The sequence below is a fragment of the Bos indicus x Bos taurus genome, chromosome 8, assembly GCF_003369695.1.
Source record: "Bos indicus x Bos taurus breed Angus x Brahman F1 hybrid chromosome 8, Bos_hybrid_MaternalHap_v2.0, whole genome shotgun sequence".
In the NCBI taxonomy this organism is placed as follows: domain Eukaryota; kingdom Metazoa; phylum Chordata; class Mammalia; order Artiodactyla; family Bovidae; genus Bos; species Bos indicus x Bos taurus.
This window is the reverse complement of record NC_040083.1, coordinates 83,389,921-83,505,286: the sequence shown is the minus strand read 5'-3', so window position 1 is coordinate 83,505,286 and position 115,366 is coordinate 83,389,921. Positions and strand designations below refer to the sequence as shown.

The 115,366-nt window shown below is 38.2% G+C and overlaps 1 protein-coding gene and 1 pseudogene across 2 annotated transcripts; both read left to right on the top strand.

Annotated features, from left to right (window-relative positions):
* Positions 1 to 16,790: 16,790 nt before the first annotated feature.
* ZNF782 (zinc finger protein 782) lies at positions 16,791 to 105,905 on the top strand. The gene is made up of 5 exons (XM_027550285.1): positions 16,791 to 16,895; positions 19,104 to 19,154; positions 44,370 to 44,496; positions 97,968 to 98,063; positions 102,346 to 105,905. The coding sequence occupies exons 2-5, from the start codon at positions 19,140 to 19,142 to the stop codon at positions 104,214 to 104,216; spliced, it is 2,109 nt and encodes a 702-aa protein (XP_027406086.1). The 5' UTR covers positions 16,791 to 16,895; positions 19,104 to 19,139; the 3' UTR covers positions 104,217 to 105,905.
* A 4,902-nt stretch (positions 105,906 to 110,807) lies between these two features.
* On the top strand, positions 110,808 to 111,433 carry LOC113897534 (annotated as a pseudogene). Its single transcript, XR_003512352.1, has one exon. The product of XR_003512352.1 is annotated as a 40S ribosomal protein S15a pseudogene (transcript).
* Positions 111,434 to 115,366: the final 3,933 nt, after the last annotated feature.

Genomic DNA, 115,366 nt, shown 5'->3' with positions numbered 1-115,366 from the left:
GGCAGAAACCAACACAATATTACAAAGCAATTATCTTCCAGTTAAAAGTAAACTTTTTAAAATGTCAAAAAAACTTATAGTAATCATGATAGTGTGATATTGGCATAAGGATGGACCTACAGAACAATAGAGCAGAATGGCAAATCCAGAAATAGACACAAACATTTGTCTGTTCAGTTAATTTTCTATACAGGAGCCAAGTACTTCAATGAACAATGGTAGTCTTTTCCATAAATAGTGATGGAATAACTGAATATTTGTATAGGGATAAAGCTTAATTATTACCCCATACTCCATATTATGCATAAAAATTAACACAAAGTGGATCATAGTCCTGAATTTAAATGTTAAAAATGTAGTTTCTAAAGGGTGAAAATTTTTTAAACAAGGATTTTTTTTTATAAATAACGTTAAGCAAAAAGAAAAAATCAATAAATTAGACTTCATCATGATTAAACCTTCTGCAATTTGAGAGTCTCTTAAGAAAACAAAAACTAACCATGTGATGAAAGGTTTTATATAACATGATCATCGATGTTAAATCCTGGTTATGATACTTTGCAAGATATTACCATTGGAATAAAATGGGTACATCTCTTTACATTTCTAGAAACTGTATATTAATCTATCAGTTCAGTTCGGTCACTCAGTCATGTCCGACTCTTTATAATTATTTCAAATTAAAGGCTTAATCTAAAAAAAGCACATCACAGACTGAGAGAAAACATTTGCAAAATATATATCTAACAAACAGCCTATATACAAAATATATTTCAATATTTTAGATATAAAAAATAAGATGATGAAACTTAATAAAGGTAAAATATTTGAACAGACCACTCACTGAAAAAGTTGCATACAAACAATGACAGGAAAATATGTTCAACATAATTGTCTATCCCAGAGATGCAAGTGAAATCTCCATCCAACTGAGTGGCTAAAATTAAATGATGGACACTTTTCTGGCTCCAGGCTAGATGTAAGCACATGCCCCTATCTATGTTCCTCACACTGCTTTCAAAACAAACAAAGAACCAAAATAATTCTAGATGAAATTTATAAAGCAAGCAACAAAAGATGCCAGAAGTAGAGGGAAGAAGATAGATTGTATAGAGACCCTGAGACTAGAGAAAAGCCAGTGGTGATTTCCTGTAGGTTTTGTTTGTTTGTTTGTCTTTGTTTTTTGCCTCACATATCATAGCCTGGGCACTTAAGAGTCTTGTGACCTGGAAAGAACAATGGGCAAAAGGAGAAAAACTTCCAGAAAAAGCCCACTTTCTCCAGCATAAGAACCAGGAAAAAGGACAAAAACTTTTGACCACTCCTTCCCAATTTAGGGATACATAAAAGAGCACACACAAAGACACACACACTCACCCCTTAATTGTCACTGGCCATGGAAGCTGCAAGGATTGTAGACAGTCTTGTCTTTTACCCCACCCTGCAATAACAGGGAGGCACCTTCTTGTCAACCATGGAGCTGACATGAAGTCCTGACACTCATTCCTGACAAGTAATACTGGAGTAGCACTTTACATTTACAGCCATGGAGACTCTGGGCAAAGACTGATTTTCGGTCTCTTCCCTTCAGTAACTAGGTGGAACTCAGCCCTCGCCAAATGACCACAGACTGTGGGAACACACTTGTCTTTCATCACTGATCTGCAATAGCAAGGTGGTGTCCCTTTCCCTCCACATGGGATGCTGCAGCTGCAGAGAATACCAGCAAAGTTCTGTCTGTGCTTACCACCCTTCAGAAAAAGGGATACCCCTCCCGACTAAATAAGGGGGGATGGGGGTACAGAGGACTATAGAGAGAACTGAACTAGAAAGAGAAATTTTCTTAATCTTTGCATGAAGTCCTGTGCAGAACTCTGAACAGCCCATGCATAAACCAAAAAAATAAGAAAAGGTTTAAGAACTGAACACTGATGTGGACTTTTGCCCAGGTTTTGAATGCTGTCATAATTTAAAAAAATTGAAAGTTAAAAAAAAACAAACTGAATTTTGCAATAAGGAGCTCATGATATGAGCCACAGTCAGCTCCAGGTCTTGTCTTAGCTGACTGTATAGAGCTTCTCCGTCATCATCTCTTGGGTTGTTGAAAAAGTTTGCTATGAACAGTGTTCTCTTGACAAAATTTTGTTACTTTTTGCCCTGTTCATTTTATACTCCATGGTGAAACTTGCCTGTTATTCTAGGTATCTCTTGACTTCCTATTTTGGCATTTTAGTCTGCTATGATGAAAAGGACATTTTTAATTTTTTGAGTGTTAGTTCTAGAAGGTGTTGTAAGTCTTCATAGAACCAGTCAAGTTCAGCTTCTTCAGCATCGGTGCTTGGGGCATAGACTTGGGATTACTGTGATGTTGAATGGTTTGCCTTGGAAATGAACTGAGATCATTCTGTCATTTTTAAGATTGCACCCAACTACTGAATTTCAGACTCTTTGGTTGACTATGAGGGCTACTCAATTTCTTCTAAGGGATTCTTGTCCACAGTAGTAGATAAAATGGTCATCTGAGTTAAATTCATCCATTCTCGTCCACTTGAGTTCATTCTCGTCTATACGTCAATGTTCACTCTTGCCACTCCTGCTTGACCACATCCAATTTACCTTGTCGTGGACCCAACATTCCAGGTTCCTATGCAATATTGTAGTTTACAGCATCAGACTTTACTTTCACCACCAGACACATCCACAACTGAGCAATGTTTCCGCTTTTGCCCAGCCACTTCATTCTTTCTGGAGCTATTAGTAATTGCCACCCACAAGGGATCAGTTACATTGGGGCTTCCCAGGCGACGCTAGTGGTAAAGAACCTGTCTGCCAATGCAGGAGACTCAAGAGACATGGGTTCAATTCCTGGGTCAGAAAGATCCCCAGGAGGAAGGCATGGCAACCCACTCCAGTATTCTTGCCTGGAGAATCTCATGGACAGAGGAGCCTGGTGGGCAACAGTCCATAGGGTCGCTGAGAGTCGGACACAACTAAAATGACTTAGCATGCACACACACTTCCTCAGTAGCATATTGGACATCTTCCTAGGTGTCTTGTAAGGGGAGCTTATCTTCTAGTTTCATATATTTTTGCCTTTTCATACTGTCTATGGGGTTCTTATGGCAACAATACTGGGGTAGTTTACTATTCCCTCCTCCAGTGGACCATGTTTTGTCAGAATTCTTCACTATGACCTATCCGTCTTGAGTGGCCCTGCCCTGCATAGCTCATAGCTTCACTGAATTGTGCAAGCCTCTTCATTACACAAGTCCCTGTGATATATGAAGGGGGTTGTTCCACTGCCTTCTGATATTTTTCAAGTGACTTCATACTTCCATCTTTCCAAAATTTTTATCTTTTTGAGCAAAGAACCCTTCCAGGTACCTTTTATATTCTTCCAGGGAATTGAAATTTTTTGCAATAAGCAAATTTTGTAAAGACAAAAATAAATGGAAATCTGAAGGTATAACGTCTAATAAATACGGCAGATGAATCAGAACTTCCCAGACAAGCTGTAACAGTTTTTGCATGATCATCAAAGAAACATGAGGTCTTGTTTTATCCTGATGGAAGATTATGCATTTCCTGTTGCCACTTCTGGAAGCTTTTCTGTGAGTGCTGCTTTCAGTTGGTCTAACTGGGAGCAGTGCTTGTTGGAATTAATTGTTCAGTTTTCCAGAAAGAGCTCATAATAGAGGACTGCCTTACAATCCCACCATATACACAACATCACCTTCTTTGGATGAAGACTGGCCTTTGGTGTGGTTGGTAGTGGTTTATTTCACTTGCCTCGTGATCTCTTCCATTTCATATAATTGTATAGCATCCACTTTCCATCACCCATCACAATTTGTTTTATAAAGGGAACATTTTCCTTATGTTTCAGTAGAGAATTGCATGCATAAATATAGTCAAGAAGGTTTTTTTCACATAACTTTTGTGGAACCCAAACATTAAAGTGATTAACATAACCAAACTGGTGCAAATGATTTTCGATGCCTGATTTGTATATTTTGAGTATGTCAGCTACCTCCTTCATGGTATAACATTCAGTTCAGTTCAGTTCAGTCACTCAGTCGTGTCCGACTCTTTGGGACCCCATGAACCGCAGGATGCCAGGCCTCCCTGTCCATCACCAACTGCCAGAGTCTACCCAAACCCATGTTCATTGAGTCAGTGATGCCATTCAACCATCTCATTCTCTGTCGTCCCCTTCTCCTCCTGCCCTCAATCTTTCCTAGCATCAGGATCTTTTCAAATGAGTCAGCTCTTCGCATCAGGTTGCCAAAGTATTGGAGTTTCAGCTTCAGCATCAGTCCTTCCAATGAATATTCAGGACTGATCTCCTTTAGGATGGACTGGTTGCATCTCCTTGCAGTCCAAGGGACTCTCAAGAGTCTTCTCCAACACCACAGTTCAAAAGCATCAATTCTTTGGCACTCAGCTTTCGTTATAGTCCAACTCTCACATCCATACCTGACTATTGGAAAAACCATAGCCTTGACTAGACAGACCTTTGTTAACAAAGTAATGTCTCTGATTTTTAATATGCTGTCTAGGTTGGTCATAACTTTCCTTCCAGGTATAATATTGATTGTTCTTAATTAATGTCTCAATTTGATTGCTATCAACTTCAACTGGTTTACCCAACCATGGAGCACTGTCCAGCAAGAAATCTCTAGCACAAAACTTCGCAAACCACTTTTGACATGTTTGATCAGTCACAACACTTTCTGCATACACTGCAGAAATCAAGTTTTGTGTTTCAGTTGTGTTTTCACCTTTCTTGAAACAATAAAGCATAATATGCAAAACGTTACTTTTTTCTTTCATCTTCAATATTAAAATGGCTACACAAAAATTCACCAATTTTGATAAGGTTTTTCTAATGCATGTATTGTGACAGCTGTCACAATACAATCTAATTGTTTCAAATGAAGTTAAAGACAAGTAAGTGCTACTAGAGCCATCATAAGAAGAACAAAAATTAAAGAACCTTTTGGCCAACCCAATAAATCACAGAGAGAAAACAACCTGAGGGACTTATGGGACAGAAACCAAAGGTCTGACATTTAAATCATCAAAGCACCAGAAAGAGAAGAAACAGTGTCAATTAATATTTACTGAATAAATATTTGAAGAAATAGTAACTGCAAAGTCCTAATACTTAGAAAAAGACACACACAAAAATCTAATGTCTGAGGAAGCAGAGCCAACACTAAAAGAAAAATCCAAATAATCTGTACCAAGACATATCAGAAGAAAATTTTTGAAAAATAAACACAAAGAAACATCCTGAAAGCAGCCAGAGATAAATGAGGGTTAAACCTACAGGAGAATAATGATTTGAGTAACAGCTGATTTATCATTAGAAATGATGGAAGCCAAAAAAGGCACAACCTTTCTAAAGTGCTGAAAGAATGAATCAAAGTTCATTGTCAATGAACCAAAGTTCATTGAACCAAAGTTCAATGTCAACCAAAGTTATACATCCAGAAAAAAATATTCTCTAAGAACAAAGATGAAATCTATATTTTCAAATGAAACAAAATTCAGAGAATCTGTCACCAGCAGATCTTCTCTAAAAGAATGATTAAAGTAAGTTCTTCAGACAGAAAGGAAATGAGAGCAAAAGAAAACTTAGAACACCCAAAATGGAGAAAAATCAACAGGAAGAGTAAATATATAGTTAATACAATATACTATTTTTTCTATCTTTTGAGGTTTTCCTTTTCAGTGGGTGAAAGTAAAAATGATAACACTGTCTAATGTGATTCTCAGTGTAAGTAGAAGTAATATTTAAGGCAATCATATTATAAAGAGGGAGGTTAAGGGCTGATAAAGTTTCTATATAATCTTTGAAGCAGTAAAATATTGATACTAGTAGCCAATGATATGTTACAGAGATTGGGAGAATGGATTACAAAAGATGAAGACAAAATTTTAAAAAACCAAACTACATGTTATGCACAAAATCTCACATGAAATGTAATGATTTAGGTATGCTAAACCTAAAAGTACCAAAAAGATACACCATGCAAACACTAAGCCAAGAAACCTGGAATGACTATATTAATATCAGACAAAGTAAATTTCAGAGCAAAAAAAAAATGACCAGAGACAAAAACAATATTATATAACTATAAAATAGTCTATTCATGAAGAAAAGATAACAGTTCTAAATATATATTCATCAAACAACAGAGATTCAAAGCACAGTAGATGAAGTAAAATCTGACAGAATTGAGAAGAGAAACAGACAATAGATTATAATTATAGTTTGGATGTTGGGCTTTCCAGGTGGTGCTAGTGGTAAAGAACCCTCTTGCCAAAGCGGGAGATGCAAACAGATTCAGGTTCTATCTGTGGGTCGGTAAGATCCCCTGATGGAGGACATGGCAACCCCCTGCAAAATGCTTATCTGGAGAATCCCTTGAACAGAGGAGTCTGGAGGGCAATAATGCATAGGGTCACAAAGAGTCAGATGTGACTGAAGTGAGTTCGCACACACACACAGTTTGGGATTTTAACACCCTTCCCTCAATAATTGACAGAAGTAATGAACAGGATTCAGAAGAGAAAGAAAAGAATTGAAGGACCCCATCAATCAACATAATCTAGGGAACTCCTTGGTGGCCCAATGGTTAGGACTTGGTGCTTTCACTGCTGTGGGCTGGGTTTGATCCTTTGTAGGAGAAATAAAATCCCACAAGCCATGTAGCATGGCCATACACACATACACAAGCAAAAAACCAGGATCTAAGTGAAATGTACTGAACAACAGCAGAATACATCATTTCAAGTATACCTAGAAGATAAAGACAGTCTATGTCCTGGGTGTTCATTGGAAGGACTGATGTTGAAGCTGAAACTACAATACTTTGGCCACCTGATGCAAAGAGCTGACTCACTTGAAAAGATCTTGATACTGAGAAGGATTGAGGGCAGGAGAAGAAGGGGACAACACAGGATGAGATGGTTGGATGGCATCACTGACTCAATGGACATGGGTTTAGGTGGACTCCGGCAGTTGGTGATGGACAGGGAGGCCTGGCGTGCTGCGGTTCATGGGGTCGCAAAGAGTCAGACACGACTGAGCGACTGAACTGAACTGATGTCCTAGGATATAAAACAAATATGAAAAACATTAAAAGAATTAAAGTCATACAAAATATATTCTCTGACCACAGGGGAATCAAACTTGAAAGCAATAACAGTGATCAGAAAGTCTCCTGACCTTGGAAATTAAACAACACTTTTCTCAATTATGACAAACTCAACATTCCAATGGTCAAAATGAAGCTTCATGAAAATAATGTATGTATGAGAATAAAAATACAGCATAACATCTGTTGGATGTGGTTAAAGCAGTGCTTATCAGGAAATTTAGAGAACTAAAGTTATATAGTAGGAAATAAAACCAGTAATCTAAGCTTCCACCTCAAGAGAACAGTAAAAGAAGAGAAACTAAACAGAAAGCTAGAAGAAAGGGAATGATAAAGATAAAAACAAGAATCAGTAAAACGGAAAACATGAAAGTAAAAGAGAAAATCAAAGTCAAAGCTTTGGGCTTTTTAAAAATACAAATGAAATAGATAAACATCTTAGCAAGACTGACAATGATAAAAGGAAGATACAAATTACCAACATCAAGGATGAAAGCGAATTCCTACAGAACCCACGGATATTAGAAAGGATAATAAGACAATAACATGATCAAGTCTATACATAGAAATTCAACAAATTAGACAAAATGGCCCAATTCCTTGAAAACCACAAACACAGGATGAAGCTGATTGTTTAAGTAGTCTTATGTTAAATAAATTGAATGTGCAGTAAAAAGAAAGCCAAAAAAAAGAACTTGCAAAAAAGGAAATCTCCAGATCAGTTGTCTTCACTGGTGAATCTACCAAACATTTAAAGATGAATTAATGTGTGGAATCTAGTCAACCTCATGGAAGCTGAGAGTAGAATTATAATTGCCCAGGGTTGGGAGGGGGAGGAAATGAGGAGATGCTGGTCACAAGGTATAACACTTCAGTATGCAAGATAAATAAATTCTGGAAATTGAAAGAACAGTGGGATATGTGATGACTATAATAACAGTACGTGAAATTTGCTATGAGATTAAATCTTAACTGTTCTCACCCCAGAAAAAAAGAAAAAGAAAATGCTAACTGTGTGAGGTGATGAATATGTAAATTAGATTCTTTGTGATGATCACAATATATATGTAAATCAAAGTACCAAGTTATACACCTTTAATGTAAATGATTTTTGTCAATCATACCTTAGTGAAAGTGGGGGTGATATAACATCGGAAATTGAAATTTTTAAAACGTATTATGATTATTTACAATTCTCCAAAAAAATAAAACAAATTTTATAAAACATGAGCAGGATCTGTATGGCAAAAAATACAAAATGTTGACTAAAAAAAATAAAACAAATGGAGATACATGCCATGTTCATAGATTAAAATACTCAGTATAGCTCAGATTCCTGAGGTTTCGGAGAAAAGTTTGCCTTTACCTCATGATAACCATCTTCCATCTGAAAAGCAGCTTCTGATTTGCCATTGGATCCTGACAGACACTAAACTCCTGAATATAGGAAAGCCAGTGATTGCTGCTGCTGTGTTGCTTCAGTCGTGTCCGACTCTGCGCGACCCCACAGACGGTAGCCCACCAGGCTTCCCCGTCCCTGGGATTCTCCAGGCAAGAACACTGGAGTGGGTTGCCATTTCCTTCTCCAATGCATGAAAGTGAAAAGTGAAAGTGAAGTCGCTCAGTCGTGTCCAACTCTAGCGACCCCATGGACTGCAGCCTACCAGGCTCCTCCATCCATGGGATTTTCTAGGCAAAAGTACTGGAGTGGGGTGCCATTGCCTTCTCCGAAGCAAGTGATTATGTGACCCAAAATATCCATCATTTACTTATGTAATCTGCTTCACTGAATTATAATAATGGATACGTAAAGCTATTTCTTTGTTAAACGGGATAGCAAAATGTAAGACCGGACCAGAGCCTCCCTGTGGTCCAGCGGTTAAGAATCCACCTGCCAATGCAAGGGACACAGTTTTGGTCACTGGTGCTAGAAGATCCCACATGCCGAGGGGCACCTGAGCCTGTGTGCCGCAACTTCTGAACCCATGCTCTGGAACCTGCCAGCAGTAACTACTGAAGCCCATGCCCTGTATAGTTCATGCTCTACAACAAGAGAAGCCACCGCAATGAGGAGCCTGCTCACTGCAACTGGAGAAAGCCCACACACAGCGACGGAGATCCAGTGCAGACAAAAATAAATAAATTATATTTAAAAAAGAGACCAGAGCAAAACAGAATCAGAAAGTATAAGCAAACTGTATAATAAAGTAGTTCACAGTGTCATGGTATCAATACTTATTTTAGAAAACTGTTGACCAAAGCCACCTGCATACTTGGGCAGCCATAATGATAATCACTTGCAAGAGCTGTTTTGCAACAGAGGTCCAGATAAGGAATAAGGTGCTGTAGTCAAAAACTAACTGGGAGAATTCAGGAGGGGCCTAAAAGAGGAAGGAGATGTCAATCTATATTCTACCAAACTCCCATAATCCTTCTCGCTGAAATTCATCTTGGCTGAGAGACACACACACCACCAGGAAGGACCCTGAGTCATACCGAACACAGGTCAAGCAAGGTGATTGGCCAGAGAAAACCCGGAAACTAATCCCATTACCATAAAACCCGAGATTGTAAGCCACATGATAGAGCAGTTCTCCTGGTTTCCCTTACTTTGCTGCTCTCTGCCTGAATACCACTTCCCAATAAAATCTTTTGCTTTGTCAGTATGGATGTCTCCTTGGACAATTCATTTCCAAGTGTTAGACAAAAGCCCACTCTCAGGCCTTGGAAGGGGTCCCCTTCCTGCAACACTTACTCTTATTGACTCAACACATGACTCCCCAATGCACCTTAGAGCCCCATGGGGAGTCCCCTATAAACATTTAACAGAGGAGGAAAGAGTACTTTTCTTAGGTTATGGATGTGTCTGCAAGGGATGGTGGCAGAATGGTGACCCTAAAAAACTGTAGTGAAGAGAAATCCTCCTTAGTGGGCAGAGTTTGGGGAGGTATATTTAATTGTCCACTTTGTTCGGAGGAAGATATGTTTAAAATCATACTAATTCTCTTGGACTGCAAGGAGATGCAACCAATCCATCCTAAAGGAAATCAGTCCTGAATATTCATTGGAAGGACTGATGTTGAGGCTGAAACTCCAGTACTTTGGCCACCTGATGGGAAGAGCTGACTCATTTGAAAAGATCCTGATGTTGGGAAAGATTGAAGGTGGGAGGAGAAGGGGACGAGAGAGGATGAGATGTTTGGATGGCATCACCAACTCAGTGGACATGAGTTTGCGTAAACTCCGGGAGTTGGTGATGTTCTGGGAGGCCTGGCGTGCTGCAGTCCATGGGATCTCAAAGAGTCAGACACGACTGAGTGACTGAACTGAACTGAGCTGATGTTGAAAATCATACTAACTCAAGATTAATGATTCAATGAGTTCACTGGTAGTCTGGGACTGGAAAATTATCAAGGAGACTTGGAAGAGACTATATGGATGCACTTCTAGGAACCAAACAGAGAGGGAGGATACAAATAATCACTACTGGACAGGACAAGAGGGTGAAAAACAAGTAGAATTTGGGTATTTATTCCTTTGGTCCTCTGCATGAAGCCTTGAGTTGGCCATTTTAATGTTCCTCTTCTGAAGACCATAGCTCCTCTTGGGGCAATTTCTTGCCAAGCTGTAGTTATATACCCAGCCCCCCACCATAGGTCTTGTGGTGAGAATGGCTCCATACAGCTACTAGTCACAGGGTGTGTCTCAACAACCCTGCTCGTATTTTATTAGATCTCCTTAAGTATCCCATTGTTTCCTAACAACTGACCACAGCAACCCTGATCATAAACTCCACAAGAGTAAGGATTTTTATCTCTTAATATTGTTTGTTAAAATCCCAGCATCTAGGATCATGTCTACCGCACAGCAGGTTTTCAATAAATGTTTGTTGAACAAATATATGTATGGCCCATTTTCTCTCCATTAGAACACTGTAGACTTAAAACTAGTCACAACCTAGAAACTGAGAGTTATGTTTTTGGTTTCTTTTGTTATTGTTGGAATGTTTAGGACTTCAAGCCTGGGAGACAGCATCTCAAGTGACCCTCAGAGAATTGTTCCGAAGAGGAAAGGGGAAGGAGTCAGGCCATATTCAAATTTGCAACAAAGGGGGCAGGTAGTCTGAACATCAAAGATTATTGTTTCAAGTTAAGAATTTAGCACTATTCTGTGCAAGAGAAGATGCAAGGGTCTGGGCTCACTAAAATCATTCCTTTCAGATGCATTTCAGCTGTCTGTGGCCAGCATCTTGGGTTTCCACACTCCCTACAGGGAGTGCCTCAGCCTGATGGCTATTAGATAGCAGATATTCTTCCTGAATTCCCTTAGGACTCACTGGCTCACACAGAAGAGCTGCAACACTCATGACTGTGACATCATTGTTTACTGATATGGCAGGAAATAAATACTCCATTTCACAACATGAATAGCAATTCATATGGCATCACTAATAATTAGTTTTCAAAAATGCATGTTATCTGCTATCTGGTGTTGGAATGGATGTGAGAAAACAACATAAACTGATACAGTTTTTCTGAGGACAATTTGTTCAGTTCAGTTCAGTTCAGTTTAGTCGCTCAGTCATGTCTAACTCTTTGAGACCCCATGAATTGCAGCACGCCAGGCCTCCCTGTCCATCAGTGAACAGTGAACTCCTGGAGTTCACTGTTAGCGTCTGTTAAATATTTAACATTGACAGGGCCTACATGGAGGCTCATGGTTAAAATGGCTCATTATGTTGACCTCACAAAGAATGAAGTCACATTGACCCTTGAGACTGATCGCATTGCTCAAGCAGACATTCTGTTTTCCCACTAGTGCTGACTTTCTTAAGGCTATGCAACCACCAGATTCCAGACCTCAGGTTACGTGACCACAAGACCCTAGCTGCAGGCTAAAAATTAACCACCTGCTCAGAGAATTTTTCATTGGCAAGGTATAAGAAGGACCCCATCAGGAAGAGAGAACACTGGTTCTTCTCAAGGGCCAGTCACTCTCTTGGTTTCCCTTTAATAAATTTCCTTTTCTTGCCTGACTGTCTGGCTCACTCTGTTTTCTCCACACTTGCCTTACAAACATGACCTTTTTTTTTTTTTAATGCCATCTGGCTTTCAGGATCTTGATTCCCCTGCCCAGGAACTGAATCAGGCCCTTGATAGTGAAAGCACAGAATCCTAACCACTGGACCACCAGGGAATTCCCATGTGTATACACTTTAACTGGGCAAGTCTATCATTTTGGCATTTCTGTTAAAGAAATAATCACAAACATACAAAAAATGTATGGGCAATGATGTATGCTATATATTATTTATAAAAGTGAAAACTGGAAACAAACTGAACATCAGTCACAAAGAGACTGATTAAATAAACATGATATACCCCTACAATGCAGCCAAGGAAAAGAATGCTTTAGTTCTACATAGCCTGACTAGATGGGCTTCGCTGGTGGCTTAAACTGTAAAGAATCTGCCTGCAATGCAGGAGACCAAGGTTCAACTCCTGCTTCAGGAAGATACCCTGGAGAAGGGAATGGCTCCCAGTATTCTTGCCTGGAGAATTCCATGGACAAAGAAATCTAGTGGGCTACAGTCCACTGGGGTCACAAAGAGTTGGACACAACTGGAGACTTCCACTTCGCTTTCAACCTGACCAGATAACTGGATCAGGAGACACTTTGTGCAAAAACAAGTAGTAAATAAGTAATGATCATGCTTTTTGGAAAACGCAGTTAGCTCTAACATAAAGTCTAGAAGTCAACATCAGATAATACTGGTTTTATATGGACGATGGGATGGAGAGTAGAGGGAAATTCCATTATCTGGCAAGGACTTATAATTTAAAGAGAAACATTAAAATATACTTACATTAAAAAATAAACAGGGACAACTGAAGTGTTTAAAAGAAAACAGGCTTATTTAATAGCTCTGCTCAGCACAGAATGTAAGGATGATAAAATGTCAAGTTGCGAAGCTTATTACAACACTAATAAATGTAGTCGGGATGACCATCTACTGAACTGTCACATTTTGCTTTCCCAGTACAAGTTCAATGGTATTTACCTTAAAAGCTGCATTTAAAGAAAAAGAAGGGTATTTGATTATTAACAAACCAACTGCATTGTTTATGGAAAACACATTTTTTTGTCCTTCCTAAAGAGTCCACATGACACTGAGTGGGTCCATTTTTGCAAAGATGGAAAATTCAATATGATTAACGAGGTATATCCATGACCATTGGGAGTTGACCAACACAGAAGACTCCTTACCCAGTTGAGGTAAACCTGAATTCCTTTCACTCTGGCCTGGGGCCTAGCCAGGGAAGAGGGTCGAGGGTGGGGTGTGGGATGTGGCAGGAGCTCATCTCCACGGGAGACGTGCCTAGATCCCGGCTGCGGGGAAATCCACCCTGTCTCCCAGTGAAGAGGAAAAGTTAAAATTTTACGTAACCTCCTGCTCCTTCTGCCTCTCTAACTCAGCTTACTCCTTGCAAAGTCTGGATCACGTAGGTCATATAGTCTCAGAAAGGGGGGACTTACAATACTAGGAACTGGAGCTTATCTCACTCACCCTTGTCCTGCTCTTTGCAACTGCCCAGCCCCTGCAAACCTGCTTAATCATGCCTGTCCATGTAAAGGTCAGGCATCCCTCTCCCCATCTTGACTGCTGTTTCCAAGCGTGCAAAACCCCTTAGTTTAAACCAGCCTATTAGCAGCTAGTGTTGCCCACTATAGTCATTCTATAAAAACTCTGTAACCCCTTTGTTCTGGGCTCAGAGCTTAGAATGTTAACTCCTTTGGGCCCGCTGGCGTAATAAACTTGAGTTCTCCAACTCTCCCGAGTGTGGTGCTTGGTTTCTGCAACACCAAAACCCAGGCGTGGGAGCACGCCCACAGACTCCTGCAGGGCAGGTGAGGACGCGCCCAGTCGAGCACTAGCACATCCACTCCGGCGGGAAGACGCCTCCGGATCCAGCCAAGCAAGGCGGGAGAACACGCCCAGACGCAGGACTGCGGTGGATTCCCTGAACGAGGCATAGCGAGGCCAGAGGATGCCAAGATGGAGCGGCAGCGGTGGTGGCTGGGAGCAAGGGAAGAGCCGGTTAGCACCCGCTGAAATGCTCCCACTGCCCTCTCTGCTGGCCCAGAGCCCTGTCCACCCTGGCAGCAGGGAATTGAGGAGGCTGAGCACCAGGGGCAGGGTGTTCCAAGCACGGGTCAGGCTGAGAATTTCCTAGGAAAGCTGCTGAAGCTTTATGTCTCTGCTCACGTAAATTGCACTAACTTCTTGATGATTGTATTCCTTTTTTCATCTTATGAATAGGACCAAACTTTAAAAATCATTGTTATAGAAAAAATGTTTGATGTGAATTAATATTGACCTTATTAATATTAATTAAATTACATATAGTTAATATATTAACTTTAAATATGTAAATATTTATTGCTACTGCTACTGCTAAGTCACTTCAGTCATGTTCGACTCTGCGACCACACAGACAGCAGCCCACCAGGCTCCCCCCTCCCTGGGATTCTCCAGGCAAGAATACCAGAGTGGATTGCCATTTCCTTTTCCAATGCATGAAAGTGAAAAGTCAAAGTGAAGTTGCTTAGTCATGTCCCACTCTTAGAGACCTCATGGACTGCAGCCTACCAGACTCCTCCATCCATGGGATTTTCCAGGCAAGAGTACTGGAGTGGGGTGCCATTGCTGTCTCCAAATATTTACTAGTGATTTATATTAATATTAACTAGAATCTAGTTAATATTAATATATATTAATACATTAGTTCTTATTTAGTTAATATAGTAACATATTGCAGATGTTAACAAGCACAATATATGTAATTTAGTTAAAAGATGTCCTTATAATATTATTCTCATATGTACCTAATTTGGTTAAAAACAAACCAGGATGTTTACTTAAGGTGGCAGCAGAGTCATCTCTGAGAAATACGTGTTTTTTGTTTTTGCCGCACTGTTGTGGGAGCTTAGTTACCTGACCAGAGAACCAAACCAAGGAAGCTCAGAGTCTTAACCATGGAACTGCCAGTGCTTTTCTTGATAATCATTTTCTTATTTTGGATTGTGTGCATTTTCATACATTAATCATTTTTTAAATTCCTCTTTTCCCTTTCCTGAGATAAATTCTGTTTGTCTCAAATACTTTCTTTTATAGTATCGCTGTGCTCAATGTTCAAATGTCTTATTTGCCTTATTCCCAAAATGTGTCTTGACTTCTTTTGGCAACCTTGAGTTTTAATGGGAGCATTGATGAAAAAAGAATGCCTATTCTTTTCTTTGTATTAAAAAAATGTGAAAAACATAGTGATGGAATAAATGTTAGGTATTAAAGCAGGACTCCAAGCAACAGTTAGAACCAGACATGAGACAACAGACTGGTTCCAAATTGGGAAAGGAGTACGTATGTCAAGGTTGTACATTGTCACCCTGCTTATTAAACTTATAGGCAGAGCACATCATGTGAAATGCTGGGCTGGATGAATTACAAGCTGGAATCAAGATTGCTGGAAGAAAATATCAATAAACTCAAATACATAGATGACACCACCCTTATTGGCAGAAAGTGAAGAGGAACTAAAGAGCCTCTTGATGTAGGTGAAAAAGGAGAGTGAAAAAGCTGGGTTAAAAGTCAACACTCAAAAAATGAAGATCTTGGCATCAGATCCCATCACTTCATGACACATGGATGGGCAAACAATGGAAACAGCAAGAGACTTTATTTTCTTGGGCCCTAAAATCACTGCAGATGGTGACTGTAGCCATGATATTAAAAGATACTTGCTCCTTGGAAGAAAAGCTGTGAACAACCTAGACAGCATATTAAAAAGCAGAGACATTACTTTACTGACAAAAGTCGGTATACTTAAAGCTATGGTTTTGCCAGTAGTCATGTATGGATGTGAGTTGGATTATAAAAAAGCTGAGCACCAAAGAACTGATGATTTTGAACTGAGGTGTTGAAGAAGACTCTTGAGAGTCCCTTGGACTGCAAGGAGATAAAACCAGTCAATCATAAAGGAAATCAGTCCTGAATATTCATTGGAAGGACTTATGCTGAAGCTGAAGCTCCAATACTTGGGCCACCTGATGCAGAGAACTGACTCATTTGAAGAGACCCTGGTGCTGGGAAAGGTTGAAGGCAGGAGGAGAAAGGGAGGACAGAGGATGAGATGGTTGGATGGTATCACTGATTCAAGGGACTTGAGTTTGAGCAAGCTCCTGGAGTTGGTGATGGACAGGGAAGCTTGGCGTGCTGCAGTCCATGGGGTCGCAAAGAGTCAGGACACAACTGAGAGACTGAACTGAACACATATTCAAGTTTCCCAAACTGTCTCTTTTATGAAAAAACTGCTATTTCAATCGGGAGCCAATAGAAGACCACCCGTCGCATTTGGCAGTTAAGTTAAAATTTAACCTGTTCTCTTCAGGATCTTTGAGATTCTGGGCAGGTTACTTTTAAGACACTGCTCTACTGCTTTCTAAAATGCATAAAAGCCTCCAGAGAGACCACAACTGTGGACGCGGAGGTCTATGGGAAATGTAGTCTTGAATCCGTCTGTTTCACCGCGCGGCACTCTGGGAAGAGCATTCTGGGCTTCTTCAGCGCGTGTGCAGCCGTAGCCCCGCCTCCTCACTCGTCTCTGAACTCTAGGGGAGCGGTGTCGTTACGTGGGGTTCTGCTCGGAAAGTGAAGGGTGCGCACCTGGGGTGAGAGTGCGAGGGGGCGGGGGGTCAGCTGGGAGGGGGTGCCTTTGTGCCTAGGGATGAGAGCGGAAAATCTTTGACACGCACTCCCACCAACGCTGGTGTACATGCCTGAGCGGGCCCTCAGCCTGGGGAAGGCCAGTAAGGAGTGACCCGGGCCCTCGGGCTCCGAGGGTGCAGGTCGGGTTGGTCCGGTTAAGAGCAGGTGTTCAGTCTAGGCCTGGTTGTGTGGGACCTTGGATTTGGCCTCGCCTGCAGCTTAACAGGGGGAAAAGCCCATGTCGGCGACAGGAGAGTGAATTTATATCGCTGATGATGGCCATGGGTCTGCAATGAGAACCCTAGCTACGGAGCCAGAAGAGCCTGGGTAAATGCCAGGTCTGTCACCTGTAAGCAGGGTTACAGAAGGAACCTGGATAAGAGTCCAGTTTCTCATGAAAATGATACTAATGATGACTGTTTCATGGCGTTGTTTTGAAACTTAGACCTAAGTCATCCCTTGCAAAGTATTTACACAAGTGCCAGATAATGAGCACTGAATAAGTTCCAGTGCTATTATAGTTGGAAGACACTTTATTCTTTTTCACTGGACGGCTTTATGTAACCTCACAACCACTTTAACAAAAGGGGAGGCTCGGGGTGGTGGAACGATGTGCTCAGGTCATAAGTTAGTGGTGAGGGAATTCAGATTGGAGAGTAGGTGTGCTTTACTTACAACCTCAGGCTTATCTAAATATCACACCAGCCTAAAACCGTCATTGTAGCCTTCACAGCCCTTAATATAGTGGCCTGCCCCCAGTTTCCAGAAATACAAGGAACGTGAATGTAGATGGAATCCTACCATGTGTCAGATGTGTTCTGGGAATTCTACTGTCTCTTCCTGTCACTTGGGGCAGACAGCGGTCCCTGGCCTCTTCTGCATTGTCAGGAAGTCTCTCTTTTACGTGTAGTATTATAATAAATTCCAAGAATTAGGCGTTTGCTCCTAAAATGAATTTGTTTCTTAGATCCACATCCCACTTACCTTGAAATAAAGCCATCCTTGTGAGGTTGGAAGCAGGGAGTCTCTATAAAAGGGAGTCTTACCTGGAAGAGAGCATGCATAAGACTTTAGACCTCGCTCCAGAATCTCCTAGCAGAGACAGACTGGGCCTAGAAAGGAGTAGATGCTAAATTTGCAAGATCAGAAGCTGTTCTTAATCCCCCTGCTCAGAATGAGCCAGTCTTGGTGAAGATGCCACCTCCAGAAGCCATCAAACTCTTGACCTTGGGGAGTTTGGGCCATTGCTGAGAAGAGCAAAGTGAGCTGAGGTGGTCCAGGGGCAGGCTACTCAGGAAGAGACATTTTGTTGGAGAGCTTATAAGGACAAGGGCTGGGGGTAAGAAATAACCAGCAGAGGGAGGAAATGCTGTCTCTCCTCCCCTTGAATGGCCCCACTTATTACAGATGCTGTGCTGCTGTCACATGTGTCCATCACATGTGACACTTGTGACATCCTGACCTCACAGGATCCCAGGATGATACTATGTGAAGGGCTTTCCAAGGTCGTCTATTTTAACTCTCTTGAAAACTTTAAAGACATTGAACCTGAAAGGTTCAGTAATTTGTCCAGGGAAACTCAGTTTGTGACAGAATTAGGAGAACAGTGCACTCGATGCTGTCATAGGTTAGTCACCAAAAGCATCTTATCAAAAAGGCCTTTTAACAAATACATCACAGCTAAAACAATTTAAAATTATTGCCTTATAGCATCCTATCTAGGCTTTCTGTGGATTTTTTATACCAGGGGGTAAATAATATTATTAATAGTAAGAAAAATAGATAAATGATTCATACTGAGTATTTTTCTGCTAAGTTAGTTTTAATGAAAGAATAGTGTCTTATTCTTTGGTGTATTTGATTAAACTAATCTCTTGTTTTTATTTATTTGTGTTAGAAGGACACATGTATTATTTTTAAACAGTTGAGAAAAGTTTACATTCACTTGGTAAAAAACCACAGATGTAATCCTCATGGTCATCTCAGAGTCATACAAAGAGAGGTGGTGCCACCTGTACATGATCCCTCTCATGCCCTTTCAAGGCCCAGAGGAAGATGAGGAAAATAAGGAAGATGATCCCCAATTGGGGTGCTGAGATTTGGGGAGGTGAATCTGAGAGCTATACAACAGGTTAAATCTCATGACATCCATCTTCTTTCTGTCCTCTCAGCTGAACCACAATTCTCTACTCTCCCAAAAGCAGAAAATGAACATAATTCAGGTGAGCTCTTTATTCTTTCTCCATTCTGCATTGTATTGGATTTATAAGTCTAAGAAGCATACATATATTAATGGAAAAGGAAAACTAGAAATAGATCAAGTCGATCTTGAGGGATAATATATACACTGTCTTACTATTCACTGTGATGTTTGCTGTCAGCCTTTGATAGGTAACCTTTGTCAGGGTAAATAGGTTACTTCCAGGAACCAGTTTGCTAAGATTTTACATTAGTCATGAATGCATATTATGTTGATTAAAGAACCTGCCTGAAATGCAGGAGGTTTCATCCCTGGTTTGATCCCTGGGTTGAGAAGATCCCCTGGAGAAGGGAATGGCTACCCACTCCAGTATTATTCCCTGGAGAATTCCATGGACATAGTATCCTGGCAGGCTACAGTCCATGGGATTGCAAAGAGTTAGATACAACTGAATAACTAACACACACACACACACACACACACACACATTTTGTTATCTTTTGGAGAAAAACTATAGCTTATTTCCTTTATAAATACTGTAAACAATATAATAGATTTTCAAGTGTACTAGATGGAGAAGGCAATGGCAACCCACTCCAGTACTCTTGCCTGGACCATCCCATGGATGGAGGAGCCTGGTAGGCTGCAGCCCATGGGGTCGCTAAGAGTCGGACACGACTGAGTGACTTCACTTTCATGCATTGGAGAAGGAAATGGCAATCCACTCGTGTTTTTGCCTGGAGAATCCCAGGGACGGGGGAGCCTGATGGGCTGCTGTCTGTGGGGTCGCACAGAGTCGGACACGACTGAAGCGACTTAGCAGCAGTAACAACAGTGTACTAAAATCCCTATGTAGACCTTAATTGCTAATAAGTTTGGTAAGTTGCTTCTTACATGTTTTCCTAGGACTTTTTGCTAGTACTGTATTTAGGATGTTTATTTTTGTATTCACAAATTGAATTACACATACTTTCTTGTTTCTGTGTCCAATTATGGTATCATGGCATGGTCATAATCTCATGAAAGGAAATGGGACATTTTCCTGCTCCTTTAATAATATTTTAGATGAGAAAATTGTGTTTATGTGTAGGTTTTGTAAAGCTCACCTATGAATTAGGGCCTTATGAAGACTTTTTGCATGAAGATTTTCAGTATTTATTGGTCATAAGTCTGTGGTGGATTTGTAATTTTTTCTTTCATCATTACATTTTCATAGAAAATTGTTCATTTTTATTTAAATGTATTTATATGAGCTTGTTTATAGTATTCTCTTAGGATTTCTAAGTATTTGTTTCTTTTATCAGCAATATCCTTTTTGATCAGCTTTAAAATTTTATTTAGTATAATTGTTGCCAGTCAGGAAAGGACAAAGTATGTTCTATTAGGCCCAATCTAAAGCTAAGAATTTCTGTGTCTGAGGGTCTTAGTATTCTGTGCTAGCAGTGGAATCTAAATATTGTGAGTAGAAGAACATACACTTGCCTTGTTTGTGATTTTTACCTTTGGGTACGTTCCTGTCAGCACCCTTTGTTGACAAGAATATGCTTTCTCCATTGAATTGCATTAGCATTTCTGAGGGAAATCAACTAGAATCCTACGTATAGATCTGTTTCTGGATTCTGTTTACTTCTTTTTTTATTTTCTAAATATTTTTATTGAAGTATAGTTGATTTACAGATTTCTGCTGCATGACAAATTGACTAAGTTGAATATATATATATGTGTGTGTGTATATATATATATATATTTAGTACATTCTTTTTTATATTCTGTTCCATTATAGTTTATCACAGGATATAGAATATAGTTCCCTGTGCTACACAGTAAGACCTTGTTGTTTATCCATCATATATATAATAGTTTGCATCTGTTAATCCCAAACTCCCAGTCCTTCCCTCCCCTGCCTCTGCTCCCACTTGGGAACCACAAGTCTACTTTTTATATCTTTGTGGACTCTGTTCATTTCTGATGATCTTAAATCCTTTTGCTAATACCACATTTTCTTTATGAGTGTCTCTTTACAGTAACTGTTGAAATAAATAACATGTGTCTTCCTACTTTTTTAAAGAGTGTTTTAGAGATTCAAAGTTCTTTGCTTCTCTATAGAAAGTTTTGAAAATCAGCTTGTTGATCTCAGGAAAACCTGCTGAGATTTTGATTTTGACTGCACTAACTCTATAGAATCTGTAATATAGCTCAATTTGAGGAGAATTGGCATCTTCTTCAAAATGAGTCTTCCAATTCATGAGCACATTATCTCTCTCACTGGGGGATTCAGAGGGTTTTCTTTTTTTTTTTAAGGTTTTTTTTTTTTTTTTTAATGTGGACCACTTTTTTCAAGTCTTTATTAAATTTCTTACAGTATTGCTTCTGTTTTGTGTTTTGGGTTTTTAGCCATGAGGCATGTGGGGTCTTTGCTCCCTGACCAGAGATGGAACCCACACCCCCTGTGTTGAAAGGTGAAATCTTAACCACTGAGTCTCCAGGAAAGTCCCAAGGTTTTCATTTTTATTCTTTTGAGTCAAAATCATAGTTCTGACTTACAGTTTTTACAGTTTAAAAGAAAAGTCTGTGTTTTGAAGATAAGCTCTAGTGGTGTAGTAGTGAAAGCAGGAACAATATAGGAAGCTATTTCTGTAATCCTAGCAGGGATGATGATCGTGAGAGAGTTACTTACAAGAAGTAGTGGGATTCTGGAGGTACCCTAGGTAAGAGCCAGCAGTCTAAGAGTGTGTGTTTCTTCTCTATGACCTTACAAATAGAGTATGTCATCAAACTTTTTGCATTTCTACAAATGTGATTAAAAAATGATAACTAAAATTTAGTTTTACAAGCTTTCTTCTTCTCATAAGTGAAGTAGAACATCTTTTTTGTTTGTAATTCATCTATATTTCTTTTTTATTGAACTGTTTATTTCTTAAACATTTTCCTGTTGATGTGCTAATTTTTAATTACTATATCCAGCATAGCTTTATAGCCATTTTATGACAATATAAATTGTACAATTTTCCTAGTTTTTTGTATTTTTTCTCTGCTCATGCTTTTTATTTTTATTTTTTAACTGGTGAATTGTTTGGGCATTTTAAAAATATTTATTTAAATATAGTTGATTTACAATGTTGTGTTAGTTTCAGGTGTATAGCAAAATGATTCAGTTATACAAATATACAGACACATATTTGTACACAAACACACACACATGTATATATATATATACAGTGTATATATTCTTTTTGAGATTCTTTCCCATTAAAGGTTAATACAAGATAATGAGTATAGTTTCCTGTGCTATACAGTCAGTCCTTGTTGGTTATCTATTTTATATATAGTGATGTCCATATGTTAATCCCAAACTCCTATTTTATCCCTCCATCCTTTTTCTGTTTGGTAACCATAAATTGTTTTCTATGTCTTTGAGTTTATTTCTCTTTTGCAAATAAGTTCATTGGTATCTTTTTAGATTCTACATATAAATGATATCCTGTATTTGTCCCATTCTCTTTATGCCTTACTTCACTTAATATGATAATCTCTGGATTCATCCATGTTTTGCAAATGGCATAATTTCTTTTTTGTGGCTGAACATTATTCCATTGTATGTATTCATGTATGTCTGCTTTTGTGTATATGTATATCTTCTTTATCCATTTTACTGTGGAAGAACATTTAAGTTGTTTCTGTGTCTTGGCTATTATAAATCCATTCAGTTCGGTTTAGTCACTCAGTCGTATCCGACTCTTTATGACCCCATGAACCACAGCATGCCAGGCCTCCCTGTCCATTACCAACTCCTGGAGTTTACTCAAACTCATGTCCATTGAGTTGGTGATGCTATCCAACCATCTCATCCTCTGTCGTCCCCTTGTCCTCCTGCCCTCAATCTTTCCCAGCATCAGGGTCTTTCAAAATGAGTCAGCTCTTCACATCAAGTGGCCAAAGTATTGGAGTTTCAGCTTCAACATCAGTCCTTCCAATGAACAGCCAGGACTGATCTTCTTTAGGATGGACTGGTTGGATCTCCTTGCAGTCCAAGGGACTCTCAAGGGTCTCCTCCAACACCACAATTAAAAAGCATCAATTCTTCGGTGCTCGGCTTTTTTTATAATTCCACTCTCACATCCATACATGACTACTGGAAAAACCATAGCCTTAACTAGACAGACCTTTGTTGACAAAGTAATGTCTCTGCTTTTTAATATGCTGTCTAGGTTGGTCATAACTTCCCTTCCAAGGAATAAGTGTCTTTTAATTTCATAGCTGCAATCACCATCTGCAGTGATTTTTGAAGCCCCCAAAAATAAAGTCAGCCACTGTTTCCCATCTATTTGCCATGAAGTGACGGGACCAGATGCCATGATCTTCGTTTTCTGAATGTTGACTTTTAAGCCAACTTTTTCACTCTCCTCTTTCACTTTCATCAAGGGGCTCTTTAGTTCTTTTTCACTTTCTGCCATAAGGGTGGTGTCATCTGCATATCTGAGGTTATTGATATTTCTCCCAGCAATATTGATTCCAGTTTGTGCTTCTTCCAGTCCAGTGTTTCTCATGATGTACTCTGCATATAAGTTAAATAAACAGGGTGATAATATACAGCCTTGACGTACTCCTTTTCCTATTTGGAGCCAGTCTGTTGTTCCATGTCCAGTTCTAACTGTTGCTTCCTGACCTGCATATAGATTTCTCAAGAGGCAGGTCAGGTGGTCTGGTATTCCCATCTCTTTCAGAATTTTCCACAGTTTATTGTGATCCACACAGTCCAAGGCTTTGGCATAGTCAAAAAAGCAGAAATAGATGTTTTTCTGGAACTCTCTTGCTTTCTCGATGATCTAAAGGATGTTGGCAATTTGATCTCTGGTTCCTCTGCCTTTTCTTTTTTTTTTTTTTTTTTTTCTGAATAGGATATATTCATTTCTTTTTTTTTTTTTTTTTTTTTATTTATTTATTTTTTTCTTCCAATTTTATTTTATTTTTAAACTTTACATAATTGTATTAGTTTTGCCAAATATCAAAATGAATCCTCCACAGGTATACATGCGCTCCCCATCCCGAACCCTCCTCCCTCCTCCCTCCCCATACCATCCCTCTGGGCCGTCCCAGTGCACCAGCCCCAAGCATCCAGCATCATGCATCGAACCTGGACTGGCAACTCGTTTCCTACATGATATTTTATATGTTTCATTGCCATTCTCCCAAATCTTCCCACCCTCTCCCTCTCCCACAGAGTCCATAAGACTGTTCTATACATCAGTGTCTCTTTAGCTGTCTCGTACACCAGGTTATTGTTACCATCTTTCTAAATTCCATATATATGCGTTAGTATACTGTATTTATGTTTTTCCTTCTGGCTTACTTCACTCTGTACAATAGGCTCCAGTTTCATCCACCTCATTAGAACTGATTCAAATGTATTCTTTTTAATGGCTGAGTAATATTCCATTGTGTATTGAACATCTGGAAGTTCATGGCTCACATACTGCTGAAGCCTGGCTTGGAGAATTTTGAGAATCACTTTACTAGTGTGTGAGATGAGTGCAATAGTGCAATAGTCTGAGCATTCTTTGGCATTGCCTTTCTTTGGGATTGGAATGAAAACTGACCTTTTCCAGTCCTGTGGCCACTGATGAGTTTTCCAAATTCGCTGGCATATTGAGTGCAGCGCTTTCACAACATCATCTTTTAGGATATGAAAGAGCTCAACTGGAATTCCATCACCTCCACTAGCTTTGTTTGTAGTGATGCGTCCTAAGGCCACTTGACTTCACATTCCAGGATGTCTGGCTCTAGGTGAGTGATCACACCATCGTGGTTATCTGGGTCGTGAAGATCTTTTTTGTCCAGTTCTTCTGTGTATTCTTGCCACCTCTTCTTAATATCTTCTCCTGTTAGGTCCTTACCATTTCTGTGCTTTATCGAGCCCATGTTTCATGAAATGTTCCCTTGGTATCTCTAATTTTCTTGAAGAGACCTCTAGTCTTTCCCATTCTGTTGTTTTCCTCTATTTCTTTGCACTGATCGCGGAGGAAGGCTTTCTTATCTCTCCTTGCTATTCTTTAGAACTCTGCATTCAAATGGGTATATCTTTCCTTTTCTCCTTTGCTTTTTAATTTCTCTTCTTTTCACAGCTATTTGTAAGGCCTCGTCAGACAGCCATTTTGCTTCTTTGCATTTCTTTTTCCTGGGGATGGTCTTGATCCCTGTCTCCTGTACAAAGTCACGAACCTCTGTCCATAGTTCATCAGGCAGTCTGTCTATCAGATCTAGCCCCTTAAATCTATTTCTCACTTCCACTGTATAATCATAAGGGATTTGATTTAGGTCATACCTGAATGGTCTAGTGGTTTTCCCTACTTTCTTCAATTTCAGTCTGAATTTGGCAATAAGGAGTTCATGATCTGAGCCATAGTCAGCTCCCGGTCTTGTTTTTGCTGACTGTATAGATCTTCTCCATCTTTGGTTGCAAAGAATATAATCAATCTGATTTCGGTGTTGGCCATCTGGTGATGTCCACATGTAGAGTCTTCTCTTGTGTTGTTGGAAGAGGGTGTTTGTTATGACCAGTGCGTTCTCTTGGCAAAACTCTATTACTCAAAACTCTTTGCCCTGCTTCATTCTGTACTCCAAGGCCAAATTTACCTGTTACTCCAGGTGGTTCTTGACGTCCTACTTTTGCATTCCAGTCCCTTATAATGAAAAGGACATCTTTTTGGGGTGTTAGTTCTAAAATGTCTTGTAGGTCTTCATAGAACTGTTCAGCTTCAGCCTCTTCAGTGTTATTGGTCGGGGCATAGACTTGGATTACCGTGATATTGAATGGTTATTATAAATAGTGCTGTGGTAAATATTGGGGTGCAGATATTTTCAAAGTATGGTTTTCTCCAGATATATACTTAGGAGTGGGATCGCTGAATCATATGGTAACTCAATTCTTAGTTATTTTAAGGACCTTCCATAATGTTCTCCATTCTGACTGCACCAATTTACATTCCCACCAGCTGTGTAGGAGGGTTTTCTTTTCTCCACACACTCTCCAGCATTTGTTACTGGTAAATGTTTTGATGATGGCCATTCTGACTGGTGTGAGGTGACACCTCATTGTACTTTTGATTTGCATCTCTCTAATAATTAGTGGTACTGAGCATCTTTTCATATGCCTGTTAGCCATTTGTATGTCTTCTTTGGAGAAAGGTCCATTTAAGTCTTCTGCCCAGTTTTTGATTGGGTTACTTGATTTCTTTTGTTATTTAGTTGTATGAGCTGTTTGTGTATTTTAGAGAGTAATCCCTTGTTGGTAGCATCATTTGCAGATATTTCTCCCCGTGTGTAGGTTGTCTTCCATTTTTTTATGGTTTCCTTTGCTGTGCAGAAGCTGTTCCATTCAATTTAGGTCCCAGTTGTTTATTTTTGTTTTTATTTAAATTACTGCAGGAGATAGTTCCAGAAAAATGTTGCTGCGACTTATGTCAAAGAGTGTTCCACCTGTATTTTGTTCTAGGATTTTTATATTATCCAGCGCTCCATTTAGGACTTTAATCCATTTATTTTTCTATATAGTTAGTTCATTATTTTACATGTAGCTGTTCAGTTTTCCCAGTACCACTGGTTGAAGAAGAGACTCTGTTTTCTCCATTGTGTAATCTTGCTTCCTTTGTTGTAGATTAATTGACCATAAATGTTTGGGTTTATTTCTGGGTTTTCTATCCTGTTACATTAATCTGTATGTCTGTTTTTGTGCCAATAGCATATTGGTTTTTTTCCTATTTATTTTTTAACATATTTTTAAATTGGAGGATAACTGCTTTAATAATCTCATCATAGATCACAGCCTTATCATGGAGAAGGGGCTTGCATACCTCACTGAAGCTATGGGTGGCCATGCAGGGCCACCCAAGACGGACAGGTCATAATAACAAGTTCTGACAAAATGTGTTCCACTGGGAAAGGAAATGGCAACGCCCACCAGTATTCTTGCCTGGAGAACCCATGGAAAGTATGAAAAGGCAAAAGGATACAACACCAAAAATGAGCCTCCCAGGTCAGAAGGTGTCTAGTATGCTACTGGGGAAGAGCAAGAGATGACTCTACACATGGACATCATCAGATGGTCAGTACCGATTTCGGATTGATTATGTCCTTTGCAGCAAAAGTGGAGAAGCTCTATACAGTCAGTTAAAATAAGACCTGGAGCTGACTGTGGCTCAGATCATCAGCTCCTTATTGTAAAGTTCAGGCTCAAATTGAAGGAATTAGAGAAAACCACTAGGCCATTCAGGTATGACCTAAATCAAATTCCTTATGATTATACAATGGAGGTGATGAATAGATTCAGGGGATTAGATTTAGTAGACAGAATACCTGAAGAACTGTGGACAGAGGTTCATAAAATTGTACAGTGTTACAGTGACCAAAACTATCCCAAAGAAAAAAATATAAGAAGGCAAAGTGGTATTTGAGGAGGCTTTACAAATAGCTGAGGAAAGAGAAGCAAAAGGCAAGGGAAAAAGGGAAAGATATATCCAGCTGAATTTACAGTTCCAGAGAATAGCAAGGAGAGATAAGGACATCTTCTTAAATGAACAATGCAAAGAAATAGAGAAAAACAATAAAATGGGGAAGACTAGAGGTCTCTAAAGAAAATTGGAGCCATCAAGGAAACATTTCATGCAAAAATGGGCATAATAAAGGACAGGTATGGTAAGGACCTAACAGAAGTAGAAGAGATTAAGAAGGAAGAATATTCAGAACCATATAATAAAGGTCTTTTTCAGTTATGATTTTCTCAGGATATGTGCCCAGTAGTGGGATTGCTAGATATATGGATGGAGACGGCAATGGCAACCCATTCCAGTACTCTTGCCTGGAAAATCCCATGGACAGAGGAGCCTGGTGGGCTGCAGTCCATGGGGTCGCTAAGAGTCGGACACAACTGAGCGACTTCACTTTACTTTTCACTTTCATGCATTGGAGAAGGAAATGGCAACCCACTCCAGTATTCTTGCCTGGAGAATCCCAGGGACGGGGGAGCCTGGTGGGCTGCCGTCTATGGGGTCACACAGAGTCGGACACCACTGAAGTGACTTAGCAGCAGCAGATATATGGTAATTTTATTCCTAGTTTTTTTAGGGACTCTCCATACTATTCTCCATCGTGGCTGTAGCAGTTTGCATTCCCACCAGCAGTGCAAGAGGGTTACTTTTTCTCCACACCCTCTCCTGCATTTATTGTTTGGGGATTTTTCGATGATGGCCATTCTGACTGGTGTGAAGTGATACTTATTTTAGTTCTGATTTTCATTTCTCTAGTAATGAGCTGTCTTGAGCATCTTATCATGGTGTCATTGGCCATCTGTATGTCTTCTTTGGAGAAATGTCTGTTTAGGTCTTCTGCCCATCCCAGTGTTCAATGCAGCACTATTTACAATAGCTAGGACGCTGAAGCAGCCTAAATGTCCACTGACAAATGAATGCAGAAAGAAGTTGTGATACATATGTGCAATGGGATACTACTCAGCCATAAAAAGGAACACATTTAAGTCAGTTCTTGTGAGGTGGATGGACCTGGAGCTTGTTATACAGAGTGAAATAAGTGAGAAAGTAAAAAATATACCTTAACATATATATATGAAATCTAGAAAACTGCTACTGATGAATTTATTTGCCAGGCAGGAATTGAAATGTAGACTTAGAGAACAGATTTAGGACACAGTGAGGGAAGGGGAGGAAGGGACAAATCGAGAGAATAGCATTGAAACATATACATCACCATATGTAAAATAGAAAGCTAATGGGAAGTTGCTGTATAACTTTGGAAGCTCAATGCAGTAGTCTGTGATAACCTAGAGAGGTTGGATGGGATGGGGGCGTGGAGGGGAGGTTCAAGAGGGTGAGGACATATGTATACATACAGCTGCTTTCATGTTGTTGTATGGCAGAAGCCAACACTATATTGTAAAGCGGTTATTCTCCAAGCTAGGCTTCAGCAATACGTGAACTGAGAAAATACAGATGTACAGGCTGGATTTAGCATCACATCTTGCTTAAGCCTAGCTTGAAGGATTTTGAACATGACCTTGTTACCACATGAAATGAGTGCAGCTATATGTTAGTTTGAACATTCTTTGGCACTGCTCTTCTTTGGGATGGGAATGACAACACCTTTTCCAGTTCTGTGGCCACTGCTGAGATTTCCAAATTTGCTGATATACTAGGTGCAGTACTTTAACAGCATCATTTTTTAGGATTTGAAATAGTTCAGCTGGAATTCTGTCACCTCCACTAGCTTTGTTTGTAGTAATGCTTCCAAAGGCCCACTTGACTTCATAGTCCAGGATGTCCTGCTCTAGGTTAATGACCACACCATTGTGGTTATCCAAGCCATTAAGAACTCCAGGCTGGGTGAATCCCAAGCTGCAATCAACATTGCCAGAAATATCAACAACCTCAGATATGCAGACAATACCACTCTAATGGTAGAAAGTGAAGAGGAACTAAAGAGACTCATGGTAAGGGTGAAAGTGGAGGGTGAAAAAGCTGGCTTGAAACTCAACATTCAAAAAACTAAAATCATAGCCTCCAGTCCCATCACTTCATGGCAAATGGAAGGGGAAACAGTGGAAGCAGTGACAGATTTTCTTTTCTTGGGCTCCAAAAATCACTGCAGATGCTGACTGCAGCCATGAAATTAAAAGACGCTTGCTCCTTGGAAAGAAACCTATGACAAACCTAGACAGCATATTAAAAAGCAGAGACATCAGTTTGCCAGAAAAGGTCTGTATACTCAAAGCTATGGTTTTTCCAGTAGTCATGTACGAATGTGAGAGTTGGGCTGTATAGAAGGCTGAGCACTGAAGAATTGATTTAGGCTTGTGGTGCTGGAGAAGACTCTTGAGGGTCCCTTGGAGTGCAAGGAGATCAAATTAGTCAGTCCTAAAGGAAATCAACTCTGAATATTCATTGGAAGTACTGTTGCTGAAGCTCCAATAATTTGGCCACCTGATGTGAAGAGCCAACTCATTGGAAAAATCTTCTCTAGCACTAAAGTTTGAAAGCATCAGTTCTTTGGTGCTCAGTGCTAGAAACGACTGAAGGGAAGAGGAGAAGGAGGCATCAGAGGATGAGATGGTTGGAGATGAGACAGCATCCCTGACTCAATGGACATGAATTTGAGCAAACTCTGGAAGATAGTGGAGGACAGAGGAGTCTGACATTCTACAGTCCATGAGGTCGCAAAGAGTTGGACACAACTTAGCAACTGAACAACTCAACAGCAACTTGGTTTACAGTGTAGTGTTGATTTCTGCTGTAGAACAACATGAATCAGCCATAATTTTATATATATATATCCTCTGCCTCTTGAGCCTCCCTCCTCACTCCCATCTCACATCTCTAGTTTGTCACAGAGTGCCAGGCTGGGCTCCCTGTGTTAAATAGAAGCTTCACACTAGCTGTATATTTTACACATGATAGTGTACAGATGGCGATTCTACTTCCTCACTTCGACCTTCTCTCTCCTTCCCCCACTGTGTCCATGAGTCCGTTCTTTACTTCTGTGTAGTAGAACTGTACTATTTTTCTAGAAACCATATAGATGCATTATTTGTTTTTATGTTTCAGATGTATTTCATTCTGTATAACAGGCTCTAGGTTCATTCACCTCACTGCTGCCGCTGCTGCTAAGTTGCTTCAGTCGTGTCTGACTCTGTGCGACCCCATAGATGGCAGCCCACCAGGCTCCCCCGTCCCTGGGATTCTCCAGGCAAGAACACTGGAGTGGGTTGCCATTTCCTTCTCCAATGCATGAATATGAAGAGTGAAAGTGAAGTCGCTCAGTCGTGTCCGACTCTTAGCGACCCCATGGACTATAGCCTACAAGGCTCCTCCATCCCTGGAGTGGGGTACCATTGCCTTCTCCACATTCACCTCATTACAACTGTATAAAATTTGTTCCTCTTTAGGCTGACTAATATTCCATTGTGTATATATCACATCATCTTTCTTGATTCATCTGGTGATGGATATCTAGGTTGCTTCCATGTACTGTTGGTGGTGTTGTTCAGTCACTAAGTTGTGTCTGGCTGTTTGTGAGCCCATGAACTGCAGCATGCTATCCTCCCCTGTGCTTTACTATCTCCTGGAGTTTGGCTCAAACTCTTGTCTATTGAGTCAGTGATGTCATCCAACAATCTCATCCTCTTTTGCCCCCTTCTCCTCCTTTCTTCGGTCTTTCCCAGCATCACAGTCTTTTCCAGTGTGTTGGTTCTTTGCATCAGGTAGCCAAATTATTGGAGCTTCAGCTTCAGCATCAGTCCTTCCAATAAATATTCAGGGTTGATTTCCTCTAGGGTTGACTGGTTTGATCTCCTTACTCTCCAAGGGACTCTCAAGAGTCTTCTCCAGCACCACAGTTTGAAAGCATCAGTTCTTTGGTGCTCAGTGCTCTTTATGGTTCAACTCTCACTTCCAAATATGACTACTGGAAAAAACCATAGCTTTGGCTATACAGACATTTGTTGGCAAATTGATGTCTCTGCTTTTTAATACACTAAGTTTGTCATAGCTTTTATTCCAAGGAGCAAGCATCTTTTAATTTCCTGGCTGCAATCAACCGTCTGCAGTGATTTTGGAGTCCAAGAAAATAAAGTCCATCACTATTTCCATTTTCTCCCCCATCTATTTGCCATAAAGTGATGGGGCCAGATGCCATGATCCTAGTTTTTTTTTAATGTTAAGTTTAAGCCAGCTTTTTCACTGTCCTCTTTCACTTTCATCAAGAGGCTCTTCAGTACCTCTTCGCTTTCTGCCATTAGGGTGGTATCATCTGCATATCTGATGTTGTTGATATTTCTCCCAGCCATCTTGATTCCAGCTTGTGAGTCATCCAGCCTGGCATTTTACATGATGTATTCTGCATAAAAGTTAAATAAGCAGGGTGACAGTATACAGCCTTGACATTCTCCTTTCCCAATTTGAATCAGTCCATTGTTCCATGCCCAGTTCTACCTGTTGCTTCTTGACCTGCATACAGGTTTCTCAGGAGACAGATAGGTTGGTCTGGTATTCCCATCTCTCTTTAAGAAATGTCCACAGTTTGTTGTGATCCATACAGTCAAAGGCTTTAGCATGGTCAATGAAGCAGAAGTAGATGTTTTCCTGAAATTCTCTTGCTTTTTCTCTGATCTAGTGGATGTTGACAGTTTGGTTTCTGGTTCCTCTGCCTTTTCTAAATCCAGCTTGTACATCTGGGAGTTCTCAGTTCACATATTGTTGAACCCTAGCTTGAAAGATGTTGAGCATGACCTTGGTAGCATGTGAGATGAGGGCAATTGTACAGTAGTTTGAATATTCTTTGGCATTGCTCTTCTTTGGGATTGGAATGAAAACTGACCTTTTCCAGTCCTGTGGCCACTGCTGACTTTTCCAAATTTGATGGCATATTGAGTGTAGCACTTTAACTGCATCATCTTTTAGGATTTTAAATATCTCAGCTGAAATAATATCATCGCCACTAGTTTTTTTTTGTAGTAATGCTTCCTAAGGTCCACTTGACTTCAACTCCAGGATGTTTGGCTCTAGGTTTGTGAGGATACCTTCATGGTTATCTGGATCATTAAGATCTTTTTTGTATAGTTCTTCTTTGTCCTTGATATCTCTTCTTAATCTCTTCTGCTTCTCTTAGATACTTGTTTCTGTCCCTTATTGTGCCCATCTTTGCATGAAATGTTCCCTCAGTATCTCTAATTTTCTTGAAGAAGTTGCTAGTCTTTTCCATTTTATTGTTTCCCTCTATTTCTTTGCATTGTTCACTTAAGAAGGCTTTCTTATCTCTCCTTGCTATTCTTTGAACTTTGCATTCACTTGGGTATATCTTTCCCTTTCTCCTTTACTTTTTGCTTCTCTTCTTTTCTCAGCTATTTGTAAGGCCTCCTCAGACAACCATTTTGCCCTCTTGCATTTCTTTTCTTTGGAATGGTTTTGTTCACCACTTCCTATACAACGTTATGAACCTCCATCCATAGTTTGTTAGGCACTTTGTCCATCAGATCTAATCCCTTGAATCTATTTGTCATTTCCACTGTATAATCAAGGGATTTCATTTAGTTCATACCTGAATGGCCTAGTGTTTTTCCCTACTCCCTTTAATTTAAGTCTGAATTTTACAATAACGAGCTCATGACCTGAGCCATAGTCAGCTCCCAGTCTTGTTTTTCTTGACTATGTAGAGCTCCATCTTTGGCTGCAAGGAATATAATGAATCTGATTTAGGTATTGACCATCCATTGATGTCCATATGTAGAGCCGTCTCTTGTGTTGTTAGAAGAGGGTGTTTGCTATGATCAGTGAGTTTTCTTGGCAAAACTTTTGTTAGTCTTTGCCCTGCTTCATTCTGTACTCCAAGGCTAAACTTGCCTGTTACTCCAGGTGTTTCTTGACTTCCTACTTTTGCATTCCAATCCCCTGTGATGAAAAAGACATCTCTTTTTGGTGTTGGTTCTAAAATGTCTTGTAGATCTTCAAAGAACTGTTTGGCTTCAACTTCTTTGGCATTATTTTTGGGGGCATAGGCTTATATTACTGTGATGTTGAATGGTTTGCCTTGGAATTGAACCTAGATCATTCTGTCGTCTTAGGGATTGCACCCAAGTACTGCATTTCAGACTCTCTTGTTGACTATGAGTGCTACTCCATTCCTTCTAAGGGATTATGTCCACAATAGTAGATTTAATTGTCATCTAAATTAAGTTCACCCATTCCCTTCCTAGGGAGAAGGCAGTAGCAACCCCAGTCCAGTACTCTTGCCTGGAAAATCCCATGGATGGAGGAGCCTGGTAGGCTGTAGTCCATGGGGTCACTAAGAGTTGGACAGGACTGAGTGACTTCACTTTCACTTTTCACTTTCATGCATTGGAGAAGGAAATGGCAACCCCTCTAGTGTTCTTGCCTGGAGAATCCCAGGGACGGGGGAGCCTGGTGGGCTGCCATCTCTGGGGTCGCACAGAGTTGGACACGACTGAAGCGACTTAGCAGCAGCATTTCCTTCCTAAAATGTTGATGTTCACTCTTGCCATCTCCTGTTTGACCACATCCACTTTACCTTAATTCATGGACCTAACATTCAGGTTCTTCTGCAATATTGTGCTTAATAGCATTGGACTTTACTTTCATCACCAGATACATCCACAACTGAGCATTTTTTCCACTTTGGCTCAGCCTCTTCATTCTTTCTGGAGCCGTTTCTTCACTCTTCTCTAGTAGTATATTGGACATCTACCAACCTGGGGGCTTATCTTCCAGTTTTATGTCTTTTTGCCATTTCATAGTGTTCATGGTGTTCTCAAAGCAAGAAAAATGAAGTAGTTTGACATTCCCTTCTCCAGTGGACCTCATTTTCTCAGAACTCTCCACCATGACCCATCTGTCTTGGGTGTCCCTGAATGGCACGGCTCATAGTTTCATTGAGTTACATTGAGTTACAAGGCTGTAATTGATGTTATCATTTGGTTAGCTTTCTGTGATTGTAGTTTTCATTCTGGAGGTCATGGTATTGCAGTTCTTGCTGCTTCTGTCTACCCTCTGATGGATGAGGATAAGAGGCCTGTGCAAGCTTCTGATGGAAGGGAATAGCTGTGAGGATAACTGGGTCTTGCTTTGGTGGGCAGAATGCTGCCCAGTAAATCTTTAATCCAGTTTTCTGTTCATGAGTGGGGTTGAGCTCCCTCCCTGTAGTTTGCCCTGAGATGGACCCATCCTGGCGTCTGCATTTTCTGTGGTAGTGCTAATGTCAACCTCCTCCAAGAGGACTTATGCCAACACACCGTACCTAGCAGGACTGCTGCTGCCAGTGCCCTTGACCCTGTGGCAGGCTACTATCAACCTACACCTCTGCAGGAGACTCCCACACACTCACAGACAAGTCTGGCTCCGTCTCTTGTTGGGTCACTGCTCCTTTCCCCTGAGTCCTGTTGCCCCAAGGTTTTCTTTGTGCCTTTCAAGAGTCTCTGTTTCCCTCACTTCAGTTCAGTTCAGTCGCTCAGTCTTGTCCGACTCTCTGTGACCCCATGAACCACAGCACGCCAGGCTTCTGTCTATCACCAACTCCCGGAGTTCACCCAAACCCATGTCCATCAAGTCGGTGATGCCATCCAGCCATCTCATCCTCTGTCATCCCCTTCTCCTCCTGCCCTCAATCTTTCCCAGCATCAGGGTCTTTTCAAGTGAGTCAGCTCTTTGCATCAGGTGGCCAAAGTATTGGAGTTTCAGCTTCAACATCAGTCCTTCCAATGAACACCCAGGACCAATCTCATTTAGGATGGACTGGTTGGATCTCCTTGCAGTCCAGGGGACTCTCAAGAGTCTTCTCCAACACCACAGTTCAAAAGCATCAATTCTTTGGCACTCAGCTTTCTGTATAGTCCAACTCTCACATGAGTCCAACTCATGACCACTGGAAAAACCATAGCCTTGACTAGACGGACCTTTGTTGGCAAAGTAATGTCTCTGCTTTTGAATATGCTATCTAGGTTGGTCATAACTTTCCTTCCAAGGAGTAAGCGTCTTTTAATTTCATGGCTACAGTCACCATTTGCAGTGATTTTGGAGCCCAGAAAAATAAAGTCTGACACTGTTTCCACTGTTTTCCTGTCTATTGGCCATAAAGTGATGGGACCAGATGCCATGATCTTAGTTTTCTGAATGTTGACTTTTAAGCCAACTTTTTCACTCTCCTCTTTCACTTTCATCAAGAGACTCTAGTTCTTTTTCACTTTCTGTCATAAGGGTGGTGTCATCTGCATATCTGTTGCTGCTGCTGCTGCTGCTAAGTCGCTTTAGTCGTGTCTGACTCTGTGCGACCCCATAGACAGCAGCCCACCAGGCTCCCCCGTCCCTGGGTTTCTCCAGGCAAGAACACTGGAGTGGGTTGCCATTTCCTTCTCCATCTGCATATCTGAGGTTATTGATATTTCTCCCGGCAATCTTAATTCCAGCTTGTGCTTTATCCAGCCCAGCGTTTCTCATGATGTACTCTGAATAGAAATTAAATAAGCAGGGTGACAATATACAGCCTTGATGTACTCCTTTTCCTATTTGGAACTAGTCTGTTGTTCCATGTCCAATTCTAACTGTTGATTCCTGATCTGCATACAGGTTTCTCAAGAGGCAGGTCAGGTGGTCTGGTATTCCCATTTCTTTCAGAATTTTCCCCAGTTTATTGTGATCCCCACAGTCCAAGGCTTTGGCATAGTCAATAAAGCAGAAATAGATGTTTTTCTGGAACTCTTTTGCTTTTTTGATGATCCAGTGGATGTTGGCAATTTGATCTCTGGTTCCTCTGCCTTTTCTAAAACCAGCTTGTTTCCCTAGTCCTCTGAAAATTGTTCTGTAGTCAAATTGCGCTGACCTTCAAACCTGGGGATTCCTGGTCCCTTTATCAGATCCCCAGATGGGGAAGTCTGATGAGGGGCCTAGAACCTTCGAATCACATTGAGAACTTCTTTGTTATAGTTGTTCTCCAGTTTGAGCATCACCCACCTGGTGGCTCTATGGTAGGGCTCCAGGCTGTATGGTAGGGCTAATGTCAACACATTGCACCTCCCAAGACTGCTGCTGCCAGTGCTCCTGTCCCCACAGCAGGCCACTGCTGACCCACACCTCCTCAGGAGACCCTGAAACACTCACAGGCAGGTCTGGCTCAGTCTCTTGTGGAGGTCACTGCTCCTTTCCCTGGGTCCTGGTGCGCACAAGATTTTATTTATGCCCTCCAAGAGCCTCTGGCAGGTATGTGGTTTGATTTTAACATGATTGTGCCCCTCCTACCATCTCGTTGTGACCTCTTCTTTGTCCTTGGACGTGGGTTATCTTTTTTTTGGTGGATTCCAACATCCTTCTGTCAGTGGTTGTTCAGCTGCTAGTTGGGATTTTGATGTTCTCACTGGAGGAGAAGGGTGCACATCCTTCTACTCAGCCATGTCCTGGCTATTGTAAATAATGTTGTATGAACATTGGGGTGTGTGTCTTTTTGAATTGTCATGTTTTCATGCTATATGCTTAGTAATGGGATTGCTAGGTCATATGGTAAATTTATTCCTAGTTGGTTAAGGAATCTTCATGATGTTCTCTGCAGGGGATGTACCAATTTACATTCTCATCAGTAGTACAGGAAGGTTCCCTTTCTCCACATCCTCTCCACCATTTATTGTTGGTAGATTTTTTGATGATGACAATTCTAAATGGTGTGAGGTGATACCTCATTGTAGTTTTGATTTGCATTTCTCTAGTAATGAGTGACATTAAGCTTTTTTTCACATGTTTGTTGTCCATCTATGTCTTCTTTGGAGAAATTCTGTTTAGGTCTTGTCATTTTTTTAATTCGGTTTTGTTTTCCTTATATTGAGCTGTTTATGTTTTTTGTAGATTAATTGTTTGTCGGTTACTTTGTAATTATTGTCTCCCATTCTGAGGGTTGTCTTTTCATCTTTACAGTTTCCTTTGCTGTGCAAAAACTTTTAAGTTTAATAAAGTTCCATTTATTTATTTTTGTTTTTATTTCCATTGCTCTAGGAGGGAGTCAAAGAGGATCTTGCTGTGATTTATGTTAAGGAGTGTACTATCTGTGTTTTCCACTAAGAGCTCTATATTTTCTGGCCTTACCTTTAAGTCTTTAATTCAACTTGAGTTTGTTGTTAGGAAGTATTCTAATTTCATTCTCTTACATGTAGCTGTCCAGTTTTTCCAGCTAAGAGGCTCTTTTTTCTCCATTGTATATTCCTGCCTCCTTTTTCAAAAATAAGGTACTCGTGAGTACATGGGTTTATTTCTGGGGGTTCTATCCTATTCTGCTTAGCTATATTTTTGTTTTTGTGCCAGAACCATATTGTCTTGATGAGTATAGCTTTGTAATATAGTCTGAAGTCAGTAAGATTGATTCATCTATCTCCATTTTTCTTTCTCACAATTGCCTTGCCTATTCGAGGTCTTTTGGGTTCCCAAACAATATGTAAAATTTTTTGTTCTAGTTCTGGAAAAATTCCATTGGTAATTGGATAGGGATTGCATTGAATATGTGGATGACTTTGGGTAGTATTCTCAAATTTTCACAATATTGATTCTCCTAATCTAAGAACATGGTATATCTCTCCATCTGTTTGATCTCTTTTATCAATATCTTATAGTTTTTTGCATACATGTCTTTTATCTCTTTAGGTAGGTTTATTCCTAGATATTTTATTCTTTTTTGTTTCAGGGATGAATGGGATTGTTTACTTTCTGATTTCCCCTTTTGATTTTTTATTGTTAGTATAGGATACAGGGGATTTCTATGTATCATTTGGTATCCTGCAACATTACTGAATTCATTGATTAGCTCTAGCAATTTTCTGGTGGCATCTTTAGGGTATTCTGTTTAGTATCCTGTCATCTGCAGATAGTGAAAGTTTGGCTTCTTGTTTTTCAGTCTGGCTTCCTTTTATTTCTTTTTCCTTTCTGACTGCCATGGCTAGGACTTCCAAATCTATATTGAATAATAGTGATGAGAGAGTCAGTTCCTAGGCAGGTTGATAAGAAGTCTGGGGTCCCTGAGGAGGAGAAAGGGGTCTTGGGCTCTCAAAGCAGAGATAGGGGTCTGGAATTCTCAAGGAGGAAAGGACATCTTTTTTTCCCCTCTACATTCCTTAGTCTGATGATTACACAACAACTCAGTTTAAACTCTGTACTAAGGACTGATGTTGAAGCTGAAACTCCAGTACTTTGGCCACCTGATGCAAAGAGCTGACTCATTTGAAAAGACCCTGATGCTGGGAAAGATTGAGGGCAGGAGGAGAAGGGGACGACAGAGGATGAGATGGTTGGATGGCATCACCGACTCAGTGGACATGAGTTTGAGTAAACTCCGGGAGTTGGTGATGGACAGGGAGGCCTGGCGTACTGTGTTCATGGGGTCGCAGAGTTGAACACGACTGAGTGACTGAACTGAATTGAAGGATTATATAAATGGCAACCCGCTCCAGTACTCTTGCCTGGAGAATCCCATGGACAGAGGAGCCTGGGTGGCTACAGTCCACGGGGTCGCAAAGAGTCGGACACGACTGAGCGACTTCACTCATAACAACAATGTGCCTGCTTGAAGACAGTTTCTCCTTCCTGAAAACCTTCTGGCTAATCCTGTTATCTTAAAATGTAAATTATGGGAGTGAGTCTAGTAAGAGCTTTACAACCTTGAGACATTCTTTTGATTTATTGTAATAACTAATTAAAAAAGTATATAACTCGCTTGCTAACACTAGCAAGGGGGGCATTCTCTATCCCCCTTCTGATGTCTATGTCAGAGGCTTTCTCTGTCCCTTTTCTTACTTTAGTAAAACTGCTACACAAAAGCTCTTTTGAGCGATCAAGCCTGGTCCTTGGTCCCAAAGCCAGATTTTCTTCGGAGATCACAAATCTGACATCATTCACCGTAAGGTATCAGTGGCAAGAATGGGCGCCGATTATCATGTTCCTGATCTTAGAGGAAATGCTTTTAGTTTTTCCCCATTGAAAATGTTGTTTGGTGTGGGTTTGTTGTATATGGCCTTTATTATGTTCAGGTGGGTTCTTTCTATGCCAGTTTTCTGGAAAATGTTTATCATAAATGGGTGTTGAATTTTGTCAAAAGCTTTCTCTGCATTTATTGAGATGATCATATGGTTTTTATTTCTCAATTTGTTAATATGGTTTATCACATTTATTGACTTATGTATATTCAAGAATCCTTGCAGCCCTGGAATAAACCCCATCTGATCATGGTGTATGATCCTTTTAATGTGTTGTTGGATTCTGTTTGCTGTCATTTTTTTGAGGATTTTTGCATCTGTATTCATCAGTGATATTGTCCTGTGATTTTCTTTTTTTTGTGGTATCTTTGTCTCATTTTGGTATCAGGGTGATAGTGGCCTCATAGAATGAGTTTGGGAGTATTCCTCCTTCTGCAATTTTTTGGAAAAATTTGAGTAGGATCAGTTCAGTTCAGTTCAGTCGCTCAGTCGTGTCCAGCTCTTTGCAACAGCATGAATCGCAGCACACCAGGCCTCCCTGTCCATCACCAGCTCCCAGAGTTCACCCAGACTCACGTCCACGAGTCAGTGATGCCATCCAGCCATCTCATCCTCTGTCGTCCCCTTCTCCTCCTGCCCCCAATCCCTCCCAGCATCAGAGTCTTTTCCAATGAGTCAACTCTTCGCATGAGGTGGCCAAAGCACTGGACTTTCAGCTTTAGCATCATTCCTTCCAAAGAAATCCCAGGGCTGATCTCCTTTAGAATGGACTGGTTGGATCTCCTTGCAGTCCAAGGGACTCTCAAGAGTCTTCTCCAACACCACAGTTCAAAAGCATCAATTCTTCGGCGCTCAGCCTTCTTCACAGTCCAACTCTCACATCCATACATGACCACAGGAAAAACAATAGCCTTGACTAGATGGACCTTTGTTGGCAAAGTAATGTCTCTGCTTTTGAATATGCTATCTAGGTTGGTCATAACTTTCCTTCCAAGGAGTAAGCGTCTTTTAATTTCATGGCTGCAATCACCATCTGCAGTGACTTTGGGGCCCCCCAAAATAAAATCTGACACTGTTTCCACTATTTCCCCATCTATTACCCATGAAGTGATGGGACCAGATGCCATGATCTTAGTTTTCTGAATGTTGAGCTTTAAGCCAACTTTTTCACTCTCCTCTTTCACTTTCATCAAGAGGCTTTTTAGTTCCTCTTCACTTTCAGCCATAAGGGTGGTGTCATCTGCATATCTGAGGTTATTGATATTTCTCCCAGCAATCTTGATTCCAACTTGTGTTTCTTCCAGTCCAGCCTTTCTCATGATGTACTCTGCATATAAGTTAAATAAGCAGGGTGACAATATACAGCCTTGACATACTCCTTTTCCTATTTGGAACCAGTCTATTGTTCCATGTCCAGTTCTAACTGTTGCTTCCTGACCTGCATACAGATTTCTCAAGAGGCAGATCAGATGGTCTGGTATTCCCATCTCTTTCAGAATTTTCCACAGTTTGTTGTGATCCACACAGTCCAAGGCTTTGGCATAGTTAATAAAGCAGAAATAGATGTTTTTCTGGAACTCTTGCTTTTTCCATGATCCAATGGATGTTGGCAGTTTGATCTCTGGTTCCTCTGCCTTTTCTAAAACCAGCTTGAACATCAGGAAGTTCACGGTTCACATATTGCTGAAGCCTGGCTTGGAGAATTTTGAGCATTACTTTACTAGCATGTGAGATGAGTGCAATTGAGTAGGATAGGTGTTAACTATTCTCTAAATGTTTGATAGAATTTGCCTGTGAAGCCCTGTGGCAGTGGGCTTTTGTTTGTTGGAAGATTTTTGATCATGGTTTTGATTTCAGTGCTTGTGATTGGTCTGTTCATATTTTCTGTTTCTTCCTGGTTCAGTCTTGGAAGGTTATACTTTTGTAACAATATGTCCATTTCTTCCAGGTTGTCCATTTTTTTGGCATGTAGTTGCTCCTGATAGTAGTCTTTTATTATCCTTTGTATTTCTGCATTGTCTGTTGTAGCTCCTTTTTCATTTCTAATCATATTGATTTGAGTCTTCTCCCTGTTGCTTTGATGAGTCTGGCTAATTGTCAACTTGGTTTATTGTCTCAAAGAACCAGTTTTAGTTTTATTGAACTTTGCTCTTATTTCATTATTTTTTCATTTATTTCAAAATAAATCAAACATCTGATCTCTATGCTTTCTTTCCTTCTACTAACTTCATCAGGTTTTTTGTTCTTTATCTAGTTGCTTTATATTCTAAGGTTAGGTTGTTTATTTGATGTTTCTTGTTTCTTGAGGTTAGCTTGTATTTCTGTAAACTTCCCTCTTAACACTTCTTTTATTGCATCCCATAAGTTTTGAGTTGTCTTTTTTTGGGGTAGTAACATACTGTTTTGATGACTATAGCTTTGTAGTATAATCTCTAGTCAGGTAGCTTGATCCCCTCTCCCCATCCCCCCAGTTCTATCTTCTTTTTCAAAATTACTTTGTCTATTTAGGGTCTTTTGAAAATATTTGATCTTTATATTGTTGAATTTAGTATTTTTTTCTTTTATGTTTTGTTGATTTTTAGTCATTGTTGGCCATTACCCACTATAACAATATAAAAGAATTGTTCTGTGTAGTCTTCTAGAATATGGTTTTATTTTTTACATTTAAATCTTGAATATATTTTAATTTTTCCTGCTCTGTGGTGTGATACATAGACCTCTCTTTTCCAGATGGCCATCTATTTATCCAAATGACATTTGTATCCAGCCTTTCCTCACTCATTAAATGATATTATCTGTATTTAAATAGGAAAGTGATTCTGTTTCTCATTCTTCCTACTATCCACTTTCTCTAATTTAAGCTTAGACATCTTTCTGGGCTCTCACTAGTGCACTGCTCCTTTTGCCCACTTCTATGTTTGCATTAGACTGTGGATAATAGTATTCTATTTTTTTTTTAATCTAGTATTACCTTACCCTCTGTCTTCCAGAATTTTTTCAAAATTCAGGCCTTGTGCTGAGGTTTTTCTGTATTCCTGTTTTGTCATATTTTTATTACTTTAAAAGTTTTGTATTTTATCTGAATGTGGTTTTGGAGACAGGAGATATAAGTATGTGTGTTTAGTCTATTCCCTTAAACTAGAGAAACAATTTTTGGTTGTAATTCTCCCTGGTGGCTCAGACAGTATAGCGTCTGCCTGCAATGTGAAAGACCTGGGTTTGATCCCTGGGTCGGGAAGATCCCCTGGAGAAGGAAATGGCAACCCACTCCAGTACTCTTGCCTGGAAAATTCCATGGCCAGAGGAGCCTTGTAGGCTACAGTCCCTGGGGTTGCAAAGAGTCAGACATGACCGAGCAACTTCACTTCACTTCACTCTTAATATTTTTGTTTTCTCTTTTTACCACTGAGAATTTATTTCTCAGCCTTCCTGGCTTATCTTTACACCTTACTTTTAAATTTTGCTATTCCCTTGAATTTATTCCTTGGTTGTTTTCTTTCCTAAAATTTCTATATCCTTTCTGAACCAGCCCTTTTTCTCTAATGACTTCACTTACCATCTTAAGGACTAATGTCTCCTAAATCCTTTTTTTCATTTTAGACCTTCCTTCTCCATTCCAGGATCATGCAGCCAATCATGAAATAATTCCATTTGTAAATTCTGCAGGTGTTTTGAGTACAATTGAACAACATCTACTCTCTGTGACCCAACTTGTGATTCTTATTTATTTTTCCAGTCTCTGTATATGACATCAGCATCTATCTTGGTTGTGGAGCATTTCTTTGTATAGCTATAAAAAAAAAAATAGTGACCAGATTTTTTTCCTCTAAGAATTAATTCCCTTTCTTTATGTCTGTTGCTTTGCCTTAGGATAGATCATCCCTAAAATTGGGTAGTTTGTTTTGTTGCTGAAGATATTATCCACTATTCATACAGAGTGATAGTTCTAATGAGGAGAGATTTTTCTTCCTAGGAGACATTTGCAAGTATTTGAAGATATTTTTGATTGATGCTATTGATATCTGATTAGTAGAAGTAGGGATGCTGGTAAACATCCTGGAATACACAGGACAGTCTTCCACAGAAATAGCTTTATCTGGTCTAGAGTGTCAGTAGTGCCAAATTGAAGAAACCCTGTTCTAGTGTAAAGGCAGAGTTGCTCATCTTTTATAGCATTTTGTTTTAAACTCTAAACAGTTAAACATATGTTAGGAGAAAACCATGGTTTGAAAGTATACACTCACCCCAGTGTTCATTGCAGTGCTGTTTACAGTAGCCACAGCCTGAAAGCAGCCTAAGTGTTCATCAAAGACTCTATATAGATACGGTGCATATATACAATGGAATGTTACTCAGCCATTAAAAAATGAAATAATGCCATTTGCAGCATCATGGATGGAAAGGTGGGGAGAGAGGGATAAATTGGGAGTTTAGAATTGACATATACACACTGCTATGTTGTGCTACTGTATAGCACAGGGAACTCTGCTCAGTATTGTCATAACCTAAATGAGAAAGGAATTTGAGAAAGAATATATATGTATATATAAATCTCTTTGCTGTACACTTGAAACTTACAGAATATTGTAAAACACCTATAGACCAATATAAAATAATCATTAAAACATAAACAGAAAATATAGTAAGAGTTAGTTTTCAAAAATATTTTCTACGTCCTGATTCTGAACCCTCAGATTGAGTAGAAATATATTGTTACAGGCATCAGTGTCATTCAAGGATGTGACTGTGGAATTCACCCAGGAAGAGTGGCATCAGATGGACTCTGCTCAGAGGACCTTGTACAGAGATGTAATGCTGGAGAACTACAGCCACCTCGTCTCAGTGGGTGAGCAGACCTTACCATGCAACTTCCTCAAGAATGCAGATTCAGTTTTTTCTTTTTTTAAATATTAATCACTTTTATTGAAGAATATTAAATGAAAAATAAAATTCAGCACTTCATTATACAAATCAATAAGTTTAAAAAGTTATGCAGTAGCTTACTATCATCAGAGTCATGGTTTGGAATATGTTCATCATCCCCCCAAAATTCCTTGTACCCCTTTGCAGTGAGTCCCTTCCTCTCATACCTCTTCGCAGATGCCAGCCAATCACTGATCTATTTTCTATTTCGATACTTTTTCCTTGTTTTGAATCTTATATAAATGAATTTATATATAGCATCTTTTGTCTGACTTCCACATTTAGCATGATGCTTTTGAGACTCCTGTGTGTGTATCACCAGTTTATTCTTTTTAGCCTGAGTAGAATTCTTTTGTGTGCATATACTACAGTTTGTTATTCTTTCAGCTCATGGATACATGGGTGTTTTTCCAGTTTGGAGCTGTTATGAATAAAGCTTCTATGAACATTCACATATAAGTCTTTGTGTCAATATGTTTTTATTTCTTATGTAAATACCTAGGAGTGGGCTTACCTAGTCTTCTGGTAAGTTTATATGTAACTTATTCAGAAAGTTCCAGATGTTTCCCCATTGGGTCTACTGTGTTTCATACCTATAAGCAATGCCTAAGAGTTCTCACTGCTGTTACCAGCAGTTGGTTTGGTAAGTCTTACTATTTTTAACCATTGTAGTTGATGTCTAGTTGCATCTTATTGGATTTTAATTTGCATTTCTCTGGTAATTAACAATGTTGAACTTCTTTTCATGTGCTTTTTAACCATTCATAATCTCCTTTAATGAAGTGTTTCATCAAATCTTTTGCCCATTTTTTTGTTTTGTTTTTTGGTTTGGGTCTTATTGTTGAGTTGAAGGAGTTCAGACCTTACCAGATACATGTTTTGAAAATGTTTCTTCTCCAGGTCTGGCTTGCCTTTTTAGAAGAAAATGTTTACAGATGGTTTTGGTTTGCTATATACTTAAAAAAATTTTTATATGACATGATTAAGATTCAGGGATTTAGATCAATTGTATTCTTCATGTTTCCCCTAATGGTTATATCTTACATAACTATAGTATAGTCTTAACACAGGGAAATAGGCATTGGTACAATGAATGTGAATAGCTTTGTATCATTTTTTTACTTTATAATTTTGTATTGAGGCATGGTTGATTTATAATATGATGTTAGTTTCAGGTGTACAGCAGAGTGATGCAGTTATATATTCTTTTCCAGATTCTTTTCCCTGATAGGTTATTACAAAATACTGAGTATAGTTCTCTGTGCTACAGAGTACATCCTTGTTGTTATCTATTATATATTGGGTTGGCCAAAAGGTTCATTTCTTTTTTTCCCATAAGATGGCTCTAGTAGTGCTTTAGTTGTCTTTAATGTCATTCGAAACCAGTTTGTTAGATTTTATTGTGACAGCAGTCATATCAGTATACATTTAAAAAAAACTTATCAAAATTGGTGAATTTTTGTGTAGCCATTTTAATATTGAACACAGAAGAAAAAAAACAGTTTTGACATGTTATGCCTTATTATTTCAACAAAGGTAAAAATGCAACTAAAACACAAAAATAGACTTGTGCAGTGTATGGAGAAGGTATTGTGACTGATCAAACATGACAAAAGTGGTTTGTGTAGTTTTGTGCTGGAGATTTCTTGCTGGACAGTGCTCCATGGTCAGGTAGTTGAAGTTGATAATGATCAAATAGAGACATTAATTGAGAAGAATCAATGTTATATCATGTGGGAGATAGCTGACATACTCAAAATATCCAAATCAAGATTTGGAAGTCATTTGCACCAGCTTGGTTATGTTAATCACTTTGATGTTTAGGTTCCACCTAGGCTAAGTGAAAAAACCTTTGTAACCATATTTCACATGTGTTTCTCTACTGAAACATAATAAAAATGTTCCATTTTTAAAACAAATTGTGATGGGTGTTGAAAAGTGGATACTGTACAATAATGTGAAATGGAAGAGATTGTGGGGGCAAGTGAAATGAACCACCACCAATCACACCAAAGGCATCTTCTTCCAAGGAAGATGGTGTTGTGTGTATGGTGGGATTGTAAGGGAATCCTCTGCTATGAGCTCCTTCTGGGGAATCAAACAATTAATTCCAACAAGAATTGCTCCCAGTTAGACCAACTGAGAGCAGCACTTGATGAAGAGTGTCCAGAATTAGTCAACAGAAAATGCATAGTCTCCATCAGGATAATGCAAGACCACATGTTTCTTTGATGCCTAGGCATAAACTGTTATGCTTTGGCTGGAAGTTCTGATTCACCCACCATATTCACCAGCCATTGTACCTTCAGATTTCCTTTTATTTTGGTCTTTACAAAATTCTCTTAATGGAAGAAATTTCAGCTCCCTGGAAGACTGTAAAAGGAACCTGGAACAATTCTTTGCTCAAAAAGATAAAAAAGTTTTGGGGAAATGGAATTATGAAGTTGCCTGAAAAATGGCAGAAGGTAAAGGAACAAAACAGTGAATTCATGGCACAATAAAGTTCTTGGTGAAAATGGAAAATGTGGCTTTTTTTTTTTTTTTAATCAAAGGAACTTCTTGGCCACCCCAATACATAGTAGTGTGTATAGGTTAATCCCAAACTCCTAATGTATCCCTTTCTTCTCCTTTACCCTCTGGTAACCATACGTTTATTTTCTGTGTCTGAGTCTGTTTATATTTTGAATTAAATTCATTTGTATCTTTTTTTTTATTCTGCACAAAAGCATATTTCATGATACTTTTCTTTTTCTATCTGGCTTACTTCACTTAGCATGATAATTTATAGGTCAGCCATGTATCTGCAGAAGGCGTGATTTTATTCTTTTTGTGGCTGAATAATACTTCATTCTGTGTATGAGATTATATCTATATCTATCTTACCACAATTTCTTTATCCGTTCATCTGTGTATGGACATTGGGTTGCTTCCATGTCCTAGCTATCATAAATAGAGCTGTGGTAACATTGGAGCATATGTATCTTCAAACCATGGTGTTCACCAAATATATACCTAGGATTTGGAGAAGGAAGTGGCAGCCCACTCCAGTATTCTTGCCTAGAGAATCCTGTGGACACAGGAGCCTGGGAAGGCTACAGTCCGTGGCGTTACAACTTAGCGACTGAGCACACGCCTAGGATGTGCTTCCATGGATCATATGATAGCCCTATCATTTTCAGTTTTTTAAGGAACCTCCATACTGTACTCCATAGTGGCTACACCAGTTTACATTCCCACCAGCAGTGTGGGAGGATTTTTTCCTCCACACCTTCTCTAGCATTTGGTACTGATAGATGTTTTGATGATGGCCATTCTGACTGGTGTGAGGTAATAACCTCATTGTAATTTTGATTTGCATTTCTCTGATAATTAGTGATATTCAGCATCTTTTCATATGCTTATTAGCCATCTGTACAACTTCTTTGGAGAAATGTCCATTTAGGTCTGCCTATTTTTTGATTGAGTTGCTTGGTTTCTTTTGTTACTGAGTTTCATGAACTGTTGTATGTTTTGGAAATTAATTCCTTATTGGTAGCATCATTTGCAGATATTTTCTCCCAGTTTGTAGGTTATCTTTCATTTTTATTGTGGTTTCCTTTGCTGTGCAAAAGCAAAAGTGTTGTTAGGCCCCCATTTGTGTATTTTTGTTTTTATTTCCATTACTGTAGGAGACAGATCCAGAAAAATATTGCTGCAATTTATGTCAAAGAGTGTTTTGCCTGTATTTTCCTCTAGGATTTTTATAGTATCCAGTCTTACATTTAGGTCTTTAATCCATTTTGAGTTTATTTTTGTATATATTGTTCAGTTCAGTCTAGTCTCTCAGTCGTGTATGACTCTGTGACCCCATGAATCGCAGCACACCACACCTCCCTGTCCATCACCAACTCCTGGAGTTTCTCATCCTCTGTCGTCCCCTTCTCCTCCTGCCCTCAATTTCTCCCAGCATCAGGGTCTTTTCCAATGAGTCAACTCTTCGTATGAGGTGGCCAAAGTATTGGAGTTTCAGCCTCAGCATCAGTCCTTCCAGTGCACACCCAGGACTGATCTCCTTTAGGATGGAGTGGTTGGATCTCTTGCAGTCCAAGGGACTCTCAAGAGTCTTCTCCAACACCACAGTTCAAAATCATCAATTTTTCGGCGCTCAGCTTTCTTCACAGTCCAACTCTCACATCCATACGTGACCACTAGGAAAACCATAGCCTTGACTAGATGGACCTTTGTTTGCAAAATAATGTCTCTGCTTTTGAATATGCTATCTAGGTTGATCATAACTTTCCTTCCAAGGAGTAAGCCTCTTTAAATTTCATGGCTGCAATCACCATCTGCAGTGATTTTGAAGCCCCAAAAAATAAAGTCTGACACTGTTTCCACTGTTTCCCCATCTATTACCCATGAAGTGATGGGACCAGATGCCATGATCTTAGTTTTCTGAATGTTGAGCTTTAAGCCAACTTTTTCACTCTCCTCTTTCACTTTCATCAAGAGGCTTTTTAGTTCCTCTTCACTTTCTGCCATAAGAAAAGGGTGGTGTCATCTGCATATCTGAGGTTATTGATATTTCTCCCGGCAATCTTGATTCCAGCTTGTGCTTCTTCCAGCCCAGCGTTTCTCATGATGTACTCTGCATAGAAGTTAAATAAGCAGGGTGACAATATACAGCCTTGACATACTCCTTTTCCAATTTGGAACCAGTCTGTTGTTCCATGTCCAGTTCTAACTGTTGCTTCCTAACCTGCATACAGGTTTCTCAAGAGGCAGGTCAGGTGGTCTGGTATTCCCATCTCTTTCAGAATTTTCCAGTTTATTGTGATCCACACAGTCCAAGGCTTTGGCATAGTCAATAAAGCAGAAATAGATGTTTTTCTGGAACTCTCTTGCTTTTTCGATGATCCAGTGGATGTTGGCAATTTGATTTCTGGTTCCTCTGCCTTTTCTAAAACCAGCTTGAACATCTGGAAGTTCACGGTTCACATATTCCTGAAGCCTAGCTTGGAGAATTTTGAGCATTACTTTGCTAGCATGTGAGATGAGTGCAATTGTGTGGTAGTTTGAGCATTCTTTGCCATTGCCTTTCTTTGGGATTGGAATGAAAACTGACCTTTTCCAGTCCTGTGACCACTGCTGTTTTCCAAATTTGCTGGCATGTTGAGTGTAACACTTTCACATCATCATCTTTCAGGATTGAAATAGCTCAGCTGGAATTCCATCACCTCCACTAGCTTTGTTTGTAGTGATGCTTTCTAAGGCCCACTTGACTTCACATTCCAGGATGTCTGGCTCTAGGTGAGTGATCACACCATCATGCTTATCTGGGTCATGAAGATCTTTTTTGTACAGTTCTTCTGTGTATTCTTGCCACCTCTTCTTAATATCTTCTGCTTCTGTTAGGTCCATACCATTTCTGTCCTTTATCGAGTCCATCTTTGCATGAAATGTTCCCTTGGTATCTCTAATATATTGTTAGAGAAAGTCTATAATTTCATTGTTTTTATGTAGCTGTTCAGTTTTCCCAGTACCATTTGTTGGGGAAGAGACTCTTTTCTCCATTGTATAGTCTTGCCTCCTTTGTCATGGATTAATTGACCATAAGTGTGTGGGTTTATATCTGGGTTTCTGTCCTCTTCCATTGATCTCTGTGTGTTTTTGTGCCAGTACCATGCTGCTTTAATGACTACAGCTTTGTAGTAGGGTCTGAAGTCAGGGGCCCTGATTCCCCCAGCTCTGATTTTCCGTTCTCAAGATTGCTTTGTCAAGTTTCAGGATCTTTTGTGTTCCCATTCAAATAAAAAATATTGGGTTCCAGTTATGTGAAAAAAGCCATTAGTAATTTGATACAAATTGCATTGAATCTGTAGACTGCCTTTGGCAATATGATCATTTTGAAAATACTGATTCTTTGAATCCAGGAACATGGTATATCTTTCCATTTGTTTATGTCATCTTCTCTTTCTTTCATCATATCTTGTATCAACAGTTATCAGAATATAGGTCTTTTGCCTCCCGAGGTAGTTTTATTGCTAGGTACTTTATTCTTTTTGATGCAGTGCTAAAAGGATTGTTTCCTTAATTTCCTATTCTGATCTTCCTTGCTAATGTATAGAGATGCATAGATTTCTGTGTATTAATCTTGTATCCTGCAACTTTACTAAGTTTATATATAAGCTCTAGTAATTTTCTTCTGTGTATTCTTGCCACCTCTTAAATCTCTTCTGCTTCTGGTAGGTCCTTGCTGTTTCTGTCCTTTCTTATGCTCATCTTTGCATGAAATGTTCCTTTGGTATCTAATTTTCTTAAAGAGATCTCTAGTCTTTCCCATTCTATTCTTTTGTATCTCTCCTTGCTATTCTTTGGAATCTACATTCAATTGGGTATGTCTTTCCCTTTCTCCTTTGCCTTCATTTCTTTTTTTTTCTCAGCTCTTCGTAAGGCATCCTCAAACAACCATTTTGCCTTCTTGCATTTCTTTTCTTTGGGATGGTTTTGGTCACTGCCTTCTATGCATTATTAAGAACCTCCAACCATAGTTCCTCAGGCACTTTGTCTACCAGATTTAATTACAAACCGCCATCCATAATTCCCCAGGGACTTTGTCTATCAGATCTAATCCCTTGTCTAACCTATTTGTCACTTCCAGTGTAACATAATCATAACAGACTTGATTTAGATCATACCTGAATGGCCTCGTGGTTTTCCCTACTTTCTTCAATTTAAGTCTGAATTTGGCAATAAGGAGCTCATGACCTGAGCCACAGTCAGCTCCAGGTCTTGTTTTTGCTGACTTGTGTAGAGCTTCTCCATCTTTGGCTGCAAGAAATATAATCAATCTGATTTCAGTATTGACCATCCCATGATATCCATGTGTAGAGTCGTCTCTTGTGTTGTTGGAAGAGGGTGTTTGCTATGATCAGTGTGTTCTCTTGGCAAAACTCTTGTTTGTCTTTGCCTTGCTTCATTTTGTACTCTAAGGCCAAACTTGCCTGTTACTTCAGGTATCTCTTGACTTCCTACTTTTGTATTTCAATCCCCTATGATGAGAAGGATATCATTTTTGGGTGTTAGTTCTAGAAGGTCTTGTAGGTCTTCATAGAACCGTTCAGCATCAGCTTCTTTGGCATTAGTGGTTGAAGCATAGACTTGGATTACTGTGATGTTGAATGGTTTGCATTGGAAATGAACAGAGATCATTCTGTCAAATTCTTGTTCACTATGAGGGCTACTCCAATCCTTCTAAGGGATTCTTGCCTACATTAATAGATATAATGGTCATCTGAATTAAATTCTCTCATTCCTGTCCATTTTAGTTCACTGATTCCTAAAAAGTTGATGTTCACTCTTGCCATCTCCTGTTTGACCACATCCACTTTACCTTGATACATGGACCTAACATTCCAGATTGCTACGTTATTGTTCTTTACAGCATCAGACTTTGCTTTCACCACCAGACACATCCACACGTGAGCATCATTTCTGCTTTGGTTCAGCCTCTTTATTCCTTCTGGATCCGTTTCTCTGCTCTTCCCCAGTAGCATATTGGAACCTACCAACCTGGAGGCTCATCTTCCAGTGTCATATCTTTTTGCTGTTTCATGCTATTCATGGGGTTCTCGTGGCAAGAATACTGACATAGATTGCCATTCCCTACACAGAAGAACTGTATAAAAAAGGTCATAATGACCCAGCTAGCCATGATTGTGTGGTCACTCACCTAGAGTTAGACATACTATAGTTGAAGTCCAGTGGGCCTTAGGAGGCTTTACTATGAAGAAAACTAGTGGAGATGATGGAATTCCAGCTGAGATAATTCACATCCTAAAAGATGATGCTGTTACAGTGCTACACTCAGTCTGCCAGCAGATTTGGATATCAGCAGTGGCCACAGGACTGGAAAAGGTCAGATTTCTTTCCAATCCCAAAGAAGGGCAATGCCAAAGAATATTCAGACTACTGTACAATTGTACTTATCTCACATGCTAGCAAGGTCATGCTCAAAATCCTTCAAGCTAAGCTTCAATAGTACATGAATCGAGAACTTCCAGATGTACATGCTGGATTTTGAAAAGCAGAGGAACCACAGATCAAATTGCCAAAATCTATTGGGTCATAGAAAAAGTAAGAGAGTTCCAAAAAACCATCTACTTCTACTTCATTGACTATGCTAAAGCCTTTGACTGTGTGGATCACCACAAACTGGAAAATTCTTAAAGAGATGGGAATACCAGACCACTTTACCTCTCTCCTGAGAAACCTGTATGCACGTCAAGAAGCAACATGGTACAGTGGACTACTTCAAAATTGGGAAAGGAGTGTGTCAAGGCTCTGTATTTTAACCCTGCTTATTTAACGTCTATGCAGGGTACTTCATGTGAAATTCTGGGCTTGATGAATTACAAGCTGGAAACAAGATGGCTGGGAGAAACATCAAAAACCTCAGATATACAGATGACACCATCCAAGTGGCAGAAAGCCAAGAGGAACTAAAGAGCCTCTTGATGAAGATGAAAGAGAGTGAAAATGCTGGCTTAAAACTCAACGTTGAATAAACTAAGATCATGGTGTCCAGTACCATCACTTCATGGCAAAATGATTCAGAAAAAATGGAAACAATGGCAGATTTTATTTTCTTGGGCTCTAAAATCACTGCAGATGGTGACTACAGCCATGAAATTAAAAGATGCCTGCTCCTTGGAAGAAAAACTATGACTAACCTAGACAGCATGTTAAAAAGTAGAGACATCACTTTGCCGACAAAGATCTATATAGTCAAAGCTATGGTTTTTCCTTTGGTCATGTACAGACATGAGAGTTGGATTGTAAAGAAGGCTGAACAATGAAGAATTGATGCTTTAGAACTGTGTGCTGGAGAAGACTCTTGGGAGTTCCTTGGACAGCAAGGAGATCAAACCAATCACTCCTAAAGGAAATCAACCCTGAATATTCATTGGAAGGACTGATGCTGAAACTGAAGCTCCAGTATTTTGGCTTCCTGATGCAAAGAGCCAACTCATTGGAAAAGACCCTGATGCTGGAAATGATTGAGGGCAGGAGGAAAAGGGGGCAACAGAGGATGATATGGTTGGATGGCATCACCAACTCAATGGATATGAGTTTGAGCATACTCTGGGAGATACTGAAGGACAGGGAATGGTGTGCTGAAGTCCATGGGATCACAATGAGCTGGACATGACTTAGTGACTAAACAACAACAGAGGAGTATTCTGGTAGTATTTTTAGGATTTTCTGTTTATAGTATGATATCATCTGCAAACAGTGACAGTCTTACTTTTTCTTTTTAAATTTGGATCCTTTTTTTTTTTTCTTTTTCATCTGATTGCTGTGGTTAAGAGTTTCAAAACTATGTTGAATAAAAGTATCAAGAGTGGACACTCTTGTCTTGTTCCTGATCTTAGAGGAACTCCTTTCAGATTATAGCATTGTGTATGATGTTAGCTGTGGACTTGTCATATATGGCCTTTATTGTGGTAGGTTCCCTCTGTGCCTGCTTTCTGAAGAGTTTTTATCATAAATGGAAGGTGAATTTTATCAAAGGCTTTTTCTGCATCTGTTTAGGATCACATGGTTTTTATTCTTCAGTTTGTTGATGTGTATTACACTGATTTGTGGTTATTGAAAAATCCTTGCATCCCTGGGATAAATCCCACTTGATTATGGTGTATGATCCTTTTAATGTATTGTTGGATTTGATTTGATAGTACTTTGTTGAGAAATTTTGTGTCTATGTTCATCACTGATACTGGCTTTCTTTTTTGTGGTGTCCTTGTACAGTTTGGGTGTCAGGATGGTGGTGGCCTCATAGAATGAGTCTGGAAATGTTCCTTCCTCTGCAGTTTTTTGAAATAATTGCAGAAGGATAGGTGTTAGCTCTTCTCTAAATGTTCGCTAGAATTTACCTGTGAAGCTATCTGGTCCTGGACTTCTCTATGTTGGGAATTTTATAAAACACAGATTCAGTTTCAATACTTGTAATTAATCTGTTTATATTTTCTGTATCTTCCTGGTTCAATCTTGGGAGATTTTACCTTTTAAGGATTTAACTATTTCTTCTTGGGTGTCCATTTTATTGTTGATTTTTGTTGGCCTATGAAAACTCAGCAGTGGCCACAGGACTGGAAAAGTTCAGTTTCCAATTCTAATCCCAAAGAAAGGCAATGCCAAAGAATGCTCAGACTACCACACAATTGCACTCATCTCACATGCTAGTAAAGTAATGCTCAAAATTCTTCAAGCAGGCTTCAGCAATATGTGAACCGTGAACTTCCTGATGTTCAAGCTGGTTTTAGAAAAGGCAGAGGAACCAGAGATCAAATTGGCAACATCCACTGGATCATCGAAAAAGCAAGAGAGTTCCAGAAAAACATCTATTTCTGCTTTATTAACTATGCCAAAGCCTTGGACTGTGTGGATCACAATAAATTGTGGAAAATTCTGAAAGAGATGGGAATACCAGAGCACCTGACCTGCCTCTTGAGAAATCTGTATGCAGGTCAGGAAGCAATAGTTAGAACTGGACATGGAACAACAGACTGATTGCAAATAGGAAAAGGAGTACATCAAGGCTGTATATTGTCACCCTGCTTATTTAACTTCTATGCAGAGTACATCATGAGAAACGCTGGACTGGAAGAAACACAAGCTGGAATCAAGATTGCCGGGAGAAATATCAATAACCTCAGATATGCAGATGACACCACCCTTATGGTAGAAAGTGAAGAGGAACTAAAAAGCCTCTTGATGAAAGTGAAAGTGGAAAGTGAAAAGTTGGCTTAAAGCTCAACATTCAGAAAACTAAGATCATGCATCTGGTCCCATCACTTCATGGGAAATAGATGGGGAAACAATGGAAACAGTTGTCAGACTTTATTTTTGGGGGGCTCCAAAATCACTGCAGATGGTGACTGCAGCCATGAAATTAAAAGATGCTTACTCCTTGGAAGGAAAGTTATGATCAACCTAGATAGCATATTCAAAAGCAGAGACATTACTTTGCCAACAAAGGTCCGTCTAGTCAAGGCTATGGTTTTTCCAGTGGTCATGTATGGATGTGAGAGTTGGACTGTGAAGAAGGCTGAGCGCCGAAGAATTGATGCGTTTTGAACTGTGGTGTTGGAGAAGACTCTTGAGAGTCCCTTGGACTGTAAGGAGATCCAACCAGTCCATTCTGAAGGAGATCAGCCCTGGGATTTCTTTGGAAGGAATGATGCTAAAGCTCAAAGTCCAGTACTTTGGCCACCTTATGCGAAGAGTTGACTCACTGGAAAAGATTCTGATGCTGGGAGGGATTGGGGGCAGGAGGAGAAGGGGATGACAGAGGATGAGATGGCTGGATGGCATTACTGACACGATGGATGTGAGTCTGAGTGAACTCCAGGAGTTGGTGATGGACAGGGAGGCCTGGTCTGCTGCAATTCATGGGGTCGCAAAGAGTCAGACATGACTGAGTGACTGAACTGAACTGAACTGAACTGTACATTTGTCTTACATATTGTGGTCCTCCTGTGCTGGGTGCATACATATTTTGAATTCTTTTATCTTCCTCTTGGATTTGCTCGATCTTGCTCGATCATTATGTAGTGTCCTTCTTTGTCCTCTGTAACAATCTTTATTTTTAAAGTCTATTTTGTCTGATATGGTATTAATACTCCAGCTTTCTTTTGATCTCCTTTTGCATGGAACACCTTTTTCCATCCCCTCACTTTCAGTCTGTATGTGTCTCTAGATCTGAGGTTGGTCTCTTGTAGACCACATATGTACAATTCTTTCTCTTTCTCTCAATTCAGCTAGTCTTTGTCTTTTGGTCAGAGCATTTACTCTGTTTACATTTAAGGTAATTATCCATATGTAAGTTGTTATTGCCATTTTGTTCATTGTTTTAGATTTTTTTTGCAGACCTTTTCTTTCTTTCCTTTGTTTTCTTCTCTTGTGGTTTGGATTCCTTTTCTTTTCTGTGTGTTTATCATGGATTTTTGTTTGCAGTTACCATGTTTTCATATAGCAGTATGCATATATTGATATATACTTGATTGTTTTAAGTTGCTGATCTCTTCAATTTACATTTCAGAAAGCCTTGTACTTCTACTCTCCATATCTCACAATTACTGGTTTTGATATATTTGTGTGTGAATAATTTCCTACCTTATTATATGTTTGTCTTTACTAGTGAGCTTTCCCACTATGTAATTTTCGTGTTTCTAGTTATTGCCATTTCTTTTCCACCTAGAGAAGTTCCATTGGCATTTATTGTAAAGCTAGTTTGGTGGTGCTGAATTCTCTTAGCTTTTGCTTGTCCATAAAGCTTTTGATTTCTCCATCAGATCTGAACACAAGCCTGTTCTGGGTAGAGTGTTCTCGTGTGTAGGTTTTTCCCTTTTAGCACTTTGAATACATTGTGCCAGTCCCCTCTGGCCTGTGGAGTTTCTGCTGAAAAATCAACTGATAGTCTTATTTCCTTTTACGTTATTTTTTGCTTCTACCTTCTTTTAATATTTTTTTCTTTGTCTTTAATTTTTGTCAGTTTGATCTCAGTGTCTTGACATGTTCCTCCTTGGGTGTATCCTGCATGGAATTCCCTGTTCTTTCTGGACATGGGTGATTGTTTCCTTTCCCATGTAGGGGAAGTTTTCACCTATTACCTCTTCAGATGTTTTCTCAGTCCCTTTCTTTCCTTCTTCTTGGATCCCTACTATCCAAATGCTATTGCATTTGACCTTGGCCCGGTGGTCTCATAAACTATCCTCATTTCTTTTCATTCTTTTTTCTTAATTCTGTTTCACAGCAGTGATTTCCATCACTATTCTAGCTCACTGATTTATTCTTCTGCCTCATTTATTCTATTGCTTTTTTCTGGTGTATTTTTGTTTTAGTTACTGTATTCATCTACTCTCTTTGGTTGTTCTTTATACTCCTAACTCTTGGCTAGAAACCTCTTGTAACTTCTCACTCTATGCATCCATTCTTTTCCTCAGTTTCGTGTTCATCTTTACGATAATTACTCTGAACTCTTTCTCTGATAAATTGGTTATATCCACTTCACTAAGTTGTTCTTCTAGGTTTTATCTTGTGTCTTCATCTGGGCAATGCTGTTTTGCCATCCCGTTTTAAATTTCTATTTGTATTTTTATGAATATAGTACTTATGTGGTTTTTTTTTTTTTTTACTTTGGGTAACTGGCCTTCTGTAGGGGATGTCCTATGTGTCCCATCAGTACACTCCCCTCTCATCACGTAAGGGCCAGAGATCAGCTGGTCCTAGGATAGGTTCTGACCTGTTTGAGGACTCAGTTCTTCAGACTGCATGATTGTAATTTTTTTGCTTCTTATGTCTGTCTCCTGGTAGGTGAGGTTTTTCTGGAACCTTTGCATGCTTCCTGGCAGGAGGATCTGGTACCTGCCTGCTGGTGGAGGAGCTGGGTCTTGTTGCTCATGTAGGCAGGGCTGTGTCAAGGGGCATATCTAGAAGTGCCTATAGGCTCAAGATGTCATTAGGCAACCTATCTGCTGATGGATTGGGCTTGCTCCCACCTTGTTGGTTGTTTGGCCTGAGGTATCCCAGCACTGGAGCTTTTAGGCTGTTGGGTGGGGCAAAATCTCATTGCCAAGAACCAAAAATGTCTACTTCTAGCCAGAGTTTATGTCCCTGCTGTGTCCGCCACCAGCTTATAGACCCCAGAGAGAGCCACAGCCGCCATAGGAGACCTCCAAGACTGGTAGGTAGGTCTGGCCCAAGCTCCCATGGAGTCACAACCTTTTCTTTTTTTTTTTTTTTCATTTTGGAGTCACTGCTTTGCCCCTGGGCCCAGTGTGTGCAGGGCCTTGTATGTACCCTCCAAGAATGGAGTATTTCCCCAGTCCTGTGGTACTCCTGTAATCAAGCCCCACTAGTCTTCAAAGCCACATGGTCTGGGGGCTAATCCTCCCTATTCTGGACCCCTAAACTGAGAAGTCTGGCATGGGGCTCAGAGCTGTCACTCCTGTGGGAGAATTTCTGTGACAATTATTTTCCAGTTTGTGGTTCACCCACCTGGGTGATGTTGGATTTGATTACATTGTGAGGACTCCCCCACTACTGTGTCATGGTTTCTTCTTTGTCTTTGGATGTAGAATATCCTTTTTCTGGTAGATTCCAGTCTTTCTTATCAATGGTTATTCAGCACTTATTGTGATTTTGGTGTGCTAGGCCATTTTATCATATGTGGATTCGTGTAATCACCACAACAATTCAGACTCAGAACTATTCCATCACCACAAAGATTTCTTCGATGCTACCTCTTTATTTTCATATTCATCCTTTCTCCTACACTATGCATAATCTCTGCCAACTATTAATTGGCTCTTCATCTGTACAATTTCCAGGACATTATGTAAATGGAATCATGCAGATTCTGACGTGTTGAGATGGAAATCCATCCAAGTTGTAGTGTGTGTGTATCAATAGTTTATTTTTTACTACAATGGTATTCCACTCTATAAATGAATGTGTTACAGTTTGTTTAGCCATTCACTTATTAAAGCATATTTGGTTGTTAATAATTTGGGGCTATTATAAATAAAGATGCTACGAACATTCATGTTCAGATTTTTGTGTAAGACAAATTTTTCTCTGGGATAAATGCCCAGAAATGTGATCAGAGTTGTATGGTAAGTATATATTTTGTTCTTTAAGAAACTACCAAACTCTATTATCAAAAAGATTACAAATAACAAATGTTGGCAAACATATGGAGAAAAGGGAACCTTCGTACTCTATTGGTGGGAATAAAAATTGGTGCAGTAAGCAGTAAATGTGGAAAACAGTATGAAGTATCCTCAAAATACCAAAGATAGAACTACTAGCAATTCCACTCCTGGGTATATATCCAAAGGAAATTAAAACACTAATTCAAAAAAGATATATGCACACCAGTATTCATAGCATTATTTACAACAGCCAAAATATGGAAGCTACCTATGTTTCCATCCACAGATAAATATATATGTATATAATGGAATATTTACTCAGCTATAAAAAATTTTCTATATACAACAGCATAGATGGACTTGGACTGCATTATGCTTTAGTGAAATAACACAGACAGAGAAAGACAAATAGTGTTCGGTGGATTAGTCCCTGAGTTGTGTCCCAGTCTTGTGAACCCTATGGCCTGTAGTCTGCCGGGCTCCTCTGTCCATGAGATTCTTCAGGCAAGAATACTGGAGTGGGTTGCCATTTCCTTCTCCAGGGGATCTTCCTGACCCAGGATTGAACCTGGGTCTCCTGCATTGCAGGCAGACCAACTGAGCTACAAAGGAAGCTTTGTATTTGTAGTTTTCCCAATACTGTATAATATCACTGTATTATATAGTGGAACCAATATAATATGTGGAACCTAAAAATAAGACAAACTAGGGAATATTACAAAAAGAAACAGACTCACAGAGAAAGCAAACTAATGGTTACCAGTGAGGAAAGTGAAGGGGGTGGGGTAAGATGGAGGTAGGGGAGTAAGATGGACAGACGACTATGTTTAAAATAAATAAGGTACAGGAATATATTGTATAGCATAGAGAATGTAACCAATATTTTATCGTAATCATAAATGGATTATAACCTTTAAAATTGTGAATGACTATGTCATACACCTGAAACTTGTATAATTTGTAGATCGATTATGCCTCAATTTAAGAAAATAGAAACTGCCAAACTGTTTACTAAGAGTGGCTGTACCATTTTGCATTTCTACGAACAGTTTGTGAGAAATCCAGTTACTTTTTATCCTTCTTAGTACTTGGTATTGTCAGTATTTTTTGTATTAGAAAAATGCTTTCCCTACATCTTTTGAGATGGTTTTTTTTTTTCTTTCATTTATTTAATGTGGTATGGCACATAAATTGATTTGCATATAGTTAACCATCCTTGTGTCCCAAAGGTAAACCCCACTTGTTCATGGTAATAAGTGTGTAGTAATATCTCATCTTGGTCTTAACTAGCCTTTTTTAAATAGCTAGTGATAATTAAAATATTTTTTCATGTGTTCATATGCCATCTCTATATCCTTAGATAGTAAACGTCTGTTCATGACTTTTGCATATTTTTTCTATCTTTATTGAGGTATAATGTCAAAAATTGTATATATCTAAGGTATAACACACAGGGAAGCCCTAGTGGGTTAGCAGTAAAAAATTTGCCTGCAATGCAGGAGACTTGCAGAAAATGCGGGTTCACTCCCTGAGACAGGAAGATCCCCGGAAGTAAGAAATGGCAACCCAGTCCAGTATTCCTACCTGGAAAATTCCATGGACAGAGGAGCCTGTCAGGCTGCAGTCCGTGGGGCTGCAAAGAATTGGACATGACTGGGCAACTAAACAACAGCAACAAAGGTGTAAGACTTGATGTTTTTATATATGTATACTTTGTGAAATAATGGCCACAATCAAGCTAATTAACATACCCAGCACCTGACATAGCTACCTGTTTTGGAGGTTGGGGGTGGAGCCATGAGTACACAAAAGATCTACTCTCTTGGCAGACTTCAAGTATAAAATACAGTATTGTTAACTAGTCACATTTGTGTATTAGATCTCCATAGCTTATTCATCTTGGTTAATTGAACTTTGCATCCCTTTAACCAGTATCTTCCCATTCTCTAGCTCTCCAAGCCCTGGAAACCAACATTCTACTCTCTGTTCCTATGAGTTTGTTCTGAATTCCACCAAGATTATGCAGTATTTGTCTTTCTGTTTCTGGCTTATTTCACTTAGCATAGTGTCCTCTAGTTTTATCCATGTCAGGGCAGATGTCAGGATTTCCTTCCATTTTGTGGCTAAATAATATTCTACTGTTTGTATGTATACCACATCTTCTTTAATCATTGATCTGCCAATAAACATTTTTGGATTGTTTAAATATCTTGAGTATTTTGAATAATACTGAAGTGAACATGGAGTGCAGATACTGATTTCACTGGCTTTGAATACCCAAAAGTAAAATTTCTGGCTCAGAAATCAGTTCTGTTTTTAGTTTTTTGAAGAAACTCTATTGTTTTACATAACGGCTACACTAATTTACATTCCCATCAACTGTGTAGGAGGGTTCTGTTTTCTCTACATCCTCAGCAACACTTACCTTTTGTCTTTTTGATAATCACCATTTTCTAACAGGTGTGAGGTGATACCTCATTGTGGTTTTGATTTGCATTTTCCTGATGATTAGTGATGTTGAGCACATTTTCATATTTCTGTAGGACATTGTATGGCTTCTTTTTGAGAAATGTCTACTCAGGTCCGTTTCCCATTTTTAACCTGGTTATTTGCTTTTATCCTATAGAGTTGTAAGACTTACTTTTTTTAGATATCTACTCATAATTATTATTTTTTTTTTGAAAATGCATTTTATTTTATTTTTTTTAATTTTATTTTATTTTTAAACTTTACATAATTGTATTAGTTTTGCCAAATATCAAAATGAATCCACCACAGGTATACATGTGCTCCCCATCCTGAACCCTCCTCCCTCCTCCCTCCCCATATCATCCCTCTGGGTTGTCCCAGTGCACTAGCCCCAAGCATCCAGTATCGTGCATTGAACCTGGACTGGCATCTCGTTTCATACATGATATTTTACATGTTTCAATGCCATTCTCCCAAATCTTCCCACCCTCTCCCTCTCCCACAGAGTCCATAAGACTGTTCCATACATCAGTGTCTCTTTTGCTGTCTTGTGTACAGGGTTATTGTTATCATCTTTCTAAATTCCATATATATGCGTTAGTATACTGTATTGGTGTTTTTCCTTCTGGCTTACTTCACTCTGTATAATAGGCTCCAGTTTCATCCACCTCATTAGAACTGATTCAAATGAATTCTTTTTAATGGCTGAGTAATACTCCATTGTGTGTATGTACCACAGCTTTCTTATCCATTCATCTGCTGATGGACATCTAGGTTGCTTCCATGTCCTGGCTATTATAAACAGTGCTGCGATGAACATTGGGGTACATGTGTCTCTTTCCCTTCTGGTTTCCTCAGTGTGTATGCCCAGCAGTGGGATTGCTGGATCATAAGGCAGTTCTATTTCCAGTTTTTTAAGGAATCTCCACACTGTTCTCCATAGTGGCTGTACTAGTTTGCATTCCCACCAACAGTGTAAGAGGGTTCCCTTTTCTCCACACCCTCTCCAACATTTACTATTTGTAGACTTTTGGATCACAGCCATTCTGACTGGTGTGAAATGGTACCTCATAGTGGTCTTGATTTGCATTTCTCTGATAATGAGTGATGTTGAGCATCTTTTCATGTGTTTGTTAGCCATCTGTATGTCTTCTTTGGAGAAATGTCTATTTAGTTCTTTGGCCCATTTTTTGATTGGGTCATTTATTTTTCTGGAGTTGAGCTGTAGGAGTTGCTTGTATATTTTTGAGATTAGTTGTCAGTTGCTTCATTTGCTATTATTTTCTCCCATTCTGAAGGCTGTCTTTTCACCTTGCTGATAGTTTCCTTTGATGTGCAGAAGCTTTTAAGGTTAATTAGGTCCCATTTGTTTATTTTTGCTTTTATTTCTGATATTCTGGGAGGTGGGTCATAGAGGATCCTGCTGTGATATATGTTGGAGAGTGTTTTGCCTATGTTCTCCTCTAGGAGTTTTATAGTTTCTGGTCTTATGTTTAGATCTTTAATCCATTTTGAGTTTATTTTTGTGTATGGTGTTAGAAAGTGTTCTAGTTTCATTCTTTTACAAGTAGTTGACCAGTTTTCCCAGCACCACTTGTTAAAGAAATTGTCTTTAATCCATTGTATATTCTTGCCTCCTTTGTCAAAGATAAGGTGTCCATATGTGTGTGGATTTATCTCTGGGCTTTCTATTTTGTTCCATTGATCTATATTTCTGTCTTTGTGCCAGTACCATACTGTCTTGATAACTGTGGCTTTGTAGTAGAGCCTGAAGTCAGGTAGGTTGATTCCTCCAGTTCCATTCTTCTTTCTCAAGATCGCTTTGGCTATTCGAGGTTTTTTGTATTTCCATACAAATTGTGAAATTATTTGTTCTAGCTCTGTGAAGATAACTCTTGGTAGCTTGATAGGGATTGCATTGAATCTATAAATTGCTTTGGGTAGTATACTCATTTTCACTGTATTGATTCTTCCAATCCATGAACATGGTATATTTCTCCATCTATTAGTGTCCTCTTTGATTTCTTTCACCAGTGTTTTATAGTTTTCTATATATAGGTCTTTAGTTTCTTTAGGTAGATATATTCCTAAGTATTTTATTCTTTCCGTTGCAATGGTGAATGGAATTGTTTCCTTAATTTCTCTTTCAGTTTTCTCATTATTAGTGTATAGGAATGCAAGGGATTTCTGTGTGTTGATTTTATATCCTGCAACTTTACTGTAATCATTGATTAGTTCTAGTAATTTTCTGGTGGAGTCTTTAGGGTTTTCTATGTAGAGGATCATGTCATCTGCAAATAGTGAGAGTTTTACTTCTTCTTTTCCAATTTGGATTCCTTTTATTTCTTTTTCTGCTCTGATTGCTGTGGCCAAAACTTCCAAAACTATGTTGAATAGTAATGGTGAAAGTGGGCACCCTTGTCTTGTTCCTGACTTTAGAGGAAATGCTTTCAGTTTTTCACCATTGAGGATAATGTTTGCTGTGGGTTTGTCATATATAGCTTTTATTATGTTGAGGTATGTTCCTTCTGTTCCTGCTTTCTGGAGAGTTTTTATCATAAATGGATGTTGAATTTTGTCAAAGGCTTTCTCTGCATCTATTGAGATAATCATATGGCTTTTATTTTTCAATTTGTTAATGTGGTGTATTACATTGATTGATTTGCGGATATTGAAGAATCCTTGCATCCCTGGGATAAAGCCCACTTGGTCATGGTGTATGATCTTTTTAATGTATTGCTGGATTCTGATTGCTAGAATTTTGTTAAGGATTTTTGCATTTATGTTCATCAGTGATATTGGCCTGTAGTTTTCTTTTTTTGTGGGATCTTTGTCAGGCTTTGGTATTAGGGTGATGGTGGCCTCATAGAATGAGTTTGGAAGTTTACCTTCCTCTGCAGTTTTCTGGAAGAGTTTGAGCAGGATAGGTGTTAGCTCTTCTCTAAATTTTGGTAGAATTCAGCTGTGAAGCCATCTGGACCTGGGCTTTTGTTTGCTGGAAGATTTTTGATTACAGTTTCAATTTCCGTGTTTGTGATGGGTCTGTTAAGATTTTCTATTTCTTCCTGATCGAGTTTTGGAAAGTTGTACTTTTCTAAGAATTTGTCCATTTCTTCCACGTTGTCCATTTTATTGGCATATAATTGTTGATAGTAGTCTCTTATGATCCTTTGTATTTCTGTGTTGTCTGTTGTGATCTCTCCATTTTCATTTCTAATTTTATTGATTTGATTTTTCTCCCTTTGTTTCTTGATGAGTCTGGCTAATGGTTTGTCAATTTTATTTATCCTTTCAAAGAACCAGCTTTTGGTTTTGTTGATTTTTGCTGTGGTCTCTTTTGTTTCTTTTGCATTTATTTCTGCTCTAATTTTTAAGATTTCTTTCCTTCTGAATACATTTGAATCAGTTCTAATGAGGTGGATGAAACTGGAGCCTATTATACAGAGTGAAGTAAGCCAGAAGGAAAAACACCAATACAGTATACTAACACATATATATGGAATTTAGAAAGATGGTAACGATAACCCTGTATACGAGACAGCAAAAGAGACACTGATGTATAGAACAGGCTTATGGACTCTGTGGGAGAGGGAGAGGGTGGGAAGATTTGGGAGAATGGCATTGAAACCTGTGAAATGTCATGTATGAAACGAGATGCCAGTCCAGGTTCAATGCACGATGCTGGATGCTTGGGGCTGGTGCACTGGGACGACCCAGAGGGATGGTATGGGGAGGGAGGAGGGAGGAGGGTTCAGGATGGGGAACACATGAGAAATAAAGGGAAAAAAAAAAAAAAGATTTCTTTCCTTCTACTAACCCTGGGGTTCTTCATTTCTTCCTTTTCTAGTTGCTTTAGGCGTAGAGTTAGGTTATTTATTTGAATTTTTTCTTGTTTCTTGAGGTGTGCCTGTATTGCTATGAACTTTCCCCTTAGGACTGCTTTTACCATGTCCCACAGGTTTTGGGTTGTTGTGTTTTCATTTTCATTCGTTTCTATGCAAATTTTGATTTCTTTTTTGATTTCTTCTGTGATTTGTTGGTTATTCAGCAGCGTGTTGTTCAGCCTCCATATGTTGGAATTTTTAATCGTTTTTCTCCTGTAATTGAGATCTAATCTTACTGCATTGTGGTCAGAAAAGATGCTTGGAATGATTCTATTTTTCTGAATTTACCAAGGCTAGCTTTATGGCCCAGGATGTGATCTATCCTGGAAAGGTTCCATGTGCACTTGAGAAAAAGGTGAAATTCATTGTTTTGGGATGAAATGTCCTATAGATATCAATTAGGTCTAACTGGTCTATTGTATCATTTAAAGTTTGTGTTTCCTTGTTAATTTTCTGTTTAGTTGATCTATCCATAGGTGTGAGTGGGGTATTAAAGTCTCCCACTATTATTGTGTTATTGTTAATTTCTCCTTTCATACTTGTTTGCATTTGTCTTACATACTGCGGTGCTCCCGTGTTGGGTGCATATATATTTATAATTGTTATATCTTCTTCTTGGATTGATCCTTTGATCATTATGTAGTGACCTTCTTTGTCTCTTTTCACAGCCTTTGTTTTAAAGTCTATTTTATCTGATATGAGTATTGCTACTCCTGCTTTCTTTTGGTCCCTATTTGCATGGAAAATCTTTTTCCAGCCCTTCACTTTCAGTCTGTATGTGTCCCCTGTTTTGAGGTGGGTCTCTCGTAGACAACATATGTAGGGGTCTTGTTTTTGTATCCATTGGGGCATTCAACCCATTTACGTTTAAGGTAATTACTGATAAGTATGATCCCGTTGCCATTTACTTTATTGTTTTGGGTTCGAACTTATACACCATTTTTGTGTTTCCTGTCTAGAGGATATCCTTTAGTATTTGTTGGAGAGCTGGTTTGGTGGTGCAGAATTCTCTCAGCTTTTGCTTGTCTGAAAAGCTTTTGATTTCTCCTTCATACTTGAATGAGATCCTTGCTGGGTACAATAATCTGGGCTGTAGGTTATTTTCTTTCATCATTTTAAGTATGTCTCGCCATTCCCTCCTGGCTTGAAGAGTTTCTATTGAAAGATCAGCTGTTATCCTTATGGGAATTCCCTTGTGTGTTATTTGTTGTTTTTCCCTTGCTGCTTTTAATATTTGTTCTTTGTGTTTGATCTTTGTTAATTTGATTAATATGTGTCTTGGGGTGTTTCGCCTTGGGTTTATCCTGTTTGGGACTCTCTGGGTTTCTTGGACTTGGGTGATTATTTCCTTCCCTATTTTAGGGAAGTTTTCAACTATTATCTCCTCAAGTATTTTCTCATGGTCTTTCTTTTTGTCTTCTTCTTCTGGAACCCCTATGATTCGAATGTTGTAGCGTTTAGTATTGTCCTGGAGGTCTCTGAGATTGTCCTCATTTCTTTTAATTCGTTTTTCTTTTATCCTATCTGATTCATTTATTTCTACCATTCTATCTTCTAATTCACTAATCCTATCTTCTGCCTCTGTTATTCTACTATTTGTTGCCTCCAGAGTGTTTTTAATTTCATTTATTGCATTATTCATTATATATTGACTCTTTTTTATTTCTTCTAGGTCCTTGTTAAACCTTTCTTGCATCTTCTCAATCCTTGTCTCCAAGCTATTTATCTGTGATTCCATTTTAATTTCAAGATTTTGGATCAATTTCACTATCATTATTCAGAATTCTCTATCAGGTAGATTCCCTATCTCTTCCTCTTTTGTTTGGTTTGGTGGGCATTTATCCTGTTCCTTTATCTGCTGGGTATTCCTCTGTCTCTTCATCTTGTTTAAATTGCTGATTTGGGGGTGTCCTTTCTATATTCTGGCAGTTTGTGGAGTTCTCTTTATTGTGGCTTTTCCTCGCTGTGTGTCGGTTTGTACAGGTGGCTTGTCAAGGTTTCCTGGTTAGGGAAGCTTGTGTCGGTGTTCTGGTGGGTGGAGCTGTATTTCTTCTCTCTCCTTTCGAAGAGTTGGGTTGCTTTTCTGGGTGCCTGATGTCCTCTGCCGGCATTCAGAAGTTGTTTTGTGGAATTTACTCAACGTTTAAATGCTCTTTTGATGAATTTGTGGGGGAGAAAGTGTTTTCCCCGTCCTACTCCTCTGCCATCTTCTCATAATTATTATTATAGTTTTCAAATTTTTTCACGCATTCTCTGAGTTAACTTTTTCATTCTTTTGGTCATTTCCTTCTCTATCCAGAAGCTTTTTAGTTTGATGCAATCTCACTTGCCTGTTTTTGCCTTTGTTGTCCATGCTTTTGTTGTCATATAACAACCATTGCCAAGACTGACGTCAAGGAACTTTTTACCTAAGTTTTCTTCTAAGTGTTTTGTGATTTCAGACCTTTATGTCTTCAATCCGTTTTGAATTGATTTTTGTATATAGTGTGAGACAAGAGTCCAGATTCAGTTTCTACATGTGGATGTCCAATTTTCCCAGTACTGTTTATTGAAGAGACTGTCCTCTCCCCATTTTGTGTTTTTAGCACTAATGTGAAGACCAGTTGACTGTAGATGTTCAGATGTATATTTGGGCTCTCTGTACTGTTCCACTGATCTGTAAATCTCATTATGCCAGTGTAAAACTGTTTTCATTACTCTCATGACTATATCAGTCCAGTTCCGTTCAGTCGCTCAGTCATGTCCAACTCTTTGCAACCCCATGAACCGCAGCATGCCAGGCCTCCCTGTCCATCACCAACTCCCGGAGTTCACCCACACTCATATCCATTGAGTTGGTGATGCCATCCAACCATCTCATCCTCTGTCATCCCCTTCTCCTCCTGCCCTCATTACTGTATAGCCTTATAGTATATTTTGAAGTCAGAAAGTGTGGTGCCTCTAATTGTTCTTCTTTTTCAAGATGTTTTGGCTATCCAACATCTTTTTTGTTTCCATATGAAATTTAGGATCATTTTCTCTATTTCTATAAGCCACTAGGATTTTGATAGGGATTCAGTTCAGTTCAGTTCAGTCACTCAGTCATGTCTGACTCTGTGACCCCATTACTCTGATGACTATATCAGTCCAGTTCAGTTCAGTCGCTCAGTCATGTCCAAGCTCTTTGTAACCCCATCAACCGCAGCACGCCAGGCCTCCCTGTCCATCACCAACTCCCAGAGTTTACCCAAATTCATGACCTTGAGTCGGTGATGCCATTAAATCTATAGATCACTTTGGGTCACATGGACATTTTAACAGTATTTCTTCAATTTGTAAACATGGGATGTCTTTCCATTTACCTGTATCTTTAATTTCTTTCATCATTTTATAATATTCAGTGTACAAGTCTCTGACCTCTTTGGTTAATTTCTAAGTATTTTTTTAATTTCCTTTTTGGATAATTCATTGTTGGTATAGAAACGCAACTGAATTTTGTAGGTTGATTTTTGTATCCTCTAACTATACTAAATTTATTTATTAGTTTTAATACAGTTGTTTTGGTTGAGTCGTTTGGATTTTCTACATACGGAAGTTTGTCATCTGCGAAGAGAGATAGTTTACCTTCTTAGTTTTTATTTAGATGTTTTTTGTTTCTTTTTCTTGTCTTATTGCCCTGAGTAGGACTTCTCATGGTTCTAATAGAAGTGACAGTATGCATTCTCACTTAGAGGGAAGACTTTCGGTTTTCCCCCATTGGTTATAGGCTTTTCATATGTTGCCTTTACTAAGTTGGGAAAATTGTCCTCTGTACCTATTTTGTTGAGAATTTTAATTTTGAATGGCTGTTGAACTTTGTCAAACGCTTTTCCCACATTTTTTGTGATCTCTTCTTTCATTTTATATAGTATAGCACATAGATTGATTTGCATATAGTTAATACACATCCTTGTGTACCAAGGGTAAATCCCACTTGTTCATGGTTTAAGTTCTTTTAAATGTGCTGTTAAATTTAGTTTGCTAGTCTTTTGTTGAGGATTTTTGAATGTCTGTTCTTTAGGGATATTAGCCTATAGTTCTCTTGCAGTAACTTTCTCTGGTTCTAGAATCAGGAGTGATGCTGACCTTGTAAAATGAGTTTGAAAGTGTCCCCTGTCCTTTTTAAAAAATGTGTGTATTGGAGTACAGTTGATTTACAATGTTGTGTTAGTTTTAGGCATATAGAAAAGTGGTTGAGTTATATGTATACATGTATTTGTTCTTTTTCAGATTCCTCACCCATATAGGTTATTACAGAATATTGAGTGGAGTTTCCTGTGCTATACAGTAGGACCTTGCTTTCCATTTTTTAAAAGAGTTTGGGAAGAATTGGTATTCATTCCTTGAGTGTTTGGTAGAATTCTACCATAAAGCCATCTGGCCCTAGACTTTTCTTTCTCAGGTTTTTGATTACTGGTTATTGTTGTTTAGTCGCTAAGTCCTGTCTGACTCTTGCAGCCTCATGGACTGTAGCCCACCAGGCTTCTCTGTCCATGGAATTTCCCAAGCAAGAACAATGGAGTGGTTGCCATTTCTTTCTCTAGGGGATCTTCCTGACCCAGAGATTGAACCCATGTCTCCTGCATTGGTAGGTGGGTTCTTTACCACTGAGCTGCCAGCGAAGCTGCTTGATTACTCCTGGACAAATACTGGGTCAAAAAGGAAATGAAAAGGAAATTCTAAAAGTATCTTAAGGTCTCCTTATTTTTTAATAGGTCAGTTCAGGCTTTTGTTTCTTCATGATTCAGTTTTGACAGGTTGTATCTTTCTAGTAATTTATCCATTGTATCTATTGTAATATCTCCTCTTTTCATTTTTATTTTATTTATTTGAATTTCTCTCTTTTTCCCTTTAGTGTAAGGGTTTGTTGACTGTTTAGCTTTTCAAAAAAACAACTTCTAGTTTATATTACTCTATTTCTGCTCTAATCTCTATTATTTTCTTCTTCCTACTAACTTTGGCTTAGTTCTTTTTTCTAGTTCCTTGTGGTATAAAATTAATTATTTCTTTGATATGCTTCTTTTTTATGTAGGCATTTATCATTTTCTTCTTACACTGCTCTTGCTGCCTCTCATAAGTTTTAGTATGTTGTGTTTTTGTTTTTCTTAAGATACTTTTAGAATTCCCTTTTCATTTCCTTTTTGACCCAGGAGAGTATGTTACTTAATTTCCACATTTTTGAATTTTCTTTTTTTCTACCTGTTGATTTCTAGTTCACTAAAGATGCTTAGAATGATTTCAGTCTTCTTAAGTTTGTCAAGGCTTGGTTTGTGACCAAACATCTATCATGAACAATGATCCCCGTGTGCTTGAAAGAATGTGTATTTTTCTCTTGGGTGAAATCTTCTGTATATATCTGTTTATATACACACACACACACACGCAGTCTAGAGTTAGATGTGTATATGTCTATAATGGTTATATCTTCTGTGGAATTGACCATTTTATCATTTTATGGTGACCTGTTTAGTCACCAGAGACAGTATTCTGTCTGCTGTAAGTATAGCCACTTATGTTTCTTTTTACCATTTCTGTGAAATATCTTTTTCCATCCCTTCACTTTTAGCCTATGTTTGTCTTAAATTTAAAATGAATCTCTTGTATTTAACATATCTCTGAATCTTGTTTTTTAATCCATTCATGTATTCTATGCCTTTGATTTGAGAATTTAATATGTTTACATTTAAAGTCATTATTGATAAGTCAGGACATACTGTTACCATATTGTTAACTGTTTTCTCTCTTACAGTTGTTTTGTCCCTTTCTTCCTGTCTTGTTGTCTTTTTTTATTATTTAGTAATTCTTGTATGATTTCTTTTGATTCTTTCTCTCAGTATCTTTTGCATGTCTATTGCATTTTTTTCTTTGTAGTTAGCTTGACTTTTGCCAAAATATTTTGTAGTTATAACCATCTATTTTAGGTTGATAGTCTCAACTGCTCACAAAAACTCTACACTTTTACTCTTTCCCCCATACTTTTTGTTCTTGCAGTCAAAGTTTGCTTCTTTTTATATTATGGATCTATTATATAATCTTTATCTAATTTTTGTCTTTTAATTTTTTATTAGCATAAAAATTATTTTAACTATTACAGTATTACATTATTCTGTATTTATTTGCCTTCATCAGTGAGACTTTTGATTTGCTGTTTAATATTTTCACTTCATTTTGAAGAACTCCCTTAATTCAACATTTGTTATAAGGCAGGTCTAATAGTTACAAACTCAATTAGTTTTTTGAGTTTTATTTTTCTCAGAAAAGATTTCTTTTTCTTCGTTGCAAAGGATACTTTTGCTAAGCCTAGTATTCTAAGTTGGCAGGTTTTTTCTTTTAGTGTTTTGAAGGTGACACCCTACTCTCTCCTAACCTGCAAGGTTTGTGCTGAGTAATTGACTAATAGTCTTACAGGAGCTCCTTCTATGCGATGAGTCACTTTTCCCTTGCTGCTTTCAAAATTCTGTTGTCCATAACTTTTGACAATTTGATGATGTGTCTCAATGTACTTTAGGTTAATTAATCTTATTTGGGACCTTTGAGTTTGATCAATCTGGATGTTCATTTCCTTTCCAAAGATTTGAGAACTTTTAAGCCCTAATACCTTTTTTATTCTTTTACTTTTTTATTAAAATATATTTGACATGTAACACTGTATAAACTTAAGGTATTCAACTTTGTTAATTTGATACATTATATGGTGATATGTTTGCCATTGTAGTGACAATTAGCACCTCTATCACACTACATAATTATTCTTTCAGCTAAGTCGTGTCTGACTCTTTTGTGACCCCATGGACTGTAACCCACCAGGCTCTTCTCTCAATGGGATTTCTCAGGCAAGAATACTGGAGTGGGTTGCCATTTCCTTTTCTAGGGGATGGATCTTCCTGATCCAGGGATTGAACCCGTGTCTCCTGCATTATGGACAGAAGCCACTGAGGAAGCTTTTCTTCTTAGTAGTTGGAGTAATTAAGTTATAATCTCTTAGCAAATTTGGTGATTATAATACACTGTTGCCTATTTTTACTGTGCTGTGAATTATATCTCTAGGGCCTATTTACCACTCATTACAAGTTTGTAATCTTAAATAACTTCTATCCTGCTCCGTACCCTACCACCCTTGCCCTCCCCCTATTCTTGGAAACTGCAATTTTATTCTCTGTTTTTACAAGTTTGGCATTTTAAAATTCCACATATAGGTAATATCATACAGTATTTGTCTTTCTCTATTTGACTTTTCTCACTTAGCACAATGTATAGTGTGCTATAAGTCCATCCAGTGTTGTAAATGAAATGACAAGCTATCCTCCTGTCTCATGGCTAAATATTCCACTGTATATATGTACCACATTTTCTTTATCCATTCATCTATCAATAGACATTTAGGTTGTTTCTAAATCTTGACTACTGTAAGCAATGCAGCAGTGAACATAATGAAGATAAATGCCCAGAAGTGAAATTGTTGGACATGTTAGATCATTTTTTAATTTTCTGAGGAGCCTCCATACTCTTTTTCATCAAGGCTGCACCAGTTTACATTCCTACAAACAGTGTTCCCTCTTCTCCACATCCTCACTGCCACTTGTTATTTCTTATCTTTTTGATAATAGCTGTTTTAACAGGTGTGGTGTGATACCTCATTGTGGCTTTGATTTGTATTTCCTTGATGATTTATGATGTAGAGCATCTTTTTATATACCTGTTGGCCATTTATATGACTTATTTAGAAAAATATTATTCAAGTATTCTGCACATTTTTAATTGTTCTTTTGTTATTGAGCTGTATGAATTCTTTATATATATTGGATATTGTCATATATATGACTGGCAGATTTTTTTCTCCCATTCTGTATGTTGCCATTTCATGTTGCTGTTTCTTTTGATGTGCAAAAGCTTTTAAGTGTGATGTAGTGCCATTTGTTGATTTTTACTTTTGCTGAATTTTCTTTTTTTTTTTTTTTTTGGTGTCATATTCAGAAAAGTATTGCCAAGATCAATATTAAGGACCTTCTTCCTTGTGTTTTCTTCTGTTAATAAGAATTTTATTGTATCAGGTTTTGTGTTTAAATGTTTGATCCATTTCAAATTAATTCTTGTGGGTGGTGTAAGTTAGGGCTCCAGTTTTATTGCTTTGCATGTGTTTATCCAGCACCATTTATTGAAGAGGCTATCTTTTCCCCATTGGGTACTCTTGGCTACCTTGTCAAATATTAGTTGACCTTATAAGCAAGTATTTAATTCTGGGATCTCTATTCTGTTCCACTGGTTTGTACATTTTTGTGCCCACACTATACAGTGTTTACTACTGTTGTTTGAAATCAGGAGGTATGATACCTCCAGCTTTGGTCTTTTTCCTCAAGGTTGCTTTGGCTATTCATGGTCTTTTGTAGTTCTATACAGATTTTAAGATTTTTTTTCTATTTCTGTGAAGAATGCCATCATCATTATGATGGAGATTGCACTGAATCTAGTGATGACTTTTGGTTATATGGACATTTTAGCAATTCTTTTTTTCTTTTTAATTTTATTTAACTTTACAATATTGTATTGGTTTTGCCATATATCAAAATGAATCCACCACAGGTATACATGTGTTCTCCATCCTGAACCCTCCTCCCTCCTTCCTCCCCATACCATCCCTCTGGGTCATCTCAGTGCACCAGCCCCAAGCATCCAGTATCGTGCATCGAACCTGGACTGGCGACTCGTTTCATATATGATATTATACATATTTCCATGCCATTCTCCCAAATCATCCCACCCTCTCCCTCTCCCACAGAGTCCAAAAGACTGTTCTATACATCAATGTCTCTTTTGCTGTCTCGTATACAGGGTTATTGTTACCGTCTTTCTAAATTCCATGTATATGCGTTAGTATACTGTATTGGTGTTTTTCTTTCTGGCTTATGATCCATGCACACAGATCCATTTGTTTGTGTCTTATTTGATTTCTGTCAGCAAAATCTTGCAGTTTTCATTGTAGAGATTTTTACTTTCTTTTGTTAAGTTTATTTCTAAATGTTTTATTGTTTTTGATGCTATGGTGAATGGAAGAGTTTTCTTTCTTTTACATGTTTCATTCATTCTTAATGTATAGAAATAGATTTATACCTCAATATTTTATTTTGGGTGATTGTAAATGCTACTGTATTTTAAGTTTCTGTCTCCTTATCAGTTGCTAGTTTATAGAAACATTTTTATATGATGTTCCTTTATACTGACACCTTGCTGAACTTTCTTGTGAGTGATGAGAGCGGACACATTTGCCTTGTTTGCAACCTCAGAGGAAAAACATCTTGTCTTTCACCAAGTGATGTTAGAAGATTTTCTTCAGCTATTCTTCATCAACTTGAGGAAGTTTTCCTCTATTCCTTGTTTTCAGAGAGTATTTATCATGAATGAGTACTGAATTTTGTCAGACACTTCTGTTGTATCTGCTGCTGTGATTATGTTTTTTCCTTATTTGCCCCATTAACATGGTAGACTCCACTGGCTGATTTTCAAGTAGTAAACTGGCCTTGCATAATTGGAATAAACCTTACTTGGTCATATATTTTTATTTATTGCTCAATTACATTTGTTAGTATTTTTAAAGTAGTTTTTTCACTTTTATTCATGAGAGGCATTGGTCTATATTTTTTATACTGTGTTTATCTAGGATTTATAAATTTATAATGTAAATTTATATTATTTATATAATACTGGCCTCATTCAATTCGTTGGAAATTTTTTCCTCCTGTTCTGTTTTCTGGAAGAGACCATGTAGAAGTTTTGTTTATTTTTCTTTAAATGTTTGGGGGAATTCCCTAGCAAAAGCACCAGGACCAGGAGATTTCCTTTTTGGATGTTTTAACTTACAAACTCAGTTTCCTTAATAGTTATAGTACTATTTAAATTGAGTCTATTAGATTTAAAGAGTAGAGTTTCTCATATTATTCTCTTATTTTCATTTTAATATCTGTAGGATCTGTATTTATATCCTTGTTTTATTCATCATGTTGATAATTTGTTCTCTCTCAAATAAAAGTTGTCAGTTTCATTGCTTTTTTCAACCAGCTTCTATCAACCAGCTTTCAACCAACTACAGACTTTTCTCTGTAGTTTTTCTGTTTTTAATTTCACTGATTTCTGCTCCTTATTTTTTTCCTTCTGCTTAAGTTGGGTTGTGGTCTTTTATAGTTTCTGACTGTGAGACTCTTTTAGATGTTTCTTTTCTAATGTAATAATTTAATGATATAAATCTCTCTCTTCACTGTTCTAGCTACATTATATAAATTGTATATAAAGTCACTAAAACATTTTTAATTTATATCTCTTTCTCTGATAGAATCATCACTTACATGATATATGATCTTGAAGAAATGAAATTAAAGTATAACAACTGTTTGCTGTTGTTCAGTCACAAAGTCATGTCCGACTCTTTGCGACCCCGTGGACTGCAGCACATCAGGCTTCCTGTCCGTCACTGTCTCCCAGAGTTTGCTCAAACTCATGTCCATTGAGTTGGTGTTGCCATCCAACCATCTCATCCTCTACCTTCCCCTTCTCCTCCTGCCTTCAATCTTTCCCAGCCTCTGGGTCTTTACTTAATACCTACTATTTGGTGGACCCCTGTACAGTCTTGAAGATATATAACATATCCCCAATTTTCATAGGGTGGTCTGAATACTCAGTCCAGTCATTGAACTAACTAGTAGAGAAGTATTAATAATTATGAACAAAACACAGAGCCTCTCTGCTTTCAGGGAGCATGACATTTTGAGAGGGAAATAAATTATATAAACAAATGTAACTAAATTTGATAGGCATCAGGAAGCAAAAATATGCAATGCAGTTTCTCTAGTAACAGTACTTTAGAGAGCGCCATGAAATCTTTCTATTAAAAAAAGTATGATATGAGGCTTCCTTGGCAGTCCAGTGGTTAAGACTTCATGCTCCCAATGGGACATGGGTTCGATCTCTGGTTAAGGAAATAAGATTCTGTGTGCTTCACAGTGCAGCCTGAAAACTTTTTTTTAATAAAAATTAAAATGTCTGATATTTGTTAGTACGGAATGAAGAATACATCAGGAGAGGTATTCAGTGAACTATGTACTATTTTATAAAGTTTTTTAAATTCAAAAAGAATTATTAAGATAAAGTGATGCTTGAACACATCTCTAAAGAAAGTACAGGAAGAAATGAAATAAGGAAATATAAGTATTCCAAGGAGTATATGGTGTTCTTTCAGTTCAGTTCAGTCACTCAGTTGTGTCCGACTCTTTGCGACCCCATGAATCACAGCACGCCAGGCCTCCCTGTCCATCACCAACTCCCGGAGTTCACTCAAACTCACGTCCATCGAGTCAGTGATGCCATCCAGCCATCTCATCCTCTGTCGTCCCCTTCTCCTCCTGCCCCCAATCCCTCCCAGCATCAGGGTCTTTTCCAGTGAGTCAGCTCTTCGCATGAGGTGGCCAAAGTACTAGAGTTTCAGCTTTAGCATCATTCCTTCCAAAGAACACTCAGGACTGATCTCCTTTAGAATAAATAGACTGGTTGGATCTCCTTGCAGTCCAAGGGACTCTCAAGAGTCTTTTCCAACACCACAGTTCAAAAGCATCAATTCTTCAACATTCAGCTTTCTTCACAGTCCAACTCTCACATCCATACATGACCACAGGAAAAACCATAGCCTTGACTAGACGGACCTTTGTTGGCAAAGTAATGTCTCTGCTTTTGAATATGCTATCTAGGTTGGTCATAACTTTCCTTCCAAGGAGTAAGCGTCTTTTAATTTCATGTCTGCAGTCACAATCTGCAGTGATATTGGATCCCAAAAAATAAAGTCTGACACTGTTTCCACTGTTTCCCCATCTATTTCCCATGAAGTGATGGGACCAGATGCCATGATCTTAGTTTTCTGAATGTTGAGCTTTAAGCCAACTTTTTCACTCTCCTCTTTCACTTTCATCAAGAGACTTTTTAGTTCCTCTTCACTTTCAGCCATAAGGGTGGTGTCATCTGCATATCTGAGGTTATTGATATTTCTCCTGGCAATCTTGATTCCAGCTTGTGCTTCTTCCAGCCCAGCGTTTCTCATGATGTACTCTGCATAGAAGTTAAATAAGTAGGGTGACAATATACAGCCTTGAAGTACTCCTTTTCCTATTTGGAACCAGTCTGTTGTTCCATGTCCAGTTCTAACTGTTGCTTCCTGACCTGCATACAGGTTTCTCAAGAGGCAGGTCAGGTGCTCTGGTATTCCCATCTCTTTCAGAATTTTCCACAGTTTATTGTGATCCACACAGTCAAAGGTTGCCTGCAATACAGAAGACATGGGTTTGATCTCTGGGTCGGGAAAATCCCCTGGAGAAGGAAATGGCAACAAGAAAGCAAGAAGGCATATGGTATAACATGTGGAAAAGGACCAAGAGAATACATTGAAGCCATATTCTGAAGTTTTTAAGCAATACGTAGACATTAGTGTTTTAAATAAAATAGTAACTCAATCAGATTGTTCCTTTAATAAATGTACATTTTTGAGACTAAAAAAAATTCCAGGTGTATTAGATTTTACATAGCAACTTCATCTCCAGGAATCTATCCTAAAGCTATATCTGCACAGATATAATATAATACATACACAAGGTCATTCATCACAACATAGTTGATAATAGGAATAAAACAACAACAACCCAAACGTTCATCATTGATTGATTGATTTAGATTACATCTACCCACAAATGACTGTTATGCAGCCATAATATAAGAAGAGTTTATACACAGATAAGAAGTAATATTCAGTATATATTAAATGAAAAAGAAGTAGAACAGTGTGCATTAAAAGTTATCTTTTGAGTAAAGAAAGGGAGAGAGGAATATATGCAATTGCTTATATCTTAAAAAATGAAAATACTGGAAGAAAATCAGAAAATAATAAAAATGGGAGGGAGGGGAGTGACTGGAGGGGACAGGAATAAATGTGAGACTTTAATTATACCTTTTTATACAATTTGAATTTTTTAACTACATGAATATTTTACATACTTAAAAAGCTACAGAAAAATTTTAAAGCAGTTTTTGTTAAGTGTGAAAATTTGGAGACTATTTCATACAATTTTGATTAGACATACTTCACCTTGTTCCTTCTCTTAAATACAGCTAAAACCCTAGACATTATATATAAAACAAACATAATACTTTGGACAGTGGGTTAAAAAAACAATCCAGAAACACCAACAGAACAGACAAAAAAATAAAATAAAAGCCCAAGTAAAACCTGCTTCCTCTAGACGGGGAAAAGAATAGAGGCGGCATAGAAAAATAGAAAATTTTAGATAGCTGCCCTACCTCAGCTAAAACACCATGGAAAAACTGAAGCCCATCTGCATTAGTAAAGACTGACTTCCATCATTCTGCTCTAACAAGTACCACTCCACCTTTCCAATAGCATGATGACAGAGAAAGCCTGATGGGGAACCAGGACTTTCAGCACTGACTAGCAGCAAAAAGTGGCCCCAGTCCCTCCCTCATGGTGTCTGGTGAGAGGCCAAGTGGAGAACCTGGACTTCAAACCTCATCTGGCAGTAAAAAGCAGTATCTCTCTAGCTTCCATGGTGTCAGAGGCAGCCTACTATAATAGAAGATAAAGAAGATTCACAGTCACATAACATAATGCTTAGAATGTTCAGGATGCAGTTGAAAATATTAACAGTAACAAGTTATAAGGTGAATTAAAGCATATGGATAAGTTAATGACAGCAGTAGCACAAGGGATGGCAAAGATCACAGGGAATAAGCTATTAACAGGTGCCTGCACTAAATTAGAAGTGAATTGTTACAGTGTTACTGTAATACAGACACAGATTACTTTAAAATGTATATTGTAAACACTGGGCAACCACTAGAAAGATTTTAAAAGAAGTGTAAATGATACACTAAGAGAAGAAATGAAATGGATTCATATAAAAAGAATGGCTACAAGAGTAATACACCATGATAACACTAACCAAAAGAAAATGGAAGTAAATATATTAATTTTAGACAAAGTATACTTTAAAACGTGGAAGATTACCAAGAATAGAGAAAATTGTATACTGAAGTCAGTTCTCTAAGAAGACATTAAAGTCCTAAATATTTATGCACCTAACATAAATTCAAATACAGGAGGAAATTCAAATTCAAAATACAGAAGGAAAAAACTGATAGAACTGGAAAGAGAGACAGTTAAATCCACTATTAGAGTTGGAGCCTTAAACTCTATTCTGTCACTATTAATAGATCAAGAAGGCATAAAATTAATAGGGATATAGATGACCTGAACAGTGCTGTCAACCAGTTTGGATACTGATACATACACACATACATATATATGTGTACACACACATACACACACACACACACACACACACACACAGACTATTCCAGCTATGAGAGAATACACTTTATTTGCAAGTATACATGAAATATGTATTCCAGTACTTTGTCCACCTATTGTAAAGAACCAACTCATTGGAAAAGATCCTGATGCTGGGAAAGATTGAGCACAGGAGAAAAAGGGGGCAACAGGATGAGATGGTTGGATAGCATCATCGACCCAATGGACATGAGTTTGAGCCAACTCTGGGAGATAGCAAAGGACAGGGAAGCATGGCATGCTGCAGTCCATGGGGTCGCAAAGAGTCAGACATGATTTAGCAACTGAACAACAATGAAACCACAGATACATTGTTAACCAAAATAGAACACATTCTAGGCCAAAAACACACTTCAACAAACTTAAATGTATAGAAATTAAAAGTATATTCTCAGATTACACCAAAAATAAACAAGAAATCACATATAGAAAGATAGCTGGAGTACTCCAAAATATTTGCAAATTAGCCAAAACATTTCTAAATGGTGCATGAGTCAGAAAAAGAGGTTATAAGAGAAAGCTTGAGAATTTTTTAATGGAAAAAAAAAAAAAAAAACTTGTAGATGCAGCTAAAGCAGTACTCAGAGGTTAGTTTATAGTACTAAGTGCACATAGTAGGAAAAAGATCTAAGGTCAGTAACCAAAGTGTCCATCTTAGGAAACTAGAAAAAGGAAATTAAACCTAAAGCAAGCAGAAGAAGGAAATAATAACAAAGCAGAAATCAGTGAAATTGAAAATAGGAAAAAAATGAAGAAAAATAAGACAAGTTCTTTAAAACAATCAATAGATTAATCCCTAGCTAGGCTAACAGAGAAAAGAAGAAAGACAAATTACCAATATGAGTTATAAAAGAATAGTTAGCACTACTGATCCCTTAGACACTAAAATATATATAATAAGGGAATACTGCAAACAGTTCTCTGCCCATAAAGTTGATTATTTGAATGAAATAGACCGATTCCTTGAAACACAAATGTCCATATGTACTTGTGATGAAATACCTTGAATAGTTCTATATCTGTGAAAGAATTTTTATTTAGAGTTTAAAACCATCTAAAAAAGAAAGTGCCAGACATAAATGATTTCACCAGTAAATTCTATCAAATTTTTAAGGAATAATACCAATTCTGTACAAACTCTTCCAGAAAAGTAAGCAGCAGGAAAGAATTCCCCACCATTTCATTAGTCCAGTATTAACATACAATGGGAAAACTAGAAGAAAGCTACAGACTTAATATTTCTCATGGACTTAGATCTAAAATCTTTTATAAATATTAAAAAACCAAATACAGCAAATTTGTTTCACTGCAGAAAGGCAGGACTGGTGCTACATGTATAAACCAATAAATGTAAGTCACAGTAACAGACAGTAAGAAATACTGTGTGATCATAGCAATGGAAATTTTTTTAAATTTCCAAGGCATTTGTATATTTGCATCCCCCACAATATCATGTTGAAATCCCAGCCTTCAAAGTATTTAAAGGTGGGGCCACTTGGCAGTTATTTGGTCATGAGGCCAAAACTATCATAAATGGGATCAGTGTCCTTAGAAAAGGAACCCCAGAGAGCTTACTCACCATTCTATCATATGAGGATACCTCAAGAAATCAGCCATCTCTGAACCAGGAAATGGGTCCTCATCACACAGCGAATTTATTGGCACCTGGATCTTGGACTTCCCAGCCTCCAGAACTATAAGAAATAAATGTTTGTTGTTTATAGACCACGCAGTTTATGGAATTGTTACAGCAGCCTGAATACTAAGACACAATTCATTGCGAAAAAAGTAAAGAATCACTCTTAGAAAATTAGGAATATAAGAATATGACCCATTAAAGGATGTATATGAAAGATCTAATGCTAACAACATACTTGTTGTGGGAGATAGAATACTTTCCCTCTAAGTTAGAAAATAAGGTAAGGATCAATTTCTTATCAGTATTATTTAGTGCCTACTAGAACTCCTTACTAGTAAAGTAAGGTTAAGAAAAGGGGGAAGAAAGTATATAGATTGAAAAGGAACAAATAAAACTGCATTTATTCACACATGACATTTCCTATAGAAAACCCCCCAAAATATACCAAAACATTCCTGGAAATAATAAGCAAATATAACAACTTTACAGGATCCACGATCTATTTGTAAAAGTTATTTCTGTCCTGTATATTAAAAATGAACAATTGAAACTTAAGTACAAAAAATAATAATAATTGTGTTAAAAAGAGGAAGTCAGATCAGAACAGTCGCTCAGTTGTGTCCGACTCTACGACCCCATGAATCACAGCACGCCAGGCCTCCCTGTCCATCACCAAGTCCCGGAGTTCACTCAAACTCATGTCCATTGAGTCAGTGATGCCATCCAGCCATCTCATCCTCTGTCGTCCCCTTCTCCTCCTGCCCCCAATCCCTCCCAGCATCAGAGTCTTTTCCAATGAGTCAACTCTTTGCATGAGGTGGCCAAAGTACTGGAGTTTCAGCTTTAGCATCATTCCTTCCAAAGAAATCCCAGGGCTGATCTGCTTCAGAGTGGACCAGTTGGATCTCCTTGCAGTCCAAGGGACTCTCAAGAGTCTTCTCCAACACCACAGTTCAAAAGCATCAATTCTTTGGCGCTCAGCCTTCTTCATAGTCCAACTCTCACATCCATACATGACCACAGGAAAAACCATAGCCTTGACTAGACGAACCTTTGTTGGCAAAGTAATGTCTCTGCTTTTGAATATGCTATCTAGGTTGGTCGTAACTTTCCTTCCAAAAAGAGGAAGTACTTAAGGATAAATCTACAAAATATGTTTGCAGAAAACTACAAGACGCAGATGAAAGAAATTGAACAATATCCAAATAATGGAGAGATGTTTTTTATTTATGGATTGGACAACTTAAGATATCAGTTCTCTCTGCTATCTTGATCTATAGATTCAAGGCAGTATCTGTCTTGATTACAGGAAATTTTTATCAGTAAACTGATTCTAAGATTTATATGGAAAATCAAGGGATCTACAATAGCCAAAATGAATCTGATAACAGAGATGATATTTCCTGATTTCAAGGTATATAATATTGGTGAAAGAATACTCTTGTTATTGAGTGGAACAGAATGGAAACTTGAGTAGATATACACAAACATAATAAAGTGAATTTTGAAAAAGTTCAAAGGCAATTCAATGGAGAATGTATAACCTTTCATCAAGTAGTGCCAGAACAATTGAATGTCCATATGTTATAGAAACAACAACCTCAAATTCAGGCCTCATATCTTACCCAAAAATAAGCTTAATATAGATCATAGGCATAAGTGTAAAATGCAAAACAGAACCATCTAGAAGCCAAAAACATAGAGTATCTGAGAACTAGGATTGTCAATACATTTTTACATACACCACCAAAAGAAGATTTATGAAAGAAAAAAATTGATATGTTGGACTTCATTATAATTTTAAAATGGTGCTCTGAAAGACACCATTAAGAGAATGAAAACAAAAACCATGGACTGGAAGAAAATTTGTTAATTGTACTGTTACTCAGGAATTATACAGAATATACAAAGAGCTCTTAAAATTGAATAGTAAGAGATAATGATGTCAGTAAAATAGTGAGCTAGAAAACTCCAAGCTCTCATTCCCCCGTAGAAACAATGTTTTAAAAGTTTGTCAGAACTCTGAATAGTGAAGTTTTATAGTTAAGCAACTAAACAAATACACGATCAAGAAAAGGTCATCTACAAAATGGTAGAAAATTCTTTAGTGTTTTTACTCATCTTTGTCCCACACACTGCTGAGTACAGTGATGGTCTTGGTCTTGAGCAGATGGCTTCCCAGTTCCCAGGTCCTTCCTCAAACCAGAAAATTTACAAATTAATTTGCAAATTATTTTGTATGTCTGTTCTGACCTATCGTGGGGGATACCTAAAGGGTTAACTCAAGGTGTTCATCTGTTTCACATAATACAGAGTACGGGCAGGAAAAGTGACAAGACATGCTCGTAAAAGACACAAAGCAGACTACAAGTCCATAGATGCCTGGGGCAAGAGATTATGAGTGGAGATATACAATAGGCCATGTAAGACAAAGAGGATAAGCTGGGGAAAGATTCTTGAAAATTAGGACACTCAAAAGTAGCCAAAAACATAGGTGAATTTAAAAAGCCATTGACTTGCCTGGGCAAGACACATACTCAGAATCTAAGACTGGAGAAGACCTTAAGCTTCCACCACAGTCTGACTTCTGGCATAAAACAAACCTAGGTAAGTGGTGACGGAGTGCCACAGAATAGATCCAGTTTGCAGATAGGGAGAGGTGGTTCTCTCATTTTTGTGTTGTTTGTTTTGGGCAGTTTTTTATTTTTTAGCTTCTATCAAGGAATTCCATCAAAATATCAGCTAAATGTGAACCGAAGGAATGGAGAGTTTGGTGATCCACACAGTACAAGCAATTGACTGTACAAAAAAATAGTTTGGGTAAGTCTCAAGACACTTGGACTACTACAGCCTCCAACAGTCAAAAAAATAATAATATTAGCAAACCCTGGAAAAGAGGAAAATCTGATTTCCAGAGTTGACACATTTTAATAATCAAATGCCCTATTTTCAATGAAACATCACAAAGTATACAGAGGAATGGGAAAACATGCCTCATTGAAGGGAACAAAAGTCTTTGACAGGAAAAACCACCCTTGAGGAACCCAGACATTAAATTTTCTGGAGAAGTACTTTAAGCTAACTGTCTTAAATATGACCAAAAAGCAAAGAGAAAACATGGAAAAGATCTAAAGGACATTAGGAAAACAACATATGGATAAAATTAGAACAGCAAAAAAAAAAAGGAAAAATTAAAAGGAACAAAACAGAAATTCTGCAGTTGAAAATTTTTCTGAAATGCAAAATTCACTATAGGACTTCAACAAGAGACAGAAAGACAGAAAAAGAGCTACAAGATAGGACAATTGAATTTACCTAATCTGAGAATCACAAAGGAACAAGAATGAGGAAAAGTGAACAGACCAAAAGACTTTCGGGGTACCATCAAGAGGAAAAATGAATGCATAGTGTGAGTCCCAAAAGAGAAGAAAGAAAAAGGAATAAAAAGTTACTTGAAAAAATAATGGCTAAAAATTCCAAACTTGATGAAATACATGAATCTATAAATCCAACAAGTTCAATGAACTCCAAGTGTAAGCCCCAAAAGACCCAAACTGAGAAACATACTCTGTCAAAATATATACAGAGAATCTTAAAAGCGGTGAGAAAAGTGACTCATCACATGCATGGGACCCTGAGCACAATTATCTCCCTATTCCCCCCAGAAACTTTGGAGAACAGAAGGCAGTGGGATAATGTATGCTGAAAGAAATGAACTGTCAAGTGAGAATTCTATATCCATAGGAAATGGCAACCCACTCCAGTGTTCTTGCCTGGAGAATCCCAGGGACGGCTGAGCCTGGTGGGCTGCCATCTATGGGGTTGCACAGAGTCGGACACGACTGAAGCGACCTAGCAGCAGCAGCAGCAAGATAGTGCTTTAAAATTGAGGGAGAAATTAAGAAATTCTAAGAAAATTAGAGGGAGTTCATTACCACTGGAGGTGCCCTTAAGGAATGTTAAAGGAAGTCCGTCAGGTTGAAATGAAAGGATGTTAGATGGTGACTGGCATCTAAAATCTCCAGTAAAGCCCAAGGTATGGACAAATAGAAAAGCCAGTTTTAGTTTTAACTTTGGTGTGTTGCTTCACTTTTTATATTCTGCAAAACTAACAAATAAATAAAAATGATTATGAATCTATATTATTGGGCTCACAGTGTAAACAGATGTAATTTGTGAGATGAGTAGCATAAACGTAGAGGACAGAAGTGTAAGAGCTTTCATATGATTGACGTCAGGATGACATCGATTTAAATTAAATTCTTATAACTATGTATATAACCCCTGTGATAACCAAAAAAAAAATCTACAGAATATACATAAACAAATGAGACAAATCAAAATTTATCAGAACAAAACAATCAGCTAAACACAAATGGTGCTAGTCATGGAGAAAATGAGGGCAAAAAAACTATAATATATACCAAAAGCCGGTGGCAAAGTGGCTGAAGTAAGTCATTCCTTGTCAGTAAATACGTCAAGTGTAAATGGATTAAACTGTATCAAAAGAGAGAGATTGTTAGAATTTTAAAAATGAACCAATTTTATGCTGTCTTATAAGAGACTTAATTTAGATCTAAAAACACACTTAGGTTGAAAATGAAAGATGGGAAAAGATATTCTATGCAAATAGTAACCAAAAGACAGTAGAGGAGGCTATTCTATTAATAGACAAAATAGACTTGGAGTCAGAAACTGTTACAAGAGGGAAAAAAAAAAGAACATTATATATTGACAAAAGGGTCAGTCCACAAAAAAAAAAAGAAATGCATAAGCATATATGTATCAAACATCAGAGTCTCAAAATATATGAAGCAAACACTGACAATTGAAGGGAGAAGCATATGATTCTACAGTAATGAACACTTCTGTATTCCACTTTCAATAATGGATTAAACAACCAGAGAAAGATTAAATAAAGGACTTGAACATCATAAAACAACTGAACCTAACAGAGAAGACTCCACCCAAGTTCAGTAAACTACATATTTTTTTCTGATGTGCACGTGGATCATTCTCTAAAATAGACCACAAAACAAGTTTTAACACATTCTAAAAGACTGAAATCATATGTAGTGTCTATTCCAAACACAATAAATCATTAACAGAAAATGGAATGTCATAAATATATAGAAAATAGAAAGTGAAGTCACTCAGTCGTGTCTGACTCTTTGCAGCCTCATGGACTGTAGCCCACCAGGCTCCTCCGTCCATGGGATTTTCCAGGCAAGAATACTAGAGTGGGTTCCTATTTCCTTCTCCAGGGGATCTTCCCGACCCAGGGACTGAACCCGGGTTTCCCTCATTGCAGGCAGACGCTTGACTGTCTGAGCCACCAGGGAAGCATATAGAAAATAGCATGCTCTTAACCAGTGAGTGAAGAAATCACGAGAGAAATTAGAAAATATCTTGAGACAGTAAAAATATAAATACAGTATACCAAAACTCATGGGATATGGTGAAAGTAACACTAAGGTGGGAATTTATACCTGTAAACACATATATCAAACAAGAAAAAAGCTCTAAAATCAATGACCTGACTTTACACCTTAAGGAAGTAGAGACCAAAGAACAAACTAAACCTAAAGTTAGCAGAAAGAAGAAGATATTATAATACAGATTAGAAAAGAGATAAATAAATGGATAAACAAGAAATCAGTGAAACCAAAAGTTAGTTCTTTGACAAAGAAGCAAAATTCACAAACCTTAGCTAGATGAATAAGAAAAAAAAAGAAGGCTCAAATTACCTAAATCAGAAATGAAATTGGGGCAATATTACCAATTCCACAGAAATAAAATATTTATGAAAATACTATGAGTAATTATATGACAGCAGATTGGACAACCTAGACGAAATGGTCAAATTCCTAGAAACCCTTTGTCTTCCAAAACAAAATTATAAAGAAATAGAAAATAACATAGATCTATATGTAGTTTCTAGTATAATTTTCCAATTAAGAGAAACCAAAGTTCCTTGGAGAAATGGCTGGTTCTAGAGCTGGAACATGGAACATGCAAGATGAGTATGTAAGAACATAAGGAAATACTCAAAAAACAGAATGATGGCGGTATGTCAAAGACCATAGGAGCCTAACCGAAAGACCTTGCAATAGCTAAAGCGGCAACAATTTGAACAATAAAATGATAAATAATAAAATAGTGTTGGTTTATAACTCAAAGTATAAATTACTTATGAGTCCATACTAGTAAGTGTGGATGATTAATACAATTAATCATACAGATAAGTATGATTAAGTAAGTAAATGGGAGAGAACCGTAAAATCTCCAACACAGAATTACTAACAATATAGTTACTGTACCTTCAAGGAAGTGGAGCAAAATTTCCCACCACTTGCTTCCCTTGTGGTTCAGTTGGTAAAGAATCCACTTGCAATGTGGGAGACCAGGGTTTGATCCCTGGGTTGGGAAGATCCCCTGGAGAAGGAAATGACTACCCACTCCAGTATTCTGGCCTGGAAAATTCCAAGGATTGTAAAGTCCATGGGGTTGCAAAGAGTCGGACATGATTGAGTGACTTTCACTTTAGTGGGTTTTGCCTAGTGACTTTCTTCTCAGAGTACAATATAGGGACTTAGCTGATAGTCTGATGTTTAAGACTCCCCACTTCCACTGAAGAGGGCACAGGTTCAATCCCTGGTCAGAAAAAAGATCCTGCATGCCACTCTGCATGCTAAAAATTAATAATAATAATGATAATAAAGAATATGTATCGGGTGAGGTTGGGAAGTAACTACATTGGAGAATCCTGATATAATTTTAACCAGGTTATCATCATTGATTAATCATATTGATAGCATGTACCCTTGATTTGGTGGGGTAAGAATGACAGTCATTTTACCTCTGTGGTCCTTCTCCCAGAAACACAACACCATTTTTAACTATGAGAGAAACACCAGACAAACCAAAACTGAAGCCTTCTTACAATGTCCTCTAAACTGTCAAGATTATATTTTAAAAAATGATTACTTATACTCCAGAGGAGGCTAAAGAGACAAGATAACCAAATATAATGTGGTATCCTGGATGCAATTATGGAACAGGAAAAGAAAAATGATTAGGTTAAAAAACAAGGAAATCTGAATAAAGTATAGATTTTACTTAATAATAGTGTATCATTATTATATTAATAGGTACGTCAAACATGCTAGTGATAAAGAATGTTAACAGTAGGGTAAGTTGGATACAAGTTATACAAGAATTCTCCTTTCTCTCTTTGCCATTTTTCTGTTAATTTAAAAGTATTCTTAAATAAGACATGTATGGGGGGGGGGGGGGGACCTCCTCAAGGCATGAGTACAGCAGAATGGAGAGGAAAGGGAGAGGGGAATCACTGCACGACAGAACAATATAAATGGCTCAGTCATTACAGAGAAAAAAAATAGAATACAGATAAGCAGAACATCTCTAAGGGAAGGTGCATTATTTGGGCAATCTGATTGTTGCTGCTAATGCTGTGGTTTTAAAAAGTGAATCCAAAATTAGAATAAGCTCACTTTGAGTAGAATTTAATATGTGAGTTTTTAACTTATATGCAGAGTACATCTTGCAAAATGCTGGGCTGGATGACTCACAAGCTGGAATCAAGGTAGCTGGAAGAAAACAACCTCAGGTATGCAGATGATACCATTCTAATGACAGAGAGCAAGGAGGAACTAAAGAGCTGAGGATGATGAGGGTGATGAAAAAGCTGGCTTGAAACTCCACATTCAAAAACTAAGATCATGGCATCTGGTCCTATCACTTCATGGTAAATAGGTGGAGAAAAAGTGGAAACTAGTGACAGATTTTATTTTCTTGGGCTCCAAAATCTCTGCGGAGAATGACTGCAGCCATTGCTCCTTGAAGAAAAACTAGGACAAACCTGGACATCATATTAAAAAGCAGAGATGTCACTTTGCTGACAAAAGTCCATATAGTCCAAGTTATGGTTTTTCCAGCAGTTCTGTATGGATGTGAGAGTCGAACCATAAAGAAGGCTGAGTGTCAAAGAATTGATGCTTTCAAATTTTGGTTCTGGAGAAAACTCTTGAGAGTCTCTTGGACAGCAAGATAAAGCCAGTCGATCTAAAGGAAATCAACCCTAAATATTCATTGAAAGGACTGATGCTGGAACTGAAGCTCCAGGACTTTGGCCACCTGATATGAAGAGCTGACTCACTGGAAATAACTGTGATGCTGGGAAATAATGAGAGCAGGAGAAGAAGGGGGCAACAGAGGATGAGATCGTTTGATGGCATCACCAACTCAGTGGACATGAGTTTGGGCAAACCTAGGGAGATAGTGAAGGACAGGGAAGCCTGGTGTGCTGCAGTTCATGGGGTCACAAAGATTCAGACAAATCTTAACAACTGAACATTAACAAGAATAAAAAAGTGTGGTCTAAATTTCAGTTCCATCCTCTTCACTTAATTCTATTTTGTTAATATATCAGAAAGGTAATCTGAAGTTTGGTACAAGGGTAAAGATTTCCAAATTAAGTGACAAGAAGCATTAACTCTGAGTTGCAATGTAGAAACAAAGCTGGCATATCTGTTGTAAATACATGAAAACAGTAAATTCAGAAGTGGAAAGATATTTAAAGTTTAACCAAAACCTAAAGCTAGATTTCTTTCTCTTTAGATATTGAGACATAAAATGCATCTGTTGGTTCTTTTGAAGTTTGGGCTTATGAAGATCTTCTGTCAGGCTTCCCAGCCTGGGGATCCAACAGAGGGACTGGGAATCCCCAGGGAATCTGAACTTGAAGGCCAGTGGGATTTGATTATAAGACTTCCACAGGACTGGGGGAAACAGACTCCAGGCTTGGAGGGCACCAGCAAAATCTTGCATACACAAAGACTCAGAGGAAAGGATCTGTGACCCCACAGGAGACTGAACCAAAACTACCTGCTGGTGTTGGAAGGTCTCCTGTGTAGGCATGGATTGGCAGGCGCTCACCACAGGGATGGGGGCACTGGCAGCAGCAGTCTGGGAAGGTCCCCCTTGGTGCAAACCCTCTTGGAAGTTGCCATTAGCCCTACTAAAGAGCCCATATACCCAAGGCCTGGGTAGCTTCAGGCCAAAAAACTACCAGGGAGGGAGCACAACCCCACTCATCAGCAGGTACTTGAATTAAAGCTTTATTGAGCATGGCCCTGCCGAACAGAGCAAGACCCAGTTTTTCCCCACTGCCAGTGCCTCCTATCAGGAAGCTTACACAAGCTTTTTAACCTCCATCAGAGGGCAGACAGAAGAAGCAAAAATAACCACAGTCCCACAGTTACTAAAACAAAAGCCACATTACAGAAACTTAATTAGCTTGGAAAAGCAGAAAGTTATGTCCTAGATGAAGGGACAAGATAAAACCTCAGAAAAAAACAACTACATGAAGTGGAGATAGGCAACATTCCAGAAAATAATTCAGAATAATGATACTGAAGATGATTGAGGGTCTTGGAAAAAGAATGGAGGCAAAGATTGAGAAGATGCAAGAAATGTTTACCAAAGACCTAGGAGGACAAAGAACAAACAGGGATGAATAATACACTAGAAGAAATCAATAGGAGAATAACTGAGGCAAAAGAACAGATAAGTGGCCTGGAGGACAGAATGGTGGAAATCACTGCCGCAGAACAGAATATAGAAAAAAGAGAATGAAAAGAAATGAAGACAGCCTATTTTAAATAATAGGCTGGGACAGACCTCTGGGACAACATTAAATGCACCAACATTTGCATTACAAGGGTCCCAGAAGGAGAAGAGGGAGAGGAAAAGGACCTGAAAAAATATTTGAAGAGATAATAGCTGAAAACTTCCCTAATATGGGAAAGGAAATAGGCAACCAAGTCCAGGAAGCAGAGAGAGCCCCAGGCTGGATAAACACAAGGAGGAACACACTGAGACACATAGTAATCAAACTGACACAAATTAAAGGCAGAGATAAAATATTAAAACCAACTAGGGAAAAACGACAACATAAAAGCTCCCATCAGGCTATCAGCTGATTTCTCAACAGAAACTCTACCAGAAGGGAATGACATGATATATTTAAAGTGATGAAATGGGAAAACCTACAACTAAGAATACTCTACCCAGAAAGAGTCTTCTTCAGATTTGTTGAACAAATCAAAAGCTTTCCAGATAAGCAAAAGTTAAGAGAATTCAGCACCACCAAACCAGCTTTACAACAAATGCTAAAGGAACTTCTCTAGGCAGAAAACAAGAAAAGAAAAAGACCTACCTACAGAATATAAACCCCAAACAATTAAGAAAACAGTAATAGGATCATACATATCAATAATTAGCTTAAATGTAAATGGATTAAGTACCCAACCAAAAGATATATAGACTAACTGAACAGATGAAAACATGTGCATGTATCCAGTTCCACTTAACCACATGACTCTACTTGATCCCCCCAGATTGTATATAATTATTTTATATTGTCAGGTTAATCATATTCCCATTATGACTTGCAACTGTAATTATCTTTTTGTCTATTGATTGTGAAAACTGATAAACATCTTTCTCTATTGTGATTATGTAACTGTAGCAATACCATTGTATCATCATTGGTCAACAGAAAAATGATAGAATTCTATATCACCAAAAGTACCATTTAATAGAAAAACCTGTAATCACTTTTTACAATTCAGATGCATAAAATTCAGAATTATCTTGGAATTTTTTGAAAATGCCCAGGTTTTGATTTTTTTTTTCACCAGAGCTCCAGATATGTTTCTAATGAGTAGCCATGTTTAAAGACTGCTGGAATATATGAAGATCTTTTTTGATGTTCTTTCTCAAGCCTTTATCAAGCATAGTAGAAACGCTCTTGTATACACATATATAAATAATATGTATAATATATATATATATTTTAGAAAACCTATGAATTTTTATAACTAAAAAGTTTATGGCATTTTTATTGTACTTGTTTGACTTAGTATAAATAGAATGTTAGATTTCTAACTTAAATAGATATGCAACAAGCAACAAAAGTTTACTGTATAGCACAGGAAGCTATGGTCAATATCTTATAATAACCTATGCTGCTAAGTCACTTCAGTCGTGTCTGACTCTGTGCGACCCCGTAGATGGCAGCCTACCAGGCTCTGCCATCCCTGGGATTCTCCAGGCAAGAACACTGGAGTGGGTTGCCATGTCCTTCTCCAATGCATGAAAGTGAAAAGTGAAAGGGAAGTCGCTCAGTCGTGTCTGACTCTTTGCGACCCTGTGGACTGAAGCCTACCAGGCTCCTCCATCCATGGGATTTTCCAGGCAAGAGTACTGGAGTGGGTAGCCATTGCCTTCTCCATATAATAACCTATAATGGATAATAATTTCAAAAATAATATATGCGTATATGTATGAATCACAAAAAGAATTCTACTTTTTGAAATTTAGTAATGTTTATCTTTTTGCCAGTTTTTCTAAATGTCCTATGGACATCTAATAACAATGTATGAGATACAAAATTTTAAATATATTTGTATAAGATATGAGTACTATAAATAGAAATCTATTATATTTAAATTATTAATGACCTCATTCAAGGTGCTTCTATTATTTTTTCTGCAATTGATAAAATATTCTCAGAGAAATGTTATTATGTCTTACAATGATTATATATTTTTTGCTTTCCCTTATATTTCTTATTTTTGTTTTATGTATGTTTGTTTCTTGGTTGTTAGGTATCTAATGGTTTATGATGTCTATCTTCTTTGAGAGTTGTATCTTTTATTAATAAAATATTCATCTTTGTTTCATTTTAAGAGAAAAAAAGACGATTTGGTACTGACACAAAAACAAATATAGATCAGTGGAACAGGATAGAAAGCCCAGAAATAAACCCATGCACCTGTGGTCACCTAATCTATGACATATGAGGCAAGACTAAACAATAGCAAAAAGGCAGTCTCTTCAATAAGTGGTACTGGGAAGACTGGACAGTTACATGTAAAAGAATGAAATTAGAACATTCCCTAACACCATCTACAAAAATAAACTCAGAATGGATTAAGGACCTAAATGTAAGACTGGACCCTATAAAACTCTAAGAGGAAAACATAAGAACACTCTTTGAAGGAAATGGCAACCTACTCCAGTATCCTTGCCTGGAAAAATCTCATGGACAGAGGAGCCTGGTGGACTGCAGTCTGTGGGGTCGCAAAGAGTCAGGCACAACTGAGCGACTAACACTCACTTACCTACTTGACATAAATCAGAGCAAGATGTTTTTTGACCCACCTCCCAGAGTAATGAAAATAAAAATAAACAAGTGGGACCTAGTTAAAAGCTTTTGCAGAACAAAGGAAACCACAAACAAGACATAAAGACAACCCTCAGAATGGGGAAAAATATTTGCAAACAAAACAACTGACAAAGGGTCAATCTCCAAAATATAAATAATTTTAACTTACATAGTAAAAAAGATCATGCAGTTGACAGTGTAAACACAGGAAACAAATCAATCATTTGTGGGTAGGTAAGCCAAAGAATGCTTAAACTACCACAAAATTGCACTCATCTCACATGCTAGTAAAGTATGCTTAAAATTCTCCAAGCCAGGCTTCAGCAATACGTGAACTTCCAGATGTTCAAGCTGGTTTTAGAAAAGGCAGAGGAACCAGAGATCATATTGCCAACATTTGTTGGATCATTGAAACAGGAAAGGAGTACCAGAAAAACATCTGCTTTATTGACTAAGCCTCTAACTGTGTAGATCACAGCAAACTGAAAAATTCTTCAAGAGATGGGAATACCAGACCACCTGACCTGACTCCTGAGAAATCTGTATGCAGGTCAAGAAACAACAGTTAGAACTGGACATGGAACAACAGACTGGTTCCAAATAGGAAAAGGAGTATGTCAAGGCTGTATATTGTCACCCTGCTTATTTAACTTATATGCAGAGTACATAATGCGAAATGTCGGGCTGGATGAAGCACAAGCTGGAATCAAGATTGCCAGGAGAAATATCAATAATCTCAGATATGCAGATGACACCACCCTGATGGCAGAAAGCAAAGAAGAACTAAAGGGCCTCTTGATGAAAGTGAAAGAGGAGAGTGAAAAAGTTGGCTTAAAACTCAACATTCAGAAAACAAAGATCATGGCATCCGGTCCCATCACTTCATGGCAAATAGATGGGGAAACAATGGAAACAGTGAGAAACTTTATTTTGGGGGCTCCAAAATCACTGCAGATGGTGACTGAAGCCATAAAATTAAAAGACACTTGCTCCTTTGAATAAAAGCTATGACCAACCTAGACAACATATTAAAAAGCAGAGACATTACTATTGCCAACAAAGGTCCATCTAGTCCAAGCTATGGTTTTTCCATTAGTCATGTATGGATGTGAGAGTTGGACTATAAAGAAAGCTGAGTGCCGAAGAATTGATGCTCTTGAACTGTGGTGTTGGAGAAAACTCTTGAGAGTCCCTTGGACTGCAAGGAGATCAAACCAGTCAATCCTAAAGGAGATCAGTCCTGGTTGTTCATTGGAAGGACTGATGCTAAAGCTGAAACTCCAATACTTTGGCCACCTGATGCTAAGAACTGACTCATTGGAAAAGACCCTTGTGCTGGGAAAGATTGAAGGCGGGAGAAGGAGATGACGGAGGATGAGGTGGTTGGATGGCATCACCAACTCAATGGACATGAGTTTGAGCAAGCTTCAGGTGTTGGTGATGGACAGGGAAGCCTGGCATGCTGCAGTCCTTGGGGTCGCAGAGTTGGACACAACTGAGCAACTGAACTGAACTGAACTGAACTTATAATAAATATTGGTAAATTTCTCAGCAACTCTGCATGCCTCATCTACATAAGTTTAAAATCCCCAATATTCCTAACTCTCACTATTTCCCATCTCCTACAGTACATTATTGTTGTTTTAAAACACAATTTACTATTTTTAAGAGTTCTGAAAATGATAAAAGTTTATTTTATTTTTATCCACTTGTGTCCAGATTATGGTGCTCTTTTTTTTCTATATATTAATCCAGATTTCCACCTGATCTCATTTTTCTTCTAGCTGAAGAATTTCTTTCAGAGAATTAACTTTCCTGTAATACATATCAGTTGGTGATAAAGTCTTTCAATTTTTATTTGTTTGAAAATGCCTTATATTAGTCATGTATAAAATTCTAGGCGGGCTTTTTTCTTTCAGTACTTTAAAATTGTTACTTCATAGTCTTCTGACGTATGATTTGTGACAAAAAGTAGGCATCCATTCTTTTTTCTTCTTCCATACATATTATGTCTTTTTCTATTCAACATTTTCTTTTTATCTGTGACTTTAGCAATTTAATTATAATGTATCTTGGTATGGTGTTCTTCATGTTTCTTCTCCTTGGCGTTTATTTAGCTTCTTAGGTCCATGGATTTATACACTTCTTGGGTTTCCCTTGTGGCTCAGCTGGTAAAGAATCTGCCTCTAATGCGGAAGACCTTGGTTCAATCCCTGGGTTGTGAAGATCCCTTGGAGAAGGGAAAGGCTACCCATTTCAGTATTCTGGCCTAGAGAATTCCATGGACTATATAGTCCATGGGGTTGCAAAGAGTCAGACACAACTGAGCGACTTTCACTTTGACTTTGCTTTCAAAAATCTAACTTTTGCCCATTATTGCTTTTTCCATTCTCTCTTTGTTCCTTCTGAAATACTAGTTACCCATATTAGACAACTTTATCCCATAGGTCAGAAATAACTGTTTATTATTTTCTAGTCTGTATTCACTGTGGGTTTCTTCTTTCATAGTTTTTAACCTTAAAGTTATCCATTGTGCCTTTTGTCATTTAACCTTCCATATGTAGTGTGTGTGTGTGTGTGTGTGTGTGTATACTATTATTAATCTTATCCATTTTTTTTTTTGTTTCTTGTTTGGTTGATTTGTTTACTCATTTCAGATATTTTTCATATTGAGAATTCCAGTTAGGAACTTTTTTTAATAAATTCTCTTATCATATTCTTGAACATATGGAGTATTTTTACTGTTTTAATGGCCTTGACTATTAATTTTATGTGTCATTTCTTACTCTGTGGCTTACTGATTCATTTTTCTTCTTGATTACAATAATATATCCCTTTTATTCATATTAAGTAATTTTTTATCGAGGGCTAGATGTTACAGATTTTATGTTGTTAAGTGGTAGTTTTGCTGTATTGTCTGAAATCTTCTGGGCCCTTTCCTAGGATGAATTTAAATTACTTGGAATTACTTTAATCCTTTTAAGGTTTGCTTTAAGTTTTGTTATATTGGATTCAGAACTCATTTTACTCTCAGACTCATTTGGCCCCTCTACCAAGGCAATAAATGCCCTTCTGGTTACTGTATCCAATTGGCCATGGGTTAGGAAGTTTTATACCTCTCTGTGTGCTTTGTGAAATTTCAGCCTACGCTTTTCCACTGGTTTTTCCCCAACCTCAAGTGTTTTCCTTACATTTTCAAAAGTTAGTACTCAGGAGACCCTTCTGCAGATCAGACAAAGACTCTGTATCTTTCTTCTCTTGTATTTTCTCTTACAAATCCTATTTGTCATGACTTTCTTGAGGTCCAATTCTATTGCCTTAACTTAGTGAGTCCACCAAGCGGTTTTGGTGGTCTCTTTTTGTTTAGGGTTGAAAACTCTCTAAGCAATAAGCTTTGGTAATCACAGGGCTCACCTCATTTGTTTCTCTGTTCTCAAGTATCACTGTCTGTACTGCCTGTTTTCTAAAGTCTAAAACCCATTTCATACACTTTGTATGGTTTGTTTAGATGTCTGATATGGAGGTGTGTGTGTGTGTTTGTGTGTGTGTGTGGTTGCTTCAGTCGTGTCCAACTCTGTGATCCCATGGACTGTAGCCCACCAGGCTCTTCAGTCCATGGGATTCTCCAGGCAAGAATAGTTGAGTGGATTACCATGCCCACCTAGGGATGTAACCCGCATTGCCTACATTAGCAGGCAGGTTCTTTACCACTAGCACCACCTGAGAAGCCCTCAGGGAGAGGTAAATTGGTTCTTCTACTCCATTATGGCTGGCTATAGAGTCAGTCCTGATGAAATCTTGTTTAAGGAACAGACATTGACAATTTTAGAACTTAATGTTATTTAGGCTTGTGACTTACGGGTTTAAGAAGAGTGATCCCTTATAAGTATAAGAAAATGGTTTTTGCTATCATTCCCTCCACCAAAAAAAAATTCTAGCAAGCACCCTCAATGTGCCATTTCTGAAGCTGTACCTTTCTTCACATTCAGAAACAATGAAACCTATGCAGCTAACTCAAGTGCTAAAGTATTTCCCATTTACAGGGTACTGCTTTACAAAGCCAGAACTGATCTTCATGTTGGAACAAGGAGAAGATCCATGGTTATTAGAGAAAGAATTTATAAACAGAAGTTCCCCAGGTGAGTTACTGAATACTGGCAGAAGGCATCCAAGAAAATTAGATCCAAAGTGATCACCTAGATAGAAGTCAGCAGTTTGAAATGTTTTTCAGCACTCTCCTATTAGAGGTCTTTACATTTGAAATTTTAGAAATAATAAATCTAATAAAATGTGAGAAGGGGACAACTAAAAGCAATGGAATGTAAGCATGTTGATATTCTCATCTTTAGAAGATGGGAGCTAAGTATACCCTTTGAAACTGAAAAATTAAGTAATGGATGCATATTTAACAGTAAAAAGGTAAAAACTAAGAAAAGTTAATAAACTGAAATTGGGAGTAACAGAGCAGAAGAGAGAAATAAATTAATTTTATCATTATATAATAAATTACTAGATACAATCAAAATTAATAGATGATTAAGAAATTGTATAGTTAGAAAGGATGAAGACTAGAGCAAAGTTCAACCCTCCTAATTGTTAAAAGTTATTTACATTTGACAGACTAAAGAAAACAGACCTATTAGTAGAGAAGTTTCTTATAAATACTATATCAGGGTCCTCAGGATCATCATCAGGTTTATTAATTCACCTGGAGGACTCAGCACACAGGCATACTCGTAACTAAGATTTATACTGTGAAATCATGCAGAGCAAAATCAGTAAAGAGAACAGATGTATGGGGCAAAGTCAGTAGAAAACCAGTTATGACAACTCGTGTGAAATATCTACCTGGAAAGTTCATTTGCAATGAAGAGTCTGATGCTGGGAGGGATTGGGGGCAGGAGGAGAAGGGGACGACAGAGGATGAGATGGCTGGATGGCATCACTGACTCGATGGATGTGAGTCTGAGTGAACTCTGGGAGTTGGTGATGGACAGGGAGGCCTGGCGTGCTGCAATTCGTGGGGTCGTGAAGAGTCGAACACGACTGAGCAACTGAACTGAACTGAACCCAGAGTTTTTACTGTAGGCACCCATATATCAAAATTCTAGGCTTTCTGATAGAAGCTAATTATTCAGCATAAATATATTTTTTGTACAAACAGTTTAAGCACATTGAGCCCCTCTTAGCAATTCTGGTAACCATCTTGAAATCTGAGTTCCCAAATGCTAGTTAAGGGCTCATCTTGTAAGCAGGCTTTTCTAAGGGTAACAGTCTAGGCCTGCTGTGTTAAAAATTTTCACCACAAAAGCTATGCAAACATACAACATAAAACAGAGGAAGACAAACATATCTGACATATCAACTCTCAATGTAAATGGATTAAATACACCTATTAAGAGAAAAGGCTATCATATTGTATCAAAGAAATTGTTCTTGCTTAGTCACTAAGTCATGTCTGACTCTTTCACGACCCCATGGACTGTAGCCCTCCAAGCTCCTCTGTCCATGGGATTTCCCACGCAAGAATACTGGAGTGGGGTGCCATTTCATTAGCCAAGGGATCTTCCCAACCTAGGGATCGAATCCACGTCTCCTGTTTGGCAGGCAGATTCTTTACCACTGAGCTACTAGGGAAGCCCATCAAATAGTACATCTACAAAATAGTTTAGGAAGTTTGAAAATGCAGTCATGGATTATTAAGCCAGTAAACATAAAAGCAACTCAGTGTTTATTTATTTCAAAGTTCAGTTCAGGTCAAAAACAGGTGGAAAAAGGACATTTTGATAATGCTAAAGAAGATAATTTTTAAAGGATACAGAAAAGTTCAAAATATTAGTACACCAAATAAATTGTCATCAAGATTCATAAAACAAAAAACTGCAAGAGTTATAAGGAGAAACAGGAACTCATTAGAAGTAGTCAACCTTAATATCCCTCTCTAATTTTGTTTCACACCCTGTGGACTCTAGAATGTGTGTGTGTGTGTGTGTGTGTGTGTATGTGTTAGTTGCTCAGTCATGTCTGACTCTTTGCAACCCCATAGACTGCAGCCCACCAGGCCCCTCCGTCTATGGGATTCTCCAGGCAAGAACACTGGAGTGGGTTGCCATTTCCTTCTCCAAAAGGAACTATAGAAAGAAAGAAACTAAAGTCACTCAGTCGTGTCTGACTCTTTGCGACCCCATAGACTGTAGCCTACCAGGCTCCTCCATCCATGGAATTTTCCAGGCAAGAGTACTGGAGTGGATTGCCATTTCCTTCTCCAGGACTCTAGAAGAGTGCTTGGCAAACTGTGGCCCACATGCCAAATCCTGCCTACTGATTGTTTTGGCAAAGAAACATTTATTGGAACACAGCAATATCCATTTGTTTACATATTCAAGCTACAAGGCAGACTTGAATAGCTACAGTAGAGACTGAATAACCAGTAAAGCCTAAATCATTAACTCTATGGCCTTTCACAGAAAAAGTTTACCAACCTCTTATCTAGAAATATAAATAGCATATTTTATAAAGATGAATGTAGTATGTTCTGAAAACAAAGCTATGCAAACACGCTACATAACTAAATTTATAGAGGGATGCAAAGAATATCACAGTGAAGGTTTTATTTTGGAAAAGTGAGCAAAGCTTCATAAAGCATAGCTATGGTGCTATAGATTAAAAGGTGAACTATTATTTTAGGTACAACCAAGAAAGAGAAAATGCTTCTCATTTATGGGTTTTCCTTCAATTTTAAGATGCCTCTTGATTTTGGTGATGGGTATTTACTGTAAAGTCACAGATATGGGTGCTTTTATCCCTTTATAAAGTGAATGATATACAGGTAGTAGCTTCTTTCAGGTTTTAAAATAAATGTTGCTTAAATTTGTGAGAAGGATGTTACAAACTTTGTTTTTTGTTGTTAAGATTTGGGAAAATAGTGTGCCCTACCTGAAGGGCACCTACGTTCTCAAGGGTTCTAAGGCTAGAATGGAGGATAATTTAGGGAAAGAATGTGAGTATGAAGTTATTGTTGGAAATGAACCACTTAATGAGGACTGATACGCTATCAAAAATTAGAGCAGAAAATAATGTGTACTAGACAGGAAACCTGGGTTCGATCCCTGGGTCAGGAAGATCCCCTGGAGGAGGAAACGGCAACCCACTCGAGTATTCTTGCCTGGGAAATTCCATGGACAGAGGAGCCTGGTGGACTATAGTCCATGGGCTTGCAAAAAATCAAACACAACTGAGTATGCATGCATGCTCATGCTAAGAGGATTGGTAGCAAGAACACATAATGAGCATATAGTTAGTGTAAAACTTTGTTTTTCTGAATTACATCACTTTAATCTTTCATCTGTTGGTACCTAAGGTAGTACAACCAAAGCCTTCAAATATTTTTAGCATGGGCATGACATTTTTGCATGGAGTGTGGGTAACAAGAGGACAATAGCAGTCAAATGTTCATAGGAAATTTGTGGTAAATAAATATAAAAAAGGATACTTAAAAGATTTTTAGGGCCAACTGGAAACACAATCCTTAAGATCTTGCAGTGAATAAAAACTAGATATGTGGAAAAATAGATGGAAATTAAGGATTGGACAGGAGCAAGACTAGTCTGGAGGACATAAGTGAACAAATTTAAAAAAAGGAAAGGAAAGATTTGATGATTAAGAGGGATTCACTACTGAACAACCCTGATATAATACCAAGGCACTAGAACCAGGAAAGAGGGGTAACTCCAACATAGGCAGAAAAATTACTTTAACTCTCATCAGGTTTCTCACTTCCACCTATACACTTATGTTTCTGATTCTTTCTTTCAACGTAAGAAAGTTGGTGCCATGATTTTTGTTTGTTTGTTTGCCATACATGTAGCTTGCAGAATCTTAGTTCCCAGACCAGGGTGGAGCTCCAGTTGGAAACATACAGACTAGTGGTTTTCTTATCATTGTACTCAATGTTTCACTGTGAATATAGTCACTGGTGTGCTTCCCTAAGGCAAACTCTATCTCAGTAAAGCCACTAAAAGCAATTCTCCATTGATACATTTTGTTATCTACTTAGAGCAAAATCCTTGTCGAATTCATTCCAGTCTTTGTTTTCTCTGTTCCCAGGATTCAGCTCTCTTAAATACATTCTCTTTTCTTAATTGTTGCTTTCCTTTATATCCTCTTCTTTTTCCAGTTTTGAAAATTATGGTTTAAGTTACCAAAGATATGTGTAATTTCATTTCTAGATTGCTCTCTCTTTTTCCACTAGAAAAAGTTTTTAACAACAAAAGAAGAGAGAATATAAACTTGAAATTATTTTGGGGAAAGAAACTGAGCCAGACACCAAGGAGTCAAACACATAATGGGGCATAGGTATATAAATCTCATTTTATAAGTGTGTTAAGTATCATAAAATATTCTTAATTTTCTCATTTTTAGAAGAATTCCAACCTGATGAACTCTTAGAGGAGAGCCTAGAAAACCAAGGCAAACGTTTCAGGCAAGTTTTATTCATCAACAAATCATTGACTATGGAACAAGAAATATCAGGAAAACCATGTACTCTGGACATAAACATTTTTCCTGCAGAAACAATACCCTGTAAATTTGACACTACAGGGTCTACTTACTTGCTTCTTAGCTCACTGGCCCCACACTGTCAATATTCAAAAAAGACTTATGCGCCTAATGTATGTGAGAATTGGCTTTTCAGTATTAAGGACGGCAGAACTAATACTGGAGAGAATTCTTTTGTTTGTAGTAAAAATGTGAAAACCTTTGGACATAAAGACAAAGTTATCCAGCAACAGACAATTCAGACTTTGCAGCAAGCTTTTGAATATAATGAGTGTAGAAAAGATTTTCTTGAAAAGACTGCCCTTGTTATGTCTAAGAGTACCCATCCAAAAATGAAACCTTATGAATTCAATAAATTTGGGGAAAACGAACATGAGAAATCAACCTTGATAGTTTCTCAGAGCAGTCATCCAGAGGAGAAGAGTCACTATGAGTTTAATAAATATGAATGTACTAAAAACAGAAATAATTTTAGTAGGATCACTCAAAAAACTGACATAGAAGGGAAATCTTTCAGCCAAAAATTACACACTAAAGAACAGGAAAAATTTTATATAGGGGTGAAATCCTTTGAATATGGAAAGAATTTCAGCCATAATTCAACCTTCCCAGTGCATCAGAGAATTCACACAATAGAACAAACCTATGACTATGGCACATGTACAGACACTTTGGGTTACCAGTCAGCTTGCAATGTGCATAAGAAAACTCAAATAATGTTGAAACCCTATGAGTGTAATGAATGTGGAAAATCCTGCACTAAAACTTCATGCCTGATTCAGCCTCAGAAAAGTCACATGGAGGAGAAACCCTTTGAGTGTCATCAATGTGGGAAAGCTTTCAGTGAGAAGTCACGTCTAAGAAAACATGAGAGAACTCACACAGGAGAGAAACCCTATAAATGCGACGGATGTGAGAAAGCTTTCAGTGCAAAGTCAGGACTAAGAATACATCAGAGAACTCACACAGGAGAGAAACCTTTTGAATGTAATGAATGTGGGAAATCTTTCAACTATAAATCAATTCTCATAGTACATCAAAGAATTCATACAGGGGAGAGACCCTTTGAATGTAATGAATGTGGAAAATCTTTCAGCCATATGTCAGGCCTAAGAAATCATCGGAGAACTCACACAGGTGAAAGACCATATAAATGTGATGAATGTGGGAAGGCTTTCAAACTGAAGTCAGGCCTAAGGAAACATCATAGAACTCATACAGGGGAGAAGCCCTATAAATGTAATCAGTGTGAGAAAGCATTTGGCCAGAAATCACAACTCAGAGGACATCATAGAATTCACACAGGGGAAAAACCCTATACATGTAATCATTGTGGGGAAGCATTTAGCCAGAAGTCAAACCTTAGAGTACATCACAGAACTCACACTGGGGAAAAACCCTATAAATGTGATGAGTGTGGAAAAACTTTCAGGCAGAAATCAAATCTTAGAGGACATCAGAGAACTCACACTGGGGAGAAACCCTATGAATGTAATGAATGTGCCAAATCTTTCAGTGAGAAGTCAGTCCTAAGAAAACATCAGAGAACTCATACAGGAGAGAAACCCTATAATTGTAATCACTGTGGTGAAGCTTTCAGCCAGAAATCAAACCTCAGAGTACATCAGAGAACTCACACTGGAGAGAAACCCTACAAATGTGATAAATGTGGAAAAACTTTCAGTCAAAAATCAAGCCTTAGAGAACATCAGAAAGCCCATACAGGGAAATAAAAATATAAATATAATGAAGATGGAAAAACTCTGAGCTGAAAATAAAGTCTCACAATACAAAATACATATGAGAGAACTCCTAAGAATATAATAAAAACTTGGAAGTTCTTATGCAAGATACTAGTTTCACTCAACATCAGAAAACTTAACATGAGCAAATCTCTTGGAATATATTTTATATGGGCAGTTTCATCTTGAGTATAGTCCTCATTGTAGATCAGAGAATTCAATCCAGTAAAGAAACTAAAATAATACAAGAAATACTCTAGGCATTCAATCCTTAGAAAACTCACACTGCAGAAGAACTCTGAGAATGTAATGAATGTGTCATAACTTTGTCCCAGCAAATCAAAATTTACTCATCATTAGAGAAATCAAACAGTGAGAAAATTGGGAATGGAGTAAATGTGAGAACTGTTAGTCAAACACCAGTTTTTTCAATAAGCAGAAAATAACATAAAGGGTAGAGACCTTACAGTATATTAAAACAGACAAGAAAACAAGGTAATGGATGTGGGGAATCCTATGTCCAACCTCTATTTGACTAACATAAGGGTAATAACTATATGACATATAATGACATATGTCATATGATATGTGACATAATGATATATTCATTGTTCACCAATAACCATTTCCTCTTTTTCTAATGCCATACCTAGCTTAAATTTCTCAACCACTGTCATCCAACTTGAAATCCTATTTTTAACCTCTAGATAGTGAAATGTAGGGCTTAATGACAAGTCTTACTAAATACATCTCTCAAATTCTTAATGTTTTCTCCTGTCCCTTGTCAGAATGCAGTGGATATTACCCCCAGCAAAACCAAGGGGCTTATGCACAGAAGATGAAAGAGTACAAAATAGAAAGAAACAGGGCCAAAGAATAAATATTGAATGGAATTTTCTCCTGCATGTACACAGACATTTTGCTATGAGGAAATAGAATTGTTCTTTGCTGAGCTTCTGCAGGTTCGAGTATACTTAATACTGACATATACTCAAACCTATGAATATGATTTCTGTGGACATGTGAACTCAGTGAAGTATATCAGAAATATCACACAGGAAAAACCCCTGGCAAATCCTGAATGATCATAGCTTTTGTCCATATCTCTTCCTCGTCAGTCAGGTGAGTATCAGGGGAAGATATCTAATATTACTGCATATATAGGTAATCCATTACCCAAAAAAATGAGATCTCATTGAATATCTGATAACTGAGCTGTCAAAGCTCAATTTGAATATGTCAAAGCTTTTAATGAGTCATCAAAGTTTAATATCACTCAGAGTTTGTTATAAGGGAAAAAGTTATCAGTTTGAGAAAGTTAATAATAGCCTTTATGTTAATCAAAACTGTTGTTTCTTGTGTAATATTAAGACATTTAATGAACTATAACAGTATTGGTTCATGCACATTTACTAGAATAAGAAGATTTTTAAAAATAAGAAATAAATGGTATAAGTTACACAGTGTTGAATATATGCGAATATTTTCTGAGTTTTCTGTTTACATCAGTTTGTATGTGCATGCCACTTAAATGTTTGTTTTGTATGTATCCTAGAACTCTACAGCATTGTAATAGAATTATGTACCCCTTATTTAGTAACTGTTCTGATATTAATACATCATCTACATGTATACTAATAACAAATAAACCTTTCACAGGAAGTATCTGAAAATTCGAAATCCTATACCACATTTCTTTTCTCTTGTTGCCTCCTGACATGTGCATATAGGAAAGGCCATTTTTACTAAGCTGTCTTTTTTCAACAAAGACAAACCCTGTTTTCTGTGTACTTTTGTATTATCTCAGGGTCACTAATACAAATATTGTGTTGAAGCCTACACACATACAAATTTATATAAATGTGTTTGTATCCTGCCTCTCTTCAATGTCACTGAATCCTTCCTCAGTTGTATCAAGTATACTGATAATCCATCCCTTAAAAGGCATTCTTCATTTGTTGGTTTTTTTTTATTTCCAGCATTTAAATTTTACTATAATTTCTCTCTCTTCTGAACTAACCTATCTGATCTTGAATGTTATTTAGCTTTTTTTACAATCATTTTATATGGTTTGTGGCATTCTCTGTCTCAGTTAAACAACTGCTTGAGTTCTTGTTTCTCCCTGCAGCTACCTAGCTCTCCAGACTTTGGACTCGTTTTTTGCCCCATAATCTCAGATATCTGATGTAGTCAAAAAAAAGTTGTTAATTGAAACTCTTCCCAGCTATCTTCTTATTTAAGAATAGAAACAATGCTTTTTCCTGCTCTCTAATGATCTGAAATGTAACTGAGAGTTGTTAGTTGATTTTTGACATATGTTCCTGGGTAATTTGATATGGAAATGATGATAAAATAATTGGATATTCACATATTTCAAATGCACCTTGATATTTATACAATAATTAAAGTTTTATTCAAAATAGATTATAAACTTAAACAAAATAGCTAACAGTATAAAATTTCTGTTGGGAAACATAGAAACTGCTTTGAAGCATGGAGAGATTTTTAAGATGTAATACAAAGAATTGTGTGAGACATAAAAGCAAAAAAGATAAGCTGGAGTTTATTAAAATTTAAAGTGTTTGCTTTTCAAGATTTTATTTTGAAAACAAAAAAATCACACATTGGGAGAAAATGTCTCTAATAGATGTATCTGTCAAAGTACTGAAATTCACAATATTCCATGTTCATAATGCAATAACTCCAGGCCAGAATACTGGAGTGGGTAGCCATTCCTTTCTCCAAGAGATCTTCCCACCCCAGGGATCGAACCCAGGTCTCCCACATTGCAGGTGGATTGTTTATCATCTGAGTCCACCAGAGAAGCCCAATAATACAAACAACTCAGTTTAAATTGGGAAAAAAGATAAGATTAAAACAGGTATTTCACAGCAGAAGATATATAGATAGCCAGTAAGTACTAGAAAAGATTCCAAAGGTTTAATCATCAGGAAAGTGTAAATTAAAACTATAATGCTATAATGTGATAGCATTAAAAATCCATTTGATAATTCCTTGTAAAAGTAATGCTGCTGCTGCTGCTGCTAAGTCACTTCAGTCGTGTCCGACTCTGTGCGACCCCAGGGACGGCAGCCCACCAGGCTCCCCCGTCCCTGGGATTCTCCAGGCAAGAACACAGGAGTGGGTTGCCATTTCCTTCTCCTATGCATGAAAGTGAAAAGTGAAAGTGAAGTTGCTCAGTCGTATCTGACTCCCAGCGACCCCATGGACTGCAGCCCACCAGGCTCCTCTGTCCATGGGATTCTCCAGGCAAGAGTACTGGAGTGGGGTGCCATTGCCTTCTCCAAAAGTAATGCTGCCTTATCTAAACCAACCATTTCAATTCTAGGTGTTTACGCCTAGCAAAACTTAAATTATTGTAAAAAATAAAATAATTTTTTAAAAAGAATTGTATTAAAATGTTCATAGAATCTTTATTTATACTATCCCCAAGTTAGAAAGAACCAAAATGTCCATCAGCAGATAGATGTATAGTCAGTGATGTTGCCTAACAATGGAATACCACTCAGTAATGAAAATGAAGAACCTATTAATATTACACTAATACATGTAACAACATTAATAAAAGGAAGCCAGGCACCAGAAAATAGAGCTGTATGATTCTATTTATGCAAAATTCTAGGAAAGACGTCTAATCTAGAGGGATAGGAAGCAGCCCATTGGTTGCCCTGGTGTGGGGTGAAGATTAATTTGGTAGGGGAACGAGGGAATGTTTTAATATGACAGAAAGTTCTATGCAGATTGTGATGGTATTTACAAAGGTATATAAATTTTCAAAACTCATCAGAAGGTATCAAAAATGCATGTTCATGTTAGTCGCTTAATCGTGTCCAACTGTTTGCAACTCCATGGACTGTAGCCTGCCAGACTCCTCTGTCCATGGAATTCTCCAGGGAAGAATACTGGAGGGGGTTGCCATACTCTCCTCCAGGGGATCTTCCTGACCCAGAGATCAAACCTCGGTCTCCAGCATTGCAGGCAGATTGTTTACCATCTGAGCCACATATTTATATAAATTACACATCAATATATCTGATTTTAAAGATTATAGAAGTGAATTTTGGATCTCCAGCATATTATGGGACTCAGATTCTGAATTCGTCACATGGTTCACTTGCTTTACTCCTTGTATATTTATTCCCTTCTCCCTCCCATGTGGCTGTGTGACCTTGGGCAAGGCAGTTCTCCTTTATATCCCTCAGTTTCCTCATTTGGTAGGGGTGCATAATGATGGTAATTACCTACAATGCTTCTTGAGGGCATTTTCTGAGTTAATCTATATGTCAGTTATTTTAAACTATGCCTGGCACAGAGTAAATGAGCAATAAGTAATAACTAACCATTATCTTTTGAATTGTGGTGCTGGAGAAGACTCTTGAGAGTTCCTTGGACAGCAAAGAGATCAAACCAGTCACTGTGAAAGGAAATCAACCTTGAATATTCATTGGAAGGACTGATGCGGAAGCTCCAATACTTTGGCCTCCTAATATAAAGAGCTGACTCACTGAAAGAGACCCTGATGCTGGGAAAGATTGAGGGCAGGAGGAGAAGAGGGTGACAGAGGATGAGATGGTTGGATGGCATCATCAACTCAGTGGACATGAGTTTGAGTGAACTCCGGGGGACAGTGAAGGACAGTGAAGTCTGGTGTGCTGCAGTTCATGGGATAGCAAAGAGTCAGACTTGACTTAGCAACTGAACAACAGCAAACCATTACCTATTTTACTACTACTATTAAAAACAGAGCTTAAAGCAAGATTTTAGCTGATATAATAAAAAAATACATTAGGCCTAAAGGAGATTCAGCCTTGATATAGGTGGGAATTCCTCATATTCTTGAGGCATTACATTTTATCTGATGATACGATTCCTGAAATTTTGGAAGCTTCAGACCTGTGCACTGGCCTATGTACCTCAGCCAAATTTCCAAGTGTCCAACTCCCAGGAAATTTCTTTTCCACAACAGCAGGAAAATCACCACCTGTGACTATCTCTCCCCTTCCCTCCAGAGCTTCTCTCTGATAGAAGTCTGAACTAAACTGGAATATTGTCACTTGGGTTCTCTGTTACAAGTTCTTGCATCCAGGGTAGGAGTTACACAGCAGATGTATACCTATTCTAGACAGAAGTCACGCTTTAAGATAGAACCAGCAACACACACACACACACATGCTCTAATGGTCACTACTGCCCTGAGTCCTGTTTCCTTGCTATACTGAAGGTGATTCCATTAATGCCTTTTAACACAGGAACTGCATCTTGAGTTCTCTTGTGTACAGGAGTCACTTCATGGTGACCTCTCTGACAAAAGATTTAGAGATCAGCAGGTGATTTGGCCCTAATCATGGGCAAAAGGCATGAAATTTTTCCTTCTTTACCAGAGCTTATGTCAGAACCTTAAAAAGACACCATTTCAAGTAGTAGATAGCCTCCTGCCAGGTTACAGAGTTTTGGGGGGCATGACTTGGGCCAGAGTTTGAGAACTCATCTTCAAGGTCAGTGGAGAATTTTGAGAAGGACCTTGAGATAAGATTGAGCTTGATGAGACAAATTTGGAGAGTAGAGTGACATATATACATGACCATGTATAAAACAGTTGGCTAGTGGGAACCTGCTATATAGCACAGGAAACTTCTTGGTGCTCTGTGATGACCTAGAGGGATGGGATGGGGAGGTGGGAGGGAGGTTCCCAAGGGAGGGGATGTATGTCACTTGGGTTGACATACAAAGCTGATTCACTTTGTTGTACATTAGAAATTAACAACATTGTAAAGCAACATACTCCAATAAAAAAGAAATTTTAATAGGAAAAAAATATTTAACTCAATTCTCAGAGGCCCCTGCATATTCCTAAGGGAAACTTAGAGTCATCAGTGGTGAAGGCATGACTATACCTGTAAATTCTTCAGCAGTGGGTGAGATGAAATCAAATGGAGTGATGAGACAAAGTGGTTTTTTACTTGATAGTATAACGTTTTCATGTCAAAATTATTGGAACAGTGCAGAAACAAACTGTACTCACAAGATACAGGAAAATAAGTATAGAAAGTTGTAGTGAAAAGATGCAGTCATATTTATGCATGCAACAGAAGCCACCAAGTTGCCATCAATTGTGCAACTTTATTCCCTGAACTAATGCTTTATATCCACATATTTTAAATGGAAGTGAGGGTTTGGGGCCTTTATTTTTCAATGTACAGCATATGTTTTGGTGACTTATCCATGGAAAAAGCAAACCCAATGTCTAATCTCTGCAGGAGGCTGAGCAATATCTTATCCTGAGTCTACAAGCCAAGTGTTTGTCCCATGGAAGCCCCTTTGTAGCTGGCAGCTCCTGGACATGAAGGTGACCTTTCTGGTACAGACAGCACAGATGCTGATGTCTCCAAATAGGCAAACCAGGTAGACTTCAGGGGCCTCCTGTAAAGCCCTACTAGTACCACACTGGAAATACAAGCCAGGCTACAAGGTTTGAGCAACTTCCCAGATCAAAATCTGTAATGGCTATTGAGGATCAGAAGCCTCTGGGATTTCTAATTCTGCCTGATTTCACAGAGAACAATCCAGCTGAGGCAGGGGTGGTGGCACTGTCTTGCCACTGGTGCCAGGGGTTTTCAGGATGCTGGGGATCATGACAGGTGTTTTTGCTGGTCTGCTTGCTGTACGCTTCAGGCTGTCAAGCAATGTTTCCTATACATGTGCCTTTTCTGTGTAATCTTTAAGAGCAAAGAGTAGCTCTTTCCGCCATCTTTCCGTGCCGCCAGAATGGTGCGCATGAATGTCCTGGCCGATGCTCTCAAGAGTATCAACAATGCCGAAAAGAGAGGCAAATGCCAGGTCCTTATTAGGCCGTGCTCCAAAGTCATCATTAGGTTTCTAACAGTGATGATGAAGCATGGTTACATTGGCGAATTTGAAATCATTGATGATCACAGGGCTGGGAAAATTGTTGTGAACCTCACAGGCAGGCTAAATAAGTGTGGAGTGATCAGCCCTAGATTTGATGTGCAACTCAAAGATCTAGAAAAATGGCAGAATAACCTGCGCCCATCCCGTCAGTTTGGTTTCATTGTACTGACAACCTCAGCTGGCATCATGGACCATGAAGAAGCAAGACGAAAACATACAGGAGGGAAAATCCTTGGATTCTTTTTCTAGGGATGTAATACATACAAATAAAATGCCTCGGGGGGGGGGGGGGGGAGAGCAAAGAGTAGCATCTGTGCATGAAAGAGTGCACGACAGCCGCTGACACGTACCATACTTAGCTCTGAACAACATCTGGGGAAGGCAGTGGCAACCCACTCCAGTACTCTTGCCTGTGAAATCCCATGGACGGAAGAGCCTGGTAGGGTCTTTTTGGGATACAATGAAAACACTGCTTAAGGAGGAGTTTATAGCTAAATAATATGAAAAGATTGGAAAACTTCACTAAAGAGGCTAAGTCATGGGGTCTCAAAGAGTCTGACATGACTGAGCGACTTCACTTTCACTTTTCACTTTCGTGTATTGGAGAAGGAAATGGCAACCCACTCCAGTATTCTTGCTTGGAGAATCCCAGGGATGGCGGAGCCTGGTGGGCTGCTGTCTATGGGATCGCACAGAGTCAGACATGACTGATGCAACTTAGCAGCAGCAGCAGCTGAACATCTAAATGCGGACTTCTTTAAGCTTGGGCACATTACACCTACTTATCAATAATAAAGGTTTATCAAAGGAAGGAGTACATGAATGATGTTTATAACCAACAATACACTGGTAATTTGTTTTTATATTATTAATATATTTTTCTTGGGAAAAGAATACAGTTTTTATTTTTTATTTTTTATTTTTATTTTTTTTTAGAATACAGTTTTTAAAATAAGTCTGGCTTAGCCTCTTTAGTGAAGTTTTCCAATCTTTTCGTATTATTTAGCTATAAACTCCCTCTTAGCAATGTTTTCATTGCATACCATGATTTGGGTATAACTATCGTGATTGTAGAAGAGATTTTGTATGATGTCTATCTTTTTAAATCTGCTGAGGCTTAATTTGCGGCCTAACATATAATCTCTTCTGGAAAATATCCCATTGGGCTTTGGATACAATATTCTGTATATGTCAGATCTAGGTGGTTAATTGCGTTGTTCAAGTTCTCTATTTCCTTATGTATCTTCTGTCTGGTTGTACTGTTCATTAGTGAGGTACTAAAGTCTCCCTGGGAGAAATATCAATAACCTCAGATATGCAGATGACACCACCCTTATGGCAGAAAGTGAAGAAGAACTAAAGAGCCTCTTGATGAAAGTGAAAGAGGAGAGTGAAAAAATTGGCTTAAAGCTGAACATTCGGAAAACTAAGATCATGGTATCCGGTCCCATCACTTCATGGCAAATAGATGGGGAAACAGTAAACAGTGGCTGACTTTATTTTGGCGGGCTCCAAAATCACTGCAGATGGTGATTGCAGCCATGAAATTAAAAGACGCTTACCTCTTGGAAGGAAAGTTATGACCAACCTAGACTACATATTAAAAAGCAGAGACATTACTTTGTCAACAAAGGTCCATTTAGTCAAGGCTATGGTTTTTCCTGTGGTCATGTATGGATGTGAGAGTTGGATTATAAAGAAAGCTGAGTGCAGAAGAATTGATGCTTTTGAACTGTGGTGTTGGAGAAGACTCTTGAGAGTCCCTTGGACTGCAAGGAGATCCAACCAGTCCATCCTAAAGGAGATCAGTCCTGAGTGTTCATTGGAAGGACTGATGAAGCTGAAACTCCAGTACTTTGGCCACCTGATGTGAAGAGCTGACTCATTTGAAAAGACCCTGATGCTGGGAAAGATTGAAGGCAGGAGGAGAAGGGGATGGCATCACTGACTCAGTGGACATGAGTTTGGGTAAACTCCAGGAGTTGGTGATGGACAGGGAGGCCTAGCGTGCCTCCCTGGGGTTGCAAAGAGTTGGACACGACAGCAACGGAACTGAGCTGAAAGTCTCCCTATTATTACAGAAATGTTTGTTTCCCCCTTCAGTTGTGTTTTTAAAGGCTACTTACCTCCCAGGATATTTACGACTTTCTTAATTCCCTTAACATATGGGATTGCTTTAGAATGCCCTACTTCTTAAATGTCTGGCTCCCAAAAATGAAAGAAAAATTAAGAGAGAAAAAGAAGTGCTGGACTTATACATCCTCTTGAAATTGCTTCAGCCAGATAAAGAGGGGCTTGCAAGAATGGCAGCCTGCCTCTGTGTCCACACTTCTGTCATCAGAAGCAGTAGTCAGCAGTAAAAGAAGATTTCCAATATTTGGGGGTCATTCTCCTTATTGCTCACCCTGTTTCCACAACAGGAAATACATAAAACTACATAAAAACTGCTTCAGGAACATGTTCATGGTTGTCTGCACAAGGTTGAAGGTGTGTGAGATGAGTAACTGCTATGGTGCTAAAAGCTGAAATTGACTAAAATCAACTTCAATTTATAGGACCAATGCTTCTCCAGGAATAGAAATCTTCAGTAGACTCCAAAACAGTTACAACAGACAGATTCTGCCAGCATAATTTTTGTCTGGATAGGGAGACAGATTCCTGGTCCTTCCTAACCCCACCATCTTCCCTCTAGCTCTACCTCCTTTTCATATTATTCAAATTTACAATGGTTAATTGTGTATTTAAGGGACAATGTTATGTTTTGTTTCTATAACAGCATTTTTCACCATATAAATTCTGTTGCTTATTTCTGAATGCTCTCCAGTTTGTGGCTTGGAAGTTCTCAGAGCTTAAGTCAATATCTTCAGTCACTGGAAAGCCAAGTATATTGTTTCTAGGAAGCTAAATGTTTTGGTCAGATTTGATGTATGATTTATGTTTTATTTTATCTACAAGATTATTCTTTAAATCCATTGGAAAGATTTTTAGTTTGGAGGGGGTAGTTTTCTGAGAGATAAATCTTCCCTACCCAATTATCTGGCAATCCTACTTTAATTAATTTCACTCTATCTGGTGAGGCCTGTTAAGATTATTTGTAAAATTTAATTATGGGAGACCTAGCGTCTTTTATTTCCCAAATCAGCCATGGCTTTCAGGTGGCTGCTGTGGAAGGACTATTTAATACAAGTAAACCAAAGGCCCCCTGAATGCCTGTGGACCATTGAGCAGACAAGCTCTTCGTGAAAAGTTAGTATCTTTTATTTTTTCACAAATCACCACAGCTAATTAGCATCGCCTCCTTTAAGTTTCTTATTGGCATGTGTTAATCAAAATTAACCCACCATATGAAATAAGCATGTTGTATTTTAAACTAAGAAAACAGAGAAATGTGAAGAGCAATATTACTAAGTCACGTCACTCAAATTTGATATGCTTATTACAATGACATTGATCTTTGTGTCTTAGCTTCTGAATGTGTTTGGTGTAGTGGATAACTCTGGCAATTAGATGGTCCTTCTTGATGATGTTTTTACATGCATAAAGAATAATAGGATTACAATGAAAACCAAATGTACTGAAAGGAAGGAAATATTTTTAAAAATAATTTTGGTATAGAAGTAAATGTGATACTTTACTAATACATAAGATACCCAAATCTCTTGTGAGATATATAAACTGTCATAATTTCAAAGCAGAGATGAGCCAAGTAATATTTCTAAATACATATAACTACTTGTATGTGATACATGAGAATATTTATGATTTCTCTTTGTGACGGAGTGATAGGTACTCTGACACTTCGAATTTTTGTTGCCCATGTTCATAATTGAAGGAATAGATAAGTTTTAATAAGGGCTGGTTACATTTAAGATGTAATTTGGGGAGTTTCCTGGTGGCCTAGTGGATGGGTTCACTCCCATGGCCTGGATTCAATCCCTGGTTGGGGAACTGAGATCCCACAGGCCACACAATATGGCCAAAAAAAAAAAGTTACTTTGAGTGACCTCAGCAAGATGGAAGAGTAGGTTGTCCCTGACCTCAGTTCTCCTTAGAGGAATACTGACTAGCAACTATCCAGAGACAAGATACCTTTGTGAAAATTCCAGAACCCAGAGGTAAAACTGAAGCACTCTCCTTGGACCGACAACAACAACAACAACAACAACAAAAAGGGACCACGTTAGAAAGGCAAGAGCAGCAGTTTCAATTTG

Bases quoted from the DNA above. Each gene is read 5' to 3' on its own strand.
- ZNF782 (XM_027550285.1), top strand. The intron at 44,497-97,967 runs GTGAGCAGACCT...TCCCATTTACAG, and splicing joins CAGCCACCTCGTCTCAGTGG to GGTACTGCTTTACAAAGCCA. The intron at 98,064-102,345 runs GTGAGTTACTGA...TCTCATTTTTAG, and splicing joins TATAAACAGAAGTTCCCCAG to AAGAATTCCAACCTGATGAA.